General features: G+C 37.4%; 4 protein-coding genes across 9 annotated transcripts; 2 read left to right on the forward strand and 2 right to left on the reverse strand.

The window, feature by feature from the left end:
* Nucleotides 1–1961: 1961 nt before the first annotated feature.
* On the reverse strand, nucleotides 1962–43261 carry brip1 (BRCA1 interacting helicase 1). The gene is made up of 21 exons (XM_053507426.1): nucleotides 42956–43261; nucleotides 41895–42115; nucleotides 41378–41504; nucleotides 39771–39882; nucleotides 36390–36581; nucleotides 36142–36290; nucleotides 35539–35691; nucleotides 26127–26423; nucleotides 24053–24274; nucleotides 23507–23706; nucleotides 22956–23088; nucleotides 22675–22829; nucleotides 20694–20862; nucleotides 20389–20529; nucleotides 19620–19781; nucleotides 12645–12804; nucleotides 12422–12543; nucleotides 7981–8093; nucleotides 7624–7706; nucleotides 6915–7172; nucleotides 1962–3169 (listed from the first exon to the last, which is right to left on the reverse strand). The coding sequence occupies exons 2-21, from the start codon at nucleotides 41960–41962 to the stop codon at nucleotides 2361–2363; spliced, it is 3825 nt and encodes a 1274-aa protein (XP_053363401.1). The 5' UTR covers nucleotides 41963–42115; nucleotides 42956–43261; the 3' UTR covers nucleotides 1962–2360.
* An 8299-nt stretch (nucleotides 43262–51560) lies between these two features.
* On the reverse strand, nucleotides 51561–60582 carry ppm1da (protein phosphatase, Mg2+/Mn2+ dependent, 1Da). Its single transcript, XM_053507936.1, has 6 exons — nucleotides 60015–60582; nucleotides 54448–54676; nucleotides 54189–54313; nucleotides 53856–54037; nucleotides 53492–53728; nucleotides 51561–53363 (listed from the first exon to the last, which is right to left on the reverse strand). Exons 1-6 carry the CDS (start codon nucleotides 60481–60483, stop codon nucleotides 52995–52997), a joined length of 1611 nt encoding a protein of 536 aa, XP_053363911.1. The 5' UTR covers nucleotides 60484–60582; the 3' UTR covers nucleotides 51561–52994.
* Nucleotides 60583–67112: 6530 nt separating this feature from the next.
* ccdc9 (coiled-coil domain containing 9) lies at nucleotides 67113–85934 on the forward strand. 3 transcript variants are annotated; one of them, XM_053507399.1, is made up of 16 exons: nucleotides 67113–67213; nucleotides 67666–67746; nucleotides 68276–68380; nucleotides 70154–70303; nucleotides 71839–72141; nucleotides 77629–77712; nucleotides 77809–77976; nucleotides 78132–78313; nucleotides 78588–78646; nucleotides 78836–78883; nucleotides 79258–79384; nucleotides 80350–80461; nucleotides 80584–81073; nucleotides 82255–82371; nucleotides 82464–82556; nucleotides 84690–85934. In XM_053507399.1, exons 2-16 carry the CDS (start codon nucleotides 67744–67746, stop codon nucleotides 84692–84694), a joined length of 2046 nt encoding a protein of 681 aa, XP_053363374.1. In that variant the 5' UTR covers nucleotides 67113–67213; nucleotides 67666–67743; the 3' UTR covers nucleotides 84695–85934. The 3 variants fall into 3 exon arrangements, with proteins under 3 accessions (XP_053363374.1, XP_053363375.1, XP_053363376.1); XM_053507400.1 differs by having other exon boundaries at nucleotides 82258–82371; XM_053507401.1 differs by lacking the exon at nucleotides 78836–78883.
* Nucleotides 85935–93507: 7573 nt separating this feature from the next.
* Nucleotides 93508–113954, forward strand: kiaa0753 (KIAA0753 ortholog). Of its 4 annotated transcripts, none has more exons than XM_053506730.1 (19): nucleotides 93508–93591; nucleotides 93706–93898; nucleotides 96322–96615; nucleotides 96728–96980; nucleotides 97067–97173; nucleotides 98851–98913; nucleotides 99000–99221; nucleotides 99350–99536; nucleotides 100651–100838; nucleotides 101343–101476; nucleotides 102765–102911; nucleotides 103566–103655; nucleotides 103756–103843; nucleotides 103971–104042; nucleotides 105646–105768; nucleotides 106127–106202; nucleotides 107557–107677; nucleotides 111014–111232; nucleotides 112331–113954. In XM_053506730.1, exons 2-19 carry the CDS (start codon nucleotides 93776–93778, stop codon nucleotides 112467–112469), a joined length of 2646 nt encoding a protein of 881 aa, XP_053362705.1. In that variant the 5' UTR covers nucleotides 93508–93591; nucleotides 93706–93775; the 3' UTR covers nucleotides 112470–113954. The 4 variants fall into 4 exon arrangements, with proteins under 4 accessions (XP_053362705.1, XP_053362708.1, XP_053362706.1 ...); XM_053506733.1 differs by having other exon boundaries at nucleotides 103974–104042; XM_053506731.1 differs by having other exon boundaries at nucleotides 102768–102911.
* Nucleotides 113955–119045: the final 5091 nt, after the last annotated feature.

Here is a 119045-nt window from a genome sequence, read left to right on the forward strand (position 1 = left end):
TAAAAATAGTGTACCCAGGGCAGGCTTAGTAACAATTACCCTTGTATGGTTGTCTACAATAAACATTAGTGCTGTATATATATATATATATATCATTCCTGTTACCTTCCTCGCTGGTGCTTGGTTGTGACATTTCGCTCAAATCTTGAGTCTCTATCACGGACATCTTCATCTACTTATCACATCCTTATCAACCGAAAATGCTATTTTATTCAAACGTCCTTGCTGTAGTGTGTGACGTGACGTCATGTGCAGGTGCAATGGATCGCGTACCAACCAATAGGGTGTCGGAATGGTATATTTATGCTTTTCATCCAACCACAATCAAATTCGCTCCATCCACATGGCGCGATTTATCCAGATGTTTTTTTTTATGTTTGTTTTTTGAATGACAAGCTGAAACAAAATAGGAGTAATGAGGCTATTTTTAAAATGTAAGAATAAGAATAAGTACAGATAATTGCATGAAAATGTAAGGAGTAGAAGTAAAAAGACGGCTGAAAAATAATTACTCCAGTAAAGTATAGATACCCTAAATTTCTACTTAAGTTAGGTAACGAAGTATTTGTACTTCGTTACTTGACACCTCTGCCTGACTGTATGCTGGACTTTACTTTAACTTTTAGTCAGGGATAAAAATTTAAAAGGATGACATTAAATCTGTCAAAAAGATAAAGTGTTATAAAATAAATACAAATCTCATACACTACCAGTTTTTGTAATTTGAACACACCTAATTCCAGGTGCTGTTAATTGGTGATTTTGAGTCTGGCAACTACAGCAGAGGTAAGTTTGGTCTTGCTTTGCTGGGATAGGCTTCATGAGAACCAGTTTCAGCATGATGTTTGACGAGTTTTGAAAATGCACTTGACAATATTGTTCTTACAAGGACTATATTAGAACAACTGGCCTTTGTGTCTTAAAATAACAATTGACTTTTTGTCAATAGTTTTTCTTCAATTTCCTAATGTCATCCCAAAGTTTTGAAAAAAACCATTATTGTTCTCAAATGTAGAAAATAAACCAAAAGTCGTGTTCAAACTTTTGAAAGGTACTCCAAAAATCATTAAAAAACATTTACTATAGCACTTTGATTCTCTTGAGCTTCAATGTGTTGATTTCAAAATTAGCATAACACGTGATGACTCCAATTACTGCAATTAATTATTTCAGGAATAGATATATTTTCTAACTGTGGTACAGTTCAGTCATGTGGTAGGTCTTTCATGGATACACACAGCTTATAAGAATATCCCGAACAGCCAATTACCACATTACGCCCTTGCACAAGATTGCATTGATACTAATGGAACATTCGCCATTCCCGCAATATAATTACAATCACTTGGCACAGCACAAATAAAGAGGAATGAGCTTTAATTGAAAGGCTTTCCCTCCCAGTTCCTCTATAACTCCCACATTAACGACATCGCTGCAGAAAGCTGTCTAATGAGACAATTCTTGTCAGACTAACAGCATTTTATTTGACCAAGACATCATCTCTGCCGGAAATAAAGAGTTTGTCAGACAAAATAACACTATAATGAGTCAGAACAGGGGCTCTGAAAATGCTAATGTTGCTCAATGATTTATTGCTAGGAAAAAAGTTATCATAAAAGGTTTTATTTTTGTTTATTAAAATTAAATCATCTACTGCCATTAAAAAAAGAGGGGAAATAATCCTTATACCCTCCCCCATACCTTGCATATTTAAATCCACTTCCCAACAAAGGCAAAGAGACTCTAGTGCTGAGAACAAGTGCTTTAAAGCGATTCACATCAGGGCAAAGGTGAAGTTACTGTTCACCAATTTCTATCACTAAAAAGCCTCCAACCACAAATTATATGAGAGAACATGTACGTATTAAAATCCACTATAAAATTTAATTCAATGTGAAAAAACCTTTCCAGGGAAAAAGGCATCTGTTTAGAGATTTTACACCATTATATCCACCACGGCAGAAAGGGAACACAATTGAAATTTTATTGTATATTAATATTCAGTACATCATTTTTTTTTCTGTGGTTATTTATCGTCCTTGATTGCGTTCCTCGCTAGCTATACAAAATTTACCTTATTTTTATTCAAAGGACAGTCTAAATTTCGCTGGCTTGTAACATCAGTGTAAAAGTGTCACCTATGAAAAATAAACTATGTAAGAACCCTCTCAGCTTATCTTTGTTCCATTCTCAGACACTGTAGATTCACCCCTCAAACCCACCCTCACCCTCAAATACCAATGTCAATTATAACTGAAATATATATTTATTTTCGTCGATACAGCTTTATAGTTATTTATAATTTTTAATTTAGAATGTTTTTCAGTCATTGACTGCAACAAGCTCCCCTAAATCTGAATCTAGATGAATTTACCTGTTTCTCTGCCTGATGTTTTCCGCCTAGACCTGGACAGCCTACGTAATTTGCTGCTGCTGCTAATGTGCGCTTGCTGTGTAACCCCTTCCTCACTGCAAATACTGCTGCTTGTCCCTGACTGATCTTCTATGTTCTCAGACCCACCACAGTCTCTTTTAGGAAAAACAGCAGCTCCTTTAACATCACTAAAGCCAGAAATGTTGTTCATTTGGTCCTTCTTGGACATGATCAACCCCTCAGATTGTCTCTCATTTGTCTGTTCGATGAGGGAAGGAAGCTCATCCATCTGAAGAGAAGTTTCCTCTGTAGCTGCTGTAACTGATTCCTCAGCTTCCTCTATAGTTCCCGCAGGTGGCTCCTCATCATCTCCTTCAAACAGCTCTGGGGTATAAAAGATACTCTGGTCCTGCTCTTCACCATCATCAGGTCCTGCTACACTCATGTCCTGATTAGAATTACAGTATGTGGGTACATTAACAGGAGACAGAGCTGGTGGCTGAAGAGGTGGATCAGGTGACGTTTCATCAAATGCGTTTTCAGGAACAACACCAGGCTGAACTTTCACTACCTGATCAGGTGCGGGAACTGTGTTCTTATTAATAGCTGCAGAATTTACACACTGGTCCAGGTCCCTCTTTGAGTCTTTAGACTGGAAGATGGGTGTCCTGAATCGAGAACTGACTGGCGTGGAGGTATACAGGGTGTGTCTAGTTTGTGGATTTGGGATAATTTTAGGCACATTACACTGAAGAATTAGTGATTCTGATTGATGCTGAGAAGGCTTCTGGTCACCTAAACAAAAATATAGACAAAATAAGTCACCTCTCGCAAAAAAGCCAACTCTGGAAAATGCACACAAAAGATCTAGTTATTTATTTCTTAGCAACTAAAAAATTATGTATATGTCAAGAACTATACATTTTAACGTATACAAATGTAACAATGTCACCACATGAATACAGATGTGAATGGCTTTTGGCCACATAAAACGCATTAATACAAAAAAAGCCAAAAAAGGTGTCCAAAATTTGTATAAAGCTTTTTTTTTTTTTTTTATAAGGCAATTTAATCAGCATGGTATGGTATTACAATCCATTGAGAATGAGGAACATACTGTTTATTGAAAATAAGGAAAAAAGAAAAATCCCAGCAAACTAAACTCTGCATAACTCTACAGTTCTCCTAAATGGACAATACACGCCACTTCATCTAATAGTTAAGGGTGATTCCATCTCAAATCAACCAGTGGTTTCCACCACATGATCACAGATTTTGCTGATTTTTTCACCAATTGTTGATATTGCCATGAAAATAAAAACCCCCAATTTTTTTTTTTTAACTCCCACTCGTTAAAAAATGGCAGCCATCTCAATTTTTGGCCTCAAAGTGCTTTTAGACATGCCACGCCCCTTTTTGAAATCCTCTTTTCCTTGATAACTCGCTTGCTTTATGTCATATGGAGATGAAACTAGGTATATTTATGTAAGTTTTTATGTAGATTCAGATTCTGCAATCGGAATTTGGCCATCTGCTGTGGTTATGGAGATATTTCTGAAAAACCGTTTTTTGGGGGTACCCCTTTTCGACCCCCCAGAACCCAAGGTCTGTACGTATATATGTTACTCAAAAAAATAGGGGTTACTTCACATCCCCTTATCTTGAAAATAAATAAAAACCAGGGGTGTGTTATGCCCTGTTTTATAGAAATCATCAAAAATTAATTGTCCAGGTTTTGCAACATTAAATGATTTGACACACAGAAATGTACTGCAATATCTGTAGAATACTTAATGCATACTCATAAAATCTGCTCCTTTCAAAGTAAAAGTTACCTCAAATTCTTCTGTAATGCATGTCTAGTCAAAGACTGATAATGACTTTATTCATCTCTCTACACTAAAAGGACTAATCACAGTTTTTTTTTCATCACCCTGGGTATCTGATTCTGAAAGAACAAAGCCCACAAAAAAGAGTTCATGGAATAAGACCAAAAGGTACATGTACATGTACGAGACCTGTCAAGTTGCAGTGACACAAATAATATCAACTAGGAAAGGCATGCACTTTGTAGCTACCAAAGTCATTTTGATAGGAAATGCCTCCACAAATTTGTAAAAAAAAAATTATAATTCTTGTACTGGCTGGCTGCACCATCTGAGAAGTAATGCACATGATTTAAATTTGGTAGAAGAACTTTCAGTGGATTCATGAGAACCTTAATAAACTTGTGAACAACAATAGCATTGTGTTACCTTTCATTACTGACGACACAAAAACTTTTGCAACTTAGTGAACCATCATTTTCACTACCACCCCTATAGTAAACCACGAAAGGATGCAAAATCACCTGGGATGTATCCCAATGAAAACCTTGAACAGCATCCTGACAAATAAAAAATAACATTCAGCAAAATCCATGAGGATAACAGCCTCCTTTCCAATGGGAAGTTTCTTTTTCAGTTCTTTCAAATAAGCAGCTTGGGCCTTGGCTGTATAGTGATGAGCTGTGCGGGGGTCACATTTTTCACAAAGCCTCATAATGAAATCTACTGCTTGAACTGAACAGTGTCATCTGGGTCCAAATCAGCATTTTCAAATATACCATCAAGATTAGGGCTGGGCCATATCATACCTTCCACGGTAATACCGGTACAATGTTAGGCAATGATAAGAAAATGAAATATCGCGATAGAATATGGGTAAAACACGCATGTGCAGTGCCTTTGTTTCCAAACGCTTATGGCGGAAAAAGCTTGGCGGCGGCGGAGAATAAGAAAGGCGAAAGCGGATCGTTGAATGAAACAGATGAACCAGAAGAACCAGAATTGGTTTGTAAAAATGGTGCAACTTCAGTGGTATGGAATTTGCATTTGCACTGTTAAAATTTTATATAGCTTTAATGCACATACAAACAGCTGCTTTGTCTCGTGTCAATCATATCGTCAGTTATATCATTATCGCAAATATTTAAATATATATCGTGATAAATATTTTTGCCCATATTGCCCTGCCCTAATCAAGATAATCAGATAGTTTTGATTTAGAGGGGGCACTGCTCACACCTGTGCAACATATAGTCACGAGAATCCAAAGAACAGACAAGCTTTGCCATCAGGTCTTTGTAATCAGATTGTGATTAAGATAACAAACTACATTGGAAAGCTAATATATTAGTTAGTTAATAAATTAACATAAATAAAACACACTCACCTGCTTTTGTTTTTCTGCATCTAATTAGCACCAAGAAAAAGATGATGCAATCACCAAGTTCCTTAAGTGCGAGGTCACTCATGGAGTTGGTAGGAGATAATTCAACTTTCTGATCAGTATGAACCTGAATGGTTCAGTTACAGGATACTGTTTGACAGTGATACATGTATCTTACATGTACCACCATAAAATAACACATTTACTGGTAGATAAGGCCTATTGTGTACATCCATGTACATTCTCTGTATATAAAATGTGTATCAAATCGTAAAACATTTGCAAAACCTGGACAATTAATTTTTGATGATTTCTATAAAACAGGGCATAACACACCCCTGTTTTTTATTTATTTTCAAGATAAGGTGATGTGAAGTAACCCCTATTTTTTTGAGTAACATATATACATACAGACCTTGGGTTCTGGGGGGTCGAAAAGGGGTACCCCCAAAAAACGTTTTTTCAGAAATATCTCCATAACCACAGCAGATAACCAAATTCCGATTGCAGAATCTGAATCTACATAAAAACTTACATAAATAAACCCAGTTTCATCTCCATATGACATAAAGCAAGCAAGTTATCAAGGAAAAGAGGATTTCAAAAAGGGGCGTGGCATGTCTAAAAGCACTTTGAGGCCAAAAATTGAGATGGCTGCCATTTTTTAACGAGTGGGAGTTGGGACAAAAAAATTGGGGTTTTTTATTTTCATGGCAAGATCAACAATTGGTGAAAAAATCAGCAAAATCTGAGAGGTGATGGTGGAAAATTTCTCTTTCATTGGTTGATTTGAGATGGAATTACTCTTAAACATAATAAATGAAAATAAAGATGCCAAAGTAGTATACAAATATTTTAACTCACAATGAGAGAATAACACAGCCAAAACACGAACATAGTGTAATGCATCTTAAAAGAGCAGGGGTACACAGTACATTATTTTTACATAGCTACCCTTCCCCAGCAATGTTTCCCTTTGTATAAATTAATACTTTAACCTGGAAAACTAGCTGGCCATACATTATCTAATGTTAGCTGCATTAAATAACATTTAATTTGGTTGTTCGGGACAATAAAAGCCTGGGGCTGGGCAACTGACTGGAGTTTTCAACTTGCCTTTGTCTATTATAAGTGGACTTCAAATACAAATATATACAAATAAATACAAATATACAAGTTTTCTAAACAATTCAAACAAGTGTATGATAATTCTTGTCTGGAGTAAACACACAATCTATAGGTATGGTGGAAAGAGCTTATGGTAAAGAAATTTTTTTTTTTTTTCATTTGATAAGAATAAGCCAATGTAGATTCGAGTGAGATCATGTACCTGCTTCTGAGGGGTGAGTGACAGAAGTAATAGTAATTTGACTCTCAGAGCTCGGACACTGTTGTAGTTTTGGAAGCTCGGGAGGGGAATGTAGAGCAGATGACTGACTTCCGGGAGACTCTGGATTAGTCTGAGCAAGCTCCTCAGTGTGGCTTTCTACCTCTCCCTGTTGGCTCTGGGAGAAAGACACCAAAGACTGCATGGCGCTACTAAAGCTGTCGTGATGCTTCACCAGCTGACGAACCCACTTGGACAGGCCTAGGATGAGCATGTGGAAAGAGAGTGTTACAATAACCACATCCATGGCTCTTTATTTCCATGACCTTTTCACCATTTGATCATCTACATGTATAAACTTTCATGCGGTAGGTGTTTTCAGTTCTATTTTGACCACCATTGTGCAAAGTATAGTGGAGGTTTTCATGTAATCAATACTTCTGAGTCCACCACTACATGTAAAAGAGCAGGGGCCTTATGTACACATTATTTGGCAACTGTTCATATTTTGTACCTCATTGTAAAAGACCACTATCACCATCTAGTGTTTGCAGACATGCAACTACACATCACTGAATGCCTATCGTCTCACTGTTGTGTTGCTGTAGACATTCAACTACCACCAGTGAGAGGATAGGCCTTCAGTAAAAAAAAATAAAAAATCCACTCTTAACATAGATGACACCAGAATAAGCATTTCTCATTAGTTTACCTGTAATATACTTGTTGGGGTTGGCTCTAAAACGGTCATCCACTAAAATAAGTGCACCCCAGTCATTTCTATGGCGAATACACCTATGCAGAATAAATGGATTATACTTTTAATGGGGGAAAAATCCTTCCTTTATATATTTATTTTCAATCTTTAAACTGCAAATTAAATAGATAAATTAATAAACATTCAAAACATTGACTAAATGTAGACAGCATTCTAATAAGCACAATATCATATTCTAACTTTCATATTATATAGTCTATGTAACATAATTACAATAGGTGTGATGCAATTATAAAACTTTTGGTAGTATTAATATTTAGGTCAAGTATCACTTATCAAATCTCACCACACCTTCCCAAAGCTTGATTTAGGGCCCGGTATGCCTGGATCTCATACCATCGGCCTCCAGGAAGAAGGCCTCTGGATTTACAGTGCTGGTCGTTGTATTTCATCTTCAGTTCAACCTGTAACCGAGAAGATAACAACTGACCAAAGAGCACTTAAATTAGTGATCAAATTAAACCTTACCTATGATAAAAACTGTAATACTAAGATGGATAATTCTTTAGCATAAGACTAAATACCTAACCCTTGAAGAGCACTTGAGTTAGCACCTATATTAAACTAATCATTGAAGCTCTGAACAAGGGCATGCACTTTACATGCTGTAAACTTACATGTAATTCATAACTGAGTAAATATAAAAAAAGCATAGAAAGAATATACTACAATAATTCAGAGCAGCTGCCTAATCAAATTAAGACCCAAGTGCTAAACCGCACCCTAAACAAGTGAGAAGAGCCTAACCATCTCATAAAGATGGCAATCAGGGCTTGAAAAGCTTTCATTACCCTCTGTCCACAATCAGCACATTGTTTGATTTTGGGTAAGGAAATAGGGCATGGGACTGGAATAAATGGGCCAATGAATCACATGAGCCTTGTCATACGATTGGTTATGGTGCCATGATACTGTCCATCAATTTTCACCTAGCGACTTTAGTGCTAACCTTTTAAAAACTGACAAGTGAAAAGTTCAGCTCCCACTGAGTAAGACAGGTTGGCAAGTGTTCCTAACTGCTTGTGACAGGTATCATGTGTTCAGAGGCACCAGTCTAGAGCAAAAAGGCCACCACCAGGGCAGGTACAGTAGAAGATGTTTGCAGCAACCATCAATAAGTTTTCTTAGCAAAACTATGCAAAAGAAAAGATTGATATTTTGTAAATATGATTTCAAACATACTGAGTAATAATAAGTTTTTACTTTTATGTTGTAAAATATATTTTTATGATTTTATTATGAGAACATGACAATATTTTAATATTTACTTTGGTCAATATTTGCACGTAAAATATATTTCATATTAACATTGTTTTGTTCAAGAAAACCGGGGAAAAAATTATAATTTTAAAGTCTTCAAATGTGGATTTTGTGTTTAAGGATTCTGTGATATTTTGCCATACTGCTCAACCCTAACGTCTACATCCACAGTCATTCTTTGAAGGCTGGTATGAGATATGATGCTGATCATCAGCCAACACGACTGAATGATAATCTGGTCATCAAAGGTAAAGGTCACTAGCTCAAGGCTGCAGATGTCATCTAATTCCCATCAGGGTCTATTTCAGCATCTTAGCCTTTACCTCACTGCACTACATTCATAGTCAATTCGATTTGACAGGCCACATATGTGAAAAAGCCAGTTCTAGCTGTGGGCAAAAACTTCTAAATGTGCAAGAAACCACAAGCTGGAAGGGATTTGTTAAATGTCAAGATGGGATGGTCTTCTTCACCTTTACCTGTTCATCCTTAAAAACAGACATTCAATGAGAGGCATGATTTATGACTGACTGACTGTGTCTACACCAAGCAGATAAAAATAATAAAATTTCTGTATATTGATGCACCAGTGAATTAGTGTTTTTATCCTGCAATGCCTTATTTCATATGTGCTGCATGGTTTTATATATATATATATTTTTTAAATATATAATAGTTGAAATACAAAGCATTCTATCAGATCAAAACTGGATCTACAGGCAAATTATTTGGTGCAAACTGACCAAAAATATAAATTTCCTTCATTTTTACAGACTAATTTGTTGAAAGGGCACAGTAAGACTCTACATGCATACAATCATGAAATGCACCCAAAGGAAAGAGATTTAACAGCATTTGCGTCTCACCAACATAAAAAAGAAAAAAAAAAATACGGACAGATCTGCGTTACAGACTTATTGATTCCTGAACACTGCATTAAGCTTCTTAAACTCAACAAAGGTATTTTAATACTGTGGAAAAAGAATTATCATAAGATTTTGTACCATACTATAAGAGTCGGTATGCATTTTAGATTAAAGTTTCCTGACATACACTACCGTACTTGCAAATTTCTTTTTTTTTTTTTTTTTTTTTTTTTTACTGATTTTCTACATTCTACAACAATACTGGGGATTTCAAAACTATAAAATAACACATATGGGATTAGGTAATTATGTAACAACAAGAAAAACAACAGTTAGTTGTAATTTTAAGACACAGAGGTCAGCCTTTCTGTAATAGTTCTTGCAAGAACAGTATTGTCAAGTGCATTTGCAAAATCAATCAAGCACCAACATGAAACTGGCTCTCATGAAGGCCATCTCAGGAGGGCGAGACCAAAATCTACCTCTGCCGCAGACGAGAAGTTCATTTAGAGTTATCAGCCTGAAAAATGACCAATTAACAGCACCTCAGATTAGAGGCGTTATAAAGCCTTTACAGAGCATAAGTAGCAGAAACATCTCAATATCAACTGTTCAAAAGAGAATCATGCATTTTTTAGACACCTTCAGCATTCCTTGTAGAAAGAAATAAAAATCAGGAATCATCATGGAGTTAGAAAGTGTTCTAAAACTTTTGAACGGTAGTGTATCTCTCAAAGCTGAATCTACAACAGCCCACAGTATGTGTATGTGTGTGTCTAAGACAAAAAGGCTGTAGGCAGAGAGCCATTGCACTCTGACAGTCATTAGTGTCAATGTCCTCTGTTGCCTATGCCCTAATGGGATCATCTCATAAACCGCAGAAAGTCCCAAGGTCTTAGTATAAGCTCTGTATCAGTCTGCTTCCAAAACTGTCAGCACATCATTCTCTCTAATCAGCAAACTGATAGCAACAGAACAAGTCCAGACACATCATAAATCTTCAATCAAGCACAATCACATTTGTTTGTTTTTCTTTTCTATATCCACATGAATAGAAAAATACGAAGAATAAAATGCATTTCTTTCAATATTTGAATGCAACAGACACAACTGTCAAGATATGCAAGTTAAGATGCACTAAGAATACACATTTATCCTAAAAACGTGTGCTGATTTATATAGCACTTTTAACACAATGCTTGATGTTTAATATTATAAAGAAATGCTTAATATTATATAAATGTCATTGTGTAGAAACATAAAGAATTTACTCAATACTAAATTTGGAATACCTTAACCTTACAATGAATCTATGAATATATAAATGATAATGAATATATGAATAAATATATGGTGTGTTTCTAAATGGCTACATGTGCCATGTTTTATTTTCTTAAAACTTGATGCAGTACACAAAGACCATTTATCATGAGCACAAAGTAAATGCACATGAGCTGCTAAAGTAATGGAAGAATTTCCATTTCCAAATTATACATTATTCATTACACTAATTTGACAATGTAAGTGAAAAATTCAATTTAAGATAATCAATAATCATAGAGTCAAAACTGAAATTCACATACAAACATACAAACAAATACCTTGTTTACTGTAAGTTTAGAAACATCATACCAGTGCAGCTTGTATCAAATGAATGCGATGTGGATTTAAAGAACTGGTTAATACATGCAGCACTGGCAAAGTATTAATAAAAATGTATAGAATTTCACTTGACTGCTCTTTAGTAAACATAATTTAACATACTTTTTTCTTCAACTTCTAAACCATGTGGCAGCACAATGCCTTTTGTGAGTGACTAATCTGATCTGGTGGCTAGCTGACGCAGGGAAAAAAACTAAACAATGCAAAGTTCTGTCAAACATACTATTTTTGATAAATCATACGCTTTCTGCTGGAGGAGTTGGCATCCACCATATTCCCCTTTGGCCAATCAGCTTAAAGCTTGACCAGGACATTTTAAAAGCCTCAAACAAGGGCTGCAATTAAAACCCAACTGATATCCCGTCTACAACCTTATCCAAACGGCAAAACAATTAGTTTCCGGGAAAGCATAAATGAAAAAGTATTAAAGCCTTTCCCCAGAGGTAAAACAAAAATCATGCCAATAGTTTCTGCTAAGGTGAAGGGCTTAAAAGATTCAGTCACTCACAAGTGTCCCTCACAGTGACAAACACATTAAGAAAACCTTCAATATACTTTAACAGAAAGGTAGACAAAGGGAAGTTGGGTTAAAAGATCGAGATGAGCTGCTAAAAACAGTTTAGCAACAGAAATTATTTTATGGATCACAGAAAAGGAAAGCTTATGCTTGGTACAGTCCTCTTTTAGGCTCTTTCTGGATAGTTTATAGGGCAGTTACAATAAGACCACAGCCATAATTGGTAATTCTTAAGCAAAATTTTTTTATTTCCTATTTTAGCGCACAAAGACTTATTTAATTGGTCTGTATGGTTTAATCTTGCAGAACTAAAACTAATCAACATTTTTTAAATTGAGGGCTGATAAAAAAAAATCTGGCAGTACAGTACTAAAATTGCTTTAAAAGCATTTCATATACAATCCCTGATTTTGTCACAGAGTGTTACCTGCAGGTCTTTGATATTGGGGAAAGGAATGCCAATAGTGACTACTGCTCTGGCATTGTCATCAGTGAAATCCAGTCCCTCACTTACTTTCCCTCTGCAAACGGCAATCAGAAGTGCCCCATCTGAGTAAAAACAAAACATGTTAATATCACAGTCATCAAATAAATGCCTGCAATGAAAATGGATTTTTTCAGAAAAGAAAATGAATTGTGTATACTCCCACCTCGGGCTCCACTTTGTCTAATGGCGTTATAGTACGTTTGTAGCAGCTCATCAAAGTCACTCTTGGCCCCTCCACGTGGCTCTGCAATCACTGTTTTCCGCTTTTCTAGCTTCTCCCACAACCCAGTGTTCATCCAGCGATCTCTTAACTTGTCCAGCATCTATCCAGGCACACAGTATATATAAATGTAGCTTCAATTTTTTTTTTTTCATCTAAAATGGTCACTTATATAATTTTTGCTTTCTTTTCTGGCATACAAATATTTTCTGTAACTTTTAATGTACATACTGGACACATACATTAAGATAGATCGATACATAGATAGAGACACACAATACATATACAGTGTAGAAGAAAAGTTTTCAAACCATCTATCATTCTTAAATGGAAGAGATTTGGAACAACTTCCCAGATCTGGCCACCAAGCAACCTAATTACAGTAAGGCAACAGTAATTTAGACAAATGACCTCAGTCGGACAGGTAACCAACGTTCACTAGAAATGAGATCCAGTGTTCCCTTATGGAAATAGGAGAGCCCAGAAGGACAACCACTCCGTACTAGCGCACTTCAACATTTTACATAATGCATCTTAACTTTATTTATGCCATATTTAGAGTTAATCTACCTGTGCTTAGAAGCATTTTCACACTTGAGTTATGTATACAGTATGTAGGCAGAATATAGTGCCAAAATTGCACACACAACCATTAGAATTCCTTCAAATAAGAAGATAAATAAATCAATGTAATTTTTCATTTTTTGGTCAACAAAAAAGGAATTAAAGCATGTTTAAATAATAAATATTCAATTTACAAACATAAATATGTAAACCCCAGTGTGGCTCATCATGTATCATATTTACATAGCCCCCCAAGGGGCAGGGCTACCTGATTCACCGGAGCTATAAAAGGCCACAGGACCATCAACTGGTGAGTAGATCCTTTCCAAAAGTATGCTTATACTCGTTCTGATTTTACGGACTCTGACTTGAATCTGCCAAGATGGAAGCTGTCTGCGACATGCTCTCGTGCGGGCCCCACCGCCACTGCCTTCATCACGCCTTCTGCTCCTGCTCGCCTCACCACGCCACGACGCCACTGCACCAATGTCCTAGGTGCCTCTGTAACTACTGTAATGCTCCAGAGCATAAATCTGACTATAGTTCATGCCTTAAAGGCTGTTTTCTGAACACCTTTTAAAAAAAGAAAACTTTGTATATGGTGGAACTTGTATGTATGGTGATTACATTATTTATAAAAGAAACATATTACATATGACATTCTTCTAATTGACCAGGTCACTGTACTAAGCACCCTGAATTTACTTTGAGGGACACTGTTATTAATTACCCTTTTTAGGGCAAAGTGCAAGCTGATAACCCCAGTGTAACCTGATATAAAATCCTGGACCTTAAAAGACAGGGACATGTGCAAGCACAAAGACTTGTGTAACCTCATTGTTTATATTCCCAGAGCTGTAATTTGTTAGGCCTTATAAAACAAGTGAAATTCAATACAGTGCCAGTCCAGGAGCCTTTTGGCTTGCACAGTAATGGTCCTAATGCTTTTATCTCTCAGACACTGTAAGTAAACATCACCCTGTGTCTGCCTCCACGCTGCCATTTAATTACGTACAAATTTTCCATAACCCTCATCTTCATACGGTTGAGGCCAGTTCAAAAGCAGCCTGTGAAAGTGGAATCCATGCGTGCTATTTAACTGAATATAAGGTCTACAAAAGACATCAATGTGTGCTGGTTTCTACCCAGCTCCAGCTCTACGGTTTATTCTTGTACTTGCAATTAGTGTTAAAAGCAACATGGTCAGTCTCGTGGCTGTTGTAAATGTGCTATATAAATAAACTAAACCTTACATAAGCAGCATAATACTTTTGCACTGAAAAAATAAGAAAATGGGAAAAAAAAAAAAAATTCCAAACAAAAGTGGCCTACTACACGAAGGAGGAGTGGCTAAGGGCATCATGGAAATAGTAGTGGTTGAAGTGGCATAAGTACTTCGCCTTCATGACTAATTCAGAGGCATTATGTGACAAGAGCAGTGTTTTTCCCCCCACAATGTCCAGAGTACAAAAGAGAATAGAAATGTCAATCTACATACTTTACTGATGGTCAATAAACAGACAACATAACAATAGCAAAAAATAAGCTCTAACAACATTTAAAATGATTAAGATTCCATCCTACTTATGTGTAATGACAATATTCACTCTGCTTTGAATTTTTTTTTTAGATTTTGTATAAGTTACAACCTGAAACCGAAATCAACCTCATTGGTCAGGGTTTGATCACAGTTGGCTAAATTATTAATAAATAAAAACGCCTACGCCTTTCTGTTACAGGCTGTCCTACTGCAATGTAAACAGGGGGCATGACCAAATTTCAAGTTGGACACTATGCTCGAAAAGCAGTGTGTGAATTGCACTTACAATGCATCCAACAGCGACATTCAATAAACTAAGGCTGTAGCATATAACAGACTACATCTTGAATTGCTTACTAAACAACATTTTTCATATTTATATTTTTCCATCTTTCATATATTGCAACAGGCTAGAACATGTCACGTTGTTTCCTCTTGTGGCTCTGCTGACATTTGAAATATCAGCAATGTCAAAAAAAAAAAAAAGGCTATAGTCTTTAGTTTATTAGCTTTGTTTAGACTGGAAAAATACTGCATGTATCAAAGCATCCAAAACTAGACAACCTGGAACAAAGGAGCTGTGCTATTCCTACTCCAGCAGACATGATTGTTTTAAATAATTCATGTACCAGTTATTACACGTCTCTTTCATTTCTTGTTTAATTAACATCTTTGAATAGTTGTTGGTTTTTTTTTTCAATCTAAAAGTTAAAATTAATTGTTAAGGTATGAAACATTGGACTGTAAGCAACTACTCTTTAAAAAGGTTTTTAAATGCTGCTGCTAATCAACCTAGGCACTGTTGCCAACATACAGTATCTGGTGGCACTTTACACCTGGTTTTCAGAGGAGGACAAACCATGCAAATCTGGTTGTCATCTGAACTTCTGAACCCCATGCAGGCACTGAATTAAACTAAGTAATATAAGGTACTTATAGTGTATGAATAGTAATTTACTCAAACTCAAATACTGAAATACTCTAATATTGTGAGATACTGGATTTTGCTTTCATGAGCTATAAGTCACAATCACTGCAATTAAAAAAAATACTTTAAATATTTAATTTTACTTGTAACCCTGGAACATATGAGAAGGTCCCTTTTTAAATTAAAGTCTGAAAGAAAATTTACCTTTCACAAAATTGTAATTTTTCAAGATGCACTATATTTTCAAGTATATACTTTTTGTGCTGAGTTGCCTAAAAGCTCCCCAAAATGCATATACAAGAACTTGGCATGGGTCCTGAAAAATAAATTGCACATTCAGGCTTTTACACCAGCTTTGTTTTAAACAACCTAAATTTCTAGTTGCAAAGGTTATCGGTTTTGTTTTGTAAATGAACCAAGCTGTGCCCCAAAACAAGACTCTCATGGATTCTGGGTATACAAACCTCCACCTAATAGCCTTTATGTGAGAATGGCAATAAGTATAGTACAAAAAAATGTCATGCCTCAATAATTATGTTGGTTACTAGTAACAGTAAAGTTCTCATTGTTGAGGAATTAATATTGGGTGAATATTTACATTTAAGGCTGATCAAGCTCCAGTACAAATTACAATATCAGGTTGCTCTTTTATTCTGTGGGACATCTGCAGGCATAAAACAATTGTGAATCATCACCTTTACCCTATGAAGAAATATTTCTATTCTGAATGGAGTGATATGTTGGAGCCTTCCCATCCACAGAACACCAGGGATCACTGAATAATTTGCTGAGTATAAAAATTTATTGGGAAGTTTGGAGCTATTTGTCAAACAGCGCTCTCCACCACCATCACCAAAACATTAAAATGAGGGAATAACTAAAGAAATTAGTGGGTTCATTCCTTCTGAAGATCATATAATCTACGCCAAGAAAAAAGTTGTTCTATACTGCCTTCATCTGTGCCTATCCTAAAAAGACCAGAAAAATGACACTGTCACTTGTATGTACTGTATTGTAATGTTATGACTCCCCTATCACCAGTATAAACACATCTCTTTATCTTTTCACGTTATTGTCAGCAAGACCAAGATGTTTGAAAGCAGATTGCCTTTTTTACCAACACCTATTAATTAATAGAAGATGCTTGGTTGATGGGCATCATTAATTAAACGTGCACAAAATGGTGGCAGTCATAGACATGTAGCAGATGTGAATAATTCAGTAATCAACTATGACAGTGACAATTACGCCATGGCTGGAGTCAAGTGGTGCCTGTGCCACCTGCTGGCGAATGATCTCCGAGCTGACGCAGAGCAGACCATTAGCACAAGGCCAACAAGCCCAGAGCTAAGAGCAGTAGATAAAGTGCAAGATCGGCTGGAGGATGAATCCGGTTTTATCTAGTCAAGAGCATGCCTCCCTAATGCAGCACTTTGAGAAAGGAAGTTATACACTTGCACTGACATGATGGCTGTGGGCAAAATATTTACTCTGAAATACATATGAAACCAAGTGATTCAAAGTTTTAGAAGTGGAGTAAGTCACTCAAACCTTCTTCATTCTGCTGCTGAGAAAGCATCAAGAGATTCTTGTGGACCTGATGTGGTAAACAGTCATGAGTAGCAAGATTCAGCACTGTTAAATGCTAATGGAGCTCAGTGTCAGAGTTTACAGCTTATTTACAGCTCAAGTGGACAGCAGCTACACAAGTCTGGCTTATTTCACTGTGATATTTTTCAGTTAAATACACGTGGGAAATTAGTTAGAACTAAAAACTAAAACTAAAAACAATTGTTTTTAGAACTAAAAACAATGCTGCAATAATAACTGTTTGAGTCCAAGTTAAATTTTCATAAAATTGATATATGCAACAGAAAATAAAAGATTATCCTCATGTTCATTTAAAAATACAATAAAAATAAACATTAACAAAAAAGGGCCCCAGGATCTGTGTTTTTGAACACTTCTTTTGATAACCCAATTAAACGAGCAAAATATCTTTAGTTGTTTTATGTAGAAAACTGTACCAATTGCGAACTATGTAAATGTAATGTATTTCATTTGGATATAACAACTATACAACTGTTGTGTGTTAGCTAAAGTGAATAAAAAATCATACTGGCTTTATCTTTATTTATATAAGTATATTTATAAACATATTTATTGCTACTGTTCAGTCTGCAAAATAATTTAAGAAATACTAATCTAAAAAAGCTTGAGGACTGTTGACTTAATTTTGGGTTTTAATCAGAGCTCTGATGTGGATCTCTGAAAATATTTTTCCCCGATTCTTTGTCCCTAAATATTATTGCTTAAGCCTTAGTTCAATTCACTAAAAACTTAAACAGCATTTGAATTTTTTTGTTACATTTTTAATTCAGCAAAAATAACTGATATGCAAAAAAACCTTGAACGTTCTCTGAATGTGCATGAACTACAATAACAGTGTCTACTAGATGCTATGTAAGCATGTACTTAAGCCTAAATTTGCCTGAGAGACATTGGGCAGCATGTGAAGGGACCTAAAGGTCTCACAGGCTCTTAGCTCATTCGCCCCGCAGTGCACTTTGACTTTGATAGGACAAAAGCTAAACGGATACAGCCTCCCGACACTCACTCCCCACCGGCACCAGGCGCCAGTACAGACGCATCTTCACACAGACAGCATGGCGACATCACCCCTAATGGCCCTTATCTTAATCTGCTTTAAAAGCATCTTGCGTTTCTCTGAGATCTTTTCACCTCTGCAAACCAACATTTAATAAGTGCCTCCCCCCTCAGTTGTTTCCAGTTTATTTCTCTTGTGGTCGAGCCAGACGATGAGGTGCACTGTGCTTTAATGGGGTCAAAACTACTACAAACCACAGCTCCTGGGGTAAGGTGAAGGGCATATGTGTGTGTGCGCATCTGAAGTGGTGAACCAGTCCACAGTCTTATGTATGCAAACAAAACACACATACACATACATACATACACACACATACACGCACACACACATACACGCACACACACATACACGCACACACACATACACGCACACACACATACACACACGCGCACACACACATACACACACATACACACACGCGCACACACGCACACACACATACACACATACACACATACACACATACAGGACTCTGCATCTGACAAAGTGATAGAAATCATGTAGGAAGGCATCAGGAAACAGAAGATAGGCTAGGATATTTCTCAGATGGGACTTTAAGGCTCCAGAACATGCACAGACTCAAAGGCTCAAAAGAATCCCCAGGCTGCTCAGTTTTCTGATTAATTATTAATCCACATGGGTAAGTCATGTATAATCATTGAAAACCATAATATACAAGTAAACCATATCCACACATAAAATACAAAAACATGCACTTAATCTATAACAAATAATGCATGTCCACATATGAAAACATTTCAGAAAGTCTGACTTGTTCCTTTACAGGAGTCACTGTAAAATGCAGTTTTTATCAGAAAATCAATTATTCATGGCAAAGGCATAACAAACAAAGGACAACAAAGTATTTATCAATGGAAGCCCATAAGTGAGCTAGTTAGTTGAAAGTTGATACAGGCAGGAAAATGCTGGCCTGTGCACTGTGGTTCGTTTCATATCCATTACACAATAGAATTAGCTCTTAGAGGTTAAGTGCCAAACAAAGCCTCCCTGACATCTTCAGAACTGAATTTTAAAACAAGTGCCTCAGGTGTCACTTCATGGCTATTCACGGGCTTAAACTGTGGTCTCTGACACCTCCCAGTGGCAAGTGCACACAGCCTCGGATCTCATCATTTAACAATTAACACACAGAAAGCAAACTGTTTTAAGATCCAATTCATAATAAATCCTGAATGCAGCAACGAGTCTCTAATTTACCTTATAGGACGGCAGGAAGCAGAGCACTCCTTGGCTTACTGACTGGCACACTTTCAGCAGCAGTGCACCCACCTCATCCTGGAAGGTGAAGGTCTCGGTATGCTGGAATGTGGCACAAAGCCTACGGCCCTGCGGACCTTCTCCGATGGTGCCAACCCATACCTGTAACGTTGTTTGCCATAGTTAAAAGACTCCAAAAATATTTATTATGTTCTTATTTATTTATAGCTTGTTTCTAGCTAAACAAACTGCTACTCTAGGTTTTTAATGAGCAAAAAGAAACGTGGCTTAATACTAAAAGCACCCAATCTATCGTTATTACTTTCTCTTTCAAGAAATATACAATATATACAGTTTTTTAATTTTAATTATTTATAAGACTTTTTTTCTAGTTGGTATTTGTTCATTATTTAAAATGTCAGACTGATATTAACTACAGAATTTTTCCTCTTTATTATTTTTTCCTGAAATAATCACAAAGTTATTATGGAATCATGCTATATTAAGAACTAATGTATTAAAACTGAACTTTTTTTCAACTTATTTCTACTGATTAATGTTTAAACACAGGCTTTTTTTTAATGTAAATTTAATATTTTACAGCAAATAATGCTTCAGTCATTCATTCAATCATTCATGTTTTTCGTAGATTTTGTATTTCTATCCTCTTACTAAAGTAATATGAATAGTCATTTTAATCTCTACTTTAGTAATTTTAAGCAACACGGAGTACAGTTTTTGGCTACATTACTCACCAGGGATTACTAACCTGAGATTTGCTGATGACATGGCTGGCCTCCAACTGGATGGAGAATTTGAGACCCAGCTCAGAGGAGAAGGACCCCATGGGTGAGAGGGTACCAGAAGTGAGCACTATACTGTGTACTACTGAGCCCAGTTCAGAGAATGCCTGTCATCATATAAACACATTTATCATGAACTGCATAAACATTAATGATATCGATATTGAGCAAGTTCTCTATCTCTTGCATGTATTTGGGAAAGGAACTGAAAACAAAATAGGCTGGAAAAAAAAACCTATACTCATATTGAGGCTCAGAGTCAAGCACTCACCACAGCAGGGTTAAGGCACCAAAAGCTGAGTGTGTACACAAGGGTTTTCGTGCGGGCAGTCTGTCGGCGGCGGCGTGGTCTGGTAAAAAAGCCCTGGGCATCAGGTACATCCTCCTGGGTAGTCCAAACATAACTCTGCTGCAGAGCAACACGGTAGTCATCTGCAAACCTGCACACACACACACACACACACACACACACACACACACACACACACACACACACACACACACACACACAGAAACACACAAGAACTTGGCACACAGCAGTTTTAAGCATCCACACTTTTCACAGCTGTGATGAGAAGTGGCATCAACAGACTGCCTATTTTGTAATAAGAAACAAGCTATGCATAATGTTATGCAAAATAAAAACATCTAAAACACAATTTGGCACAAAAAGCTGTCAAAGCCTATTAGCGCTTGGTTTCAGATCATGTTCCACAATGTTGAGACAGCAATCAGTGATGACCCAAAATGCACAGTATTAGTATAGTATTACTGATTTTTAAGAATACAGGCTTGCAAGTACAGTAAAAGCAACCAAACTATCATTACAGTCTGCATCAAAATAATCTTTAACAATTTTAAGCCTGTTGCAGCGTGGTAGAAATGCTTGGAGTAAAACTGCCCCTTTGTGTGATTAATGTTCTATAATCAACTTAAAGAATCAACAATCATTTTTTTATTTTAAATATAATTTCATCAATGATAATGACAAGCAAAATTAAAATGATTTAAAGTGAACATAAGTGGATTATAATTAATGTAATTCAATAAAACATTGACCCTATGACACATGAAGTAAAATATTATAAGGATGTTATCAATAAAGCTGCTATTTTGACAGTCGAGTAATCTATTGATCATTGAAATTAATACGTGATTACTTTAATTATGGATCTCTGAATCCCTTAGTGGCACTTATTTAGTTCTCAGCTTCTAGCTTGGCTTTATTCAGTATTGTGCTAACTAACAATATAAACTTAAAATTCAACTTTTAATGAGATTTCTTGCTGAATTTCCTAAAAGAAATGTTTGAAGCGTTTTTTTGCCACACTTTTATTTGCTCTGAACTTATTGCATCATTCTTGAAAGCCTTCTGAATCATCCGAATAGTTTTCGCAGAGGAATACTCAAGCTCAATTCAAAATATGATGCAGATGTTTTGCTCTACTCTCTCAGTCATATAAAGTAAACACTAGGGATGCACCGAAATTTCGGCCGCCGAAAATTTTCGGCCGAAATAGCATTATCGGTTTCGGCCGAAACGTAAGAAAGCGCCGAAAATAAAAGCCGAAATTGTCGCCACGCCTCTCCCATCCTCCCGTCTCGTTCGCGCTGTCATTACGCATCAAACACCGAGTATTTCGGCGGTTTGGAAGCACTTGGAAGCAAGTTTTGTTATTGTTAAACAGCCTTATTACTGTTATTTATTATCAATAAAAGTTTGATTGCTTAATTAATTTGTAGTTTTTTTAATACAAACAAAAAGAAAATATTTTAAACATGTTTTTTAATGAAGCCATTTTCGGTTTCGGTATCGGTTTTCGGCCAAGTGCATCCAAAAATTTCGGTTTCGTTTTCGGCCCAGAATTTACATTTCGGTGCATCCCTAGTAAACACGCTCACTAAAAGCTCACCAACAGTTGTCTAGAGCCCCACTGACTTACAGTAAAGTACAGTGAAGTCGCCATTGGCCAGTCCATTCTCCTTGGCTGACAGGTTATATTACTGTTGCACAAACTGTTCTTCTTATATTAACAACAGTGGGATAGTCCTTGTATAACTGCAAATCTTTTTTTAGAGCCATCAAAAGCTTGAGTATTTAATGCAGTAAAAAAATTGCCCTAAATATTTTAAGTAAACAACGAAATATGAGCCAGAAATGTTACCTCAGGAATTGCAAAAACAAATGAATAAAATACAATTAGAGACAAAGATTATTCAAACTGCAGTCAGTTTATAGAAGGAATAATGACCTGCAGTTTTGTCGAAACAGGAATCCCAACACCATGAAAAGGCTCTTGAGCACAGTCTGAGTCTTGGAGCTGATGGTCGGAACCTGTATTGTTTGCTCATTTCCATTCACAAGCTCAACACGCTCATCCTTCTCTAGCACTGCCTCAAGATGCTTCTGCTCAGGAGGCAAACACAAAAACACAAATATATACTTTTTATCATAATGTAATATATATATATTTTTTTTAGTGTGGGGCATATTGAAGGAGAACTATAAGCAACATTCAGTGGAATAGGATACCTGAAGCACAGGAAATGTATTAGCCGTTATGCCAAGACCATGGAAGATGTCCAAAACTTCCTGTCCAGTCCACACCTTACAGGCAGTCTCATAATCCCTGTCTTGCAAAGTACTGGAGCTTTCTTGTATCCAGCTGCATACACATATCCACACACTATTTGTCAAATGAATTTGATAACATCTAAGATTTCACAGCCTGGTCAAATTAAATGCCTAATGCCTAATCAAAGATATAAGCATGTGGAGATTTTAAGTGCTTGAAGAATTCTTTTCTAATTTTTCCAGCAATTAACATCCCGTCTCATGAATGCGCCAAAGGAAAAAAACAGTTGCCTCTCCTCACTAATCGATAAAAGAATGATTAATTAATTTCTACCTGATACATTCTGTTTACATGCACATTTCTAAATATTTCTGTCCACTACCATATGCTCCACTTCGTCTGTCTTATCAAGTTTCATCCTCTACAAACCATTAGCTGTGAGGGACATACATAATAGATCATATTTAGATTGTTCTACAGTATATGAGATGAAACAAAGATGGTGTACTTGAGCAAGCTGCAGCAAAAGGCCAAAAGAGGCTCATGTTGATTCCGGCGAATGTTATATGTCACCATGGCCTCAAGATCGTCTCGGGCCTCACGAAGCTGAGCCTGGTTAAGGGTGAAACTGGCAGACTCACGAGCACAATCCTCAATGTTATGTGCCTCATCCAGCACCACAATCTGCCCCTTTAGATTGATGTCCATCTGTTGAGGGGATGTGAACAATCATCTTCATTAAAGGTTATAAAAGATTTATATAAATATTAATTATTTACTCAAAGATGGCATCTGATTCATCTGTTAAACATTATTATTGCATTAAACACAATTATAACTTCTCAAAAAATATTCCCCCTCAATATTAACATACACTTATTACAGCACAGACGAATAATCAGTAATTAGATTTAGTACAGTAGTAATAAACTGTGTGTTATGGTCATTTCATATAGGTTCCCTACAAATTAATCCACATATATAAAAACACTTTCCTAAATATTTTTTAGATAATAACAAAAATTTTTCTTAGATAATGGGAATTATAACTCACACTCTCCCGGATAAGAGGGTCTAGCAAATAGTTGTACGGGCAAAAAACAATGCAAGCATCCTGCATGAGCTCCCGAGCTGCATAGTAGGCACAGGAGCGTAGCTTACTGCCCAAACTGACCAGTTCTTCTATGTCCCATGCCTGGTGCAGTCCATGGACCCACTGCAAAGTCCTCTGCTCTCGCATTTTATGCACATTGTGATAAAATCGGCATATCTGCCCCTGTAAAACAGACAGAAAAACCTTACATATAACTAATGAATAAACTGGTAATTTGGAATCCACGTTCACTGATAAATTTTAATAAAACAGGCCTCAGTCTAATAAAATGGCAGGTTATACACTATTCATCCTTAACATCAAACAGTATATCCTCTAAATGACCTTAACAGGATACAGTAACTGTTATACATATTCATCATTTACAGCATGGTCACAACTAAGACACATATCTGTTTCATAATTAGAAGAGGGGTCTTTCTGCTAGATCATTAAAGGGGGTATCTGTTCATTATGCTAGGGCTCACTGGAGCCTGCAGTGGCGTGATGAGAGGCTGACAGACATTTCAACTGTATTATAGTACTACAGAAGGAGTAGGGGATTAACACTACCCTGGCAGGGCTATTTCACTGCAACTGTCATTTGCCTCTTATGATGGTGATGATAGCTGAGATGTGTGACCTTACAACAAATGCCAGAGCAAAATGAAAAAAAGAGTGGGGTTGCATGCCTGACTGGAAATGACACAGGACACAGTGCTAGCTGCTTATAGAGTCCTAAGAAGAATCATCACCCATTTCACAAAACAAGGTCAGATGGTGAACATGTGCTTATAATCCAAGCTGACTGGCTACTGGCGAGGAGGACGATAAAAAGTATCTTGTTAAAACAGACCACATCTGAAGCATTTGACAAGTGTGCCTTAACAAAAATGTCTGTATGAGTGATTAGGGACATTATCACCCACAACTGGTCCCCACAGCTCCAGTGACAAGGATTTCACTCACAGATCCTTAAAGAGTAGAGTTATGTTACAGTGGTTAGAATGTGAAGGCTATTAATCATCTTCCATTTACAACAACAGCAAAGTGAAAAGCATTGTGAACACTCAAACTTGTGAACACTTACTGACCAGCCTGAAGGGTATGGCAAGAAGCAGAGAGCAAGTGCTTCCTTTGCAAAGAAGAAGTGAGGTCAGACTGAGTTCAGAAGATTCAATTTGGGTATTTAATGTCATAATAATTCATAACAGGGTGATCAGTGCTTGACAAACTTAAATGATACATCAAAAGTTGAAATGGTGACTCAGTAAGTTGTTGGTACACCATAAGCAGCCAGAACAGCTTCAGTGAGCCTTTACATTTTTATGATTTTATGTGTCTCCTACTATAAAGTATAAAAATAAAAATATATAAAAATATATTCCTTTCATTAAGCTGGAGTAGAGCACAGACCTCCCATAAGTATTAATCTTGGTTAAGGTCTAGTGCCTGTGAAAGCCGTAGTATATGATTGACCTAATTTTTATACTTATCAGTATATTTAATGAGTCTTTGTTTGTAAATAGGGCACAATTATCCTATGTTACCATAGCTTCTATTAGGATTAAAATGTTTCACCATATGATAAAGTTAAACTGCTAGAATCACTTGGTTGATTTGCAAAGATGCTTTTGTCCAAGGCAGCCAGTGAAATCAAACAATGCAAAAAGCCACCTATAACATGGCAGAGCCACCAAGTTTCTTCCCACCCATTCTTACAAAAAAAAAAAATCACTAAAGGGGGTATATTTTTTATATAAACTAAACAAAGGTAAATGCATATTTAAACATCTATAAGCATGGGCACATCTCCTCATTGACTGGCAAAACTTTGTTATACTGTAACTAATGTTTAACTTAGGATACCTACTTTATAACAAAATAATTCATAGTCCCGTCAATGAGCTGCACAAACTCTGTCAATGAAGCCTTTCATCTCTTTGAAAGCTCATGTGGTGACACATGAATAAAGACCTTGTGTTGAAAGCTGTAGTGATGTCAGATGCTATGGCCAGGGCATTGGATGACTTACATTCTTGGCCTCCAGCAGCTCCTTGCAGCGTTCATTACGGTTGGCGTGGGGTACCACTTCAGGGTGGACACAAGTATGGTCTCGGCTAGAAAGAATGGTCATAGGCACAGTGGAGTACAGGGTCCGCTTCAGCTCATGTGCAATTTGTTTAATCTGTTTATGCGTGCGTGTGCCGAAGAAAATTTTGGGAACAGCCTTCTTCACATTGCCTTCCTTGTCTTTGTCCTTGACTTTTTCAGCTGCCCTCTGCCCTTCGGCGAGGCTTGCACAAGCACACAGGGAACAAGGTAGAGGAGACTATGGAAAGAAAAAGTAAAACAAATTAATTTCAAGTACTGTAAAAAGAGGTCATGTCAACCACTTAGATGAACAGATTTTTAATGTGGATAGATAGATAATTAATGTATACATCAAAGGAAAGGTGAGCCCACCTGAGATGGAATGTTTAAACCCCAGAATTGTTTTTGCTGCTCCCTGACTGAATATTGTTAATTATTCAACAGTTGTTCCATCTGAGGAATCTGATTAAATGAGTCATTCCATGAGTGGTGATATAGACTGTAACAGCACTGGGACATTAAAATATACAGTATGCATCACTCTGTGTGATGTGTTTTAATAGTCATTAATTACACTGTTGGTCACCGGCATGGGTGAAAGTAAGCAAAGTACCGTCTGCACTATTGGAAAGAGAAGGAAGCAGCCTGTATTTGTTTTTTTACATTCGTTCAATTAAATAAACAGTCAATCAATTCCCGAGAGATTTTCACAACAAAAACAAACATAATGATTCAATAGCTTGTAGATCCATCTTTACCAGCAATAACTTAAGCCCAATCCCAAATCTATTTTCTACCCCCTAATTTCGCTTAGCCCTCCGTTTGAAGTGAGGTCCCGAAAAATCTTTGTTTGGAGGGCTATCTGGCCCTTCCCCTTATCCCTACCCCTCCAACCAAAAGAGAAATGAGACACTAAGTGTAGAGCTAAGTGTAGGGGTAAGGGGGAGAATTGGGATTGGGCTTTAATGATTTCCTGTATGATTATCACTCTTTCACATCGTTGTAGAGGAGTTCTGGCCCATTCTTCTTTACAACACTGCTTCAGTTTATTAAGATTTTTGGCCCTTCTCTAATGTCCAGCTCTTAAGGTCCTGCCACACGATTTTAATTGGGCTGAGATCTGGACTTTACTAAGCCATTTTAAAATCCTGATTCTTTTATTTTTCTTTGGATAACAATTCACATTTGCCTCAAGAATATTCTGGTATACAGAGGATTTCATGATTGACTGAATGACTGCAAGGTGCTCAGGTCTTGTGGCTGTAAAACAAGGCCAAATTATTACCTCTCCATTATCACGCTTAACAGTGGATATGAGGTATTTCTGCTAAAATGCTGCTTGTTTTTGCCAAACATGGCGATGGGCATTAAGGCAAAACAACTCCACTTCAGAGTTTTGTAAACCTTAGTCGTGCCTCCATTGTCTTTTAAGAAAGAAGAGGCTTTCTATGGGCGACCATTCTAAATAACTGTACTAAATCTTCTTCTAATTGTGCTATAACGGGACATTTAACATGCTTAGTGAGACCTGTATGGTCTAAGATGTAGCACCTTGGAGTGAATGTGCTGCAACATCTATTTCTGAGAAGATTGGCAACTCAAAGGATTTCCAAATAATCTTTATCACTGTAAATAGATAATATACATCTATTTAATTTGACAAATTGTTTGGACAGCGTTTTATAAACCTTTCCAGATTGATGTGCAGCACCAATTGATTCTCAAAGATCATTGCTTGGGTCTTTCTCTCTTGGTATTATGTTAACACACACCTAAATATTGCAGTTTGCCAAACGTCTGCTTGCCTTCCAAATTAATCAAGGGAGTACTTACTATTGCCTGGATATATTTTCTTTTGTTAAATAAATGATGGCATGGTGGAAAAAAAGGGCACTGACTTTTACAAATGTCAGTAGTTAAGAAAATATCATGTCCTTATATTTGTGTCTCAAAAGTTTAAAGATAAATGTTATAAAATGTTATTATTCTTTTGGCTGCTCCCATTAAGTGCTCAAATCAACTGATCTGCACAACAATTTGGCACAGTTGCATGCACTGGATGCCCTTCCTGGTGCAGCCCTCCTATTTTATCAGAGCCTGGGGCTGGCATTGCATCCAGTGGCTGAGGTTTGGGCATTGGGTGGGAATCAAACCCGGGCCTTACGCATGGTAGGGGAGAAACCTACCACTGAGCCACCAATGCCCGGCAACTACATATATTATTATGAAATAAACTTTATAAAAATTAAGAAGTTTGCATTCATTAATTCACCAAAGAATGAAGCAGGTGTTTATTCTTACTAGTACCATTAATTCTGCTATTTAGTTTCAGAAAAGGATACTGTGACGGTATAATACTTATTCGAATATCATACAGTCAGGTCATATTGCTCAATCCAAGTCTTAAACAGGGTGGCAGTGATGGAAGACTAGAAAATTTTAGCTTACAGTTTTAGTACTATATATGGTTGCAAGAATTCAAGGCTAAAAACAGATATACAGTACATCTTGAAAAATTTGAAAATCATAAAAAAGTCAATTGTCTTTTGTGATTTAATTAAAAAACTGAAACTATGTTATATTCTAGATTCATTACATGTAAATACAATTTTTATGCCATTTTTGTTTATTTTAATGATTATGTCTTATAGCAAAATCTGAAAATTTTTAAATCAAGACAGCACTTACAATAAGAAAGCCTGAAACACTATGCTCATGTATGCACTCAATACTTGGTGGGGGCGCCTTTAGCATCAATTACTGCAACAATCCAGCATGGCATGGAGGCATGTGGTGTTATTGTAAACCAGGTTTCTTTAATAGCAGTCTTCAGCTCTGTAAGCTTGTTAGCAGATGAAAGCATGACGTGCTCTAAAATCTCCTGGTAGATGGCTGCAGTGACATAGGCCCTTATAATAGTTAACCAACCCCAGTATATGACATGGCGCATCAAATCAAATTAGTGGAAACTCTAAACCAAACTTCAAGCAACTTGGATTATGCCTCTCCACTCTTCCTCCAAACTATGGAAAAAGTCATCTGCACATGAGGGCTCCTGATGCACTGACAACACCTCACTCCACTCCTTATGAAGCTCTCCCAAGTTGATCATTTTCTAAACAACTCTCAAGTCAGCAGACTTCCCCATAAATGTACTAAACTAATTTACTCAAACTAGAATTAAAATATCCTAATATTGAGCTGCTATGTTAATAGCTATATTGGGCTACTGGATTCTTGATTTTCATGAGCTATAAGCCGTAATCATTAAAATGAAGCCATGTGATAAATCTAGAATATATGAGTTTAACTTAAACTTGAATTAAATCACAAGAGAATATGAGCTTTTTCACAATATTCCATTTTTTTAATGCATTGTTCAACTGGTTTAAAGCAAGTTACTAAATACCTAAAACATGTCCCCCAACACTTTACTACAGTGTTATTCCACCAAGAGAAATAAAATAAACGCTTATCAACAAACTTTGCATTTGTCACCTTAATACTTAAAAAGCGCTCTCGTAGGCCCTGGTGTCAAGTAAAACAGTAACTCTTTGGTCAGCAGCAGTGCTTCTCAAACGTAATTTGCCTTAAAATATCATAATATACTGGACAGAGAGGATAGTGTGTGATAAAGTATAGCTCAGATGCATGGACTAAAATTTAAAAAAATGCCTGGATGCGGATAAGGTTACAACAGAGTTAGAAAAGTTTCACACCAGCGCTCCACTTGTCTCAGTTCCTTGGATCAGCTTACCTGCTGCTGCCATATTCAATAGCCCAGTCCAAGTACCCTGCCTCCTGTGCTGTATAATTACTTATTCATCGAACGATGGAGGGAGGGCTGCTTGTGAATGGTAGTCCTTGTCAGCGGCAGCACAGGAAACAGCTGACACAAGAGTATCCGTTACACGAACCCTGCCACAGTTTCGGCCCCTCTCGCCACTGGGCAGCAAAGAAACACCCCTGGTATGCAGATAACAGCCTCTGCTGGCTGGACCTGCCGCCATGGACACATTCAAGCTACATTCTTTCACCATGGGAGCCCTGATATCATCTCGCTACTCTCCCTAGGCTCAATCCAGTCCTTGCTATCAAACACTGCCTAGCCTTGTGCGGGAGCGTCAACCTTAGCATGTCATCTCAGCTGGGGTCATCTGGGGGCATGACAAATTGAAAAGCTCACTGCTCTACAGCAGAAAGCAGTATACGGTTGAGAGAATTTGATGCATCATAGATGGTTTCTTTTAAGACTGAAAGGTTCTCAGGCATGCAGCTAGACCATTTTCCAAATTAAATAAAAACTCCAGAAAATACATTCTGGTATTTAGAAGCAATCCAGATATACAGTATGAAGGCTATACCCACATATACAGTATGTGGCTTTATAGCATTAACATTATACAGTATATTGTGCAGTGCAGAGTGACATCCTTTTTTTCAGCACAATCTACATAATATTTCATTTTAACCAACTCTACAAACATTACTTACAAACATTACCTAATTTAAAAATGTTTTTTTTTAAATGCGCCACGTAGGCAAAAAAAATAGCACAGATTCATAAAATTGACAGGTTTTATGGTTGTTTTGTGACCAATAATAATAACAATAATTATAATACACACACTTTTAGTTCTGCATTTTTGCAATGTTATGCCCATATTCTGGGAGCAGTACAATTTACAGTTTTAAACGTTACAATAACTTTGATTTTACATGACGTATCAGAAAACCCAGATGGACAGTGTGATGTCTCTGAAACCTCCTTCATCCACACACACCGGCAGGACAACCGTTTTTATTTTATTTTATTTTATTTTTTTTAACTTACATTTATTTTTTTATGGTGCCGCACAGGTCCGCATTGCTTGAGTTTTAAGGGTTAATCCTCCTATTTGTTTTTTAAAGAGCAGCCTGTTTACTCTGCGAAACTGGTTCTCTGCAAGGCATGTGCGACAGTCAGTATGCCCTTTTCATTCTTCCTACGGCAGCTGGCATCCGCTGCCTATCAGCTCGCGCTACCGCTCTTATACCTGTTTATTCTGCTACGGCAAGAAGGAACTGTCCGATACTAGTTAATAGATTGCAGATGGCAGATGGACAGATTTTATAAAAGGGTGCGCAAACATACTTGGGTGGCCGTCAATATTCTTGGGGGTGCGCCTAAGGCACACACCAAGTATGTGTGGGAAACAATTCTCTGCATCGCACCTCTAGCAATGTGACGAGATATCAACGCTTAAACAATCTACAGCATTGTGGATCCCTAATCTAAACACACATTTATTCTAGTACAAACTGCAAACTGTGACTAGTACAAACTGCAAACTGTGCGCTTCACGGTTTCCTAAGTACTGTTTATCCTTAAGAAAGACCTAAATGCTTACAAAGAATTTTAAAGAGTCAAACTAAAAGAAAGGTGTTTGGGCCGAATAGTAAAAGTGATAATGGGCTTGTTCAGACAAACAGTAAGCTCACTGTGTTTTTCTAGAAAGGTGCAAGGCGAGCCCTGTGTCCTGTTAGAGCTCTGTGTTAGAGATCCTAAGGTAGATTGTCCTCACCCGACAGTGACTCTGTGATGGAATGTGTAAGCCTGTATTTCAACAGGTGAGCTCTGAGAGCTTGACACTTAAGCCCCCCCAAACTCCTCTGGTAGGGGACATTGAAAAGAAAAGACAGACAGAGTGAGAAAAACAGCCTTCATAAAAAGTCTTCAAGGTTCTTCACCCCCCATCATGGCTGCCTCTGGAGCCCTTAGCACTCCCCCCAAGCCAGTCAATCTCTAGAGACACAAAGCACCTGTTTATCCCTTGAGCGCAGTAACCAGCAGGTGAACCCCATTCAATATTTATCCCAGGCTTTCACAGTTCACTGCCAAGCAAGGCAAACCTCTTAATTAAACTGGAGCTTGCTTCAAAGGACCCATTGAAGATGTCAGTCAGCACTGGCAGGGGCTACGCACGGTGTCAGTTGAGGAATGGAAACCCAAAGCAAACCCACCTCCTCTTCCCCACTCATCAGGACTTGGCCTCCACCTTATGTAAAAGTCTAACGTTCTAAAGGAAAGTCTTACTTAAGTCGCTCACCTTCTCATTCCAACTACAAACAGGTTCTCCTGTGTCACAGAGAACACCAACTATCCTTCAGCGTCATACAGTTTTATACCAGAGATAATATTGATAATATTATAAGCAGTACATTAGTCTTTAATAAGTGCTCTAAGTGTAATTTTAAACGATAAGTGTAATTGTAAATTTCATTGTGTTTTAGTGCAACAAGCATACTCTCATCAAAAAGTCGTTCCTGAAATTTAGAAAAGGTGAGACCCATAACACTATTATATCTGATCATGATCACCCAGCTAGGTAAGCCATTTTTCTACTATCTACTAAGCACTGCCTGAAATGTAAAAATGTACTAATGATGCATAACACACAAACTGTGTATATTAAAAAATAATAATAATTTAACACACTAAAAATTATTTGACTCACACAAACACTACTAGGATTACTATCAGTTAGTGAGATAACCATAAACTATTTACTTGCTGTTGGCTATTTTGGAATTTAACAAATCAAATACAAGTAAAACATGCAGGTGAAGTCAAATATAGTAAAAAAGTAAAATAAAATAAAGTATTACATGGTGTTAGGATGAGTTTCTCATTTGTTTGTCATAATATTCTTAAGTTCTGACAGATTACAAATAGTTATAAAGTAGAATTAGTCAACCAAAATGCTAAAGATATATTTTCAAATAAGTATTTTTGCTTAACTATTTTTACCAGAGGCAAAAAAGGGATTCCTGTCTCCTTTGGGGATGCATCAACACTCAGATCTTTAAAAATGTGGGGTTTTTATAAAGTAATTTCATATTACATAACATACTAAAAGGAATATATCCAGAAAAAAAAACTAAAACGAAAGGTTGCTTTCTTTATTTTCACACAAATGTTTATACGTTTCTGGTAAATCCACCTAAAAGTTTGTCCATACACGTAAAAGTTGAGAGTTAATTTTGTCCATCTTGCAGACCTTTAAGAAAGACAATGTCTCCAAAAGGCCTGCCCGTGGCATGAGCAACACAAAAGCCCTTTTAAACAGGGTTATTTTATACAGGTCCTGGTTTAACAACAAGCATAAGTATGCAGTTCTTTGAGTGATGAGATTTTAAAAGCGTTTAAAGAACTGCACATAAAACCCTGTCATCATATAAAATTCTCTGCTGCCACCCAGTGGTCAAATGGCAATCGTCCAAATAACAAATAAACATCAGCAAAAAATATTTGTTAAATTAATCCTTAGGAATGCGTACAAATCAATTTTGCTTATATAATGTTTTGTTAACATTTTCCCTTAAGTTAGGAAGTTACAAAGTCATAAGGAACAGAGATAATGGAAGACATACTGAAATTTCAATTTGTTTTTATTTTTAATATGCTACAGATATCAGTTTGGTATCATTAAATATTATACTCCCTAAACCTAATTTAAAAAGTGTGCTTTCTGCATGCCCTTTTTTTTAAGTTATATGAAATATGAAACAAATGAAAGAATGACAAGAAAACACTCTAATATCATGTAGCTGTGGAAAACTGTTATATCATGGTATAACCCGATCAAATAGTGATCCAGAGCATGATGTCAAGAGTGACGTTAATAATGAGAATTTGCTTTGGATAAGCACGTCTCTCAACATAAAAATAGTGTTTATGAATATTGTATATTTAATTATCTAGTTTTGTTGTTTGTTTTGTAGTTTGTTGGGAGCAACAATAACAACTGTGAAATGCTTTTGTACTGACATGCAACAGCTCAACCTTTAGATATGATTAAAGTGTGAGGGCGCGCCTGTATCTGTATCTGGGGAATACAGACATGAGTGGGGGAGCAATGAACGGGAGGGAATTAGTGGAAAATAATAGGAAAGTACCTATTATAATTCATGCTTTTCTTTATTGACAATAAACAGCTGAACAGAAGGGAAGATCAATATCGTTCTACGCTTTTTGTTGGTGTGCGGCATTTTGCGATGATCCCTAAATCATTCGTTGCGCCGTAGAGAATAATGGTGTTTATGCTTTTAAACTTGTATAATTTAAGGCGGATGTCGCTTAAAGACAATGTAGAGAGGAAATATATCTGGGTATCTTATTCGCGGGTTTATTTACGCAGCTATTGAATTCGGAGATGCGAATATAAAACTAACTTTACCGCGGACACAAACAGGTGTTATGCGCTAAAGTGCCCCCCTGCCACGGATTGCCCAGACCCATCCACCCCCTCCCCCAACACATACACACGTAATCTCTATCAAATATTATATTAGGACATACATTCAAAGGTTTATTATTATTGAATATATTATTACTATTATAATTAACCCTAGGCACGTGACAGCCGTCGAGACGATTAATACAAATCCCCAAAAATTATTATTTTATGGCACATTTATTTTGTAGGGGTTTGTCAATGTTCAAATAACAAATTATTTATCACAAATTACACTAAATAAATATAGTTTGTGGTGAAAAATTATAGGAAAATTTTTTTTATATAAAATAAGCAATATAAAAATATACATGTTGTATAAGAAAAAATATATATAATTTATATATTTTCCCCTATACAACATTTTTTATAATGCTTATTTTATAATTAAATTCGTTTGTTATAATTTGTAATTTGTAAACCATAAACCTATGAATTTATGTTCTAATATATTATTTGAAAGAGATTATGTAGGGGAGGCAATCCGTGGCAGGGGGGGCATTTTAGAGCATAACACCGGGTCAGTAGCGTACAGTGTGTAGTGAGCATAATAATGTCAATGGATACATTTGTTACATGGACCACAAAAAAGCAGGTGATTCAGCCCTATCAGCCTAATCAACCAAAAATGAAGGATTCATGGTGGTGATGGTGCGCTTGGATTCATGGTGGTGATGGTGAGGGAAGAGGAGAGACCTGTGTGTGTTTTGTGTCTTAAACCGCTGGCAGCGGACAGCATGAGACCTAACAAAGTAGGAAGACACTTAGAGACAACACACCCCAGTCACGTTAATAAGCCACTCAACTTCTTTGAAAGAAAGCTCTAGATAAGTGACGAAGTAAGCCTGTTATAACAATTGCACGTGTATTTTATCTGTTTTGAACTTGCCGTTATTTGATCTTATTGGTTCAATAAATAGTACACTTGGCCGTTTTCGTTATCATTTTGTTGACAAGTGGGGCTTGAAAATTCGCCCACCCCCTTAAGTGGGAAATGACAGAAAATGTTTGAGAACCACTGGATTAAAGTAAGCACTTCATGAGGGCTTAAAAATTCAATACTTTTTATGCACTCACACAGGATTCAGCAGGTAGATGGCTGCCTTCAGCTTTGGCTTGACTGCTCAACTCCACAGTGCAGCTTTGCGTCCCAGGACCAGCCCTGTCCAGTTCCTCCTCCTCATCTTCAAAGATCACACCTTTTTCCAGACATCTTCGCTTCCTGCTTTGCTGAACACCATATGATTGACAAATTACAGGTTAGCTCAGTGCTTTTTAGTGTTCAAAATGAACAGCATTTTGGTATACTGGTAAAGTCGTTAGTTGTCTGACCTAAATTAAAGTTTATGGATTATAGATTTTTGTTTTCTGAGAAGCTGTAAATCACAGGCACTCTGAAAATCACTGTAGTGACTCACTCAAAATGTGTAAAATAGTAACAAATATAGTATAATACAGTGTAATCTACATTACCAAGCAGTTATATTTATCCAGTTCCTTTTGTGACTTACGAGTGACTGAGACGTAAACTTATTAGAGGTAAACTGATTCCAACACCAGAATTACAAATATTAAAAAAGTGATAGTATTTATGACCAATAGCATTAATTGTTAAGCTGTCATTGCCAATGTCTGTGCAGAGAACATCTAAACATCTGGTTTAAAGATTGACAGTTCTACCTTCTGATCAGCAGCAGGTGCCCGAATACGCTTCCTATCAGGCTTAAAGTCTTCATCACTTGATTCCACCTGTTTAGTGAGTGAAGCCTGAAATTTCTCAGAAAGCCTGGATGACAGAGTAGATTCCTTGGTTTGAGTTCCTTCAGCTGCTAGCAAGAAGAAAACATATGACTTTAAATCTATAAAGTTTATGACTTGGGAAACATAAATGTAGACAAAATGTTAAGGCACTGCCTGAGTGTGCTAACCTTTCGGATGTGGGACAACTTGTACAGTAGAGTCTCCTCCAGTAAGGTCAATCACAACTGGTTTGGATGCTGTAGTACTGAAGGAAGTGGATGAGCAACGAGCTCTACTGTGGCATACACACTGACATGGAGTAGTAACATACGGCTTTTTTACATCACATGAAGAGCTTTCTCCCTCTTGGTTGGATTTAGCTGCGAGGGACAGAGAGGGTACACACACAAAAAAAACTGTGTATTTTGTTATTCTCTGGTATACAGGGTCAACACTTTTAATGTGAATTCAAAATTATTCATAAAAGCATCTCCAAATAAAAAAAAACTCAATAAAAAAATAAAAAAACTCAATTCAAGTGTCTGTAACTATTTCCTATAACTATGTTTTACATAGCTTGGAATCAAAATCAGAATTTGCTTTAAATATGGCAATTTAAAACTTATATAATTTTCTTAAAACTATTGAGGAGAATGTATCACTTCAGAAAATGAGGGTTATAAGATGCAATGAAAGCATTCCGCAATTTAGATTTTTACTGCCATTTAAAAGATTTCTTATATTAATATATATATCTGATATTTTCTCCACCAAATCATGTTACTGAATTTAATTTAAGTAAAATTTTACTTTTTTTATTTTGAATTTTACTTTTTCTATGTGGCATTCATGATCGTTTACTGAACTCTTTAAATGAACTATTTGAGTAATGTTTTAAATATTTATCACTGTGAAAAGAGTGAAATGTATTTACCTCATGTTTATTTTAGACCATGTGTCAAATATTCTCCAAAAAGGGACTGTGTGTGTGTGCAGGTTTTCATTCCAACCAAGCAGCTGCCACACATGATCTGATTCCACCTGTTTAATGAGTTGATTTTGCCTTTAAGAGGACTTTAAATGGACTACTTGGTTATAATCAAAATACACACTCACACACACTCACACACACTCACACACACTCACACACACTCACACACACTCACACACACTCACACACACTCACACACACTCACACTCTGGAAAAGATCTGACACCTCTGTTCTAGAAGACTGATGTTGGACTGAAGGGGCATCACAGGACCCTTACTGGACCCCCTGCAGGTCTGTTGATGATCCAGTCAACATGGTGCTGCACTTCATCTTTCAACATCTGGACAAACCAGGGGCTTATGCAAGGGTCTTGTTTATAGACTTTTTATCAGCTTTTAATATGATCTTTCCAGCACTGCTTCAGACCAAACTAAACCAGCTCTCTGTTCCTAGTTCTATCTGTCACTGGATCCCCAGCTTTCTGACAGACAGACAGCAGCTAGTAAGACTGGGGAAATTCATGTCCAACAGCCACACCACCAATACTGGAGCCCCTTAGGGATGCATTCTCTCCCCACTGCTCTTCTCCCATTACACCAACGACTGCACCTCTACAGACCCCACTGTCAAGCTCCTGAAATTTGCAGATGACACTACAATCATCGGCCTTATCCAGGACGGTGACGAGTCTGCATACAGAAGTCAGGTCGAGCAGCTGGCTGTCTGGTGCGGTTACAACAACCTGGAGCTGAACACGCTCAAAACAGTGGAGATGATTGTGGACTTCAGCAGTGAAGTCAGTCCGGTTCCTGGGCACGACCATCTCTCAGGACCTGAAGTGGGACATTCACATTGACTCCATTGTTAAAGAGGCCAACCAGAGGTTGTATTCCCTTCGCCAGCTGAAGAAATTCAATCTGCCACAGGAGCTGCTCACACAGTTCTACTCAGCTGTCATTGAATCAGTCCTGTGCACTTCAATAACTGTCTGGTTTGGCTCAGCTACGAAAGCAGACATCAGAAGACTACAAAGGACGGTTCGAACTGCTGAAAGAATTATTGGCACTCCCCTGCCCACGCTGCAAGAACTGTATACATCCAGAGCAGGGCTCGGAATATCACTTTGGACCCCTCACACCCAAGCCACCTTCTATTCGAACTTTTGCCGTCGGGTCAACACTATAGGGCACCAAACACTAGGACAGTCAGGCACAAAAACATTTTTTTTCTCCAGGCAATCTACCTCATGAACAGTTAAACATCATTTTAACTGTCAATAAATATATGTGCAATATTGTGTACAGTACCACTGTGCAATATTCTGTATAATACCACAGATTTCAGACATTTATGTCTTCTTCGTCTTTGTCTTTCGGCTATTCCCTTTCAGGGGTCGCCACAGCGAATCATCTGCCTCCATCTAATCCTATCCTCTGCATCCTCTTCACTCACACCAACTAACTTCATGTCCTCTCTCACTGCCTCCATAAATCTCCTCTTTGGTCTTCCTCTAGACCTCCTGTCTGGCAGTTCCAACCTCAGCATCCTTCTACCGATATATTCACAATCTCTTCTCTGAACATGTCCAAACCACCTCAATCTGGCCTCTCTGACTTTATCTCCAGAACATCTAACGTGGGTTGTCCCTCTGATGAACTCATTCTTGATCCTATCCATCCTTGTCACTCCCAAAGAGAACCTCAACATCTTCAGCTCTGTTACCTCCAACTCTGCCTCCTGTCTTTTCTTCAGCGCCACTGTCTGTAGAGCATTGCTGGTCTCACCACTGTCCTGTACACCTTTCCTTTCATTCTCGCTGATACTCTTTAATCGCAACAACACACCTGACACTTTTCTCCACCCATTCCAACCTGCCTGTACCCGCCTCTTCACCTCCTTTGAACACTCTCCGTTGCTCTGGACCGTTGACCCTAAGTACTTAAAATCCTGCACCTTCTTTACCACTGCTCCCTGTAGCCTCACCGATCTTCTTGGGTCCCTCTCATTTACACACATGTATTCTATCTTGCTGCGGCTAACCTTCATTCCTCTGCTTTCCAGAGCATACCTCCACCTCTACAAATTTTCCTCTACCTGTTCCCTGCTCTCGCTACAAAGCACAATGTCATCTGCAAACATCATTTCAGATATTTATGTAACTTATTTAAAAGTATCTCACACCCTACTCCATTTGATGTCAACCTCTTTTTTTGTGTCGTGCTGCTCTGTCTTGTCTTTGTTTTTTGTTCTGGATGCTTGTCACTAAAACAAATTCCTTGTACGTGCAAGCGTACTTGGCAAAAAAACTCTTTCTGATTTTTGAGACATATGTATATATCAATGTTATTGCACTACTTTTATATTACCCATTCATTAAATAATCCTCACTAAACACCAGGTCAGGGTCACTAATCTGCCCACCAGCATGCTTTTTGGGGGCTGGGTAGAAAATGGAAAACCTGATGGAAACTTTGGAGCTATAAGATGGCATTACCCCGTGTCTGTATTGCCCGGTAACAACTATTTTGTGACAAAAAGCCAGTGTGACAGGCCTTAAAGTGCATCAATAAATCATACCATACTGCGCTTGTTGCCATGCCAAGGCCGAGCAGAGAAGTGCAAGGCTCTTTCCACTGCCAGTAGGGCTTTCCAGTAAACAGTGCTCCCCATGGTTTAGGCCACGGACAATCTGAGAAAGAAAGAACTATGGTGTCAGGTTATTAAACATTTTTTAAAAATCTCATTAGTCTCAAAATATACAGAACATGGAAAAACTATTTTTGTTAAAAGCATAAGGACTATTTTTTTAAAAGCATTCAGGAATACCATCCAAATTAATTAGGAACAGCTTTACACTCACTCACTTTCACTTACTCTATATTCACTTATTCTATACCGCTTTATCCTGTATTCAGGGTGGCGGGGACCTGGAGCCTATGCCAGGAGACTTAGGGCACAAGGCAGGGTACACCCTGGACAAGATGCCAGTCCATCGCAGGGCACACACACATACACACACTCAGTCACACACACACTACGGGCAATTTGGGAACGCCAGTTAGCCTAACCTGCATATCTTTGGACTGTGGGAGGAAACCGTAGTACCCGGAGGAAACCCACCAAGCATGGGGAGAACATGCAAACACAGAGACGGGAATCAAGCCTGAGCGATTCCTGGTAATCGAACCCGGACCCTGGAGGTGCAAGGCGACAGGGCTAACCACTACACCACCGTGCCGCCAACAGCTGTACATTGTTCATCCAATCATCTAATCAGCTCCTATGGCAGCAGTGCAGTACATCAAATTGTGCATGCGTGGGCCAGCAGCTTTCAGTAAATCACATTTTTAAAAAATCTTATTTTGACTGTCGCATGATTGTAATGTTTATGTATAACTGCTGACCTCCTGGTTTTAAAAAAAACATTTAGTGGACAACAGTTCTTCGGATGGACAAGGGGTCGAGTTAACAGAAAGACTACAGTAAGTTAGAAACTCGCTCTGTACAACTGTGGTGAGCAGAAAAGCAGATCTGAATCCACAACACATTAAACTTTGAGGGAAATGGTTTACAACAGAAAACTGTCAGCCAAGAACAGAAAGGCTTACCAAAACTGGATAGATGAAGATTGTAAAATTCTAGCCTAGCCTGAGGAATATTCATTTCTGGCACAATTATATTAAGATGAGTGTTTGGGATTAACAACATGAGTACCTGCCCAAACTGCTGTGTGTCAACAAATAGGGCTTGTGGCGGCGGTGTAACAGTGTGGGAAACATTTTCTTAGGGCCTATTAATACCAATCAATTACTGCTTGAATACCACAGCTTTAAGTATTGTTGCTGATCATGTGCATCTCCTCATGGCCACATTCTTCTAATGGCTAATTCCAGCATGATAATGCACGACCTCACAAAAGAAAAGTCATCACATTGGTTTCATGAACCAGACAATTAAGTAAAAACTTTTTTTTGTGACCTTCTCAATGACCACTTCTGAATCCAATAAAGCTCTCTCGGGATGTGGTAGAAAGCTAGATTTGCAACAAGAAAGTTCATCTGAAAAACTTGTGAAATTCGCATCACAAAAAAAGTTTTGCTGTTTTGAAAGAAAAGAGATGTGCTAAGAAGATTAGTATAGTAATCCTGGTGAGCTTTGGCGCTTTAATTTGTCATGAAACTTACAGAATTCATCATGGCAAGTTGAGAGGGATATGCTTTGCAGGGGAAGTTTATCTTCACACCTCCTATGGTGTACTCTACCGTATCCGCTGCCATGCTGACTGTATGAGTGCGTAGCTGGTCTGGGACACTGAAAAACACAAATATTGTATTAACTGCAATGACAGCGGAATGGTACAGCACCTCAATGTTGAGGTCCTTCCTTTAAAAAAAAAAATATATATATATATATATATATATATATATATATATAAATAAAAGATATATATCTATGAGATATTGAGCAATACAATGTAAGTTGGTAACTTAGTGCTACTACATATTAATAATACACATTAATCATTCTATTATGCTCTTAAACTGGTGTGCTCGTATATACAGTACAGGGTCTTACTTGAAACCATAACAAGGTTGTGTTACAGATGTTACACATCTGTTTAAAACTAAAGAAATCATGAAATATGTATAGTTCAAAATAGAGACTTTTGTTTAGGTGGCACGGTGGCAAAGTGGTTCGCACAGTCGCCTTGCACCTCCAGGCTCCAGGTACGATTCCCACCTTTGGGTCTGTGTGCATTGACTTTTCATGTTCTCTCCGTACTTGGTTGGTTTCCAGTTTCCTTGCACAGTCCAAAGACATGCAGATTAGGCTAACCGGCGTTCCCAAATTGCCTGTAGTTTTTGAGTGCGTGTGTGTCTGCGTGTGCCATGCGATGGATTGGCACCTCATCCAATGTGTACCTGTATACAGGATAAGGCGGTATAGAAGAGGAGTAAGTGAGTGAGTGATAGAATTTTGTTTACTTGGTTTTTCTTTGTTTGACTACTTTGTTCAATTAAAAATAACTGTAGTCGAGGGTTCAATTCCCTTCTCAGATCTGTAAATGCAAAATTATGTTAACCGGTGGAGAACTGCAAATTATGTTAACCGGTATTCCTAAATTTCCTTAGTGTGTATGTGTGCTCTTCGATGGATTAGCACTCTGTCCAGGACGTACCCTGCCTTTATGCCGTAGGTCTTCTATACACAGGATAAGTGTTATAGACCCACACTTCTCTTTATGCATGTCATGTGCAACAAGAGAGTCATTTTTTGATTCAGCCTCGTGAAGTTAACCAACATGCAAGTTCTCTGAGCAAGCTGTGTGCATTACATGCATGCAGTTTAACTACAGGGTGTTCAACAAGTCTCCATACGTGATAAAGCAATTACATACCTAACACCAGATGTATTGGAAGGTTCATTATGAGTGAGACAGACCACTGTGTTTACAAAAACATGCAAGTATATAGATGACGTTTTGTATACAAAGACAACATAGCTTAAAAAAAAATTTTACTTCCCCATTTATATTGGAACGTTTTGTACACTATTCAGAACTTTTTTCCCTAAAAGTTCATCCTAACTTTTTTCATTCTAACCTAATCAGCGCGTCATCACCGAGACTATTCCTGTTGCTAAAACCGATGCTAGTGCGCTAAATCAACCGCATTAGCTAACAAAATATCTTCTAAACACACTGTTCTATGGAACGTGACTACACACTAATATATACCAGTGACACACCTTTATGCCTTTACCTTTGTGTCTACTTTACACCGAGCATGTGTTCACTCAAACCGCTCATAAAGCGACCTCACCGCATTCTGTAAACTAATCCAAAGTGAAAATGAAATTCCCGCCACGCAACGTACACAGCCGAACTTCCGGTCGCCTAGCAATGGCTGCGTTTCATTCCGAAGTGTCCTTTACAGGGTGCTCCCTACTCCCTGCTCAGTTTACAGGGAATCTCGATGAAAGGAACTTCCCTCGACAAAACTCCACCATTCGGAAAACCCTGCGAAGTCACCAGGGCTGACGTCAATTCCTCTGTGCGTTACCATGGTAACATAAGCACGTCGGATACCTGGATACCACGTCGGGTCACTGCTACTGTGGAAATTTCACACTACGGACATTGAAACAAAAACTGATACCATTATAAAACATACTATAGAAACGTGTACACCCTGTAAATAAATTATTGATTAATAATAAAAATATATATATTAAAGATGTACAGAGATTTTCTTCTCTCTCTCTCTCTCTCTCTTTTATACAGATTACAAACCTATATACGACTAAGGATTTCTTGTTCAAATTAACATTTAATTTTTTTAAATTGTTGTGTCGTTTTAATATGTCGTCCTCGATAATAATGATAATAATTATATATAGATCCTTTTTCGCGCTCCTTATTTTTCACGCTCCAGCGAGACGCAATTACTTGGGACATTTCTCATTCTCTTTATTTTCTTTCAAGTGAAGACCTGTTGTTCACTCGTTCCCTACACCGTTCGCAGTTCCCTTTAAACTGAACATCTTCGCTCCCTGCGGTTTGGAATCACACTTGACATGGCTGAACACCCTGTGAAATACTTCGCTGGGCACTTCAGGCCGTTTGAAACGCACCCGTTTTTCCAGGTCGAGCTAAAAAGATTTTCTTCAAAATAAAAGCTAAACTTCCTATGATTACGTTTTCTGTTCTATGCTTACTTTTCCTGAGTCATGATCAGTGTTTTAAGTGATAAATAATATTTTAAACGATTGCTTAAATTAATTTATATTATATTCAATTAGTGGATATATGTAATGACATCACAGCAATTTACACACTTACACAACATTTAAGGTTAGAACAAAATATAATGTTTTATGGTAGTAATGTTTTGGATATATTGTTTTATGGTAACTTTAACAAGGCAACTTGAATTCTGACATAGTGAATTAAAGCTGGAACAAGCAATCTTAAACGACTGTTTTAAAACTGGTAATGTTAACTTACCCAATTATTTTGTGAGCCAAAGAACAATGGACAACTCAGCCAATATATAGCCAGTAAATTACTTTGCAAAATGAAATAAACCTCTTTTTTTTAGTTTTGAAATGTTGGATTACATTACAATAAATAACAAATGTTTATTTGCAGTGGCCAATTTTATTTTTCAGTTAAAGGATCCCTGCATTAGTTTAGAGTGGTTTACATGTCATTTAATCTATGTGTGTTCTATTGCTTGTGTTTACTGCACTCCTCAATGCTGTCTGTGTACAGCTGAGGAATTGTGAGATCAGAAATCTTTTTACAGCAAGCCATAATTATGATAAACTCGCTGGAAGCTGATTACAAACTTTGTTTTCAATTCACAAATTATAAATTCTACAAAATACAATAACAGAGTTAAAACTGTAAAGATTTTATATACTTATTTATACAGTATAGTATAAATAAGCTATTATAATTTAAGCATTTATATGTACTTAAAGATTGATGTCTCAGTTTGGGATGTTTTCAGTACAGTACATATTTCTTTCTTCATTATAACTTTAACTTGCAAACATATACATTTGTAAACAGGGTCTAACTGGTCATAATTTCCTGAACACTTGAGGAACGCACATTAAGGCACTTAACCTTCTTTTTGACATATATACTCCTAGATAGCCTGGTGAAGCAATGTGTGGAAGAATAGTAACAGCAGTATATATAGTAAACAGTCCAAACATTGTTTCTTTTAAATAAGGTATATTTAACATGTACAATACATGGTAAGGTTTACACTATTTTTGCACCTCATTTAAGCCTCCTTTTTTGACAGAAAAAATGGGGATCATCTGTTTTATGGCATAAAAAGCCACTGCAACTGAGAAAACAACATGGGGTTTTATTCCCAAATCTGGGATTTTCCCCATCTGATAAGTGGGGAACAAAAACAAAACATTTTAGAAATAATGTGAAAACATTTATTCAATCTAAACTAATTGATCAGGAGAGTCACCCTGCACTAGTCAAAGTTAGAATGTATTCACATGAATTACAACACCAAACTGAACATCCTGTATCAAAGTAACTTTTAAAGTTACAATAATATGATATGTAATATTTAATCATGATATGGCACATTCGCCATATAATGAATAAATTTTTTTTTTTTAAATCACATTGTAGGATATTTAATGAATTATTTGGTAAATTCTTTGGTAAAATAAGTATTTGGTCACCTACAAACAAGCAAGATTTCTGTCTTTTACAGACCTGTAACTTCTTTAAGAGACTCCCCTTTCCTCAACACCACCTGTATTAATGGCATCTGTTTGAACTTGTTATCAGTATAAAAGACACCTGTCCACAACCTCAAACAATCACACTCCAAACTCCACTATGGCCAAGATCAAAGAGCTGTCAAAGGACACCAGAAACAAAACTGTAGACCAACACCAGGCTGGGAAGACAATCTGCAATAGGTAAGCAGCTTGGTGTAAAGAGATCAACTGTGGGAGCAATTATTAGATAATGGAAGACATACAAGACCACTGATAATCTACTGCGATTTGGGGCTCCATGCAAGTTCTTACCCCGTGGGGTCAAAATGATCACAAGAACTGTGAGCAAAAATCCCAGAACTACATGGGGGGACCTAGTGAATGACCTGCAGAGAGCTGGGACCAAAGTAACAAAGGCTACCATCAGTAAAACACTGCGCCGCCAGGTACTCAAATCCTGCAGTGCCAGACGTGTCCCCCTGCTTAAGCCAGTACATGTCCAGGCCTGTCTGAAGTTTGCTAGAGAGCATTTTGATGATCCAGAAGAGAATTGGGAGAACGTCATATGGTCAGATAAAACAAAAATAGAACTTTTTGGTTAAAGCCCAACTTGTTTCTGAGTTGCATCCAAAGAAAATCATACCTACTGTAAAGCATGGGGGTGGAAACATCATGCTTTGGGGCTGTTGTTCTGCAAAGGGACCAGAACGACTGATCCGTGAAATGAATGGGGCCGTGTATCGCGAGATTTTGATGGAAAACCTTCTTCCATCAGCAAGGGCATTGAAGATGAAACATGGCTGGGTCTTTCAGCATGAAAATGATCCCAAACACACCAGCCGGGCAACAAAGGAGTGGCTTCGTTGGAAGCATTTCAAAGACCTGGAGTGGCCAAGCCAGCCTCCAGAACCTCAACCCCATAGAAAATCTTTGTGGGAGTTGAAAGTTCGTGTTGCCCAGCGACAGCCCCAAAACATCACTGCACTAGAGGAGATCAAGTTGCTCAAGTTTAGGAATAGGAATTTAGTCTCATTCTTGTCTAATACAGGCTTCTAGTTGTTCACGTGTCTTAGGTCTTCTTCCTCTTTATAATGCGCCAAATGTTTTTTATGGGTGAAAGATCTGGACTTGAGGCTGGCCTTTTCAGTACGCGGATCCTTTTCCAACGCAGTCATGATGCAATATGTGGTATGGCATTGTCATGTTGGAAATGCACGGTCTTCCCTGATAGAGACGATGTCTGGATGGGAGCATATGTTGTTCTAGAACTTGGATATACCTTTCAGCATTAATGGTGCCTTTACAGATGTTTAAGCTACCCATGCCAAACTAAGGGCCCGAATATCCAATATTGACCCTTATGCACAGAGATTGTTCCAGATTCTCTGAATCTTTGGATGATATTATGCACTATAGATGATGATAACTTCAAACTCTTTGCAATTTTATGTGAGAAACTCCTTTCTGATATTGCGGCAATATTTTTCGCCACAGCATTGGGGGAATTGGTGATCCTCTGCCTATCTTGACTTCTAACAGCCTCTTTTTATACCCAATCATGTTGCCAATTGACCTAATAAGTTGCAAATTGGTCCTCCAGCTGATTCTTATGTGCACATTAAGTTCCAGCCTCTTATTGCTACCTGTCCCAACTTTTTTGGAATGTGTCGCTCTCATGACATAAAAAATAAGTCAATATTTGTCATGACATTTCAAAATGTCTCACTTTCAACATTTGATATGTTATCCATATTGTATTCTGAATAAAATATTGAAATTTGAAACTTCCACTTTATTGCATTCTGTTTTTATTCACAATTTGTACAGTGTCCCAAAGTTTTTGGAATCGGGTTTGTATAAATACTTCAGGAAAAGCAAAACGTTCTAAAAAACTATGCAAATTTAATTGGTATAGGTAATTTTTTTAGTATAGTATTATGACAATAATATGATATTAATAATATTATAAATATACTGTACGTTATACTATTTTTCTTTTCCTAAATTATTTATACATATAAATATATATAAATAGTATAAGGTATATACACACAATATATTACACAGTTCAGTTGTCTTTAGCTTTGATTTCAGTGTTGGCAGATCCAAGTATGAAAATGATTCCCAGAACCACTCTTTTATATAATAATCCGTAGATGTTATAGCCTGGTCATTTAGCTAAATTAATTTTATTGCCACATAACATTGCTGTGCCTAGATCTGACATACTAAAGCAGTGGTTCTGAAACATTTTCTGCCATTCCCCACTTAAGGGGGTGGGCGAATTTTCAAGCCAACCTTGTCAACAAAATGATAATGAAATCAGCCAAGTTTACTATTTATTAAAATATCAATTTCTAAACCAATAAGATCAAATAACACCAAGTTCAAAACAGATAAAATACAAGTGCAATTTCTATAACAGGCTTTCTTCTTCACTTATTTAGAGCTTTCTTTCAAAGAAGTCGAGTGGCTTATTAACGTGACTGGGGTGTAATGTCTCTAATTGTCTTCCTAATTTGTTGGGTCTCGTGCTGTCTGCTGCCAGCGGTTTAAGACACAAAACACACACAGGTCTCTCCTCTGCCCCACGATTCCCACCATGAATCCAAGCGCAACATAGGCTTCATCATAGGCTTTTTGGTTGATTAGGCTAATGATGCTGAATCACCTGCTTTTTTGTAGTCCATATAACAAATGTATCCATTGACGTTATTACGCTCACTACATACAGTACGCTACTGACCCGTTTTTTGTCCGCAGTAAGGTTAGTTTAATATTCGCATCTCCGAATTCAATAGCTGCGTAAATAAACCCGCAAATAAGATACCCACATATATTTCCTCTCTACATTGTCTTTAAGCTACATCCGCCTTAAATTATACATGTTTAAAAGCATAAACACCATTATTCTCTACGGCGCAACGAATGATTTAGGGATCATCGCAAAATGCCGCACAGCAACAAAAAGCGTAGAACGATATTAATCTTCCCTTCTGTTCAGCGCCTGAAGGATCAAAAAGCAACTTTGTTGCCACACTGGAAACTAGAAATGCCAGACTAGTACTGCCTGATAAAATATTATTTTTTAACAAAAATACAGAAACATTAGCATACACATTGAAATAAATGAAATTACATATTTAATACTGAATGTTTCCTTATATATTGTTCCTCAGCAATTAACATGCCAACTATATTGTTGCACTATGGTTCAACTTTTTCTTTTATGTTATTTTAATTTACTTGTATTAATGTGTGATTGTTTAGATTGTGAGTGTCCGATCTTTATTGTCAACAAAAGCATGAATTAGAATAGGTACTTTCCTATTATTCCCTCCCATTCATTGCGCCCCACCTGTCATGTCTGTATTCCCCACTAGTGGGGCGCGCCCCACACTTTGAGAACCACGGTACTAAAGCAATGTCAGATCATAAGACTGTGCTTATTGTATACTGAGCGCTATGCACGATGAGTGTATTGCTTCATGAGCTCCCCTTCTTATCCTGATGCGCCCATCGCTCTAAAATAGGATCAATCTGGACTCATCAGAGCACATGACAGTTATCCATTGCCCTGAAATCTTTATTCTCCCTAGCAGATTAGAAAATTTTTGAAGAAGTGTTTTACTTATGGCCACACAGCGGTTTAGTCCCAGTTCTTTGAGTTCTCGGTATGTGTCCGTGTGTTAAAATCCTCCTAATTTGACTATCAAACATAGCTGTGATTTCTACTGTCATTATTTTATGATAAAAAATTATCGAAGACTTTTTGTGACCTTAATATTTTTTATTCACAAATCCAGTAGTTCTAATACAGGCCAATAATCTGACCCTTCTGAAATGGCAGCATTTTTTTTTTGGCTAGTGACTCTTTTTTGTTGCACGTGCACTTTATGTTGTCTGTAAAAACCCTGTAGATAGTCTTCCTTAGTTAGCTAGTTTTTATTAATTTATGTTAGGTCAATCTGTCTTGTCTCTGCTAGCCAGCTAACTAGGCCTCTTAGTTAGCTAGTTTAGTTTTTCTGTTAATTTATGTTGTAAATTTATGTTGCATGTAGCACCTTGGTCCTGGAGGAACGTTGTTTTGTTTCACTGTGTACCAACCGTATATGGTTGAACTGACAATAAAGCCTACTTGAACTTAAATATTTGTTATGAGAAGCTTAAATCTGGCTCATAACACAATGTCTTCATTTTTATATTTTGATATCACCGCCAACTACATTAAAGTACCATTGTTAATATAACAGACTCAATGGACTGAGCAATACCTTTGTTACAGTACCTTTTCAGTTCTAAATTTGGTATGGTAAAAATTAACTTTTTTGTGCATTGGACAGTTTCTGTAGTCTAAAGGCACACCAGTTATTTTGGTGGCATAAACAAAAACACTGCGAGCAGGCAAGTGGGAAATAAAAATGTTAGCAAAAAAATGAAGAGAAATGTTTAATAAAATATTTAAGTATTTAAGTATAATTTTCTATGATGTCTTTAATTGATTTGCAATTACAGTTACAGTAGCTGTTCAGAGTTCAGACCAAGAGCTAAACAACAGGCATGCTGTTACAAATTCATTGTACTTAATGTATACTTTCTTAACCTATATTTTTAAACAGATAAGAGGTTATGCATGGCTCCGCCAGAGTGTAGATCTTGACACCAATGTGCTACCATGACCTGCGAATGACCATCGCTGCCACACCTTACACTGCTCTTATCTTGCGGCAGATTTATTATTCTTGGTTTTTGTTTCTTCTTCTATTGGGGTTGGCATCTAGGAAGTTGCATTAGCACCACCTTAGTCTTCTGCTAATGAAAGCCATTAAAGCTTTCTCTCCAACCCCCCAGACACCCCACTCCCCCACCACACCACACCAGAGGTGTGGACTCGAGTCATTCAATTCAATTCAATTTTATTTGTATAGCGCTTTTAGCAATTTTCATTGCCGCAAAGCAGCTTTACACAGACAAAATAATTATTTAAGTTTGTATGAAATGTGAATTTGTATGAATCAAAATGGTCAGTTTGTCCCTGGTGAGCAAGCCGAGGGCGACATGAATTTGATGACTTTAGACTCGACTTGACAAAATATAAAAAGACTTGCAACTCGACTTGGACTTTAACATAAATAACTCGTGACTTTTACTTGGACTTGCTACTTCCCATAAAAAGCCCAAAGTATGTTAACACGGTCCGCTCTATCTCTGTTTATGTGTCTGTGCGCGTGTGTGTGACAGAGAGCACGCGCGCATTCGGCACGACATCCAATCTAAGTACCGTAGATTCTTTTGATTCGACAGCGTCCAACGTGACAACAACGTGAACGCGCCAGTTCGCGAAATGATACCGAAGGTAGTTTCGTTTGGCTATAAAAAAAAATTGTCTATATGCGCAGACCACTGAGCTTCTACGGAACGCAGTAAAGGCCAAAAAGGAAATTGTTAGCGTTTTTTAATCCTCTGACGAACTCTAGCCATCAGGATGTGTTTCCCTTGTTATCTTGGACATATTTCGAATGATGAACCTCGGCTGAGTCACTTGTAGGCTGTAAACATGTCAGTACATGCGTTGTATTGTTTATATTTAATCACTGGTATACATTACCCATGATTTGCTTATTTCTTTCATATGCAGTTTGGGTTTATTCAAATAATGTGACCTAGTGAATTGACATCACGCGAATAAAATGCTAATTATCTCGCATAATAATAATAATTATTATTATTATATACTTAATTATAATAATACATATTATAATTAAATATTATATATTATAATATTAATAATAATATAATAATATTCATTATTATTCATTTATATATAATAATTATTATTACTATTATTATTAATAATGTCTTGAGACTATTAATGTCCAAGATAACAAGGGAAACACATGTCCTTTTTATTCTTTCCCGCGGTCCGTAGAATCTCAGTGGTCCACGCATAACCCTTCGCGGGCGAGCCTTCTCCTAAATGCGCGTTCCCTGCGGCCTTTTCACGGGGGTGGGGCTAAAAAAACGCATCCTGATGGGGGAACCAACTTCGACACAGCACCGGATTGTTTGTATGAGGTAGCCTACGTGAGTGAATCACACAAGGTAGAGAGCAAAGTTCTTTAATGTTATGTGAAGAAAACAACGTTATTGTTTGTATGAAGTAGCCTACTTCATTGAGAATATGTGCTACCATTTTACATTGCTACTAGCATTTACTAACATTTGTATTTTTATGTATCTGAGCAATGTTCTTTCATAAAAAAAAGGTTTGTTTAATAAATACAGATCTTACAACCATACATAATCTGTATACATTTTATTTTTCTGCTAAAAAGACTTGAAAAGCCTCGAAAGTCAAACCGTAGGACTTTGGACTTGACTTGGGACTTGCCTGTCTTGACTCGGGACTTGACTCGGGACTTGCCTGTCTTGACTCGGGTCTTGACTCGGGACTTGAGGGCAATGAATTGAGACTTACTTGTGACTTGCCAAACAATGACTTTGTCCCACCTCTGCACCACACACACGCACACATAATGGCAATTTGGAATCATCAATTAGCCTAAGCTGCATGGTGAGTACAGTTTATTTTGTGAAATAATTTGAGAACAGGCATCTTCGGAAAGCTTTTTCTACTGGTATACCACAAGGCTTCAAGTGGTAAGTCAACACATTTTAATTTAGTTTATCAAGTTTTTTTTTTTTTATTTACCTGGTTAAACATAGCAGCACCTTAAGTTGCACATGAAAGTCTCACAGACAGGGAAAAAAAGAACATTAAAAATAATAAACTCAATGTAACAAACATTAATCTGGAAATGAGATGCTGAATAATGCTAATATGTATTTAAAACTTTTAAAACGACATCGACGTTTATATATTTCTTGCTTGTTTGACGAGGTAAGATACATAGTGACGAGAGATTAAGATTCCATGCGGGTAGAAACTGTGTGCCATTGTAGTTCTGTAAAACAAAATGTATAAAAATACATAGATTATTAAATGCTCAAAGTAAATTGTCACTCTTTAAAATTGTTCTTTGGAATATGTACATGTCATCTACGAGGAGAAATATCTTCCCGGAAGATATGCATTCTTCTGTTGAATTTTTCACATGATCCTTCCACTGTGACGAATGGAAGACAGCAGGAATTCTTCAACATAAAGTGTCTGAGTCCCAAGTACATACAAGGCCAAAAAACATGTAGGTGATTGGACTGCAGCAATACAAGTTTAAACAAACACTATAGAGAAGGTGACAAGCGACACAGGAATTTGGGGCATTTAACCGACCCTCTATTATTTTACATGACCCAGAAAAAATTGGAACACAACAGGTTTACCACAATATGCCAGATAAAAAGCAGTACACTATATTGCATTGACATGCCTGCTTTATGCGTAAAAATATGAATCCATTCTTACATTTTTACCTTCTAACTTTAGAGCCTGGTTCCTCAGTAGCTTATTAAAAAAATGATCCGAGTTTGTGACCATCCGATACAAGTTTGAGAGTGTTGAAGCAACACGCTCGAATGTTAGCAGACGCATACAGTAGCATTTCCGTGCTCCTGTAACAGACCTTGCACTTTGTTGGACTGCTTTTGATTTTTGTTTCCACGTCTTAGAGACGGACGCTCACTATACCTCCGACGAGTAGTGCATGAGGAAGCATGGCTGTGAGGAAGGCTGCGGCGTGCCCTCTTTCCTGCAGGGATGGAGAGATCCTCCAGCATCCGTTTGCCAGTCGGCACTATGTCACTATTCTTGCCACCGTTCAAGCTTTTATCACTGAGATCTTTGCGAAGAAAGTCAGACTTTGATAATCCAGAACCGCTTGTCCCACTGTCAGCATTTTGCTGGCCCAAGGATTCCAGTTTAGAACCAAGAGAAGATACACCTTCCTCCTACAATAAAGTTAAATAATGCACTTAGAAGGCTTTAAGCCATAATGCATGTCTAAAATAGTACGCAAAGCCTATTAGAAAGCTTTGTCTGCAGTTTCTGAACATGTAACACGGGCAGTGATACAAACCTGGATCTGTGAAGTGCTGGATGAAGACTCTATAGTAGAGCTTGTCTTTGCTCCTTGCAGGTTGTACACAATTTCATACGGGGGCAAAGGTTCAAAAAACGTCCCTACTGGCTCCAAGCAAATAACTATAGCGCTGGTGTTGTCAGCACGAAGCAAGCGCTGGCTCCATCTTTGAAGAGCCTGGTTCACCAACTCCTGAGCACTACAAACATTTTCCCTTGTGTCTTGGAACTTAGACTGTGGGCACACAAAGTATAAAGTCTTTCAAAACACATTCTTTTGGTAATAAACAACAAAACATGCAGCATTAATAATAATAATTAAAAAAAAACATCACAAAAAGTCTGCTAATAACCAATCTCACCTTGGCCCTATCAGTCTCCTGACACATGGATACTGCTTCCTGTGGTGAAACCATGTTCCACAGGCCATCACTGCCCAGGATGATGTAGCGGTGCCGTTTTAGATCCAGCTTGATAACGGCAGTGTCAGGCTCAGGTGAAACTACAAACTCTCCGCTGTAGAAATCATAACTCCACAGATCACCTAAAAATGTATACATCAACAAACCCAGACACAATTAGACTGTGTTATGAAGTTTAATTTTTTTACAAATTACAAAGTTTTCATTGTTATCAGGAATACTAACACTAGGTCAGTAGTTATTCATTAGCAAAATATGCACTTCCACACTCACCTAAAGCTCGAGCGACAGCGAGGAAAGGAATCTGATCAATGACCGTGCTTCTTCTGACTGGTCCGTTGTGAGTAAGCCTGGGTCTTTTCCACACCACTCGATTCACCCCAGATTTTTTAATCACACTGAAACAAATAAGGACAAAAACGTCAACAAAAAGGTTTAACAGAAACAATCCTAGAACTAGGTATTCATTCACAATAAGCTTAAACTATTTACATCAGTTATGTAAAAGAGTACAAGTGTGTGTGAGACTTGCCTCCCTCCAAGTCCCTCGATTCGTTTCCTCTCTTTGGGTAACTCAGGTTTGTGATCCTGTGTGATTTCTTCTGCCCGCAGCACCTCATCAGTGGGACTGTCCTGCACCCCAAGAACCACAGCTGAGTCTCCAACATGGGCAACATACACACGGTCACGGCGAATCACAACTACGCTTGCAGTTGTTCCAGATGTGCTGGGCAGGCCAGTTGCTGTCCTTGGCCATTCCGCTGCAATAAGCATAAGACACGGCGCATTTAGTTTGGGGATAAGAAACAAGACTAGTATGGTAGGCACTGGTCTACACAAGTCGTGTGCATTTTTAGATTGTCTTAAAATTATAGCACAATTATAACAAAATTCCAGCATCCTGGCAGCTATACATGAAAATAGAACAAGCCGGTCTCTAGCTTAATTTATTTCCTGCAAAGCCAGATGGTCGAGACATAAACTTTATCATATCCTGAATTTACATAAAAACCAAATAAAAATCATGTTCCGCATATTTGTATATTTAAAGTGTCCAAGGCTTTACATAAACAATATAGCTGCCATTATAATGAACATTGAATCAAGATCAGGCTCTGGTTTGCTGTATTTGCTATTTTCGAAAGTGTTTATATAAAGCAAGTGCTAATTAAACAAGAATCTCCTTTATGATATGCTCTGGATATTGACAAAAACCAAACGGCGCACTCTGGTCAGATTTCTAACTGATCGGGTTTGCACATTTATTCTTCATAGAAGAACAGCAAATGGCGCAGTGGTAAAGTGCTATCCCCGGGCGATGCTGTTACCTCTCACAGCCGGAGGTCTAGAGAGAGCTGATTGACCGAGCTCTCTCAGAGGGGAGGAATAAGAGGTACTTTGTGCTCCCACATTAATTACTGCTCTACAGCCAATGAGGGGCGTCTGTGAGCTTGCGCACGCGGAAGGAGCGGCTAGTGCTTTCCTCCGAGTGCGTTACTCTGCCCCTAACACGGAAGGTGCGGCTAGCGCTTTCCTCCGAGTGTGTTACTCCTAACGGTGCGTGAGCAAGCAGTTCGAAAAGATGCGGTCGGCTGGCGTCACGCGGTTCGGAGTAACGCGGGATAGTCTTCGGCCCTCCCGGCTGAATGGTAGTGGTAGCCTTAATGTGGGAGCCCCCACAAGCTCAGCCAGGTTGCCATTGTTAACCCCGTCTGCTCCAGGGACACTGTATCATGGCTGACCTGTTGCTGGGATATGTGAATTTCACTGGGCAGTAATATGTATGTGACAAATAAACGCTTAACTATATAACAGTGTCTTAACTATATAACTCAAGTCACATGCTGTAGTGTCATAATTTTCACTTTCTAATATTAAATGTAAAAAATGCCTAGTTTTTAAACAAGCAAGTAATTAAACCGTAATTACGTTGACTCTCCCATCTCGCCATTATCATGCACAGAAGGTGAGTGTAAAACAGACCACACTCTGCAACTTTATAATGAAATGTTAGTGTAGCTGATGATGAGGAATGTAATGTAATATGACACTGCTTTATACCTATAGCTAGCTAGCTAGTTCATGCATTCATGACCTCCAGACTGGACTATCGTAATGCATTACTAGGTGGTTGTCCTGCATCCTCAATAAACAAGCTACAGTTAGTCCAAAATGTAGCCGCCAGGGTTCTTACTAGATCCAGAAAATATAATCATATAACACCTATATTATCATCCCTGCACTGGCTACCTGTTCAATTTAGAATTAATTACAAAATAGTACTACTTACAGTACATACAAGGCTTTAAATGGTTTAGCTCCCACATACCTAACCAGTCTTTTGATACGCTATAATCCACCACGTTCCTTAAGATCACAAAACTCCGGACTTCTGGTAATTCCCAGAATTTTAAAATCTACAAAAGGGGGCAGGGCATTTTCATATTTAGCTCCAAAACTTTGGAATAGCCTTCCAGGCAGTGTTCGGGGAGCAGACACGGTTTCCCAATTCAAAAGTAGACTCAAGACGCATCTCTTCAATCTGGCATACGCGTAACTCATCCCATAACCTCATACTCCAGTACACCTATCCTGAATAGCAACTACGCTAATTCTCTCCATCTTTTCTGTATTTTTCTACCCATCCGAGGCATCTGAAGATTGTGCCAGCTTTAGTAGACAAAGGCCAATCCTGCGAGGTTTCTGAGGCATCCAGAGAAGGACCAGCTCCAGCTGGATTCTTCTTTATGATGGCTGGAGCTACACATCCTGCTCCTGTGCTTCTAGTGATCCAGACCTTATCTGCCCTCTGCACCTACTGAGTCCCTGTGCTGAACTGGACTTCATGTTAATCTACACAACTTCTGTTATATTGAACTTTCACCTGCACAACACACATGATGTTATTTCTATCTGTTATCACCCAGATGAGGATGGGTTCCCTGTTGAGTCTGGTTCCTCTCAAGGTTTCTTCCTATTGCCATCTCAGGGAGTTTTTCCTTGCCACCATCGCCGTCACCCTTGGCTTGCTCATCAGAGACATTTCATTCATCATTCATTTATCTTATTATTATCTAGACACATTTTTCTCACACATACACACTTCCAAAAATTTCTTTTTCTTTTCTTAAAAATAAAAAAATAAAAAATTCTTTAATTTTTTGTGTGAAGCTGCTTTGAGACAATGACCATTGTTAAAAGCGCTATATAAATAAAATTGAATTGAATTAAATATAGTAGTAAATAGTTTAATCTTTTATCACCAGGACCGACAACCTTAATTCCTAAAAACAGACCAACTTTAAAATTGCGTTATTATACAATAATACAGTAAAGGGTGTAAGGGATGATGCCTGTATTTAAAGGCAAACAAGTTCTTGAACACCAATTTGATTGCTGTTCTTCAGGTCTACAAATTCCTGTAAAATTGGAACGCGGGTCTTTTTTTTTTCCATGTACAGAGAGAGGGTTGAAAGTTCTGCAAAAAAAACTTATATTAGATTAGTGTCCAGCAAGCAAAAGAAAAGCTTGGATTGGTTTATTCATTCCTCTGTGCATTCCTTATCTATGACAATGTAAGTAAATAACAAAAGCCCATTTTAGGACATTGGAGAAAGTTTTGTTTGAGAAAACAGTTCTTGATACTGCTTAAGTCTTATCTCTATTTATGATGAGATTCTGATGATACTTAGTCAGTTATAATATACATTTTAGTTGCAGCCACTGTCTGGAATTTAAAACAATTTGTGAGTGTCAGATTTTAATTTTTGTATCAAACATGTTTATTTGACCATTTTTATATTTTTGGTATAGGTCTAAAGAACTGGTCTTAAAACATCTTCACATCATCATCTCTTATACTTTTATGTCTTGAACTAATTTTATAAAATTAATTTCTCATGGTTTTATTTTAATTGGGGGAGTAAAACACCTTTTGTTCTTTTATATTTCCACCATTGCTGATGGTGGCACACTGTTTATTGTTTATTTATTTAGTTTACTGCTGGATTTAGTGAATTTTAAGGCCATTTACTGACTTTATTTAGAGTGATAATGAGAGCAAGAGCGAGAGAGTTCAACTCATGATTAGTGTCAAATGCCAGACTGATTTGTGCTTATGCACGCTAAAATAACAAAAAAAAAAAGCAGTGTTTGTCTCACCCATGCACGTATTAGTTCTTTTTTTTCAACTCCCTTGTTGGGTATATTTTCAGGATATTAAAGCAGGTTTCTCCTGTCCATCAAAGTGTCCCTGATGGCCATTTCCAGCCTACTTACTATCATTGTCTCTCTTGGAGTACTTTGTAAATAGTTGGTATGATAAATCCATAAGTGGTTTGTTTGGGGTACAATAACAAAAGATGTCACTGTCCTATGACAAGTTAAATAAACTTAAATAAACTAAAACTACTGGATGCTGTGTTCTAATCCAAATGTTGTTACACAAAATCCTCCTTCTTTGTGTTGCATGTTTTAATCAGCAAATATGCAAAGTAGGCCATTTCTATAAACATTTGGCAATACTGATTGATCACACAGGACTTGTACTTTTCTCACATTTATTAAAACTGAGAGATTGATGCAACAAACATTAGCGTGAAAATCAGGTTGTAACTTTTCATTTTTATGTGATCACACTAACAGTTTCACACTTCTGCATTTCTGACTGATTGAGGGCTACCAGTGGGATTTATGCTAAATTAATTTCTTAATTTTTCAGAGTTTCTTTCCTCTGACTAGGGAAACCAAAGAATGTGCCTTCTCAACTCCTGAATTCCTACAAACTCCATGCACTTCTCACTTTTGAGAAGTTCTGACCAATGGTGATGAGTTCAAACAGATGTTCTTACTACGACCAGCTGAGTGAAGCATTTCTCAAACCACTTTTCAGTTAGAACTACTCGTCGAATACTAGCATTAACATGACTTTGAATGTTGCTGGATAATTACAGCTGAGCAATGCTCCTGACTCTTTTGCTTTTAGCAGCTCTTATTAGTTTACACTAATGTTGTCCTGTGATGTCAATGCAGCAGACAAAAATGAGCCTCTGACAGAATTAACAGAAATACAACACTAACAAACAAATTACGAACACAATCACTAATCACATTATTGACATTTCAGCATGAAGATGTTTCCTGTGTCTCAGGGTGGAGCTTTTCTTTAAGAAAATTTTCTGGGATTCTCAAGGGCCAGTACTGGAATGTTATCATGAAAAAAGTTCAACAATCAACAGTGCTCATTACAGTGAGATGGTTATTACAGAGCTGAAGCCTAAACTTTGGATTAAATGCAAAGGACTGCCATCCCAGAGGGTTGTGACCTTGCATAACAATGCACTCTCACACATCTGGCCACACTGTAGACGCACTGCGAAAACTTTTTGAGGCTCCATCAGACATTCACCTGATTGGTCCCCTGCATCCTTAAGAGAACAAAGATTCAGTTCTAATGAAGAAGTTAAGACAGCGGTGCATTAGTGGCTTGCAGCTCAGCATACGACATTTTTAATGACAGAATATGAAAGCTTGTTGACAGATGGTCAAAGTGTACTAAAAAGCGAGATTGGAGATTATGTTGAATTATTATTATTTTTTTTTCACATAAGGATAATATAAGGCTATTTTACAATGTTGGGAGAAAACGTGATGTCCTTTAATAATAATAATAGTAATAGATCCCATGATGTGAAATGCTCTTAAAGAACCAGATGCAAAACAGCTCGACTTTTTTACCTCTGGGTCATCTGAAGTCAGCAGTATATCAGTAATCGGTCCAGAATTATCAATGCACAAAGGGAAGAAATCAATTCTGTGTGTAATAGCATCAGTTCAGATGCATTAAGTAATATTTTGTTTTTGCATTCAGGGTAAACATAAGTGCTGCAGTGTGAGCTCATCAATATGAGCATTTGTTGCAATTTATACTTTAAAATATATATTTTTGTCTATGGATGCAGAGTTTAGGGAAACGTTATATATTCAGAATACAACTATAATCATATAATCAATGCTTTTATCACGTGACGGTCACGTGCGTGATTAAACCGTAAAAGCCTATAATAAACAAACAAAACAATAAAAGGCAGGCGAACTTACGCAGTTTCTTCCACATGGCATGGTGGCAGGCGATAAATCCCTTCCGTATGGCTCCGCACACTTCTTCGTCGTCTGTCGACCAGAAGCCTCTTTGTTTTTTGATCAGATCCCAGAGATGGTTCTGGGCGTAGCGCGCCGCGTCGGGGCCGCCGTGTCCATCAAAAACCGCGTAGAAAGCCACAGCCCGGGAGCGGCGAGTGTGCTTCAGCAAACCGCACTCAGCTTCATCGCTCTCCGCCACCGGAGAGAGCCGCGATCGATCGGTCGCGAGGCTCTGCGCGCTTTCCGCGGGTGTGTGTTCAAGCCGCTCGCTGGCGTTCTCCACTTCCGCCTCGCCTCGCTCTGCAGCCGCGTTCAGCTCGTCCTCGCTCGGCTCATCATCCTGCTTAATCTGTACAAAATCCTCCATGTATTTCCTGCCTCCTTGATCTAGATAAACACTTGCTCGACATGAAAAGACGTTCTCCATGACTGCCCGGACACTAGACGCAAACACAAACGCAATTTAGACTGATATAGCGCGAGGCTCTTTTCTGGCTCTTTGTTTATTTTCGACCTTTGTAGGCATGCTCGGAATATGCTGACGTCACCGACAGGAACCGGAAGTGGTGAAAATAAAAGTCCCCAATTAATGTTATTGCAGAGATAAGAAGTGATTATCTATCTATCTATCTATCTATCTATCTGTCAGTCATTATATATCTCAGCAAAGAAATGCACTATAGTGTGTAAAAGTGAAAATAGAACTGTATAACCATCAGTGCAAATATTGGCATTGTGTAACTTAAATGTATATATATCACTTATAACTTTGACCCTGGTGCATACTTGAATCTGGTTTACTGATTAGCAGGTTAGCTGTTCAAGATCTAGACAAAGCAAACTGCCACTGTTGTGGTCTGGGGTGCTACTGTATATCATGGTTGACGTGGTGCTCTGACCCTAGGTTCCTAATAAGCTGGGATATGTGAAGAAAAGAATTTCAAAATGAAGGAATGTATATGTGACAAATTAAGATTTAATACTTATAATATTAAAACAGGAATAATCTAAATGATAATATAAACCTGGAACAAATACTGGTGTTAATATTCTTATTCTTCTTTGTTTTTTAATGACATTTGCCATGTAGTAGGTTACAGTACATTACAGCCAACTGTAGGTCCCATTCTCTCTCATCTTCCTCGTCTTTTCCAGTCCATTCATTTTAAAAAATGTCTAATCCTTCCTTCCCTGATCTTGCCTTGTTCTGTTTCTCAAACCCTTCATCAACTGCTTGGTGCCTTTTTTTGGAGTTCTGTAAGTTTCAATCACTGTCACATTTCAAATGAGTAGTTCACTGTTCCCTCACACCCTGCTGTTGCAGTGCTTTCTGGTGTACTGCAGCTGTTCCCGAGCTCATCTCCTCTGGCTGATGGCTTCAGCTTGGCTATCTTGATGAGTATCCAGAATAGCCTGCACACCAGTGAGGTCCTGTTGGATGATGTAGATCTTGATGTGCAGCTCCTCACACCTGGCTGTCTGCTCCTGTTCTTTTATCACCTTTTCATGCAAATTCAGTTCCAGGTAATCCAGCTGCCTGATCCCTTAATCAGAGGCCTTTGTCAATAAGTTAATAAGTCCCTGTAACGTGGTCATCGGTTTTACTATTGCAACTTACCCCCTCAGAGATTTAAAGGATAGTGAAGCTTACCCACAGCAGATTCATTACATGTGCTACCATTACATGCAAATAAACTGTGCTCACTGCCGTTACTCATGCAGCTTCAACGTTTTGGCAGATATACTGTATTATTACCTCAAAGTCTTACATAAAATGTGATGATGATGCCACTGTTACATTCAGTGACACTGCATACTGTTATACGGTGAGGGACGCCTGATTTACCGCCCAAAGAGGATTTCTGTTAGATGAATATAGAGAGATGATTATGATCTTCTGTTATGATAGCATAATATAAACAGAGCCACACTGTATTTAATAATTGTACTGTTTATTGTTGCATTAATGAATTAAATGATGCCTAATCTGCCACTGAACATAAAGAGCGAGAAAGAGAAGATGACCGTTTTAGCTAATTCAAAATTAATAGCAGAGAAATTTAGCCCCATTGATATTTGGCGGGAACATTTTCCTCAGACTCATCAGTATACTTGTAGTAATAAATACTGTCCTCTGCAGTCCCGAAATGATTACTGGTTATTATCTAGGTGTTTGGTTGACAACAATATTTGTGTTAACATTAATAATACTCATTAACTGATCCTAGAGCCTTGTTCTTTGTTGTTCTTCTCTTTTAATCATGTTTCCTCCAAAAGGCATCTTTATGGAAATTTTATAATTCAGTTTTAAGAAGTGAAGGAGATGAATACTCAACTCATTAAGAAAGCAAAAATCGGAAAAAAAATTTACTCTAATTCAGAATTATGTAAAGATAAATTTGGAAGTCTGAATTTTTCAGACAATTTGGTCCCAATTTAGCTAAAAGCAGATGATGATTCTCATTTTAATCTTTCTTTACTTAAAACATTTACTTGACTATGAAGTGTGAATATAATAAGCTTCAAAATATATAATTTTTATAGGTGCAGAAGGTGCTTTTATTAGGTCTAGAATTAAATAAATTGAACAAAGTGAACAAAATTCTGGAAAAACTTTGCTCAAAAAATTCCTCCATTGAAAAATTAAGAATGAGTGATAAGATTTTTATACACCCTTGTAAGATCTTTGATTACAGTATGAAATTCTATGGGACGTTTTATCAATTTAGTTATTGTAATGAATCTAGTTCTTTTTTTTTGGGATTATATTAGTCACTTTAAAAGTCTTACTGATGATGAGAGATCAGTACATTATTTTATATTAATCCTGAAGAAGTTTTTTAAGGCTGAAAATCTATAACTTGAAAAATAATAAATCATCAGGAAATGATGGTCTAACAGTAGAATTTTATAAAATGTTTGCACAACATTTGTTCCTTTCTTGACAGTAAGTATAGAAATAGTCTCTTCCACCATCAATGACTCAGGATGTCATCTCTCATACCTAAACTTATATTTATTTGAGATTTTTAAAAAATATGGACACAAGCTGCTCTTTCTATAACTGTTCTCCTGAAACCACTGACCATTTGTTTTGGACCTGTGATTATTCAAATTTTTTGGCCAGATATTCTTACATAAAATAATATATTTTATAAGTTGATTTTATTATTATTATTTTTTTTCTTTCAAAGATGTTATTTGAATATTTTTGACAAGGAGGAAGAAGATATCTTTTTAATTGCTTGTTACGTGGCGCGGTATGAAGAGCCGCACCACGAGATGTTTTAATGATTACAAGAGCGCTGACGCAGGGTTTTAGAGGGGGTCAACGAAATATGAGTTTGTGAGAGTGCTTATGATACGCACGGGAAGACCGTCCCGTTTGGAGATGGCGTGGAATTATTAAATAGAAACTTAAGAAAACTGAAAACACAAAGTAAACAGAGCTCCGCCGTCCACGCGAGGTTCTGGAAACTAAAACTAATATCCTCTCGTGGCCTAGGCGCTTACCGAGGATTTATTAGAAGGAGATAGAGAGAGAGGTTGTGTTTTTGGTAAAACTTTATGCTTAACCTGAGAGCGCGCGCTACGCGGATGCGTGACGCTCTCTCTCTCGCAGAGGCTGGGTCTTTTCTTAGTCTTTGGCCCTGATACCTTACCGATAGTGTTGGGACGTACTGTGCCGATGCTTCAACGCGAGTGTCGAGAAATCCAGGAACTATTTAGTGCCGCGCGTTTCGAGGCTTGTATTGTTTACGGCGACTGACGTCATGAATGACGTTTGAAGCCCCTGCTGCGATTGGCGGTTTAGGATCTTGCCGCCATGTACTGACAGATACAAAGCCCAAGCTTTGTTTTTTTTGTTGTTGTTGTTTTTATGTGCTCTGAATGTATTTCTGATGTATATATATATATATATATATATATATATATATATATATATATATTTTTTTTTTTACATTTACTTTAGTATTTTAGGTCTTTGGCTGTGTTTTTTTGTCTTTCCTATCTTGTTTTGTAAATATCTGAGCATAAATATGAAAAATTTTTTATTTTTATATATTATATGAATAAATTGTCGCCCTCCCCAACAGTTGCACATGCACTGCCCTTCTCTTTCCTCTTTTCAGTAACACTGTTTGAAAAGCGTTAATCACATCCTGCCAGATTCACATCAACAAAGCACCTATAATGTCTTTCATTATTATTATTATTATTATTATTATTATTATCTTCTTAGTAACATTGCCCCAGTTAGAAAACATCTTATCTCTTATATGACAGAAATTATGAAATATTAATGTAATGGAGGAGGATCACTTTGGTATGTGTGCTGTTTTCATGGAACATTGATCAAAATGTAACAGGCACGAAAATACACAATATTATATAATAACACTTATTACAAAAAACACAAGCACATTAATAGGAGGAGACAATAACAATAAATTGGCTATTATATTTTGCTCACAATAGAAAAATGCTCAAAAATGGTTGATGAAAATTATGTATTATTCCTATACCCAACCAGTGCCAGATGGCTTTGAGAGGATCACATACAGTACTGGTAAAATGACTACGAATACATCTGCTCGTCTTACATTCTTTGACCTGTAGGGGGGTTTGTGTAAATGAAGCCTCGAGAAATGAACCATTTTGTGAACCAGTTGGCTGGAATGCTTCAGAGCTTCATCTCGCCATTAATAGCTTTAAGGTTTCATGAGGCTTTATCTTGGTAAATGATCACACGTTTCTGGTGCTCCTTTACAGTTTTTTTCCCCTGGTGTTTTTTATCTTCTCTGTTAATTCTCCCTGGCCATGTTGTTTTAAATGGATTGTGTATTGTTTGGATAGTGTGTTATTACTTTTGTAATTGTAAAAAAGTTATTACAATGTAACTATCGCATTGACAACAGCTTGGACTGGAAATGCAATACAGACACAGTCTACAAAAAAGGACAGAGTAGACTCTACTGAGGAAACTCAGGTCCATTAATGTCTGTTGCAGATCTTTTAACAGTCTGTTGTGGCAAGTGCAATATTCTTTGCTTCCACCTGCTGGGGCAGCAGCATCAGAATCAGTGACTCTGAGAAACTCAACAAACTCATCAAGAAGGCTAGCTCAATACTGGGTGAGCTTTTAGTGGAGGGAAGGATGTTACACAAACACCATCATGGAGAACACCTCACATCCCCTCCAAAACCTGCTGGCTAAACAGCGGAGCACTTTTAGTAAGAGAATGCTGCAGCTCCGCTGTGACGAGGAACGCTATAGTAAGTCTTTTCTGTCACCTGCAATAACTCTGCTCTGTGTCAAGAGAGGGATCTCCTTCCCTGACATCACAATAAATATGCTCATATACATTCTGTCTTTAATGCACTATGGTCACATCCTTCATTCATTGCATCCTCTTTTTTATTAGTATTGCTGGTTATATAATTTCTGGTTCATTCTCTCGATTACTACTTGCTGGTGCACCTTATGTACAGTTTCATTCCCACCTGTATATGCAATCATCATGCATGTATACATAGAAGCAGTAATTTCATCTTCATATCATTTAATAACATTTTTCTACCTGATTAATGCACCTTAAATTGTTACCAGTGCTTATTTTTTTGCAATTTTTACTATTCTTGTTTGCTGCTTACTTGCTGTATATTATGTGGACTGGCTGCTGTAACGATACAATTTACCTTTGGGATTATTAATGTTATCTATCTATCTATCTATCTATCTATCTATTGTTTTTTAGAAAAATAAAAAATAAATAAAAGACGTGTAAAGCAACGTAGTTTAGACATACTGCCCTTAAGTGTATCTGAATATTAATTTTTCTGATGCTTCATTTAAGTGTCGAGGCTTCCCAGCCAATAGTAGTTTCAGTGGTTACCTGACAGTAACACAACAGGACATTAATACTTACCCGTATTAATAATATGATAATTGCAATACTACTTCCCAATAAAATATGTAACACAATATTATATAATACAATATTACACACATATACTAGATTACTGTGCAATAGTTACCAGTGCTCTTGGGTCATATTTTTGGTACTTACTGTTTATATTTATTACTGGACTAGACACTTTATATTTGTTCGAATTTGTTTTGCAGATTATTTATTACATTTCCTTAGATAACAACTGTAAGCAACTGTAACCTAGCATAAGCAATTTCCCTCTGGGATTAATAAAGTTCTTTGAATCTTGAATCTTGAAAAGGTTCATTTCATGAAATTTAATTTAAGGGCTCATTGTACTGACATCTAGTGGACAAATTTTGTATAGCAAATAGATTGTAACAACGCAGGCAGCACAATTTACATGGATGTGCAGCTGCATGTTCGCATTCATCACTGGCCGACATGTGTTTGAAAATGCACTGTTATGCATATAATCACTATTTCTTAGTCTTTGAAAATCAAGTGAAAAACTAGAACAAAATGGAAAAGTAGGGAGCTATGAGGGAACTTCTTTTCTTTCTTTCTTCTTCTTTTTTTATTATAAACATAAACATAAATACAACCAAGAAGCCACTGTCTGGAATATTTAAACAGAATATATACCACATTTACCACGCAGTGTTAAAGATTCAATACACAAATCCATGATTAAAACACAATAAAAATTAATGAAGGCGGGAAAGTAAAAAGCCGGATTAAAAACCCTAGGTGCAATTACACTACAGTTTATGAGATATATTGAAGTCATTAATATAAACCAAAGTTTTTGTGTGCATTTTCCTTTTTCTATAGTAGATAAATGATATAATACCTAATTATATAATAATGATCTTAGAGCTTCAGGTTCCCTGGCTCAATCTTAAACTCAAACCTTAATTCCGGCTGACTCTGGTGCTCATTATTAGATTATTAAGATGTTAACTGCTTTTTCCACGATCAACAGCCCAAGATAAAAACTGTAGTAAACAGTCATGTGGAAAGATAGGGTTGGATATGGGGGGGAAAAGGCCGGTTTTATTTTGATATGTCGAGTTGCTTTATAGGAGGTTTGGTTCGTTGTCAGGAAGTAGATTCAGCTTGTACCGGAAGTAATTCGGGGACACTTTTGACAGTTTCTCTAACCGTAGAATCGCGTCACAGTTACGATTCACGTTTTTTTCCGGCTTCTTCTTCTTCTGTCGGGTAAAACAGAACAACTTTGTGTCATATAAGTTATAGAGTTGAAGTGCTCTTTGTTGTTAGTTATTTCGTTGGCTAGTTTGCAGCTTTGCTAAGTAGCCACGATGCTAACACCGGTGTCAGGTCGCTCCTCGATGTTGAGCTGCAGTGTAGCGGATCATGAGAAGGTTTAAGCGCCACTGTAGTAAACTGTGTTTAACCAAGTAGCCACTTAAACAAGCACAAACATGTTTACTTATACTTTTTAATAATAGAAGTTTAGATTTATAAGGTTGTGTAAAACAGGCCTGGATCTCCTCTCCTGATTATTCTTTTACTGACTCATCAGGACTGTTTTAGTAAAATTTAATTGGTTGTATTGTATTAAATAGAAGTTGCTCAGTTATATAGTAATGTGCAGTTTATGTTTTCAGACACCATGACTTTTCTGATGTGTGTGTTTGTGTGTTTTCTAGTTTGGTCGATTATTTAAATCTCTGCTCTGAGAGATTGTAAGCCCTGCAGTGTGTTTGTGTAAAGACAGGCTTCCAGCCATGGTAAGTTTACTAAAATGGTCAATAAAAGGAACAGCTTTGATAAGAGCTCAGTGATGGTAAAATCAGGTACGAAGATATGTACAAATAGTCTGTAAAGTCTTTAGATGTATTACTTCTCTTTTCCGTCTACAGTAGAGTGAATATTTTTTGAAACTGTTGAGAAAATGAAATGTATTATAAGCAATCCGTTAGTTTTTACACTCTCTGTTTAAAGTAAATAATGTTCTTTATCATTTAAAAAAGGGTGATGCTTGCCAGTCTTGAAATAAATCCTGTCACGACCCCTCTTTCTATTAAATCACTGATCTGTGTTTCTTCTAGATGTTTCTATGCAGACTTGATGAATCCTATCTAGCTCATTTTCAGTTAAATAATTGTGTAGTTGCAACTATTTTGTCCAAATCCATCTAATAAAATAGGAATCCAACACTTTAGACATGAGAGAAAACATTCAATTTGAGATTAGATTTCTGTTCTGAAGTAAACTTGTAAACATGTTTAAAAATATCTGCTTGACTCTTTTTGTTAGTCTGCTGTGGTGGATCTGAAGACAAAGGAGGAGAAAGATGCCGAGCTGGACAGACGTATTGAAGCCTTGCGGAAAAAAAATGAAGCTTTAATGAAAAGACATCAGGTATTTAACATGCTGTGTCATTTACTGTAGAAACCCTTGCTGTAAGCTCCACAGTGATTGGAATGCTTGGTAAAGATGGAGAAAATGCTTACAAAATAAACCTTTTGTGGTTAATGAGCCTAATGTCGGGCTGAAAAATTTGATATATTGCTGTAAATATTTACATAATAGTTTAACATTATTTTTGCAACCTATATTTGATAACCTACCGTTTCACGTATTTGTGGTTAGGCCTCGACCTATAAGGTTGAGTGTTTGGTTCCTGCCTCGTGTGTGTGTGTTTTTTTGTTTGTGGAGTTTGGATGTTCTCCCTGTTTTTGGTGGGTTTTCTCCGCATACTCCGGTTTCCTCCCACAGTCCAAATACATGCAGGTTAGGCTAACTGCTATTCCCAGATTGCCCATAGTATGTGAGTGTGTGGTGCATGCATGCGTGCCCTGTGATGGATTGGCACCCTGTCCAGGGTATACCCCTCTTGTGCCCAAAGTCTTTTTTGACCCTAAAACATGGCTCCAATTATGTAGCAGTAGCATCTAAAAAACTCCAGGAGCATACAATAAGAGGTTTAATCCAGGATGACATATAAATGCTTTTAAAGTTTTCATCAATAAATATATCTAGGTTATACCATCACTAACCATACTGATATACCATCAGTAACTAGGAGTACCATCAGTCAAACACTATTGGGAATAATATTTAATTTTTTTATTAATTAATATGGTTAGGGGGGATTAAGTCATATACCTAAGAAACAGATAAGTATTCAGACATTGCTTAAAGATTGCCACTACTTGGCTGTACAGACATCTACAGGAAGTTCTTTTCACCACCATGTTGCCAGAACAGAAAACAGTCTAGATCCATGTGTTCCTTGATTGATGAGAGGTAGTGGGACCAGTGGAACAGTGCCGGAGGATCAGAGAGGACAAGGTTCAGTGCGGGTTTCATTAAATGTTAAGTTGTATAAAATAAATTTCCTCAGGCATGCCTAGCAGGTAGTTGTTGCCTTAACAGTAGCATCTGAATTATTTAGAGATTTGATTTAGAGATTTGATTAACCAGAATTGCTGCAGTATTTTGCAAATGTTCAACCATGGCTGATGAAGACATGCCTCTCCTTCATCCTTACTACACATGAGTGCAAAATAATGCAGTTCACTACAGTTTTGATAGTTAGTTCATTGTTTAGGGTCGTATGTCCCCCAGCTATAAATTTTCAGTTTTGTAGTTGTGTTCAGCAGATATTTCTGTAATAGTCATTTCCAGTTTTATTTTATGTTTTTTTTTTTTATAGCTGTTTCCTTATTTCATTTGTGTACATTTAAACCTTTTGTATGCTGCTGCTGATGTGCTTGGTGTCTGTCATCTCAAATCTATACTCCAGTGTAAAAGATAATTGTGACTTCTTAAAAGTTCTAAAATACTTGGAAAAAATTACAAGTAAAATATAATGGGTAACGTTACATTTCCATTTCAGGGTGGTCGAAAGGATGGGGAAAATAGTTATGCTAAACTTATTTTAACAGTGAGTTTCGATTTCAGAGAGAAGCACAGTTACAGTAATTAAAATGAACTACAGTACTGTTTTGCCATCTGAGGTTTCCTTTTAGAAGAACTCGTATAGAATGTTTTTTATTTTTATGTAGACAAGTAAAGGGAAAATATTTTTAATTTCTAACGTTTTTTTTTTTTTTTTTTTTTTTTTTTGCTGGATAATTTTTAGAATATGACTCCTATGGCCTAAACCCTGGTTTAATCCCTTACCATTAGGAAATAGAAGAAGACAAAAAGAAGGCAGAGCAGGAGGGCATTGCTGTAACGACACACCGCAAACCCCGCGCTCATGAGCCTGATTCAGACCGTAGGAAGACTGAAAAGGAGAACCTAACTGTGACAGTCGACCTGTCCAAAGCCAGCGGGGTAAGACCATCAGTTTGGTGCATTAAAAATCAGATTTCCTTTGTCAAGGAGGTGACAAAGTTTTACTGGTTTTACAGCATAATCACTAGGAATGTGTTCTAGTGTTCTTGGTTGCAAATGTTTTTAAACTAGTTATACTTATGCAGTAGGAACTGAATATCGATTATTTCCCTATATACTGTACAATATGTCTCATTAGATGGTTTGGGTCAAATTTACACCATATTAAACTGTGTTCGATTGCTATGTTTAAGGCTTAGTATCCAGCATCAGAATAAACTTGAAGTAAATAACAAGAACATGTGATGCTTCTGAACATCGAAGCATAATCGCTGCACCTTTTCCTCACAGCTCTCAAGGTTTTAATTTCCCACCTGGGGTCCCCTGAGAAAGATTGTAGTGCATTTTAATCAATGCCTGTAGAGTTACTCTGGGACACAGATGGCCTGAGCAGTGGTGATTAGACCTCCCATTGTAGCCTGTGAAGGTCAGACGTCTCACTAAATGGACTGTGACATATGATAGAACTTAATAAAGGAAGATGTGGAACTGCACAGTCCATCTTTGCAAGGTCGCATAAGGCAACTAGGTGCTACATTGTTCAGGAAAAAAATTCCTGAAAAAAGAAATGTAAGGCAGCAAAGTGTCATCGTGCCTCCAGGATCGAAGGTCCAAGTCTTGCCTTTTGGGGCTGTGTGCTTGGAGTTTCTTCCAGGTACTTTGGTTTTCTTGCACAGTCTGAAGACATAGAAATTATGTCAATAATGTGTTAGTGTCTGAGTATGTGAATGTGAAAAATACAATTCTCAGTTGGTTAAAATGATAGATTTATAGAATTTAGACTATTTTAAACAGTTTTCAGAGTGGCCAGTATTTCAGAAACCACCACAATATATTTAGGGCTGATTTTAGCAATGAGCTGTGATCTCAAAAGTTTATATAAAAAGTAAAGAGAACTCGGTAGGGTAGCCAGAGCCATAATCTTTTGCATTAGAAAGCATTAGAATACAAAATATTATTTAGTAATTGGACCAAGAAATAAAACAAGGTTTCTTCCTTGTTAATAAATATTACTTAGTAAGAATTTTTGGTTTAAGCTACAAAGTAGCTGTACCTAGTTAGTAGCCACAAATAGTAGGTGTACAAGGTGCAATTTTGCTGTCACAGGGTTAAATCATGGAATTCCAGTGTGAGCACAAAGCTCAAGTCATGCAGCATAAGGAATCTTACAGTGGATGCATCACTCTTTTCTTCAAACTGAATGCAGGAGTGCAAGTAGCATTGTACTGTACAGTTAAACCCAATTTTTAATCAATCATGGATTGGTTTATTCAATCTGATGATTAATTATGGAATGGTTGATGACTCCCATCACTAGTTTCAAGACAGGGCTGTTCAGACAGGCCACCAGGATTACCAGTAAAGACAGTATGTTTGCAAGAGTAGATTTACACATAGGAGCTTATTAGCTGCCATAAAGCATGTGGTTCTATAAGAGCTGCAGATCTCATTTTGATTTCTCTTCACAATTACAGGAAAATCGAGTGGTGAATGATAGGCAGTCAGTGCCACAACAAGGTGACCGTGAAACGGAAGAAGGCTTTGCTAGTCGGCCTCCCCCTAGGATGGGATCTGGGCGGCTGAGCAGAGGTGGGCAGCGTGGAGGTGGTCTTCGCTTTGAGAAAAGAGAACCACGGGAAGGGGAAGGAGATGGAGTAGGAAAAGGAGGAGGAGAGGGCCCTTCTCACAATGAACGCTCCCGAGGACGACGGGGAGGAAGAGGAGGAGGAAGAGGAAGCACACAGCAGGGTGGCTCTGGGATAGATAGAAAATCAAAGGTAAATTACTTTTATTCTGTTTTAAACCGTTAATCAGTAAACTTAAATTATTTTTTATTTGTATATAGCTTTTAACAATTGTCATTGTCGCAAAGCAGCTTTACAGAATCAAAAGAAATCATGGAAGTTTGTATAAAATGTATGAATCAAAATGATTAGATTGTCCCTGATCAGCAAGCCGAGGGTGACAATGGCAAGAAAAATCTCCATGAGGAGTAGGAAGAAACCTTGAGAGGAACCAGATTCAACAAAGAACCCATCCTGATTTGGGTGATAACGGATAACAGGAATTGTGAAGCAGTGATACTGTGAGTTAGACAGCTGGAAATTCAATAATACATTTGATGCATTTAAGTTAATATGGAGTCCAAATCGTTATTGGAGGCTCGGGTAGTCTGTAGGAAATTCCAGTCCTGAACTATCGAGCGAATACAGTCACAGGTCCTCATAGATCAGTTGTTAGCATCAGTCGTGGCCAGGGCTGTCTTCATGGTAAAGTGGAACCGTCCTCAGTCACCACACGCATCCCAAGTAGACCACACAGGGTATCCATGCTCCCATCAGGTTACGTAATGTATAAGGTGAATGTGTATGTAGTGCAGAGTGCAAGCAGGGACTCCGGCAGGATTAACTATTAGAGTTTAACTAAAAGGGAGAGCTAGAAGGTAACACAGACATGAGGGCTCCCTGAGATGTAAAGCGGCCAATCACTTCACCATCAACAAACCTGAGTGTTCAATAAAAGTGAGGAAGACAGCATCTAAACATATCAGTTCACCATAATACTTTACGTCCATGAGTCCCCCAAATCTGCTCCTTTACCTAAGGCAAATCTTTTTACAAAAATACTTGGCTAAATAAATAGGTTTTTAGCCTGGACTTAAACAATGAGACGGTCTCTGAGTCCGAAACATTGATTGAAAGGCTATTCCATAACTTTGGGGCTTTGTAAGAAAAAGCTCTGCCACCTGCTATAGTTTTCTTAACTCGTGGTACTGACAAGCAGCCTGCATCTTTGATTGAAGTAGGCGTTGCGCAAGACCATTTAATGCTTTATACGTCAAAGGTAGCATTTTAAGATCAATGCAATATTTCACAGGGAGACAATGCAATGAGGATAGGGTAGGGGTGAAAGGCAAGAGTTTAGGAGTGATAGTAGGGACTTTGAATGTAGGGACCATGACAGGGAAGGGAAGAGAGTTAGTTGATATGATGCAGAGAAGGAAGGTGGATATACTGTGTGTCCAGGAGACCAGGTGGAAAGGTAGCAAGGCTAGAAGCTTAGGATCAGGGTTCAATTTGTTTTACTTTGGTGTGGATAGGAAAAGAAATGGAGTAGGAGTTATTCTGAAAGAGGAGTTTGTAAGGAATGTTCTAGAGGTGAAGAGAGTATCAGATAGGGTGATGAGTCTGAAGCTGGAAATTGAAGGGATAATGTTCAATGTTATTAGTGGTTATGCCCCACAGGTAGGATGTGAGTTAAAAGAGAAGGAGAAATTCTGGAGTGAGTTAGATGAAGTGATGCAGAGCATCCCCAGAGGTGAGAGAGTGGTGATTGGTGCAGACTTCAATGGACATGTTGGGGAAGGGAACAGAGGTGATGAAAATGTGGTGGGCAGGTTTGGTCTTCAGGACAGGAATGTAGAAGGACAGATGGTGGTGGACTTTGCAAAGAGGATGGAAATGGCAGTAGTAAATACTTTCTGCCAGAAGAGGCAGGAACATAGGTTGACATATACAGTAAGAGTAGAGGCAGAAGCACTCAGGTCGACTACATCTTGTGTTGACGTTGTAACCTGAAAGAGATCAGGGACTGCAAAGTGTTGGTAGGGGAGAGTGTAGCCAGACAACACAGAATGGTGGTGTGTAAAAAAAAAAAAAAACCCTGGTGGTGAGGAAGGTGAAGAGGACAAAGGCAGAGCAGAGGACAAAGTGGTGGAAGCTGAGAAAGGAAGAATGTTGTGAAGTCTTTAGGGAGGAGTTAAGACAGGCTATGGGTGGTCAGGAGGGGCTTTCAGTTGACTGGACAACTACAGCCAATGTGATCAGGGAGACAGGTAGGAGGGTACTTGGTGTATCATCAGGTAAGGGGAAAGTGGTCAAGGAGACTTGGTGGTGGAATGAGCAAGTCCAGGAGTGTATACAGGGAAAGAGGCTAGCTAAGAAGAAGTGGGACACTAAGAGGACTGAAGAGAGTAGACAGGAGTACAGGGAGATGCAGAGTAAGGCAGAGGTGGCAAAGGTAGAGGTGGCAAGGGCTCCTTTAAGGAGTTGATGAATGAGGAAAATGAAAGAGAACAAAGAGTAAAAGAGGTGACTGCTGTGGAACAGGAAGTAGCAAATATTAGTAGAAGTGAGGTGAGAAGGGCGTTGAAGAGGATGAAGAGTGGAAAGGCTGTTGGTCCTGATGACATACCTGTGGAGGCATGGAAGTGCTTAGGAGAGGTGGCAGTAGAGTTTCTGACAAGTTTGTTTAACAAGATCTTGGAGAGTGAGAGGATTCCAGAGGAATGGAGGAGAAGTGTATTGGTGCCAATTTTTAAGAACAAAGGAGATGTGCAAAGCTGTGGCAATTATAGAGGTATAAGGCTAATGAGCCAGACAATGAAGCTGTGGGAAAGAGTAGTGGAAGCTAGGTTAAGGGCAGAGGTGAGCATTTGTAAGCAGCAATATGGTTTTATGCCTAGAAAGAGTACATCAGATGCAGTATTTGCTTTGAGGATGCTGGCGGAGAAGTACAGAGAAGGTAACAGGGAGTTGCATTGTGTCTTTAGATTTAGAAAAAGCGTATGACAGGGTGCCAAGAGAGGAGCTGTGGTATTGTATGAGAAGGTCTGGAGTGGCAGATAAGTATGTTAGAGTGGTGCAGGACATGTATGAGAGCTGTAAGACAGTGGTAAGATGGGCTGTAGGTGTGACAGAAGAGTTCAAGGTGGAGGTGGGTCTGCATCAAGTAACGGCTCTAAGCCCCTTTTTGTTTGCTCTGGTGATGGACAGGATGACAGATGAGGTAAGACAGGAGTCCCCATGGACTATGATGTTTGCAGATGACATTGTGCTCTGTAGCCAGAGCAGGGAACAGGTGGAGGAAAACTTGGAGAGGTGGAGGTATGCTCTGGAAAGCAGAGGAATGAAGGTTACCCGCAGCAAGAGAGAATACATGTGTGTGAATGAGAGGGACCCAGGAGGATTGGTGAGGCTACAGGGAGCAGAGGTAAAAAAGGTGCAGGATTTTAAGTACTTAGGGTCAACGGTCCAGAGCAACAGAGAGTGTTCAAAGGAGGTGAAGAGGCGGGTACAGGCAGGGTGGAATGGGTGGAGAAAAGTGTCAGGTGTGTTGTGCGATTAAAGAGTATCAGCGAGACTGAAAGGAAAGGTGTACAGGATAGTGGTGAGACCAGCAATGCTCTACGGTTTAGAGACAGTGGCGCTAAAGAAAAGACAGGAGGCAGAGTTGGAGGTAGCAGAGCTGAAGATGTTGAGGTTCTCTTTGGGAGTGACAAAGATGGATAGGATCAAGAATGAGTTCATCAGAGGGACAACCCACGTTAGATGTTTTGGAAATAAAGTCAGAGAGGCCAGATTGAGGTTTGGTCTGTCATCTCTCAGAGAAGAGATTGTGAATATATCGGTAGAAGGATGCTGAGGTTGGAACTGCCAGGCAGGAGGTCTGGAGGAAGACCAAAGATAAGGTTTATGGATGCAGTGAGCAAGGACATGAAGTTAGTTGGTGTAAGAGAAGAGGATGCAGAGGATAGGGTTAGATGGAGGCAAATGATTCGCTGTGGCGACCCCTGAAAGGGAACAGCCGAAAGACAAAAAAGAAGAAGATCAATTAAATTGTCTGCTTTCAAAGCCTAAATTTCTTGCCTAATATTTACGCTTAATTTTGTTATGTTGACATGAAGTCATCACTGCTACAGTATATATTGTGGATATTTTTGTAGTGGTCTTATTTCTAGGTAATTTTGCCATGCCATTAAATAAAAATCTAGTACAGTCTAATACAGTTAAATCTACAGCACAGTAAATATCTAATACAGTGGTAAGACCAGCGATGCTCTACAGCTTAGAGACAGTGGCACTGACGAAAAGACAGGAGGCAGAGTTGAAGGTAGCAAAGCTGAAGATGTTGAGGGTCTCATTGGGAGTGACAAGGATGGATAGGATCAAGAATGAGTTCATCAGAGGGACAACCCATGTTGGACATGGTTAGATAGAGAGATGGTGAATATATCGGTAGAACGATGCTGAGTTTTGAAATGCCAGGCAGGAGGTCTAGAGGAAGACCAAAGAAGAGATTTATCGATGCAGTAAGAGAGGACATGAAGTTAGTTGGTGTGAGAGAAGAGTATGCGGAGAATAGGGTTAGATGGAGGCAGATGATTTGCTGTGGCGACCCCTGAAAGGGAACAGCCGAAAGACAAAGAAGATTAAATCAAAATCTAGGATTATTTTTGTTATTTTCTATAAACCTGGCGAGCTACATCGATCTAGCAGCACTAAGAGCTTTTTTTATCGTTCAGGATGCTCTCCATCCATGCTATTTGAAATACTAACAATTTAGTTTGACACCATTTTACGGTCTAATTTTCAAGTAGTCTGTTTTAAAGTGTCTGGTCATAATACCAGGGAATGAGTTTCTTCTCTCTAATCATTAACCTTTTAACTGGAGCAACCTAATGTTTAACGGAATGTTGATTGATCGAGTTTTGTGGGGACAGACGGTGATCCAGTCAAAGTTGATGACTCTGGGAGATTACTGACAAAGCTCTGTGTGGTAGTTGATGTGAATATACATTTAACATGTTAGCATTACTATGACACACTTTCATTGAGACAATATATTGATCTGAGATAACTTCAGACTGTAAAATATTATTAAATCTAAAGTGTGACCTGCTTTAAGAGTGGGTCCTACTATACACTGATTTACTCCTACTGAGTTCAGTGTAGACATAATGCTGTTCTCTGGGGGTCTTCTTGATCCTCTGAATAATTAATGTTAAAATCTCCAGCAATTAATGCTTTGTCTACAGAAATGACTAGGTTTGAGGGGAAATCTGCAAATTCACAGAGAAATTTAGAGTATGGCCCTGGGGGTTTGTAAATAATGATTTGTGTGATCGACAGAACAAGTCAATTAAGTTAATATTTGTAGCTACACTTATGTTACTATAGAAAACTTCAAATGCATTGAACTTGTGTCCGTGTTTTTGTACAATAGACAGATTACCCTTTTAAATAACTACGACTTCTTCTCCTCTACCAGTTAACCAAGGCTGGTATATATAGCTGTGGAAACAGGAGGACAAGCTTTATTTAAAGCTCTCATCTTTAATACTCATTCTGTTTAATCCAGGTTTCTGTTAAATATAGTATATCAAACCCCTGATAAGTGATACATCCGGTGGGAATTAGTGAGAAACATGACATGTGATATATAAAAGAACTATACAGAAGACTTTCATATCTGCCATTGCTTAGGAGTGGGAAGAGAAGAGACGGCAGAACATTGAGAAGATGAACGAGGAGATGGAGAAAATTGCGGAGTATGAGAGGGGTCAAAGGGTGCGTAGCTGAAAGCCTATATATCCTATTTTTCTTTTTGGTAAAATAGAGACATTGTTATACATGGTTGTTAAATATTTGCCCCAATTTATTAAGGCTGATGGTGAAAAGAACCCTATCCGGAATTTTCTGGATGATCCACGGCGCAGTGGACCGATGGCTGACAGCGATCGCAAAGAGGGGAGCCGTAGACACGTTCGCAACTGGGGTGGACTGGATTTTGAAAACGTTAAGACTGGAGCTGAAGCAGAGAAAGAGTGGACGGTTAGAATTTTTTTACTTTTACAGCACAAATCGATATATTTTGTCATCCGGAACTACTTAAAACTAAATTAAATTGATCGTTGTGACACACTGTGTCACTGGCTAAGGTAGCGTGACTTTCTTGTTCGCTGTGTCTCCCTCACTTTCTTTAAAAGTATCGGCGGCCTGCAGGGAAAGGCTCAGTGGATATGACTTTGTCGATGACAGGCAGAGAACGGGCTGAGTATCTATGCTGGAAAAAGGAGCGTGCTCAGATCGATGAAGAGAGATTGGCTCGACATCGTAACGCCACTGGTCAGTGGAGACGAGAGTGGGATGCCCAGAAAACAGACACGATGTAAGAATCTAAAATATGCAACAGTTCATGTAAACATTGAGCTATATTTTAAAGGTTGTCTTTTTAATTATATGGTTATTTTCCATGAAAATATGTGAACATGTAAATAATCTTTAAAATTTTAACAAGCATAATGATATACATTTGTGAATGAGAGCAACAGAGAGACATTTTAATAAATATATATCCAAAATAGTGTTGGATGGATATGGAGAAGTAATGCATGTTGACAGGGAGAGAAGGTAAAGTGAGTGACCCTGCAGTGCCTTCACAGGTTTCCTGAGGACCCAGCTGCGGCTGGAGAGGGCATGCCAGAGCTGAGCAGCAGGAGAGGCAAGTCTCTCATTTTTGTTTCACACTCTCCTATACACACTGTGCCAACATTTCAAGTGCAAAGGAAACTGCCAAAACAAACAAAAAAATAAGCCAATTGAAGGTTTTCTGTATTTTGAATCATTTAGACAATCTTCTGACCCTCATCCTTGTAGCTCTATTGTGATGTTCTGTGATGTGTTCTTTCAGCAGATAGGGGGCGTAATGCCCGTGCACAGCAACGCAGTGGGGCTTCAGGTCAGCTTGCAGCATGGAAAATGTCTGTGTGTGGCGTGTGTCTCTTTTACCCGGCTCACATTTTTTGTTTTCACTTGTGTGTTATCATATCGTAATGGATTTTTTAATTACTCTTAAAAAGTAAGACAGGTTGCACCCTTTAATATATACATCGTTTTTTAAATGACCCTGCTCTGTCACTTATTAGCCCTGTGTCAAGTCAAGGCCATTTTCATGTCTTTTTTACCCTCACCCACACTGAAGAGAGGATTGATAAAAAAAAATGTCATGATAACTAAAGCGGCCATCTGCTTGCTTGCTGTGTAATTGCTTTCAGGATCTTCCACTATGTCATCTCTTTCTTCAGCTATTTATTTAACTCTGTTTTCTTGCAGATGATAACAGAAAACCTCCCAAGGCCCCAACATTTGGAGACTTCTTAGGGCAGGGCAGAGGGCACAGAGACATAGGCCATGGAAGCAGAGGAAGAGGGAAAGGTCGGGGTCAAGGCAAGAGTTACAGGTAGAAGCATTTTTCTCTCCACTCATGAGAGCAAGCACTCGCTCTTAATTAACCAGCTGCACTGTGAGTTTTACTGTAAAGTCTTTGGTTTTACTGTAAAGTTTCTAAAAGGTTTACAAAAAAAATTTGTGATGCATTTTATTTTTGGTGCATATTCTAACAAAAGAATGTAACAACTGTCATTTTGGGGACAAATGTTCTTTACAAGCTACTTTAAGAGCTAGTAACATCTTGTCTTGATCTGGCTGACCTTAAATACTTGAGGATTTCTATTTGTATTTTAATTATTTAGTTATTTTTTAGAATTTTTGTCTTGAGCTTCTTTTTATTTTAAATACAGTGGCTTGCAAAAGTATTCGGCCCCCTTGAACTTTTCCACATTTTGTCACATTACAGCCACAAACATGAATCAATTTCATTGGAATTCCACGTGAAAGACCAATACAAAGTGGTGTACACAATACATGATTCCAAACATTTTTTACAAATAAATAACTGAAAAGTGCGTAATTATTCAGCCCCCTGAGTCAATACTTTGTAGAACCACCTTTTGCTGCAATTACAGCTGCCAGTCTTTAAGGGTATGTCTCTACCAGCTTTGCACATCTAGAGGCTGAAATCCTTGCCCATTCTTCTTCGCAAATTCTTCTGTTAAATATGCACCACGTAGACACTTAAATAAATGTAGTGCACTACAGGTTTTTATGGTCAGTATGTCCAGAAATACTGTCATGTGACGTACAGTATATTATGTGCTGCTTTAACATGACTTGTGAAAAATACAACTTTCGGACTTTCTATTATGTATCAGGAATTTGCCTCTGGTTTACATTTGATTGACATGTTTCTAAATTTTATCACTTTTTAAAGCATTATTTCAACAATGTAAAACAAATTCAAAGTACAGTGAACTGAACCTATTGTAAAATTCATATTTCATTTGTATTCGTCAATTTCTTTATAAGCATGCATGATAACCGGTGGGAAGCAGAGAGAGAGGAGGAAAAAGGAAAAAAGGAGGAACAGGAAAAAGATAAGACAAAAGTGGATGATAAACCCAAAGCTTCATTAGAACAGGTAATTTTTTTTTTTTCCTGCTTTCAAATGTTTTTGTTTCATTAATTTATCTCTGTAAGATGTGGTTGATAGTGTAAATGTAAATTAATGACTTTGCATTTCCTGTTACTTGTCCTGGATAGAAGCAGATTCCTGTTGCTGTAGTAAAATCAGCTCCTGAAGAAGATGAGGATGAGTGGGAGGATGCCAGTGATGGAGATGAAGATGAGGAGGTGGAAAAGTGTGAGGGTAAAGAAGGCGCTTCCCTCAAGGAGTCTAAACCTGTACAAAAGAGCCACAGCTCCCCTGCTCCATCTAATCCCAGTCCAAAGGAAAAAAGGACACCCAGGCCCAAAGTACACATCCCTTCTTCTCCACAGGAGTCTCTCACTACACCAGAGGGCACAAAGCCTGTCAGCCCCTTTTCCCCTCTAGAGGGCCACCAGCCTGTATCAGACTGGGGAGAGGAGATGGAGATGCTCTCCCCAAAAAGTAGCTTGGGTGAGAGTCCATTGAGGCCCAGTAGTAACGAAAGCAGCCCGGCTCAGAACAAGAGCCGAGAGGAGGAGGAGCACACCAGTGATGTCGCAAACCCACCCGAACATGTTGAAAAACAGCCTGAAACACTGCCTGGTAGGAACACCTTACTGCAGTTTGTGTGCTAGCTGAACATAGCTGTAGTCTGTGTCTTGACATGTTCCTGGGATTATCTTAAACTGTAAACACTTTCAGTCAAGGTTGAAGTGATTTTGTCACATTATTTTAAGAAAAATCTCAATAAAACGTCTAAGTTAGTACTAAATTCATGGGGGAAATTTTAAGGTCAAATGTCATGGGGCTTGTCAGTATTTTCTAAAGTATAGGGAGTTTTTTTTCTTATTGTCTATTATGATTGTTTTTGTAAAACTTTACTGTGTACAAAACAGTAAACATATCTTACTAGTATGGCTATAAGTTCAGGATAAACAATCGTGAAAAATTACATACAAATAACTCTGTGTTTGCTGCATGAATCTGTTGTTTGATCTTGAAATTAGCTGTAATGGACACAGGCTTTCACTAATCTGTTATTTAAACATCATCTGTAATGCAGTGTATCTGTGTATATGATGCAGTGCAATTCACCCTCAAATGCATGTAATTTAAATGAAACACACCCAGATTGATGCAGGTATGGTAACAGGGGAAGTATTCTGCCAGATTCAACTATCCAGGATCCTAGGAAGGAAGTAAATATTATTTGCAGTTTGCAGCAAGTAAGGTGTTACTTTAATAATGCTATAATAGTTAAGTTTGGGAGTGACAAGGATGGATAGGATCAAGAATGATTTCATCGGAGGGGATTTTTTGGAGATAAAGTCAAAGAGGACAGTTTAAGTTGGTTTGGACATGTTCAGAGGAGAGATTGTGAGCACATTGGTAGAAGGATGCTGAGGTTGGAACTGCCAGGCAGGAAGTCTAAAGGAAGACCAAAGAGAAGATTTATGGATGCAGTGAAAGAGGACATGAATTTAGTTGGTGTGAGAGAAGAGGATGCAGAGGACAGGGTTAGATGGAGGCAGATGATTTGCTGTGGCGACTGCTGACAGGGAGCAGCCAAAAGACAAAGAAGTTAAGTGCAAAATGAAAACTTAAAATAAAATATAAACTACTTTTAATGTATATTTTCAACAAAACTAAAAAAAAAATTTTTTTTTTTCCATTATTAAGCTTTTGATGTGAAAGGTTGTCAAGGGGAGGTTAAAAATGAATACAGATGCTTCTTATGGATTATATATTTTTTAGATAAAACATTTAATATGTTTTCCTTTTAGTAGCAGAGTTAGCTGCTCCCGCAGTCCAGGAAGAATTGCAACCACCACCCCCTGCTGATTGCACCTCTAGCAGCAATAAGGTCACAGAGCCTGTAAAGGATTCAACCTCACAGAAGGGTAAATATATAAAGTTTCTTAAGTTACTTTGAATAAGAATGCCAGGAAGTCATATGGGTTATTTTCTGTGCCCGTGTAATCTACTCCATCAGAGGAGGCTGCAGTCCCTGCTGATGAGCTGGATTTAAAGCAATCTGGAAATGAAAGTGTGGCTCCAGTCGAGTCTACGGATCAGCCATGCTCAGGTGCCGTTCTTATTACAGACTTTGAAACTGTGGCTTTCTGCAAGAACTCACTTACTTCAGCTGACATCTGAGCACGCGCCCTCACCCTGCCCTGTCTCACACTTCCGCCCTTCTATCACAATCTGTCCCTTCACTCACCTCTCTGTCTAGTCTTCTGTTCATCTGTCTTGTGAGATGGCATCTGCTGCTGTGCTTGTCTCTCTCATGACAAATGCGAATTTGCCCCTTTTGCTCCTATGACTGTGACCATCCTCCCCTGCTCTGGAATGCTATGTGTTCTTGTCTACACCTTCACACTGACTGTCAGTCTCCTCAAGAGCACTACTAACATCTCTATGCACTGCTTCCCGGACGTCTTTTTGTCCATTGCACCTCCCTTGTTTTGCTCTGAATTATATACTGTATATGGGCATGTTATGCATGTCTGTTTGAGCAAGCCATTTATTCATCTGCTTACATGAGTGATCTGTGATGTCAGGTAATTTGAAAGATGCCAATTTGGAAAGATCAGATCTTGTTATTCCCATCCTGCTGCATCTCATTTGATTACATGATGTCATTAAAGTGTGTGATAGGATAAATGATGGTGGAATTGGTTGCTGCACCAGAGCTGCTTAGTTGTCAGGCACAATGTAGTTTAGACAATTCAATTTCATTCCAGACATCCACCAACAGTTGTATCTTGAATCGATAGAGCTAAATGTTTTTCACTTGGTTCATCTTTGTTTACACTTGTGGATTAAAGTCCATATGCCCTCTGAGCACACAAATAATATTTACAAAATGCAATTTACAAAATGCATAATTGTACTTTTTAACTGAATTTGCAACAAAAACATTATTTTATGGCCATTTATAAAATGCTCTTAAGGCTCAGACACATGCAATATATCAATAAGTTTGATATTTTAATAGGTTTTATTTCTTAATTATAAACAGTGAGGCAAAATTTCAAGGCATATTTATACCTGTAATTAGTGTTCTAGATGTTTTAAATTTACTGGTAGACCATGAAGAAAAATGCAGAATTAATGTTGTGCTGCATCATATTGCTTTTTAGTGATTTTGCTCATTAGAAAGTGTTTGGGGGGGGAACTATATTACTAGCTTGGGTTTAAGCCGGTTCTCACAAGATTCTTTATGGAGGACCTCTTAAAATAAAATAGAAAATCCATAATCTGTGTGTTTACTATCCTGAATCATACAGGGTGTGGATGTTTAATTAGATTTTGTTAAGCATGATGTTAAGACTAGATGATATCATAGCATGTCAAAATCATAATTCTTTATTTTTATTTTCTTGTTTATGTATAATGTGACATTTTCAGTATACACAAAGACTGAAAGAACTGAATCAATTTTGTAGTTGTGTATTGTTACATGAAAAGCCTTCTCTCTGACGTCTAACAATCGGCATAATGGTATTGTGTCGACATGCTGGTCAACGTAATGCATTCTTATATTTCCCCTAGATTCAATTAGTGACAAGCATTAAGCCTGTTTATAAGGGCAGGAAATTTCAAGAAACCACTAATTATTGCTGAAAACGCTTTATGTGGAAATTGAGGTATTGGATTTTCAGGCTGATGGGTGGTAATGGAAACCTCAAGTAGACAGAATAATTTGTTCCTCGTCTTTGATGCATTTTAAATGATGGAGCCGCTTTACCAGTCTAATTTAGGGTCATACTGTTACAGTATTCCTTATTATAAGAATAACTGGCTGTCAAGTCACTTTTGAGATATAGAAACCCATTTGTTAAATCATTTATTGTACTTCAAGCCTCTAGGGGTTAGAATTAAGAAGTGCATACCTACTGTAAATATTTAAAAAACGCTTTGTTTAAGCGCTATCATAAAATATATTTCATGCTTGGTTCATGAAAACATAGAAACTCATGAATCATACGTCTTCAAGGGTTTCTTAAATGTGCATTGGAGAATTGAGGATCTGCAGCCTCATAAAGGGTTTGTTAGGTTTTATATGTTTGCTTTCCCAAAACTTTTTTTTATGGTAATCTTTGAATTTTTAAAAGTATAATATAGATGGATTTAGCTGGGAAGTGGAAATTAATGATCCTCTTTAAGCAGTATATAATTACCCCATTGCTTTGCTCTTGTTTTCTGTCACCAGGTTAAAGAGTAGCTGCAGTAATTACAGCACTAGTGATCTTGCAGGAGGGGGGAAATAAGGCAAGGAGTGGTGAGAAGAGACATCAGGCGTAATGGATATCTGCTAACTAAAAATATGGAGAATGGCAGGGCCTATGATGGCATAATCTCCACCTCCAAACAACTCATTGTATGATTTTGTGTTCTCTCAGTTATACATGTTTTCAAAATCTAGGACTGGAATTTATAGGGCTTTGGAAACCATTTATGTGTAAAGATTGTAAAGATGCAGCTCATTATATGCAAGGCAAAAAAAGGCATAAGAAACAGTGGCTGTTTAACATGATTTTTTTTTTAGGAGTGCACACCTTATTCTAGTCACAAGATATCAGAAATCATTTGGAGGCAATGCTACTTTTGCTTCGTGCTGCTTTAGTCCTCAAGGGTTAGTCAATCAAATGCATGCTTTAGTTTGTGTATGATACCTATGCAAACAACATGGAAAGGGGCATTAGAATTATCAAAGCTATTTGTAAAAATCTGGATTGTTTTACAGTTGTTTATGATTGTAATTTGCCTGCAAAATAAGGTGCTAGATTTACTCACGTTTATAATTTGTGACCCAAACTGTATGTGTATGTATTATGACCAAAGACATATGACTTAGAAAATGTTTTGTACGTGACTTTGGGTCTGTCAAGATAGATAATTAACATTCGAGGAAACAAAGAATTTGAACCTCAATAGAACTAATCATGATTTGACACTCTTGTTTTTAATCCTAATGTTTAATTTTATGTTTTCCATTTTTGTGTAGGATTTTTTTCATGACATGAAATCAGGCAGTTTGGCTCATTAAGGCTGCTTTAGTGGCATGGGTTTATACCTTTTAGGGAATAACAAGTGAGAATATATGAATAGTAGTATAATTTTTAATGGTGTACATTCCAGTGCTTCATGTGTCATCTTTCACTGTTTACTTTGAGAACCATCATCTTAAAAAAATTATAAAATAAAATAAAACAAAAGAAAAGGAAAGGAACATATGATTTGTTATGCGTCTGTCTCCAAATGAACTCTCCTCCTGTTTACTTTATAATTAGATCTAGGTTGGTGTTTCAGCAGTGCACATGTGGTGATATATAAAATGCTTGTAGAATTCATCCCACAGTGAAACACTGTTTGCGTTTCATTTTTCAAGTAAATGATGCATTGTTATATTTACTTTGAAGTTTCTTTTTAAATAAATGTATATCTTTGCCTTAAATGTGCTCTACATTGTTGATATATTGAACAGCTATAAAAATGGCAAATTAATATGCAGATTTTTTTGAACATTTTTGTTTACATAAACTCTAACAATTACATTTACAATAATTATATATACTACTGTAGGTATGTGTATATATCTGTGATATATATATATATATATATTAATATATATATATATATATATATATATATATATATATATATATACATACACACACACACACACACACACACACGCACACACTCAACAAAAATATAAACGCAACACCCTTGTTTCTGCTCCGAATTTTCATGAGATGGACTTAAAGATCTAAAATTCATTCCAGATACACAATATTACCATTTCTCTCAAACATTGTTCACAAATCAGTCTAAATGTGTGATAGTGAGCACTTCTGCTTTGCTGAGATAATCCATTCCACCTCACAGGTGTGCCAAATCAAGATGCTGATCTGACATCATGAGTAGTGCACAGGTGTACCTTATACTGCCCACAATAAAAGGCCACCCTGGAATGTGCAGTTTTGTCTCACAGCAAAATGCCACAAGCATTGAGAGAGCGTGCAATTGGCATGCTGACAGCAGGAATGTCAACCAGATCTGTTGCTCGTGCATTGAATGTTCATTTCTCCACCATAAGCCGTCTCCAAAGGCGTTTCAGAGAATATGGCAGTACATCCAACCGGCTTCACAACTGCAGACCACGTGTTACCACACCAGCCCAGGACCTCCACATCCAGCAGGTTCACCTCCAAGATCGTCTGAGACCAGCCACTCAGACAGCTGCTGAAACAATTAGTTTGCATAACCAAACAATTTCCGCACAAACTGTCAGAAACCGTCTCAGGGAAGCTCAACTGCATGCTCGTCGTCCTCATCGGGGTCTTGACCTGACTCCAGCTCGTCGCCGTAACAGACTTGAGTGGGCAAATGCTCACATTCGATGGCGTCTGGCACGTTGGAGAGGTGTCCTCTTCACGGATGAATCTCGGTTTACATTGTTCAGGGCAGATGGCAGACAGCGTGTGGTGTCGTGTGGGTGAGCGCTTTGCTGATGTCAGTGTTATGGATCGAGTGGCCCATGGTGGTGGTGGGGTTATGGTATGGGCAGGCATCTGTTATGGACGAAGAACACAGGTACATTTATTGATGGCATTTTGAATGCACAGAGATACCGTGATGAGATCCTGAGGCCCATTGTTGTGCCATACATCCATGAACATCACCTCATGTTTCAGCTGGATAATGCACGGCCCCATGTTGCAAGGATCTGTACACAGTTCTTGGAAGCTGAAAATGTCCCAGTTCTTGCATGGCCAGCATACTCACCGGACATGTCACCCGTTGAGCATGTTTGGTATGTGCTTGACCGGCGTATACGACAGCGTGTACCAGTTCCCACTAATGTCCAACAACTTCGCACAGCCATTGAAGAGGAGTGGACCAACATTCCACAGGCCACAATTGACAATCTGATAAACTCTATGCGAAGAAGATGTGTTACACTGCATGAGGCAAATGGTGGTCACACCAGATACTGACCGGTTCTGAGTCCCCAGACCACCAATAAAGCAAAAAACTGCACATTCCAGGGTGGCCTTTTATTGTGGGCAGTATAAGGTACACCTGTGCACTACTCATGATGTCAGATCAGCATCTTGATGTGGCACACCTGTGAGGTGGGATGGATTATCTCAGCAAAGCAGAAGTGCTCACTATCACACATTTAGACTGATTTGTGAACAATGTTTGAGAGAAATGGTAATATTGTGTATCTGGAATGAATTTTAGATCTTTAAGTCCATCTCATGAAAAATCGGAGCAAAAACAAAGGTGTTGCATTTATATTTTTGTTGAGTGTACATATACATACACACACACACACAGTGAGGTCAATAAGTATTTGATCACCCTGTGATTTTGCAAGTTCTCTTACTTAGCGAGATACCTGGTCTTTGAGGGTCAGAAATCTGGCTGATAAGCAAGTGATCAAATACTTATTTGACACACTAATTCACAAATAAATTGTTAAAAAAATAATACAATGTGATTTCCGTATTTTTCTTTTTAGATTTTGTCTCAGAGTGGAAATGTACCTATGCTGAAAATTGTAGACCCCTCCATGATTTTTAAGTAAGAGAACTTGCAAATTACAAAGTGATCAAATACTTATTAACCTCACTGTAATTCAGTGTAACAGGTTTTTATTTTTAAATAGTGTTCAGGACATTTCACTCCAACTTTCATGGTGACGTAGTGGTTAGCACTATTGCTTTGCACCTCCAGGGTTGAGCGTTTGATTCCTGCCTCGGGTCTGTGTCTATGAAGTTTGCATGTTCTCCCTGTGCTTGGTAGGTTTCCTGCCACAGTCCAAAGACATGCAGATTGGGTTTTTTGGCATTCCTTATGTACCCACTTTGTGTGTGTGCCCTGCGATGGATCTGTACGCTGTCCAGGGTATACCTTGACTTGTGCCTAAAGTAACCTGGGATAGGCTTGTAAGATACACAGTAATGAAGATGAATGAATAAATGAATGTACATGTCACTCCATGACATTCTATTTCTCCTTAATCTGACATTAAATGTCACTGGAAAGTGGTAACAAATTATTCCTTGTTTGTGGTGGTTATAAACTTTTCTCCTGATTTAGCAGTTGCTGATCTTGTGATATCACTGTGGCAGAGAACTAACATTCTAAAGCATTAACAAAACCACAGCACCATATAAGAAATTACTACCAGAATTGCCCAACACTAATATTTTATTAATTCATTTTCCAATCAGGTTATGCTGTGTGAGGGATAAATGGCTCATCTTATCCTGGGAAAGTACCTTACAGGGCATTGAAATAATGATATTGTAGTGGTCAAAAGACAGCTCAAGGGTCTACAGGGGCAGTTTCGAACCTCCAACCTTTAAATCAGTACTGTAGAGCCTGAACATCAGAGCCACCCTTAACCACATAAATCCACATAATCTCACAGTTTGTGCAATTTAGAAACATCAGTCAGTCTACATTGTATGGCCTGTTGGAGGAAACTAACAAGGCACCGTGAGAACATGCAAACCACAAATATTTCGTCACAACACTGTTTAAAGTTTCCACCTTGAATGTTTTCTTTAAAAACACATGCATATTTTAAACACTGGCTTGAGAGCACAGGCCCCGCCCACAACCCCGCCCATAACTCCGCCCAACAGGCATTGCGCGTGTTTTCTTTAGCGAGGACGCGCACTCGGGTGATGCTGTGGACAACTGAAGCTGAGCTGTCCCATACCGAGACCGGAGACTTGTGAGCAAGCTCTCTCATACCAACACTCCTCAGATCTCACATTACATTTCAGGAGAGAAATCTGCTATCCGACAATGAAGGGAGGCAGACGAGGCGCGGGAGGAAGGCAAGGCGCGAGCGCTTCCAGGAGACCGAGCTTTCCGGCTGATCAGTGGATTAATCAGGCCAAGTCAAGCACCAAGATCTGGGTTAAGGTTGCAATGGGCATCGCTTACTTTCTCTGCGTTTCTATCGCTGCCTTCTTCTTAGCGATTTACTACGTGTTCTTCTGGATGCCGGGGTCGTCCAACACCACTAACGTGACGGAGTTTAATAAAAGCCTGGACTGTGGAGGAAACCGAGCACCTGCTGGGAAATAGCAGCACCGGACAGGAACATTTAACACTTAACACGCACTGGACTTCTTTTACTGCATTCAGTCTTTCAGATGTCTGAACTTCCACTATTAATCACTGCAAACTTTTGTACCTGGCTATATTTTCAAAATCATTTTTTTTTCTTATAAGGACATGTTCTTATTTTTAAACTCGGCAATAATGTAACCAATATATAGTATAAAAATCTATGCATTTACTTAATTCTTGAATATATATTTGTTTGTTCTTGGTGTGCATCCTAGCACGATCCTAGTACAAAGGATATTTTCATGTATTTCATGTCATAGAACATAGAATTATAATTTTTCATAAAAATAACAGCCTATGTACTTGTAATTATTGAAGAAATATTGCCACTGATGATGATCCAAATAAGGCTTTGAGCATGGACCATGCAATGATTTGCACCAGATGAATGCTGTTAAACAAGAGCAATTACTTTTTAATAATTTGTGCTACAGGATTCTGAATGTCAATTAGAGAATGTACGTGAGACTGTGACATTTCTCTTCTGATTCACATTACTGTTGCATGTATACATGTGATGTTCTGTCTGTTTTTCCATGCTCTCTCTCTTACTTATTGTAGCCACTCCATCCTGTAGTTAATAAATAACTGTTTTATCAACTAACTAATGAGCCTGTTCACATTGTAATTATTTTATCCATTTGTTCATCACCAGTAACCTCTTTATCCTGTTAAGGATCACAATAAATCCAGAACCTACGCACACATTGGCACAGCCATTCACAGCTTTCTATCCAATTTGTGTATCTGCATTTTTCTAGACATTGGGAGGGAACTCAGATGAAACTCCATATAGACAGTAACCAAAGCTCAGGATCACACCAAGGACACAGGAACTGTGCATCAGAAGTACTGCAAATATACAGTATTTATGACATTTAAAATGTAAAAAAAAAAAAAAAAAAATTACACAGTAATGTAAATATATATAAAAAAACATTTAAAAATGTTTTTATTAGAAAAATATGGCCAAACCTTGTGTTTGTTAATGGGAAAAAAATGTACAGTAGCTAAGAATAAAAATAATCATGCATTTTCATAAATTAAGTGTAAGGTTGCACAGAATTTTTAACATAAGCATGTTTTTCTGCACTGATAAGTATGTCACTCCTCCTGTGATGTCATTGTCTTCATGTTAGGTTTTATTCATGTTTAGTTATGTTTTATTGGTCACATGGTGTTTATTCACTACTTCACAAACTCTGCACAGATATGTTATTGACAAAGAAAAAAAATATAATCATTTTTTTTTTCCATTATTGCTTAAGTTAATGAGCTATATACTGTAGAAAAGGCCTGGTTTTTTAAATAGGTCTAAATTTCCAGTCACTCTGGAGTGTGTCTGTAAGAGTCCATTTATTCATTAACTTCTTTTAGTCAGTTATATTTTATGAAATGTTTTACATGAGTTCATAAGTTCATTTCCAAATGCAATATTTACTGTAGCCTTAATCTGCTCTCATAGTATTTCTCCAGGAAATTATGTTTATTCGGCTGACTGCAACATAAATTTTACATTTATAATCAAGTGTATTATATGTGTGTGCATTTTAAAAATATATATATTTTTTTCACAATGGTATAAATATATATTTTAATGATGGTAAGCACTGTCACCTTGCACCTCCTGGGTCCAGACTCAATTCCACCGCGGGTCTGTGGGTGTCCAACCCCTGTGGGTTTCCTCCGGGTGCTCTAGTTTCCACCCACAATGCAAACACATTAGATTAACAGGCATTCACAAATTGCACATAGTGTTTAAATGTGTGTGTGCCCTGTGATAGACTGTACCTATCCTAAATCTGCTGGGATAGGCTCCAGACCCTGTAAACAGGATAAAGTTGTATAGACAATGAGTGAGTGAGTGTTTATTAGTTGGCATAGAGGTGTAACATAAGCTATTTTAAACAATTAATACATGTTTTATTTTGCACTTTAAGTTTATGGTCCTTGTAAAACATTTAATCTGGTCAATACATTTATTGCAAATAATAATGCTTATTTTTATATGAACATTTTATATTGCTCATAACATTATAGTATTTGTGTTTTCATACATAGAAATGCTCTAAACACAAAAACGCATGCTGCTGTTGTTGGATGGAACAATTGAGTGAATAAATCATTTTGAAAGAGTTTTGGAAAAGGTTTTACTTCTGCCTGTGCTAGAGGATTGCATACCACTGGCATACTGTTGCTCTTAAATTTAACTTGCATTTTCTGGAGGTCACCTCTGCCTTTACCAGATAATCACTGGCAGCTTTGTCCTCTTTTATCACACAGACTCTTATTTTCACAGCATCTGTCGCTTTGGGTTTTAAGGTGATGGTGGTCCGCTTGGCCCAGGGGACAGCAGGAGAGTTTCTGTACACACCGTGCCTATTCACTCAATAGTCAATAATTCAATTGCTCTCCAAGTTGTCAGGACATATTTGTTCTCACTGTTCATGTTTCGTCCTTGCTTGCCTCTGGGGCACTTTCCAGAAAGCCTTTACACAAAGCTGGGTAGGTGTGGAGGAGAATAATCCAACTGGGATCCAAGATAAACTACAGTACTACAAACAGAACATCAAATAGTAACTGAAAAAAAATTTCTTAGACCTCCTGCATTCTTTATAAAATACATAAAAAGGTATCATGATACAGCCATGAACTTAGTTCAGTGTAACCCATGGACCTCAAGTTATCTAATATTCTTAGTGCTAGGTGTCTGCAGGACTCTTTCTAAACATTTAGAGGCCATAAGTGACATAATAGTTGCCGGATAAATTGGTGTTTCTTAAGGTAGTGAAATTTTATCTTACTATTGTGAAAAGCTTGATTCATCCCAGACCACTGTTCAGAACATAGTTAACCTTTGTAATATGTAACTTGGGGTGATTTTAATTAATAAAATAAAAATCCTCACTGAGCATGTCTAACAAAAACAACACAAACTTATCTCAAATTACATAGAATAAATAGAATTCTTAACATCTAGCCAGAAAAAAAAAAAATTGTAATATAATTAATTAGTATTCGTGTTGTTTAGTAATTATAGATGGATAATTGAACTTTATACCGAATCTTTTGAATTTTCTTAGCTGCATGGTCAGATGGTGTATATGTTATTGGTTCAACCGTAGCTGCTTTATCCTGTAGACAGTGGCCTGGTGTCTATCCTAGGAGACTTAGGGCACGAGGCAGGGTACACCCTGGCGGGGTGCCAATCCATCGCAGGGCACACACTTACACTTTTTTTTTGCCATGAATTGCCCCCCACACATAATTGCTATCAAATATTATATTATATTAATGAACCCCAGGCATGTGACAGCCATCAAGACCATTAATACAAATTCTTGTATAATGTTTATTTTGTGGCACATTTATTTTTCAGGTGTTTCTCATGAATATGCAAATAAATATTTATATATATAATAAAAAAAAATATTATGATGAATAATTTGACAAAACTAATTTTATTATAAAATAAAGAACATGAAAATATACATGTTGTATATGAAAAATATTCATATTTCTATATTTTCATATACAACATATATATGTTCATATTGCTTATTTATTTTATTGTCTAATTTAAATTATTTTTTAAACCATTAACCTATGATTTTATAACCTAATATATTATTTGATAGCGATTATGTGGGAGGGGGGCATCCATGTCAGTGGGGCATTTCAGCGCATAACACCCCCGCATTGATGCATAAATTTCATCATTAAACTATGGGCGCCTTTATTATTATTATTATTATTATTATTTCTAGCCATAGATATATATCTTTGATTTCTAGCTAGTTTGTGTACAGTCCCGTGCTGCACTTCCCGTTAACGCTAGGCGGCAGTGTCTCGCTTCCACCGCTAACCTTATACACAATCCACGAAGAAGTATGTTGTTGTCATGGCGGCGTTTTAAACTATTGCTTCGTCTACATGAACTTTTCTTCATCTAGGTAAAGAATTGCTGCTAATAGTGGCCAATCCATTACATTATCAGGGAGATTATATAATGATTTATAATTGTAACGAATTCTCAAGATATTGGTTTATTTGTGTTCGCTTGTTAGCTTGCTAGTGAATCGTGTTTTTGAGAGCTGACGGTTGGAGGTTGCGAAAGGCTTTGTGACTTCCGTGTCGATGACTACAGATGATCAGAGGGGATCTCCGGTAAGAGCAGCCGGGGACATAAATACCCACACGGAGAAAGGAGAATGGGTTAGGAGGGACAATTTAGACCGGATCCCTCGACATGAAACTCAGGTAAAGCGGAAATGACCTCATACTGTTGTTTAATTATTTCTCACAGTACTGTCACTGACCATTCATTAAGTTAGTTATGATATACATAGAAACACATACAGTACCAGTCAAAAGTTTGGATTTATTTTCTACATGCTGGAACAAAACTGTTTTGTTTGCAACCAAGAAATAACACACATAGCATTCTGCAATTGAGCAGCAGCAGCAGCAAAAACAACAACAACAACAGTCAGATTTTCTGTAAGTTCTTACAAGAACAACATTATTGTCAAGTGCATATGCAAAACCCATCATGATGAAACTGACTCTCACAAAGACCATCCCAGGAAAGCAAGACCAAAACTTATCGCTGGAGCAAAGGAGAAGTGCAGTTCATTCGACCACTTTATCCTGGACAGGGTCCTATCCCAGGAGACTTGAAGCAGGGTACACATTGCACATGGTGCCAATCCATCGCAAAGCTCACACACAACGGGCAATTTGGAACCTCAAATAGTCTAATCTGCATGAGACGAACACAAGCACGGGCAGAACATAAACCTTGACCCTGAAGATGGAAGGGGCTAATGCTAACCACTAAGCCACTGTCCTGCCTCATTTAGAGTTACCTGCCTCAAATATCACCAATTAACAGTACCATAGACACATATCAATACCAACTATTCAAAGGAGATTATTGCATATATTAATGCCTTTAGCATTGTTTTACAATGTAGAAAGAAAGAAAAATCAGGAAAGACCACTGAGTTAGAAGGAATTCAAAACTTTTGGTAGTGTATGGTTACTGCGTGTGCTACTGTAAGACATGTTTTACTACTGATCTGGCTTCATTTTGTTTTTCTACCCAGTTGTATTAAACGTCAAAGTCTACATTTTACAGAAAATTGTATGTTAATGTATTCAGATCACAGCTCCCAGGTTTCAATTTGATCCTGATCTTTGGTTATGTTCTGTGTTTTACCTTTTTCTCAGTGTCTATATGTATTTCCTCAGTGTTCACCAGTTTTCTAATGCATCCGAAAAACATGCATGTACAGTATGTAGATGAATTGGTTGTCCTAACTTGGGGTTAAATTGTGAGCATGATGCCTTGTGCCTACCTACCTCATGAAAAAAAGGTTATGAAAATGAATGAATGTCCAATCTAATTCTGTATGAGTGAACTGCACCATTTGGTCAAAAATAGTTGTGACACATATTGCAATGGTCATTTTAACTGTAATATGTAATTATTAAATTTACTATTTAGTGTTTTATTGTATTTATTTAGGCTAATAGCAGGTAATAACACAAAGATCATAAATAGAAATTATGGACATTCTTAACAAACTGTACATGCATTACTGACTATACTACCTGCTATAATTAGATGATTGCCCAGCTCCAAATTGCAATTTAGATTTTTATGTGATTATGATGTTTTATGAGTATGTTTTATTGTTATTTCAACCATATACAGTGTTCCTCTAGGTCCAAGGTGTTACATACATACTAACTAGCTAACTAGGACTGCTTAATTAGCCGACTATCTAAGACAAACCAAATTTGCACCATAAATGATCAATAGCTATTCTAAAGTACTATACAAAAACACAATATCTTTGCAAATGCAAATTGGAGCAGCAACACGGCAACATGGCACAATGCAATAAACTGTGATATACTGAGATAGTGGGTTGAGGTAGTGCAAATTAATGGCATGATGGATAAAAAAACAGTAAACATTTCTTTTGAGTAGCAGCATAGACGAGAAAGAGTCCTTGTGCAAGTAGCAGCAGTAGTATTTTATAGAGGTGGATGTTTATCTTTGTGTGTGTGTGTGTGTATCAGTCCAGATTAATTGTGCAGTTTGCACTCGTTGGTTTAACACTGTTGTGTGTTTGCATCTTATGTGCACTGTGCTACTGTTTCTGGGTAAAATTTTAATGTATCCGAGTGCATATGAATAAAACCCATCAGTTCCCATCATTTCACTTGAATAGACACACAACTAATACACAATTTGTGTTAATCCTCTTTGAAGGTTTTAGTGTATTCCTCCAGAACTGCAGTTTTATGGATCTGTTTGGTTGGTGTGTTGTCCTCAACCCAGCAGTCAAATTAAAAAACAAAACAAAAAACAAAGCAGCATTGCTACACCTGATATACCATCACTGCTGTGCTGAAAATATTCCATCGTCCAAATCCAATATTAGTGGTCCTGGTGGATTGAAGTAGAGAGGACAAGCTTCATGCAGCATTTTTATGCATTTGGAAAAAAAAAAAAACAGTTGTGTAGACACGTTGTAAACTCACCATACAGTAAAACTGTATAATTGTTGAGATGACTCTCATTAATTTAGCCATGTTAATTTCATCCCATTACATTAAATATTGCTTTTTAATAAGAAAATCTCCTTTACTTTTTGCCCTCTTTTCCACAGCTTTTGTTCAATCTTGCCTTACCAACCAGTGTTCTGAACCGAGCAACTCGAGCAGGCCCTCCAAGACCTATAGTGATTGAGAAGCTCGTAGCTCATCGGGGGCATCAGGAGGTTGTTGAGAGCTGCAGTAGCTCCTTACGTCTTTCTGTTCTCTCTGAGGATCAATTACAGGCTGTGGTGAGACTCGCAAAAAAAGACTTGCACAGAAAACGACAGGAATCCTTGAACTGTCTGTCACAAAAGACAAGTGTGAAGTTTCCAAACCCAGAAAAGAACAAACCTGATAATCAGCAGGTACCATTTGTTAATGTGAATTCATTTTGATGTCAACTTATAAGAGTCATGTAATGAACATTAATCCATAGCTGTTGTGTCTTTTTCTTATTTATTTTTTTATTAAATCTAGAATGGGGTTATCTTGAAAGCTGATCAGATGGCAGGAAGTCCAAAGAGGCAAACAAAGTCATGCAAACAGGTGCTTGTTTATACTCCTCAGAAACTCTTCCAACCCTCTAAGGCTGAACAAAGGCAGTCTCCTCCAACAAGAGACCCTGGACTTAAAGCCATAAGCAGTGATCCACAGCTTAGCAGAGAGATCCGCAAACTACAGAAAGAGCTGGAGACTTACGTCCAAAGAATAGAGCAGCTTGTTAATAAGGGTAATTCTGGCCAAATCTCTTTGGGTTTTGTCTTGTATTATCTGTATGAATGGAAGCAAATCTCATGAGTTTGTTGTCCTTTTCAGGACGAATAGTGGAGTGTGTGGAGCCAGACGAGAAGCGCAGGATTGAGATCCGCCAGCAGGAGCAGGCTGCTCGCTCTGCACGCATTATCTACAATTTACAGCAGCAGGTTAGCACAAAATTTCATATTTGTTTTATTAATTCTTAAAGTGCCATTTTGGAAAGTTGATATGCTTTTTAAAGATTTCCCATTTTATGTTTCCCATTTTATGTTTGAGCCAGTGTGGCTCCTTTTCTTTTGTTTTTGCATTGTTACAATGCTGTCACATTTTCGTCTGTCGCATTTGCGTCCCTACTGTGATTAATAAATTATTTTAATAAAGGAAGTCCCCGGCTTATGAATAAATTTTGTTTCGGGAGTTCGTTCATAAGTCAGATTTGTTCTTAAGTCTGACAAAGTAAGTCTTATTTGACTTTGACATGGGTATACAATCTAAAGCATACCAATCCACTTGACTAAATATGTCTCTTTCCCTACATGGTCATCATGTACTGTAGCCAAAAACTGTAATTGCGCCTAATAAAATGAATATCGCATGTAAAATGTAACATTGTTGTCACTGCGCCTGGGGAATCCCAGACGCCATTCTGTCTTGGAGTTGTTTACCACTTTCTTGGATTGTAAACTTTGTTTGTTGAGGATTTAAAAAAAAAAAAATAGGATTATTTACCATTAGGACAGCCATTTTCTATCATCGTGCTCCTGGACTGATTCATAGAAACCACATCGTTGAGGCAAGCTCATTTCTCCCGCACCCTCACACACGCACACCTATATTTATATACATTCACTTACACACTAAAAGTATTGTATATACGTGTAAAATATTGGTATCTGGTGCACTGCAGTGTCTAGAACTGCAGTTTGTTTCCGCGGGAATTTGTAACTCAAATGTTTGTAGATTGGGTAGGACCTGTATTTATAAAAATTACATTAAAAAATAAAATTTGAATCATAAATCACGTACATTTTTGCTTTTGTCTCAAATTCTTTAAATTTAAGTTTGTTTTTGATCGCAGCTTGTGCACGTTCAACATTCTCAGGTGTTCTGCTTGTTGCAGGCCTCCCAAAATGTGGATCACGTTAAGCTCTAACAGTTTCTTAATCATCTCTGAAACATTTGCACCACACTTGTATTTGTGTTGCACTCCGTATGAAACCTTCTGAATCATCCAAATGTTTTCAGCGAAGGGATGTTCAAGCTGAATGCAATATTTGATGCAGATTCGTTGCTGTACTCACTCAACTGAATACAATGCTCATGCAACATTGTTTATGCAGCTGCACTCACACTTTCCACTTTCCTTGAATGCCAGGTTACATCGATGGTATGCAAACTGTTCTTGTTACATTAACAATGCCTGGACAGATTATATATAATATATAAAACAATTTTCGGACAGACATCATATGTTAACTTGTGATATATATATATATATATATATATATATATATATATATATATATATATATATATATATATATATATATATTTTTTTTTTTTTTTTTTTTTAAATTCATTTTTTACTGCCATTATTTTTTTTCAGGTAGGTTGTTGATACATGGGGATTTCATAGATTTTCTTTGCATCCAACTGCATATTACTTTAATAATGCCCTTATTTAGTTTATAAGTCAAGTCCTGTTTTGTTTAATATTGTATCATTTTATTGTCACACTATTATATATTAAACTGAAGAACATTAATTTTGGGTGTCTCAAAATGTTTTTGCCAACCACTGCAGTCTAGTATACAAAAATATTAATAATTTATATTCATTTTAAGGTAAAAGAAATTCAGGAGGATTTAGACAAGTTGCGTTGTCAAAGTGTAAGGCCTACCAATAAGGTAAATAAATCTTTGCATTAAACATTTTTGCAGTGTAAGAATGACTTCTCCTGTGACTTACTTGATTTATTTGTTATCTCTTTTAGTGCAGAGCAGTGAATAGGTTGGCTGCGGCTCATCGTGGGGCAGTCCGAGCCATGCAGGCATTTATTCAGCAGCTGTCAGATCCTGCTGAAAGCGGAGTACCTGTCCAGTGTAAAGAGCTGGGTCAGCTTATACGCCAGCTCTCACTCTGCTCAGCCAAGGTGGAGGTGGGCCAGGGTTCAGCTGTACCAGAGATTACACTGGACATCCTGCAGAAATTAGAAGTAATAACAGACTTTTTTTACATTGTTATTTTTTCTCAATCCACCTTAGGAATGTCTGATTGGATGCATCAGATTTAGGTTTATTGAAGGAAACTATGGTAAGGTAATTTCTTACAATTCCCACTCAGATGTTGGACTTGGCGCTGAGAAAACAGGATACCCACCAGGAGCAGGAGCCACGCATGCGGAGTCTCTCTCCTTTAAAGGAGAGGACTTCCAGGATCAGTGGATGCAGTACATCCATTTCTCGTTTTGCCAAGGCACAGAATACCAAAGCCACTTCACGACCAAAGAAATCATCAGCTCCAAAAAAGAGTAAGCTATCATAATGTAAAACTGTAACACTGTAAAAATAACAATAATGATACAGTCCCCTACATACAAATGTACAATAGTTAATTCCGTTCTGTTTAGCTTTTTTTGTAAATTCAATTTGTAAGTCCAACAAACATTGACTAGGTACTAGGATACTAACATTAACTTTACATTTGTGCGGATGGTTGAACAATTCATGTTAAAAGAACTAGCATTGTCTGCTACTGAACCTTTTCACCTTGCTCCATTCTCTCAAATATTTTCACTTTTGTCTCAATTGTCATGTTACTGTGCATAGCAGGCTGTGGTACACTGGGTCTTCTGGTGCCTTACTGTCATGTCCAGCATTGACTTTTTCTGTGAGTTGTGCATCATTGGCTTTTTTGTGGAACTGGACCAGACAGGCTACCCTATCATTCCTACAGGTGTAAATAAACCTTGGGTGCCCATGATCTCTTCACCAGTTTACTAGTATATAATTGATAATCAGTGTTAATGTAATGGCTGATCGGTGTGCGTATATACAGTATATATACATATATTATTATTTCGCTAGAAGTAATTAATAGTTAATAGGAATTATTTGGGGAAATGACTTTGTATTGAACTCTCACCATATCACCAGACTTTACAAAGAAAATCTCTATATGGCATTCTTGTTAAGGCAAGGCAAGACTAGACATGGCTACTTTGCTGCTGTAAAAGACAAAATTCTGGCTGCGATCCTGCTAGTAACTGTGTTTGATTTATCAGTTTCTTACATGCAGATTAAATAAATCGGTTTGGCTTTTGAGCTGTGCCTTACATTTTCTTTCAGATTTTCAAGCAGGCATGCAATGATTTATTTTTTCAGTTTTTATGTTTCGGTTAATCATGTTTGGTACTGTTAACACACTATTAATTAACAAAGGCTATATGTAAATCTGAAAGCCTCAAGTATTTTGCACTGTCTTATGAGCATTTAGATACTTCTTGTGCTTGTACTGTATGACACAAAAAACAATGGCAGGAATAGAAATTGTAAAAGACCGATGTTTTTTTTTTCTTTTTTTTTCTTTTTTTGCAAAGTCAAAATAAATGGTAAAGCACAGTGTTTTTTCTTTTGATTATTTAGTCAAAAGAGCTAGAGGCCATCCTTTGGAAGCAGGACAGTTCTTGGATCAAGAGCGCAGGGAGGTTCTGAAAACTGGGATCCAGAACCTGGTGCGGATGGAGAAGATGAGACAAGGGACAAGTCGGGGAGGACAAGGAATGGACATCCATAAATCATCTAGTGGTGTAGCCCATCCAGAGAAGATCAAGGTGGGACTCGGGCTCACCATCATAAAACATGGTCAAGTAATTTTACTGTCTAGTCTGTCAGGGAAAAAACATTAGCAGAAGATGCAGGGCTAATTTACTAACAAACATGGAATATGGACTTACTATTTTCGTAACATTCATTTCACTATTACTTTTTTTTAGCAAAATAAGTTTTATAGGGGTTTCATATGTTTTATAACTGTTAAAACTCCAGCTAAAATACTCCTAATATAATGGGTTTTTTTTATACCTCAAACTTCCTCTGTTCACTACTCCTCATTTCAATGTCTATGTAAAAAGAGTTACTGTTGAGCTCTGGAATGTATTTGAAATGCAATTACATGCATAACACCAGATGTGTTAACCATGTGTGGGAAAGGCGACAAGAAATGACAATAATATAAAGAATTGGTAACTATGACTACATTTTGCTAAATAGCAGAGACTTTTTGTATACGTCACATAATGCATTGTGAATGCTTTACTAATGCTTTATACCCACAGCAGAATGTTCATGCTAGTGATGCTGGATTTCAGCAGCCCACTGTTGCGTCCAAGCTCAGAGAAAGTCTGTTACCACAGAGAGAGGCATCAGTGCCCTGGATCCCTACGTCTCCTCATTCTCCTGTCAAACAACGGTCAGTCATCAACACATCCATGTGAAAAAGCACAATTTGCCCTTTATCCTCGTAATTTGGATCTCTTAGGGTGTAGGAGATTTAATTGATTGACTAATGTATATGCCACAATGTAACCATTTCCTTAACTATCGAAGATCCCAGTAAAAAAAGAAACATATTACAAGGTCATCTTATGTGACACTGGAGGATCTAGCAAGCGATGCCATGTTTCCTTGACAAGAGTGTACATTTTGAGCATCGCTATTTTTGCAGGGATGTTTGAGAGCAGAAAAGTTCTCAACAGCCTATTTCCAATTTCTAAAGGCTACACGCATCTTCGTGACTTCTTTTGAATAGATTTTGGCACAGTGAAAAGATCAAACCTTTTAAGGTGGCACTAAATAGCAACCAAGGATATTTGATGAAAAAGCTTTACTAAAAGGATAGCACATAGTTGGCTCGTTTCTGCACAATAAACTTGGTATGAGGATGTGCAGGCTTTGTGCAGGTCATCAAATCGTTTTTTGTCTTTGACTAGCTCCATCCCCTGGTACAGACTTGGCAAGACATTTTGTCACACATAATGCATTTCTGACTAGAAACTAACTTTATGTTTTCACCTTCTCATCTTCTTGCTGGACCACTGCCATCTCTCTCGGTGAGGGGGGAAAAATTCACATAGTTCTATGGGCAACGCTTTCGTGTCTTTTAACTTGCTCAACACTATTTGCTTGCCACAGCATTTTAACACATCTCATTAGCTATTCAGCTGTGCAGCTTTGCACTCCCTCTCTCTCTCCCTCCCTCTCTCTCTCTCTCTCTCTCTCTGTGCCTCATCTCTCTCTCCTCTCACCCTTCCTGCTCCACTGATCCCTTCACTTTCTTGGATCTGATAAAATAAAAGATTCAACTTGGAAACAGAAAATAGTTATGCCTAATTTTAGCAAAAATAATGGCACATGGCTAGTAAATTTAAAAGTCGTTAGCCTAGCTAGCTTACAGTTAAGCTAACACAAGGACAACTGGAAACTCGAAATAAGACTTTCATTCAGTTATTTTACTAATAAAATAAGCATATGGTAAGGACATGGCGGAAGCTATGCATTGGGGCAATGGTAGGGACAAAGCACTAGCACAGAATATACAGAAGTCACAGTCTCAATATCGACTGTTCAGAGCTTATTGAATCTTTTGGATGCTTTCAGCATTGTTTTACAATGTACATAGGAATAAAAATCAGAAAAAAAACTTGGAGGTAAAAGGTGTGCCCTTACCTTTTGACTGATAGTGTATGTGTCTGTTTTAGCAGAGCTGTGTCCAGCAGACCAGAGCCAAGATGTCTCTTCTCCCCGGGAAAGAATTCATCACAGCCCATGGGTGTGCATACAAAAATCCAAAGCCAGGGAAAGACCAGCACCGAAAACATCAGAGACAACCAAAATAAGACCCTCAGGTCATACACATCTTGAGTCTACATGCATCACAGCTTTATATTTACAGAAATGTGTACCGAAACATTTGAGGCATATAATTTTTAATGCCTTCTATTAAGTTCTTTGGATCAGAGCACTTTCCTTACATTTCTGAGCATTTTGAGGTCTCTGTGAACCCCTGCACCTTTGTTTACCTTTATTTCAAAACAGAGCTTTGAATTTAAGAAATTACATCACGCATTTTGCTTTGACGAAGCAAACGCCGTCTCCCTTTTCCACTGTAAAAATGTCTTGTTATTATTATCCTGCTTTTATTAATCGAACAGTTCAATTTTTGAATGTGGAAGGTATAAGAAAAATAAATTAGCCTGACGATTTCTGTAAAATAGATGCTAATAATTTAAGTAGTTTAAATTATTCATTCATCTCATATTGTAGTTGGAAGCCACAGGCTAAGCATTTAAGTCTAATTACAAATGAGCCATTGCCATAAATTACTTGTAGAATTAATTTTAGTCTTGGGCAATTAACATATTCCCTAAGCTAAATCTGTTTAACAAATATAATTTTAGTGTCATTCATAAGATGTTGATTATTATCGGCAATTCGTGTAAATTCATTTTGGTCATGAATGAAGATTGTGTCAATTTATGAATGCTTTATGTGCAATTCAGGCAAGCCTGGCTGGATACTTTAACAGAAAACAGGCAGAGAGAACTGAATCAACCCAGTATAGAGGAAATGGGGAATATTCACAGACTCAGGTAAAGGATCATGACAGGCCACTTGTCCACCGAGGGACTTTTGTCTATGTCTAAAGGAGAGTTCTTTGGCTTTACCTACTTCAATGTATTTGTTTAATAGGGCTGAAGCAAGCACTCGTACAGAGTGGACTGAGGAAGGAGAGCAAGCCATTAGAGAAAGACTCCAATCTCTACTAGATTGTGAGCAGGTAAGTGGTAGTTATTGAAAGAAGTTATAGTTAAGTACTGTTATCACCATTTTGGAGGCTTGTTCTGCTTATTAAATCACTGCCATAACAATTTTGTGTTGTGATGTATGACTGAAATGTTCTTCAGCAGGTTGGTAAGAATTGGGAGAAAAACAGTTCCTCTCGCACACATCAGATTTTGGAGCAGACGGCCTATAAGGTGTAGATCTCTCCTCCTCTTCTACAACTCATTTTTAAAACAAGTTAAAGCTTTTTTGGTATTGTTCTGAATGTCTGAAATTATGTTGCATGCCATGTAAAGTATTTTCCTGTTGGTCTCTTGTCCAGCAAGCTTAAAATACTATAATATTACACCAGTGTGAAGTAGTTCACTATGTTAGTTTTACCATGGCCAATCCCATAAGGTTGCAGGAAAAATGCAGTTATTTATATAATTTATTAGGTTCAGCATCAAACAGTGTGGTAACACTGTAAGTAAGCACAGTGTTTATAAATCTATCTAACACTTTCATGACAAATAACCTGATTGTACATAATCATTTAAAGGGATGTAAGTCAGTTTTAAATAAAACCAGAGTCAAACTGGACTGGCTAGACATAAATTGTTATGACAAACAAATTTGACTCTGTAGTGTCTTCCATACTTGGCACGTGCTATTAACACCCACGTGAAAACCTGCTATTTCAGTGCACGAGCAGTCAACTAATTTTGCCCTCAGCCAAAATTGGTTTCTTGTTTTTGCTTATAAGAATTTATATATAACATATAGACAAATGTTTGTGAACACCTGACCATATATGAGCCTACCTTGAACTGCTGCCACAAATTTTAATGCATAGAAATATATAGGATGTCATTGCATGCTTTAACGTTATCATTTCCTTCTGCTTTGCCAAGTTTGGAATGAAAGGACACAAATGGCCTTAACCTTAACCACACAACACATTTAGGACATGGAAATCCTTACCCTTGTCCTCCTTGCCCAACGCCAATAACTGATCTCACTAAAGCTGTTCAAACTTTTGGCCTTTTAAACACTGTGCAATGACTTCATGATAGCAAACTTGTGTATATTCCCTTATCTTAGATTGCCATCAGCAATCATTGCATATGCATGCTGAACTGCAAGGATTTTTTTCCTAATGCTTCAGTCCAGATTCAGGCCATAAAGTGTCCTAACACAACTTTATATAAACAAATACTGGTGAATCTTGTTTTTGTTTTAAGGAATCAACTTTTCGATAATATTCTAATATACAGTATTGAGAAGCACCTGTATATACTGTTGCACTTGGGTCAGGTGTAGTCAGTAGTAGACAGCTTATTTCAGTTGAAATAGAGCTTAATAAATCTGCATGTAGAAAGGGATTAAGGTGTTGTTTGGTATGTTTATAAACACTGAACATATTTTCTTGTTACCTTAATGACATGGTTGCTGTTGAAATGAAGAAAAATACATTTTTTACAAATGTATTTATAATTACGATTTTGAAGACTATATAAGCATGAGTTTTGTCAATAGGCAACACTAAATAAGGGACAAAATTAAACTAAACCAGTAGGTGTCTCTGAAGTTCCATTTGTGAGGCAGACAGTGATATCAAATTTAAATGAATTGTACAGATGTACACTAGAAGTCACATACATATAGTATTTGATTGCTTTAACACAGAAGTTATTGACTTATTGGAAAATCCCAGGATGAGAAAATGACAGAATTGGGCAGCAAATGTTTTTTTTTTTTTTTTTGCTCTTTGAGTGAAGATGTATGCACTGTGCATATGCATTTTTTTGTACCTAGACTCCAGTAAGTACAGATGTGGAGGCCACAGCTAGTGCTGAACACAGAGAAGATGGAGAGGATGACGCATTACTGCAGGACCCTTTGCTGGACAATATGCTAATACGGATGGAGGAAATAGAAGTCAGTTTGCTCCTCTCCAATATCAGCCTTGCTGGTCTTGCTCCTCTCTAATATATAATTTTTTTATTTATACCTTAATATTTATATAACACCTGTTTACACTGCCTAGCTTTTAGCTTGTATTTTACCAATGTCTTTTCTTATGTCAAAAATGACATTGTTAAAGTGTGTGAGTTAAGCAACACTTAATTTAATTTAATTCAATTTTATTTGTATAGCGCTTTTAACAAATGTAATTGTCGCAAAGAAGCTTTACACAATCAAAAGAATGCAAAAATTGATGCTTTGTGACTTCAAGTGAACTACTGAAATAGTTGTCTGAATATATATTTTGTGTCCTTCTTTACACCTTGTTTAGAAATACGAGGATGAGGTACGGCGACGTTTTGCTATGATTTCTTACTCCGACCCTCTTCTCTGGGACATGGACGCAGGTGAAAATAAAAGATAATTCTTTCAATGGTTTGGACTTCAGCCCGTTAAAAAAAAAAGTCTAATAATTAATGGTATAATCAGTTTCTTTAAAGGTTGCAATGCATTTTCCTACACCAGGATAAACATTGCTGACTTTTTCTTTTTATTAAATACTTATTAGGACTGCTCAGTGCTTTATTTTTTTCCTTTATCTTCATGCCCTGTGAAAAAAGAGGCTTATTGCCCTCATTCTATAATTCTACAATTTTTTTTTTCTGTTTTATTTTTATTTTTTGCACATTTTGCACAATACGAGGGAGAGTTAAAAATTATCTGAATTCTGACTACAGAATTCATAAAAAATTTTTTTTTAAAGATAAATACATAAATTTTTTCTCCCTGTTTTTTAATACATTTTATCCATTTGTCCTCAAGCTTACATATTTCCTTATTAAAAATATTTTATGTCAAGCTGCAAGCCACAAACGCACCGCTGTCTTCATTTCTTAATCAGAAGTGAATCTTTGTCCTCGTAGGGGTGCTTTCAGGGGACCAAATAGGTGAAAGTCCGAGCTGAAGTTTAGGCTTCAGGTCCTCAATAAGCATCTCACTGTAATAAGCATTGTTGATTGTTAAATCTTTTTCCTGATAATAGTCCAATACTGGCCCTTGAGAATCCCAAAAAACTGTAAGCATCAATTGGCAAGAATCCAGCTGATTGTTGACCTTTGAACAATTTCTTTATCAGCGATTGAGGATGTTCCTATTCCATACTCTGCCGTTTACTCTGGTAGTGATGTAATGATGAATCTATGACCAGTAATGGTTCTTTGTGGCCTTGCATGAACTTCACTTTCCTGCATGCTGCTCTTCTTTCAAGCAAATCATCAGGTTTGCATCCATTTTGCTCACACTGCAGTTACAAATAAACTAATGAAACACACCTGCACAGCAGTGACTTGGGAGACAGTATTTGTGAACGAATAGTGCAGAAAGAAATTGCAGCCAACAGACATTTAAATAACCAGAGTGCGGATAATTTTTGACTCACCCTTGTATATCAGCCAGAACACATGAATATACTGGATTTGTCAGATTCTAGTATTAAATATATTGCTTATTTTGTTACTCTTTTATAGTAACATCTTGTCCCATGATGTAAGTGCCAAATGCTACAGTATTTCCAGTTTGATTTGATACTAGTGGCCAGCAGGTGGCACCCTTGTTAACACTTACTTTTACAGCACATGGCAGACGCCCTTATCCAGAGCAATTTACATAAATGCTTTTATGTCTCCATTAATTAATATATCCTTACACTCATTCATTAGGTCATTTGTTGACACAATTGTTGCTCTTTTGTTGGTAATTTAGGGACCCAAAAAAAGAATAATAGCTCCAGGCCTACTTCTCCACAACCCATAAGATTGACAAGACCAGCTCAGAAATTCTCCACCATAGGAGACATTGTCCTACAGAGACCAATAGAGACTGGGTAAGTGATGATAAGCATCCTGACATGGTACTCCATAAAGACCCTAACTGCTCAAGTTGGCATGCATGTTCTCTTTCTCACTATTTGAGAATTTATTTTAAACTAATGTATCTGTAGAATAGCTAAATGAAGGATAATGTATTCAAAGATGAGATGGTAATTAAATTATGTACGTTCCAAATTAGGTTTATGAAATAATGCACCATTACACTATAAAAACTTTAGACCAAATTAATGTATTGTAAAGCTAACAAGCAAAATCTGTCGAGTAATGTGCAGATAAGGAAAATAATTTGTGTTTTTAGCAGGTTCTGTTAATGCACTATACTGTTTAGTGATGGACAAAACAGCAGCCAGGAAATTTAGTCCCTAATATAACCAATGCATTTACCCAGTCACCCTTCTGTATTTTAGCCAAGAATTAAAATGCTTGAGACTGACTTGTGTCTCTGCCAGACTTCTGGTTGCAGCTGGTGCTGCTTAAGATAATCTGGGAGCTAAAACATCACAGAATGAGTGAACCAGAGAGTTAAATACACTATGGCTCTGTGCATTTCTATACATTGCAAATGTGAGACACATTTTAGCAAGATTTAGTGGAGAAGATTTAACAGTATCATTAGGAGAGATTTTTTTGTTACTTTCCTTAGAATCCAAACAAGTCAGTGCTGAGCATATTAAAATGTTTGGTGATAACTTAGTGCCTCAGAATGTGGTCAGCTCTCTAAATGTTCTAAATATTCTAAATAATGTCAATCTGTTTCATTCTCTGCTGAATGCGCACCTTTATGCCAAGTTCCAGGAGAGCAAGTAAACCTATATTCTGGTGTTTCTAAAAATTCTTCTAAATGTTTCCACTGCTTTGACCTGCTGTTGTAAAATTGTTATGGTTATTGAGCCCTCTTACTCCTGTACCCTGGGGTTGGACGTGATAGTGTCTCTTGTAACGATTTCAATAGATGTGCATGCATTGCCTGTTGGGCCTGGATCAGCAGCCTGTACACAGCCAGCAGGCTTCTCTGATTAGCTTGCCCACCCCCCACTACACTCTTCCCCCTAAGATGACAAGGAGAGTCATCAATAATCCAGTCATTCTATTTCAGAAAACATCTGCAACCATTCCAGTGTGACAGCAAACTAACTGAGATTAATCATTTTTTTAATTCCTCTTTTCTTAGAATTGAAGGAAATTTAGTATAATATAGTATAATTTTAAGTTTTAATGTATTGTAGTTAAGATTTTTACACAATGAAATGGATAACGTCCAGACCGTCACTTAAGATTTAACCTGAAATAAGAGTCTTTTCCGGTGGCTGCAACACAAATATTGATTCTCACTGGTCTTCCCAATGAGTGAGGGTTTTTTATTTCTTTGTACTGTTACTGGGGATGGAAAAAGCAGTGGCAGCTCTGGTGAAATTGATTAGAATTCCTGCAGAACAAATGCTACTGTAATTGTGCACTTTAAGACATAAGTACTCTCCTAGCAATCATTCACCCAGCATAAATACAGAAAATTACAGGTCTCATCTGTGTGTTTTTTGTTTTGTGCAATGTACTGAGTAGAATATAAAACAGAAATGGAAGAGTAGACCATTGCCCCTGATTGTGTGGAGACATTTTGTAAGAATGATTTGGATCCTATTAGTCCTTTAGAAGGAAGTCACTTCTAATCTGTAGAATTTTTTTAGACTGATCACATTTTGTGTGTGAGGAAACATTTCTATCATGGTCGGACTGATGATTATGTTTTTTGTAAATATAGGAATAGATGATGCCCCTAGCTGCTGTTTAGTAATTAGAAACTATTTAAAATTATTTACCCATAAATAGTATATGGACATAGGTTTGTGGACTATTGTGCTTTTTGACCATGCCATTCCAAACGTCCACTTCACTTTTGTAAGAATCTCCACTCTTCTGGGTTAGTTTTTCATTATATTTTTGATCATGGGTGTGTGGAATTGGCTATTTAACTACAGGAGCACTAGGATAGGTACTGATGAAGTCTTGGCCACAAGGTTTTCCAATTCATCCCAAAGGTGATTGGTTGGGGTTGAGATCACTGCTGTATGCAAGACAAGTTTTTCCACTCCTACTTTGTCAAACCATGTCTTCATGGACATTGCTTTGCCCAGCGAGGCATTTGGGCCAACTTGGTTCCACTAAAGGGAAATTGTAATGCTGCTGCATAAACATTCTGTACACTTCTTTGCCTCCATGTTTGTGGAGAAAATGTATGAAAGTTCCATATATGATTGTGATTAGTCAGGTATCCACAAAGTCTTTTGACATGTAATGTATATTGAAGCACAACAGATTCACAACAATATTTGTGGAGTTTGCCTTGCAGTATGAAACTTTGGACATTACACTAGAAGAATTTTGTGCCTTTCAAGAAGCAACCAGATACATTGACTGATATAATATTGTAATTACTTTATTAGATCAGTCAAAGGTCTATAACATTTTAGCCCTATCTGTTTTCATAGTATTGGAGCAAGTAGGGCAAACAAATCAAGCACCGATACTTGCATGGTCCAGTTATTTTAATGGGTGATGAAGGACTTTTGTTTGCTTAGAAATATGCATTAGTAATTATCTTGAAGCAAACACTTTAAATTTACAGTGCTCTATGAATGAGTAAGGTGGTGGGGCATGCAGGAATGGGGATTTGATTCACTCCAGAGGAAAACAGATTAACTGGCATTATTTTATTATAGTCTTTTCAAGTATCAAAACCTTACTTGAGCAGGTCAGTAAAGATAAAGCACCGCTGAAAAAAATATATTCTCCCGGACTAAGGTCAGTCTCCCACACATTATGCTCTCAGTGAAAGTAGGTGATAATCTTGCTCCTGTCATCATATTTCACAGTATATATTTTTTAAACATACCCCCTTTACACCATCCTTTTCGAACTTGGTAGCTAAATTTCCTTGTTAGTTTCTGGTCCCTGCACTTTGGGGTATTTTCATGATCTTATGATATTAATGGTTGCCTTCACTTCTCATGTATACATTCTTGTACTTCAAAATAAACAAAAAGAGCTTCTGATCAAATGATACTCATTTAAGGATTTACCATTCTCATTTATGTCAATTTATTGAACTGCTGACTATGTAAACCATAGTCAAGACTGCAGACTACCCTGCAGTGAGTGCCTTTTTTGTGCTATAACACAAGCATATGGCTATTAGTGCTGGCTATTGTAACTTCCACTACTGGTGTAGGTTCTAAATTTGCTGGCTTCAATTTTTGTATAAATGGTTTGGAAAAACTCATTATCAGTTTTATTCTATACTAAAGTAACCAGTGTCTTGTGTGCACTTACAGTGTAGGATTAGAAAGCTCCATGCTGGACGAGGAACCCCGTGAGGCTGTTCCCAGCTCTTCATACACAGACCAAGCACAAATTAAAGGAGGGGTTCGGCTGAATGTTCCCTGCAGCATTCAGAAGAACATCCAGAGGTACCGGGAGGCACATGATTCCTACCTGCGCATGGTTTCCCATGAAACAGTGGGCAGTTTTAACCCCTGGGCTCTAGCAGAAAGGTATGACCCTGACATATTGAACTATAAGGGACAATTTATAACATCAGAGTTTAGTCATAGTTTTACTTATATCTCTAAAAGTGTTTTTGGCCATAGTGGAGCTATGTTTTTTTTTATTTATTGCTTGTGCAGTTGTTTTTCCAATGTCACAAACAGAGCCTGAACCATTGTGTGGTTTTATTCATTAATACTAATTTTGGCTGTGTTCAGACTGATGAAGGGTATGCTGTCTGTGCATTAATGTCTCTAACTGTTTACTCTCGGGCACACCCTCCACATCATTAGCACTGTAAACAGAGTGAAGCTGGTGCAATGCGCAAGATCAACAGAGAGCTTTTTATTGTATCATGCTTTTAATACACTTACTACAAAACAGCATGAATAAAATAAACAGATGTTATTAGACCAGTTTCACTACACAGTGGCTGGGGATGTCACTAGTAACTAGTCAACAAGTCATCTTTTTCATAGATAAAACAAAGCATCCATATTTTAAGCCATTTTTAATTTGTGCAGTAAAATGATGATAAACAACAGCAAACAGCACATCAAAAAAACGCTCCCAAAAGAAACAGTTGTTTCAGAAATTAGAGGCTACTCTTTGCATCAGTTAGGGTTAAATATTTTATTGCTAGTTGAACTCTATTAATTACTTCAGTAATTATCCCATGAAAGCTTTTTAACTATTTGCTTAGTTCAGTCCCATTGGTGATTTATTTTTGGCTGTGCAGTGTGTGTTAGGGCCTCAGTAGCATTTGAATACTAGTCTGTATTGACCTCTTTAAGGTGCTATGCACCACTGCCAGGTATAAAAAAAAAAAAAAAAAAAAGGCAAGTAGGGTTTAATAGTGATGTGCAGGCTGGGGCAGAAAATGCTTTCTGTCACATGGCATTAGTCAAGACAGAACTCATTTGCTAAAGAGGAAAAAAAAACAGGCTCAGAACTTCATACTATCTGAAGAAACACTTCAGCTTGGTAATCAAAAGTCTTCCCATATGGAACAAACTGTACATGACATGAAACCTCTGTGGCTGAACAACCTGTACTCTAACATAAACAGAGATTAGAGTGAGTGTTGTCTATTGTCTGTCTCTCAGTTTGGCCGAGGAGCTGGTGATGGAAGCCTTGGCTGATGTGGCAGGAGAGTTCCAGAATGTTTGTGAAGAGTATGCAGAGGCCATCTTCACCTCAGAATTTCTTCAGCCTGTTCAGTCTCCTTCTCTTTCTTTGTCATAGCAGTTTGACCAGTAGGATCAACATAACTTTTCATCATGGTACTTTTTTCCCCCACTGTTTGCTTAATGCTTTAGGCAGTTGATCTCAGGAAAACACACAGAGTTTTCCATGGAAGTAATAAATGTGACTTGCGTGTTGCCTCTCACAATGTCCTGTTCCACTTCTTTTACCTTTTAACAGTTCATAAAATTATAAAACGCTAAAAATGTCCTCTTTCATATATAATTCAGGCTAGACCAGTACATTTTTATACACATATGAAACAAGTGGCCAACCTCTGGGCCTGAGAATGTGCTTTGTGTTTTTTATTTTTATTTTGGGTGTTTGTTTTTAATATATTATTTCAGTTGTTGATTTGTCTACAATGGCCCTGAGTTAATTTTTTATTTTTATTATTTATGTGCCTATTAACCCTAGGTGTTTTATTGTCACATGATTTTATGCTGTAATTAAGTGACAAATGATAGTAGTACGTTAAATTAGTTCATCTGTTAGACAAGGGACACAAGGTATGTGGGGGTTAGGGTTAGGTGATGTCCAAGGTGAAAGGTACGGTAATTAGCCATTATTATATTAAATGTGTGTTCTATAAATTGTAAATGTTGCATAAAATATGTGTTTTATTTAAAGGCTTCCTTACTGGTTTAATTATTCCCAAGGGCTTCTTTTAAAGTTTAAATTCATTCTGTTTATTTGTGCACAAAATAATGGCCCAAATAAACAACTTTTTCATTCTGAGAGTTATTTCAGAATGAACCATTGTCTATTATTTATTGTATTTTAATTACAGGAGAATTGATTTAAACTGAAGTATTACTGTTGTATTATAATCAATCCCCCACAAAATATGCCTGTTAATGGCTCAGGTGAAATGCTGCTCACGTTCTGGAGTTCCAAAACCCTGTTTTCTTTTTCTGTAAGGTGTTTCAGTGTCTGTAGCTTTAAAAGCAAATGATCTACTGCTCTCTGTGTCCAATTGTGGATTATTTTAGCTGATCAGAATGCATGAAACAGGATTGGCTGGGCAACAAAACAATAAAAAAAAAGTACAGTATTAATATTTTAAGGTATTAGCCATTTTTAGGCATTTCTGACATTCCTCTCACAGTCAAAAGACAGGCAGATCAGGCTAACTGGTGTTCCCAAATTGCCCGTAATGTGTGAATGAGCAGTAGAGTGTGTATGTACGTGTGTGCTCTGCGATGGATTGGCACCCCGTTCTGATGTACCCCAGTGTAAATCCCCAGTATTGTTTATTTCTTTAGGGCTAAATAAGATTAGATTAGCTGAATTAGCAATCTAGTTAACTAACATGCTAGCATTACTATAACATGCAAAATGTAGGTTGAAGCTGCTGTACCCACTGCAAAGTTATTTCCTTTTGGGAATATAATGGAACAAGTATTTAAACAGGATACATATCTGGAGACCTGTCATCCCTACATAAGGATAAGATCTCTCTTAAAGGCATTTACATTAGGTGCACACAGCTAACATTTTATTAGCATTAAAAGGCATTATAAGGGCGAAAACACAAAACATTAAGCTAATAATGATCATATATATACACAGATTGGTTCCCACTAAGAACACATTTTTTCCCAACTTATTTAGTCACCATTATCCTGATATAACACTTATTAGTATTCTTTAACGTTAGCCCCAAAACTCTCATACTTAAGCTTGCAGAACAAGCGACCATTGTAATCATGTCCAACAGGCTAAATTCAGAAATTTAAAAAACAAAATTTAGAAACAGAAATTATTGTGTAATAAATAACATGTTTATTGGTAGCTGTTTTGACAAAAAATTTCATTTATGAGTACATCAAGAAATGATTTTGTTGTTTGATGTGCCTGGGCTGTTTTCTGAGATTACAAAAGGAGGGGTGGCCCGAATAGCCTTGCTTTTTTATTCTATAGGGATCACTTTCTTTTGTCTCGCTCTAATGTTGTCACACTTGTCTTCTATTCACTTCTGTCTTCTACAACTCCTCCTAAACCATTCATAAAAATTTGACCAAACCTTGACAAAGCCTTGTTTGGGAACAGTGATTAAAACCTTGATTTCACTAATGAATAGTATTGTGGCTTTTATAGTCAATGTTTAATACTGTTGGGAAACAGCTACAGTGTGGAGTTTCACATCCAGACGTGTTTCGCCTCTCTAAAGTAACTTGCTATCCTGGAGCTAATGCTAGCTACAGACATAGGCTCATTGCAATAAAGTTGGCTGGATGTTCGATGTTCAAAGTTTTTTTTCCCCAATATGAAATAGTCACCTGACAATCCTCATTTACATTTTATACATTTAATGTGAAAACGTAATATCACTGTGTGTTTTAAAAGAGGACAGTGAAAAGTATGAGATCCTTGTTGTTTCACCCACCTTTACTATGTCATCTCACTCAGCCTCACACTTTTCTTCCATCCTCACCTTCTCCTAAACCATTTATGTAATTTGACCAAACCTTCAAAGAACATTTATTAGAAAGTATAGATGTTTACAACCTTTTTGTTAAACAATTTCATGTTTAGACGTAGCATGTCCTTGGTAGATGTCCTTGGAATTTTTCATTTAGAGGTAAGTATGTTGGTGCAAAATCTATTTGACTGCTGATTTGCCATGTGGCTTTGTGTTTGGTCAGCACAAGTTCTTTTTGATCTTAAAATGAGAAAGCTTTTAAATATAAAATAAAAAAAATGCAACTACTGTATATTATTAAAAAAAATCACAGTGTCATATGGTGCATCTGGTGTTACTGTCAGAGCTGCTGTTATAGAAAATTAAACACCTTTCAGAATCAAGAATCCAATAGTGCTCTGGATTCACTGTGACCATGGCCACTAACAAAGTAGTTAGTGAAGATGAATAAATTAATCAGTGTAGTATAATAGTCATAATATTGTTATACTAGATGCTTATAAAGTTGCCTCAATACTTATTCTTACACTATCAACACTTTTGACATGAATGGTCCAGTCCTATTATAGTTTATAAACGAAAATCTGATTGCTTTTCTGAAAGTAAGTATTGAAGTGGAAATCCCTTTTTTAAATAGCCTAAGCTCATCCTGCACATGAAAACCTGCACCAAATTATCCTGGGAAACCTCACACACCTATTCAATAACTTTACACACATAAAGTTAACATAACTTTATAACTTGGCAGGTATTTTGGAGCTTTGAACTTCTAAGATATTCTTTTAGCCATAGAGTTAATTATATTTTAGCTGATATTTCCCCCTAAGGAATAAATCCAATATAGCTCATATTGTATGCTTATAATGGTGTAAGTAGGCTATAACTTTTGGGAATACAATTCATTACAATCTGCCGGTGATTAAATGCAACCTTTTTCTCAAAACCTAACCCATCTAATCCCACTAGTCACACCTGAGAACAAATTTCTGTTGAAAACTTTGTTTGAAGCTTCCCCATTAAACTCCTAAAAGATAAGGTATAATTTAAGCCTTTTTAAAATTGGATTAAAAAAAAAACATATATTTTTAAAACATTAAAAAAAACTTTTACAATGTTTTTTATAGCTAAAAAGGTACATACATTTAAAGCTTCAACATAACAGGAATAGATTGAGTGGCACCTGGAGATAGAAAGATAAAGGTGAAACAGCAGGTAACATGTAATGGCTTGCACCTGTGCATTGTTACCAAGCTAAGTAGTCTGTCTCTTTTTGCTCCATAAAAAGCTAGTACCAAGAAAGAGTAATGAAATAAAAATAAGACTGGACACACAGGTCAGTGTGTGCAGGTACATAAGACAGAATAAAAGTCACTAAAATGTAATTTGTTTGCAAGAGTGAGTAAAACAGTCTCTATTTTTTCCCCCAAACCTCCAAACCTGCACACGAACTGCAGTCATTTCTTTAAAAAGCCTCCATTTTTACAAACATAAAGGTAATTGGATAATTGACAAAGAAGTTGTTTAATGGCCAGATGTGATCTGTTTTTATCAGTATTTTAAGGTCTGGAGTTGATTTTAAGTGTTACATTTGCATTTGGTAACTACACATGGTACTACTACTCAGTATGCTGTCCAAAGAGCTGCTGATGTAAATGAAATAGGCATAATTTCAAGCATAAAAAAACAAAACAGGCCTATCAGAGAACTAACAGTAGGAGATTAGGAGCCAAATCTACAATCTGGTACATTATTAAATAAAACTAAAACTAAATTAAACTAAAGTCCTGTATCACAAAATAATTTCCTTGGTAAAGTAAAAAAAAAAAAAAAACTACACTCTAAAAAACGCTGGGTTGTTTTTTCTACCCAAGCGCTGGGTTGCCTCTGTTGGGTCATTTTTCTGGGTTATTTACAGAGAGTTGGGTAGTTTTTGTGTAACCCAGCTGCTGGGTTGAGGTTTGATTGGCTCCTCCCCCAAAGTTCACCGGTGGATTCAGCGGCTGTCAGTTAGAGCTTCGTGTCTCTCTTCAGCTCCCACACCGCTGATGACGGTTCATTTAAGGGAAAATGACGTTAAATACAAGGTCTGTATACACATGTTCACTCACCTAAGTCACATATGACTGAAATATTATTACTATATGTGAGATTTATTACTGTTACCGTGTTAAGGTTACACTTAAACTTTCAGGCTGGTCTGAGGTAAGATAATTTAACTGACAATAGCTGCTATAGTTAGCCAAAGAACCCCACCTGTGTGTGAAGGAAACGGATAAGATGTCTGAGCTTTTTATCTTTCTCTGTAGAATGTTTGCAGGGTGACGAAACTGTAACTGTAGTATTAGCATGAAGCTAGCATTTAGTTAACATTAGAACTTTATTAATCTCACTGTTTGAGACAATAAAATGCTGGGGTGTTACAAAACACTGACCCTCTCACAAATATACACACCTGCTAACCTCCCGTTTTTCACTATCTAGTAATTTACTCCGCGGTCAAAAGTCGCCCGCGTTTCTCCCGAGTTATAACAATATTTTACACCTTTCCCCATTTGGCAAGTAGTATGCAAATATGACTGCTGCATGTAAGCTAACCAGGTAGCCCTCTTTAACCAAAGTTGCTTGTGACTCAGGCTAAATTAACTATCAGTCAGCTGTACAGATAACTACTAGATGGAAGTATTAATATTTGGGTGATTGTAATGTGCCAGTATGACACCAGCTATGACAATGCATCTCCTCGGTAATTAGCTTAAAATCAACGCAGACCACAAGATCAACTAGTCTGACTAAAAAAAAAAATAAAAAAAAATATATATATATATATGAGCTTTATCCCAAAAGCCATGCTTATTTTGCATATTTTATTTTTGTTAGTAGCTGTGTCCATGTTTTTGTTTCAGGTTACCTATACCCTAGCTTTGTCATTTTTTTATTTAGTATAAATCCTATTACACATTAAATTGATAGTCTTGTTCAGTTTAATCTTTGTTATTTAACAAATTTTTAACTTTTTTTCATTTTCTTTCTAAGGTTGGCACCAACATGGTGAAATACCTCCAGCAGGCTGAAAGGTCAAGGCCGTACCCCTACTGTACATCCTGACGTTGGGAGATGATGACCAGCGCTGCTCTCAGGCATTCGTCATTCTGGTGGGACAGGCTCTGGAGCAATGCACACTACTTGGGGCGGTTGATGTGTGCTTCAAGGCATTTTATATTTTTGACATTAACTATTTAAAGTAGTGTGCACCTGTATAGGACTTTTTGTAATGTTGCTATGAAATAGCGAGGCCTACTTGAAAAGTCATAGACAGTGTTTGTATGTTAAAACGGAACCAGGGCTGAATAGTTTTGTTCTGCAGAAAAGATATCTAATGTCACAAAGAGATCCTGCTCTGTAGAAGCTGCCTCAGCCTATTTGTGTTTTTACTCCATTCTGCCCTTGTGAGTAATAGTATGGTAATGATATCGCTGTTGATTATCTGTTCTTGTGCTTTTGAAAAATAAATGTTTTTTCGATTAACATTTAATAGGATGTTGTTTATTGCATATATGTATGGTTTGCAAAACTTTAAAAAAAATTTTTGTAATAAACCAGTATATCAAAGTAATTTAACTGTTTAATAGACGTGGGTATTTTTTTTTTTTTTACAGATTCACTGTAAAACATGAAAATAATAATAACATTTGTGAGGTAGAATTACTGTAACTCAACATTCCAGTTAAAATGAACCAACATCTGGGTAGAACGTTTGACCAATTTATGCGGTAGAATTAACCCAGCATTATAGTTAAATATGACCCAGCATTTGGGTTGAATATTTAACCCATTTTGCTGGGTTAAAAAAATAACCCATTTTGCTGGGTTAAATTAACCCAGCATTTAGTTAGTCCAATAGTTACCCAGCAGCTGGGTTAAAAACAACCCAGATTGGGTTGTTTTTAACCCAGCATTTTTTAGGGTGTATATGTTTCACAAAGTATTGCTATGTAAAGAACAATCTGGAGGATATAGGGTTAATATTTTTTATAGGTTACAGTAAAGAGACATTTCCTGAAAGGATTTTTTTCATTTGTACCTTAACATCTGCCTAGTTCTGATATGAGAAACTTTTCCCAGAATGATTGGATGAATATGGAGAAAGAAAT

Source organism: Clarias gariepinus, chromosome 11 (genome assembly GCF_024256425.1).
Source record: "Clarias gariepinus isolate MV-2021 ecotype Netherlands chromosome 11, CGAR_prim_01v2, whole genome shotgun sequence".
Lineage (NCBI taxonomy): Eukaryota > Metazoa > Chordata > Actinopteri > Siluriformes > Clariidae > Clarias > Clarias gariepinus.

Bases quoted from the DNA above. Each gene is read 5' to 3' on its own strand.
- brip1 (XM_053507426.1), bottom strand. From the start codon at position 41,962: ATGAAAAGTCAATGCACACAGACCCAAAGGTGGGAATCGTACCTGGAG. The intron at 35,692-36,141 runs GTAGAACTGTCA...TATGGTGTTCAG, and splicing joins CACCTGCTGCTGATCAGAAG to CAAAGCAGGAAGCGAAGATG. The intron at 12,544-12,644 runs GTGGGAGTATAC...GTTTTTACTCAG, and splicing joins TAGACAAAGTGGAGCCCGAG to ATGGGGCACTTCTGATTGCC.
- ppm1da (XM_053507936.1), bottom strand. From the start codon at position 60,483: ATGGAGAACGTCTTTTCATGTCGAGCAAGTGTTTATCTAGATCAAGGA. The intron at 54,038-54,188 runs GTGAGTGTGGAA...ATACATTTTTAG, and splicing joins CGCTGTCGCTCGAGCTTTAG to GTGATCTGTGGAGTTATGAT. The intron at 53,729-53,855 runs GTGAGATTGGTT...GTGTGCCCACAG, and splicing joins AGGAGACTGATAGGGCCAAG to TCTAAGTTCCAAGACACAAG.
- ccdc9 (XM_053507399.1), top strand. The intron at 78,647-78,835 runs GCAAGTCTCTCA...GTGTTCTTTCAG, and splicing joins AGAGCTGAGCAGCAGGAGAG to CAGATAGGGGGCGTAATGCC. The intron at 81,074-82,254 runs GTAGGAACACCT...TTTTCCTTTTAG, and splicing joins ACAGCCTGAAACACTGCCTG to TAGCAGAGTTAGCTGCTCCC.
- kiaa0753 (XM_053506730.1), top strand. From the start codon at position 93,776: ATGACTACAGATGATCAGAGGGGATCTCCGGTAAGAGCAGCCGGGGAC. The intron at 99,222-99,349 runs GTAATAACAGAC...ATTCCCACTCAG, and splicing joins ACATCCTGCAGAAATTAGAA to ATGTTGGACTTGGCGCTGAG. The intron at 107,678-111,013 runs GTAAGTGATGAT...GTGCACTTACAG, and splicing joins CAGAGACCAATAGAGACTGG to TGTAGGATTAGAAAGCTCCA.